Raw genomic sequence first — 140,579 nt, 5'->3', positions numbered from 1 at the left:
TTTCTTTCAGCAGATGGGACCCACTGCCGGCGTTGCTCCGGCCCTCCTTTATTCCCTGGGCCTGAGCAGTTCCCATGTTACTCTGCCAAAATATTTACAAGTCCGTAATGACACGAAAGGCCCATTAGTGTGATCCTCCGCTTGTGGGATTAGGGACTTCTTGGAAAAATAATTCCCTGACAATTTCAGCATAATGCCGTAGCTGAGCGCGTTGTCGTCTTCTCAGCCCGACCGGGGACCTTGCCGGCTTCCTTCGGAGGCTGCGGGTCTCCTGGTGCAACCTGGCTGATGTTTATCTGCGAGGGGATAAATTGAGGGCTGGGGACAGCTTCTGCATGGACTGACACCGGTGCCAATTTGTTAGCAACTTGGTGACAAGCGTAGATAACCCCTAGCCTGGACCTGGCCCATTGCACAAGCTGGTTAACCGGTAAAACTGGCTGCTCAGGCCTTTTAACCAGTCACCCATGGCCAAAATCAGCCCTGAACTGTTCCAGCAAACCCAGAATGACAGCACCGTTGGACCTGACCCGAGCCTGCGTCTCACTGCTCTTGGTGCAAGTTTTGCCTGAATAAAGATACGGAGCACTGAGCCTCAGCACTTGAGACACAGAACAAAAATTCATGTGGGAAAATTTGGAAACCGTGCTGGATGCATTTCTTCTGCATGTGTAACATTTTCTCCGAATTCAGTTTCACAACCCAGCATTTCCTTTTGTAAATATTTGGACTTTGCAGAGGCACAAATTCATAAGAAACAGAAGGAAAAAGAAAGGAAAGATAGGGGAGAGAGAGTCAGCAAAAGAAAGAACAGAAAAAAAAGAATGATGAGACACAGAAAAGGATTCAGTGACGAAAGGTTACAACAAACAGCGTATGAACAATATAGAATTACCGATGAGTCATATTACAATGAAAACAGCATTTTTAATGCATTTAAGTCCTGCGATTGAGCCCTTTCACCAGGGTTTGGTGAGCTCAGGGTGCCTCAGATTCTGCATGCAAGAGGTGATGAGGAGGGGGCCGGATTGGGGCTGTGGCCCCGCTGCTAGAGAGACAGCCTGCAAACCTGCTGTGTGTTGCTTTACTTCTGCGTGCCACATCGAAGGCATAACTGGTCCTTGCTGAGCGCAAAGCGGTTGGGGAGCAGCCTGGGTAGTTTCGCTGAGGACATGTCCTGGGTATAGATGTCTAACTGAGGAATGGGAAAAAGAAAACCTTTATCTCTTCTCCCTGCTTTCCTGCCCTTCCCAGACCAGTGGCTGCCTCCTGCTCGCAGGCTCTGGGCAGCGGAGGGGCGAGAGCCCACGCTCGGATAGTGGGTGCCTGTCTGCCTATCCTGCACCGCTAACGCTCCTCCTGGGGCTCCCCGCTCCCCGCTCGGGCCTTTCCCTGCTGTATTTGTAATGTAGAGCCGTGGGCTGCTGGCTCCAAAACGTGACAGCCCACCGAGGCAGCCCTGCGCTGCAGCTGGGGCTTGCCGTCAGCTCTGCAGCTGTACTTGGTTGCATGAGCTGAGGTGCCCAGACAGCGAGCCCGGCATCATATAACCCTGTACTTGTGTGTGTGTGGCTGTCCCAGGGCACAGCACATGGCACCTCGTGGCCTGAAACCCAAGGCATTTGGGAAGGCTGTCGCAGGGATGGTCCCCCATCGTCGTTCTGCAAGTGTCTCTGCATCTGCTCGAGCAGCTAACGCGAGGCAGGAGCTCTGCTTTCTCTTCTTCCAGTGACTCACTGAAGTGCCTTGGGCAAGTTGCTTAGTGCTGCATTTTAACATGATTACAGGCATTAGGCAGCCAGTCTGGGATACCGTGGATTTGATATTCAAAATCATTAAATAACTGCCTCCGAAGGAAAATCTCTGGGAATTAGTGGCACTGATACAGTTCTCAGCACCAGGATCAGCTTAGTAGGGCAAATGGTTTAAGCAATTTAATCTTATATTTAATTGCTTCTATTAATCTGCTATGAATCATGACATGCACCAGGCATGAGGGTATTTATTCAATAAAATCACTGTATTCGTAAGGTTCTCATATTTCAAGATGAAAGGTATTAGATCTATAACAAAATATACTTATGGGAAATTATTCTTCCTACCGCCTGAGCGAGTGTTTTCTCAATAACATTGTCTAATGGCTAGGGTGGCGAGGCAAGGCTTCTGTGGGAGGAGGACGAATTTGAATAGAAAACAAATGACGTACCTTGCATCGAGAGGCAGGGAGAGGCGTGCTCTGCTCTCCAGAAATGTGAGCCATGGTTTATTGCTAGTCATGTGATGTCAGTGTTTTGTGGGCGCAGTGACTATGTATGAGCTTCGAATTCCCAGAACCATCAGCTCTCATAAAGATTGAGATAAGAGCTGCTGAGGCACTGCAATTTGCAGGGTGTTCTTCTGTTCTCCTTATCTATGTTATCTTTACAGCGAGATGAAGGCTTCATAAATGCACATGGCACACAGTAACCAGCAGAAAGGCGGAGGGGCTGGTCAGGGTTATTTTGGGTTGTGCCCATTAAGGCAGGGATACAGCCAGAGTCTGGCATCTTCTTACCTGTCCTGGAGGGAGCTCAAACCTGTTCTCCATCACCTACAGCTGCCTCTTCCCAGCAGCTTGCCGGTGCAAGGGTCTGCAAAGCCAGCGCAACCAGCTGCTGTGGGACTTCCCCAGCGCAAAGACCCTGTCTGGGAACAAGCTTTGTGCCCAGAGCCCCGTGCACACCCGACTGCTCCAACACAGGAATAACCATGGGTGCACAGAGGCAGCGTGGAAGACTTGAGGACTGTCGGGGCTAACAGCTGCGGAGGAGATAGGAAGGCGCTCCTGCCTGCCTCTGCTGTCCCGTGCTAGGGGCAGGGGCGCAGACATGGGGCTCTCATGGCGTGCTCCCAGGACTTACCCGCACCAGTTTCCTCTCCGCCAGCCCAACATTTGCCTCACTGCCTAATGGCACTGAAAGGGGTTGTTTGCTGAGGGGACAGAGGGCAAGGATGTAACAGCAAAAGCAACTAGCAGGAATGTAAAACCGTATGGTGTGTGATTTCTGTTACCAAAAATCACAATTCCCATGTTCTTGGACTGTGGAGAGTGGAGACCCAGAAGTACACTCCATAAGGGTAGACATAAAAAAATAGAGAAGCATTTAAAGGAGGCAAAGCACAAAGAAATGCCAGTGTGTATTACATTACACATGCTCCATCTGAGTCTCTTAGTGTTCATCTATTTTTTCTGTGCTTTTTTAGTATAGCTTCCGAGGTGTTTATAGCCAGTCTTTGTATTTAATTCATAACTGTTAAAAAATATCCCCGTATCAGTAAATACAGAACTGCTTATTCATTTTCTGCTATGCAGTTTGTTAAAATATTTGCAGTATGACATGATTCTCTCATGTGATAGAGTGAGGTGATGTTTGTGTGTAATAGCGGTTAGTGAAAACACAGTGTTAGTCATAGGAGAGAATAACACTTGACTGTTTTGAATATGAAAACCTTTAGGCTGTGGAAAAAGCCAAACTTTGGCCCACTGTGTTGTTTTCAGAAGTATATGAGAACATATGGGACGGAGTGAGTCACGGTGCAGCGTCCTCTGAGCGTCAGTCACCTCAAGTGGGACACACTGTGAAATTCAGGAGAGGCATAGAATGACCCGTTTCTTTGTCCGTGAAACTCCTTGTCACAGCCACCCAGGACCTGTCCGCGTTGCTCATGGCCCATTTGACTTAATAAAACACACACAAAAAAAAGGTTTAGTTTTATCAAAACTGAAAACCTGAGGCACTGCCTTGCTGTGAAACCTCCTCCCCTCAGGTGAGTTTAGGAAACATTCGGGCTGGCTTTCTCTGAAGTGTCGGACAAACTGTTTCTTGACAGGGATGAGTAAGAAGTGAAGTCATATGGCAGAGCTGGCTGAAACGAATTTGCCCAAACATGGGGAGTTTCTGCGGGGGGGGCGGCCGCGCGCTGTGGCTCTTGGAGCCCGTCACGAGCTGTGATTTCACCTCGGCCGCCGCGCAAAGCGCTGAGCTCTGTTCAGACAGAGGCCCAACCAAAGGGACTCTCACACTAAGACGCTTCTTAGAGAGTATTTTTTTACAGCTGCTGCAGTGTAAAAAAACCTCCCTTCCTCATTAAGCGAGAAGGAAGCCCGTAAACGCAGCGGGGTGGGGGGAGCCCTGAAATGAGAAGTGTTGAGGGTCGAGGGAGGCTTTCCTGCCAGCTCAGCGGCCCCCAGACTGAGTGAGCAAGTGGATGAGAGCAGCCCTGTCCCTGGGGACGTGTGGCAGGGACGGGGCATCCTGGGTGCCTCGGCACCTGCCCCCCGCCATGGCAGTGCCTGTCTTGGGTCCGAGCTGGGGAGGTGGGGGGAAAACGCCCCCGGGTTTTAGGATCGTTTTTGCAGTGTCTCAGGCAGAGAGGGGGGATGACAGCCCAGGTGTTTTCCAGAGCCCCACCGTAAAGATTTTCTTGTGTTCTTATACACCCCTACTGAGAACAGGCGGCTCCCTCATGGAACCAGATAAATCAATAATCAGCCCCCCACCGGGTTTGATTGAGCCAGTCACAGCTACGATCAGGCTTCAGAGAAAACAAATTAGAGTAGGATAACTAAATAAAGTAAGGGACTTCTTCTAAACAAACGACAATAATATCATTATATTGGAGTTACATTTGAACACAACATCTCGCTTGAACACGCAGAATTTTGAAAACATGTGAAATATGGGCCAAGGGCTGAATTTCACAGTATGGGCTCTGGTAAACGTAATAATTCAAAGTATTTTTCCTTTCTGTTTTGTCTCTGTTCAGTTCAGGTTTTTAGTTCACATGCCAGGACCTCCAGTGGGACAGGTCACATCAATCAGCAATCGCTTTGCTTTCCTTCACACTCATATTTTTTAAAACAAAAAGAGGAACAAGAAGCGAAATTAGCTAAAGGAATCAGGCACATTCTCAGATGGTAAATACAAGAGGAGCATGAATCATCCTCTGATAGAAATGACGAGAAAGGATGGAAAAGGTAGCGGTTTGGGAGAAGAAAGTTATGTTCTACACGGCTGATTCAGCTCACTGGACTGAAAATGAATCATCAGAATATTTAAATCATATTACCAGTATTAACACACACAAAACCCCCAAGCTCAGGAAGCCTTTGTTATGAAACAAATGTGATAACGGATAACAAAAGAACAAAGAGGCAGCTTCCGAGCAGCACTGCACTCGCTCAGATCTGCTGCGTGTCCCCGTCCCTGGGAGAAGCAAAAAGTTTGCTTCAATTGCAATAGCCATGTCCTGGCCACTGCTGAGCCTTACAGCACCGGGTGCTTCAGAAACCAAAAGACAGACTCTTCTTCACCCTCTAGAGCTCTTACACTTCAGCAGTGACAAAGTTTTTTAAAATAAATGATTTGCCCACCGGAGAGTACTCGACTAAGGCTTCATTGCTCCCGAGGATCATACCGTTAGCTGGTGATGCAGACACCATGTTAGAGACCTGAGTAGGAGGTTTGACACTGGAAACACATCTCTTCTTATCTAATTGTGCCTGAGCGTAAGCTACAGCGTTAATGAAGCTGTAACACACCAGGTTTCGGGCAGACTCTAGGCAGAGATAACAGCCAGGCTAAAGGATGGTTTGAAATCCCCTTATTTTCTTTCCACCCTTCTGGCTAAGCTTAGCTCAGCTGGGATAAAAAAGTGCCCCTTGTGTGTAGGGATGTTTTCATTCACGTAGGAAAGGCAGTCACCTCCAGGATATAGCACAGCATAGGAAGCAAAGCAAACCACAGGATTCTTTTACATAATGAGTTGCAAAGGTTCTGTAGGGAAGTGTCTGGTTGCTATAAAGTACATCTGTGTATTCCATAACAGTTTGTCACATTAAAAACTCTCAATACCAGAGTAAATGTATCTGTTCAATAGCTGGAATCCTCAGGGGGATCACAATGAGGTAGATATCCATCTCCAAATATTTTTACTGTGTTTTCTTGTCTAAATCTTCCAGGTTCCTTCTCAAGTCTTTGATTTAGACTTCGAGCATTAACACTACGGAACTAAAGCTTTCAATCTCAGCTAGCAAGCATGGATCCTAATGAAGATTTGCCAAAATTCTGACAAGCTATTTTTAACAAAAGCTGTTTTAATAAAAGAATGTGTATTACTGAAGTAAACATGGTCAGGAAAGGCAGAAAGTGAGAGTGACAGGCAGAGAGACAAACACTTCTTCGCAAAGAAGCCTTTGAAACATCTGGAATGTTGCAGCAAAATGTTATTTACCAGGAATGTCAGCCAGTCCCAGCGCAGATGGTTCCCATTAGGGTAGGATCAAGAGACCAGCAAGGCTAAAAATATGTTTGCTTTTTTAGAAACTGGTCTTCATTCTCTGTGCTTTAAAAATAATAATCACTGTTACGCAACTTCTGTAACTGAAATATTTTCTTGGAATATTGTTTGGCATGCTGGCTAGGCTGCAGGCCCTGTGCCACTGCTATTACTCACAACCTCTCTCCCTGAGGACTTTATGATCTCTCTTTTACTTAGAAATAGGAGGATGGCACATTAAGCTGAAACTGATGACTTTTTGTTATAATGTGCCATTGACAAAATACCTGAATTACTACTGTAGGCCAGTCTCTTGCCTGGCCTTAACATGTGCAGCTCCCCTGGAGTCCACCAGGGCACCATACAAAGCCATCACGGGGCTGTGGAGACCATGGGCCACTTCCCCAGCACCAGAGCATGAGCACGTCCCATGCCAGGCAGTGCTCCTGGGGGAGGTTGGCAGCGGCGAGCTTCTAGTCTCCCTGGTCAATATATTTTGGAATAGTGGATTAAAATCAATGGAAAAACGTTGAATTACACCAGGCAGGAGCCTGGCTCAGCGAGAAGAAGCGTGGTCAACTGTGTGAAGGTCTTTGCTCCAGGCGGAGATAAGAGAAGTTCTGATTTCTGCTGGCTTTGCTTACAAGGCACGTGGTCAGTCATCTACCCAGAAATACACCAGCCTTGGAGGCATTTGTGACTTAAATAAAAACGCAGATCTAGTATGGCTCGTCATAGCACATTTTGTGTTGAAACCCCTGTTAGTCAGCCAGAGGTCTCTGCTCTGTCCAGAACACAGGGAGAGAAAAATGTAATTCTGCAGGAAAACGCTCTAAGTTTCTCATCAGCACCTGGGGAGAAGAGAAGAGAATGCTGATGTGTATGAGCCAGTCTATGACTTCACAAAAAATGACACAAATGAAACAGAAAAACTTTCAGGATTGATCAGAAGATGTTTTGAGCTTTTCAAATGTAGCGTTTCAAAGCACGTTACACACAGCAGCTGCCCCTATGAAACACATGAGGAAATAAAGAGCTGAAACTTGAATGTGGTCTAATGAACAATTCTTAACTAAAAGATCTGAGTTCTCAGTGGAAACGCTGAAGAAAACTGTTCACATATTTCCTATGGGCCCCGAAAGAAAAACAGGTTTTGGAAGAAGGCCTTTGATAAAATGGTTCCCACTATCACTGCTCTTCCAGCAGTAACCAACCCTAAGCAGAAGAAAGCAGCAGCAATGAGTTCAGCTTAGAGAAACTTGTTCCTAAAGGTGATTACTTTGGTTGGGAAAGAGAATTCGGGATGGTGGTGGAGCAGGGAGGGAGGAGGCCTTGCCTGCCAGCCCGGCCTTGTGCTGGTGGTGCTGGCAGCAGGGCCCCCGCAGCCTGGGCTCCTCATCTCAAGCTGGCGGCTCATAAAGCCAGCATGCTGTAGAGAGACATCGCCTACCAAAACCTGCATTTTGTTCTGGGACTGGTACAAGCACACCAACCAGCAAAGCACAGTCATTGCCCTCAGCCTTGGCTGTTAGGCCTGGCAGCAGCACAGCAGCGTGCCCGTCAGCAGGAGAGCCGCTCTGACGATTAGCCGAGTGGACCCTGTCAGTTAGCTTTGCATCACTTCCCTTTTTTGTGGTTTGCCTTTTTTTTTTTTTTTTTTTTACTGGCAGTACTGACAGGAAAAAATATGTTTCGAAGGGAAAATATGTGATCAGCATTCTTTTCATCAAAACATGAATGTGACAAAGACAATTTCTCTTTGAGGCCAGCTGTTATTGTGAGAACAAAGGATCAGATCCCACCCCAGTCACCTTTTCTCCTGTAGAGGTGATCTATAAACATGAGTTTGTGGGTCTTTTTCAGTCTTTTTCTGAGCACGATAGCACCCGCTGGTCTCTCTGTCTCAGAAGAAACCTAGCTCAGCTGGCTGCAACGACAGCAGGGAGCCTTCTTGGCTCCCTAAGATAAACCAGAGGCAGCCTCAGCAGGCAGAGCAGGGCAAGGCTCCACTGCCCACGCTGAGCCTCCTGCATGGGAGAGCATTTGAGTGTATCGGGATGATTTATGGCACCTATCAACAGCATCGAATTCACCACAGGACGAGAACAGAAGCAGATGCTAAAAGCCTGAAAGTCAGAGCTAGCAAAAGTGTGGTGCAGAATGAGTAAATAGATCCCCAAAGTATTCAGTGACAAATTCCAAGTCTCCTCGTGCATGGAGCTCTCTCTTTTTGAACCAACACTAACCATTTCTTGAAATAACATCAGCCCTCCTCCCGCAGCCCCCATCCAAGGGTTGTGCACTGCTCGGCAGGGCTGTCAGCTTGGCAAGTGGGCGATCTTCTGTGTAATGTATAATTCAAGTCTCCAATACACAAATGATTGCAGCAGAGTCAGAGAACATGCAAATTATGCCCCACATCCTGCTGTTAGTCACCCTCTTGGGGGAACTCACCCCTACAAAGCCGGTATCCCAGAGCACACCATGTTTGCTAAGCTTCACTTTCTAACTGTTTCAACAGCAGCAGAAATCTCACAGCTCTTCTCTTGAAAATGACTGTAACTTAAAGCCGTTGAAGTGAAATACTCCAGTGGTTTTTCCCTAAAAATAGCAAATGAGTTATCCATATTTCGTTTTACTGCTGCATAACAATTAGAGGTATTAGTTTGAAATATTATAGTGAATTACATCAAATCTTTCATCAAAGGGGATCAAAGCACTTTGCATATTAATTAAATCTCAAAATAAGGCTCTGAGTTAAGCTTAATTATGGAAGATGGTGAATTCTAGGGATTGATATGGGTGAGAAGAAACCAGGACGCCTGGTGATTTGCTACGCTCAGGGCTTGTACAAGCCCTTCAGATTCTCCATGCCTCAGCTTCTCTGCCTGCGGGAGGATAGTTATCCAGAGCTGTGTTTGCAAAGTATGAAAAAAAAAATCCTCTGGCAAAAGTGATGCCTGACTGTTTATGTGGCAATTACAGTGCCTGGGTGTTTACGTGGGCAGATAGAGATGAGCTGACAGACGTATCCAGTGGAGTCCTAAAGCTGCTCTGTTTCCCATCCAATTTCCCACCCGTGACAGGTCTGCCTGTGCAGTGCTCCCCAGCACCCTTTTCCCCTTGGTCTTATGAACTCTTCTGAAGGCAGAACAGAGGGCTCTGCTAGCTGGTGATGGAGCAGTGCTCACCATCACAGTCCCGAGCATCTCACAGCTTGGGAAGCTGCCACACGCACAGCAACTGTCCAAGGTGTCATCACCTGTTCCTATCTGACAGCTCAATGCAGTCAGTGTTCAGGAGCTATCAGTGAATTAGGTACCAAAGCTCCTTTACAGTTTCAGTCAAGCATCCCCATTCCTCCCTTCCTAGGAGAGGAAAAAATCCACCTCAGCTCATAGTGTAGCTGGGACAATGCTGTCATGGGGAATTAACCTAGTGTTAATTTCACAAAGTTGTCCCTTTTTACAACACTGACTAATGGCGGCTTTATGAAAGAAGGATCGATACGAAATGCCTTGAACAAAGGTTATTATTAGTTGTGCACTATTTGAACAAGTCATGTAGAATCATAAATGTACCTATGACTAAACCTGAACAGCTTGATGCCACGAGACCAATGATAAAATTATGAGAATTAGCAATGGAAAACTAGCCCCTGGTGTCAGGCAGAGTGGAAGGGCCAGGCAGCATTTGCTTCTCATTATCAAACACACGGGGAACAAACTGAAACAAACACTCGGTCCAGCCTCGCATGACTACAGGATTAGCCAGAAGGGTGCTTCATTTCCATATGTGAGGTAATATGACTTATCATGTCACTGCTAATATTTGCCAACTTCTGTTTACTTTTTAGCAGATGAAGTAATATTTATGAGTGATACCTGAGTGATATACCTGCTGAATACACTCACACATGAGTGCTACAGGTCCACATGTTGGGGGAACCTGTGCTGGTCAGCATCTACTTGTCTCATTTAATGACTTACTAGAATTCAGCTTGGTTTCCCCTGCAACGGTGAAGAAGGGGTTCCCATAGACATGCCAGCAGCCCAAGATGCCCCTTGTTCTTCTCTTAGAAATCAGAAAGGCTCGCCCAGCATCTGGGAGGAAGGGCAGCCCCGCTGGTCCCATTTCACTGGAGAGCACTGGGTGGCTATGGAGGAGGGCAGCAGCCCTTCTGCAGCCAAACTGGCGCTTCCCATGGGGCTGCCCTTCTCCTTTCCTATCTGAAGAAACAGGGCATCATCAGCAATGCGGCCAACAGAAAAGCCACAAACGTCACTGTGGCCTTGCCTCAGTCACATTTGACAACTGGCAGAAAGCCACTTCCCTAGACAACGGCCGTGCCGTTTGGGGCTGGCGTCTTCCGCAAGGCTCACGAGCAAGCCCTTGGCAACATGCGCTCGCACAGAGCCCCAGCCCCTTCCAGAAGCAGCGAGCTGTGTCCAGTGACCCCAGTTCTTCCTTGTGTGACACCGCAGGGCTCTTGTCTCATCCTCATGCAAACCAGGCGCAGCGTGACGGGCAGAAGGAAAAGCCTGCAAGCCTCTGGGCGGCCACTGCCACCGCTGTCAGCACTTGACAGAGCTGTTCTGAGATTTGGCTTGCTAATGTCTGAGAAGCTGAGATGAGAGCGATTATGGAAATCAGAGACAGAAGTCTGGGACAAATGTTCCTGGATTGCTTCTTATGGTGCATGTTCTCATCCCCGGTCCTTTGTAATTGCAAAAAATGGTGCCTTGCAGATACTTTGAAGAGACTGGAGACAGACATATGCATCTCATCATCAGGAAGTCTGTCTTGATAGTCAGCCAAGATCCCAGAGGAGTGTGCATTATTTATTATTATTATCATCATCGCCGCCACTAACCTCATTTCCCTAGAGATTTGACTCCAGTATAAACGCCTGAGACCATATCCTGGGGTTCGTACTCCATTTTTGTTAACCATATGGTCACACAAGCCCCCTCTGTCATCTCTGGGAACTTAAACTTCTGCATAAAGAATAGGTTGCACACAGAGTAAAGTCCTCTGGACACTGCTCTGTCTTTTTTATTGCAAGCTTCACTTGAGAGCCATATGATAGGAGAGCAAAAACCTGGATGTACTGCAAAACGTCTGCAGAGACTGCCTGCCTGGCTCCCTGCAGACATCAGCTTTATTGGAGAAAAGGAGAGCAGCAGAAAATCAATAGCAACAAGCAAAATTCTTTATTTGTGCCAACACTGAATTACAAACCCTGAGCTTTTTGCATACTGCATGTGCAGGAACATAATGTCAACAGCACTGTGCTGCAACAGGAAGCAAAAGATAAGACTTGGTGAACCATCAGCTTCCTGAGCACCAACCTGTCACTATGTTTTTGTTTATGTTTTACGAAGTACAGGTTGGCATTACAAATGATTTGGCAACTTTTTCCTTTTTTTTTTTTTTTTGATTATTTCACAAACTGTTTAAGCTATTGCAAATGCATCTTTTATTTCAAAATTCTTGCCTAAATTTTAGCAAGAGGCATGTACTCAAATGCTACACTATCTGCGGTTTGCGGTGTACGGTCACAATGCAGAACTTCTGACCCTTGAGTGGATGACAAAGAGAAATAATTCCAAAAATGAAAAACAATGTACTAGTAATAATTATTAGTCATTTCAGAATATATTTCTAGAGACGTTATTTGTCCTAAGGAATCATAGGCCTTCTTTATAATTGTCGGATGACTATGCAAATATTAGCGGTAACATGACAAATTATATTACCCCATGTATAGAAATGAACTGAAATCTAAATTTAAGAACACTTCATTTTCATTATTCATCTAAGCTTAATCACAAGCATGGGAAATATCACCGTAAAATCCAGTGAGTGCTTGTTTTGTCTTTTTTTTTTTCTTTTTTCCCTAAACAGAAAATAAGGGGGCTGTTTCCTTATTCTGACAGCAAACTGAATTTAGCACATGCTGCTCGTGGTATTCTCTCATCCATCACAGCTGAACTGAAACATTCGAGTTTCTGGGGCACTGATGCTTGACAGCACAGAGAGCGACTCTCCATTATGAGCATGCCGAGATGCTCTGCACTGCTCACTGAAAGGAACAGCAGCCGGCACAATGGAGCCACTGATTAATGAGAACAATCGGGGAGGATTTCCTATTATGCCAAGCTTCAGAGGAAAACAGTAAGCAATGCAAAGGAAATGAGTGCATTTGCTCAAAATGAAAAGGTCATCCAGCCACAAATTTTCAGCTTTGATATACACGTAACATTTCAACTCCCATTTTTATCACAAATTATAGCTTCCCAAGGTCTTCAGGAAGTTGACAGAGAGATTGGAAGGTTATTGGGTGGTGTGAGAACGGAACTAACTATGATTTACAAACTTGTCATTGCAGCATATCCACTTTTGTGTAATGAAGAACAAAGCAACCACCCTAGCAGCATCCCTTTTGCATCTTCATCATCCAGTTTTAAATAACAGCTTCTGTTGGTGTCAGAGAGACTCAAGACCTCTCTCCCCAAAATACCCTGAAAAGCCAGTTTAACAATACGGATATGCAAAAGCTGGTACCCTCTTGTGAATTGCAGACTATGTTGCAATTTTACAGAGGTTCTGCCAGATGCTCATTCACATTGACATCACTCAAAGTTAAATACTAGTGAATGTAAACGCAGCAAAATCTTTTATGCAAAGTAGTGTTCCATTAAAAAAGTGTGCAGTTCCCTCCGCAATACTTCCATTGCCTCCTTATCACAACCTAATCTACCCCAGCCTCAATTCCCTTGTTTACAAAATAGAGATAATAGCATTTAGCTTCCAATTAATTTATGTATGGGACATTGTGAGAACTGGTGAATCTTCAGTGAGTGTTTGAAAGATCACCAAATTGGTGTTGCTAAAACAAAAGGACTGTTTGTACTAATCCAGTAGTACCAATGGTATTCATATTATTTTAGGTATGTCCTAGTCCCCTCAGGTTTCGCACAGCCTGGAAAAGCAACTGTAAGCTATTTGTGTTGGGTGAAAACAGATGCTGAACATATCATGATGTAGATGTAAAGGGAGTTCTGTATTTTAGCTAGGGAAGCACTCAGCACACAAAGAGTGAAACCATGGAACTGCTGCAGCTAAAGGGAATTCTCATTGTATATAATAAAATACTGCTACTTGTACAGTATCTATTGAATCTCCCAGAGCCTTACTGAGACATAACTAAAATGCCAAATTGAAAACTCTATCACAGGACTAGACTGGTAGGACAAAATTTCGGTCTATGGCACTTGCATGTATAATGAAAATCCATTAGTGACTCACTTTTTCTAAGGATAGCAGGCGGTATACCTTATGAGTCAGCCTTCTGCTGAGAAAAAAGTCCTACCTTCAACAGACTGGGAGATAAACCACTGAAAAGAGCATAATTATCAGCTGTTACATTAGGGGACAGAGCGGAGAACAGGCAAAGGGAAGAGCAAAAATGTATGAAGGACTTAGCTCATGGAGGAACTCTCAGTATCATAAGACTGACCTTTAACGGACCAGTGAGAAATATGAGTTGAATACACTCATCACCTGCCTGGGAGGTTTACTGAAGACTTCTCTGGAAGTCGAAGCACACAGATTAGTTCTGCATCTGCATGCTAGCAAGAGTAGGGTTAAAATAGATAGGACTGCTTGCCTCACATGGAGGCCTGAATCAATTAGAAAAGGAAAAAACAAAACAAAGGTAAATGAACTAAATGTATTCAGCATTATCAGATTAGGATGACTGTAAAGTATGATTTGCAATTTTAGTGTCTGCAAAGGATGAGAAAAAAACTATAGTGTTTCAGTCAGACAATACCTAGAGGTAAAGGAACAGAATCACATATGAAAATAAATACGCAGAATACTGAGAAAAAGTGATACGGGCTCTGAAAGGATTTGAGGGAAGTTACCTGTCTCTCTCTGAACAGAATTACATAGAGTAGGCAGAGGCAGTGACTCTTCTGTGAGCTCTGGGCTAGTGAGATAGATTTTTTTCATCTCTCATTTCAGCTACTAAGCCCTTACTCAAGCAAAACTCCCACTGGTGTCAATTAAATCTTCCTTCTAATTTTGAACAATGTATATAATGCAAGACAAATCCTATCTAGTTTGTCACTTTTTCATACCTTTTGGCTCTCTGCAGTCATCTGCAACAGTCAGGCTATGCTATATCTGCTAGCAATACACACACATGAGTCATTGCACCCTAGAAATAAGACGGCTAAGGAGGTCAACATTTGGAGTCTGACATTCTCCTCTCTCATATTATTTTCACACTAGATTAATTCCATTGTCTTCAGTAAACTTCAGAATTATTATTTTCATTTTTTTTTGTGAGTGAGTCAGAGAATTTGGCCCTCCACCTGGACTAATATTATCTGTGCCTTTGGATAGACACAATTCAGCTGCACTGGGTTTTAATGCTTTCACTCCCCCTCATTGCTCTTGCCTAGGATATGCTGCCTACATGAAGCTGTTATGAGAGGGCATGCAGCATTACGCCGCTTAGCAGCAGGGCTTTTTTTCATGCTTTGGATAAGCTAAATGAGATTATTAGCCATGTCAGAGATGACCCATGCATCTTACTAAAAGTGATTAATTCCCAGGGAGAGAGCAATTTGCTGAAATTTGCGACTTCCCCCTTATCTGTCTCCCCCTCAAAGTTTACAGTCAGTGGTGAGAGGCCCGATCGCTTTTGCAACTGACGGCAAAAGGCAACAGCAAACTTTCTCCAGGCGCTGCTGCTGGGAAGGAATCTTCAGCCTGGTGTTCCAGGGGTTTCACATTCAGATTCACTATCAGTTTTGACCTATTGCCCTCTCTGGGGGAACCACTTTTCTCTTACCCCACACCCCTGCCCTGGCTCAACAGCGGAGGGGACAAGGGAACGCAATGTCACTGACGTGAACTATACGTGACCTCGTTGGCACAACAGGAAGCAACAGAAGAGGCTCTTCATTTACATAAAGCTCCAACCATGAGTCATCTCCATCTTCTACAACTCCAACTTGTCACTCTGACGACTCTCTAGATCATAAGTGAACGTACTGTGCCATTCGTCAGTCATATGCTCACAAATGTCGGCCTGGCTGTTTCAACGCCTGCATTGGGGAAATCGAGATATGTAAAATGTGCACATAAAATTTCCCTGTAGTGTGAGAAAGTCGTGTGTCTAGCCTCTCTTACAGTGGAAGGGAACTATTCGTTAATTGGTAACCCACGCTATCACAAGCTGATATCTCAACTTTAAGCCTTTGGTATCTATAGTTGAATGACCATCAGCTGTCCATCTAATCTGTGTCCTTCTGGAGAAAAGTAATGTATTAATTAACATAGTAACGTAAAAGATTTCCCATGCAGAAAACTAAGGCCAGAAGGCTGCCTGCTCAGAACTGCTCAGAAACTTGGCTGCAGAGCTGGGAACAGAACAGAGGGATGTTGTCCTGTACAGCAAGCCAGTGGTTACCCAGTTGAGAACATCTTTTGTCATGTCAGCATAAAAGGCCAACACATCTGCAACAGTGGGAATGGATTTCAATCTTTTAAGATACTACGTTTTAAGGTCAAGCAGTGAATCTCTCTGAATACCCTAAGTTCTCCATGGAATGAGGTTCCTGCTCTGAGCCTATGGAGGAACCTTTCCCTGCACATAGGCTAAGGGAGGGAATCTGGGACAATTGGTTTCATTAGACTAATGTTAGCCTTGTGAATACCCTTTGTGAATTACCCATGAGGTTTTCATCTTCCTGATGCTGCTCACACTACTGTCTCTGGATAAAAACATCCACTAATACGGAAAAAGGGCAGCAGGGAAATTCCATTGAAATAAATAGAATTGGAAACTTCTCTCTTGTGCTCTTTTTTTTTTTGTTTGTTTTTGCATAGGGTTGTTTCCATGACGATTTCAGGGAGGACAGTGTGTGAGTAAGAAGAAGATGAGGAAGAAGCAGGGAAACAACAAATACTCTGAGTGTACACCCTGAGAGGATGGATAAAATCTGAAAATAGTTACCATAGAGTGGAAGCATTTGGGAGGCAGAACTGAAGAAAGTGAAACAGAAATGCTGAGAGACTCATGCTTTAGTGATGGAAAAATGATGAACAGGACAGTCATCTTTGTTCATGTGTTTGTTACATCAGTACTATGAATCCAACCAAAAGGCAACATATTGTACCACCGAACACAACCTAATACACCAAAGTTTCCTTCTTTTGGCTCAATATTGTGATAACCAAAACCTATATATAGATTTCAGAGTCAGCACAGGCCAAAATGTTCCTCTGGACATTATCATTTTAGTGACCAGAATCGTAGAATGATAAAATATGAATTTCAGGAGAACAGAATCTGGATGTTTTCTAGGCCACATCTTACTTATAGAACCTCATCAAATACCAATAGATTGTAGAGCAGGTGATCCCAATCTGCCCTTGTCTCAGACATACTCCCTTTAGTAGCCTCTGACACCAGAGTTGAAAGGGTACAGGCATCCTACTTTACACCATAGGATGCTGCAGAGCCAAACTACATTAACATACGGCAGCTAAAATAATGTTTGGAAGTGGCCCAGTCTGTGAGTCAGACTGATCCTTTCCGTTCACAAACTTTAAAGTGCCAGGAAAAAAGTAAAAAAGCCCAATTAAAATAAACCCCACATAACTTCACCGCAGGCTTATCATCAGGAGGGCAGCATTTTGCTCTTCTTCTGTGAGATGGTTGAGCAGGAACCTTGAAGTGCCTCACAGGAGACAGGCTGAAAGGGGTCTTTATTGCCGAGGGTGAGTCTGGAGACTACGGGGCCTGGCTTCCTCTTAAAGCAAGGGGATTTTTTCTGTAAGTGTTTGTCTGTTGCTTTATTCAATTTGGTTTAGTGATTTCTCCTTATGCGCACTGCCATTTGAAAGGGACCCTTCCCTTGAGCTTGGTTTCTGATGAACCAGCTCCCCAGATACATCTCCTCTTAGCTTCTGCCATAGCACAAAACTTTTTAACCTCACCTCTAAGTTCCTGAACGAGCCCATGTATCTGCTCTCATTTCTTCCTTGTTCCCTTCTGAGGGGTATTCACATCTCAAGCAATTTCTCTTCATTCTTTTGTATCTTTTCACACTTTCTGTGCTCTGTGGATTTACAGTACTTGCTCTCTCTCCCTTTCTCCATTAATAACAAAAGACAACACCTGGAGATAATCACCAGTTTGGAGCCTCTGTTTGACCAAATGGCCGCTTGCTGAAGTCAGCAGGAAAGACAGATGCTAGATCGGACCCCGTGTCATCTGAAGCTGGCCACCCAAAACTAACCCCACTGCAAATCGGAGACCAGGTACTGGGAAGTCGTACCCTAACGATGGCATTTCAGAAGTGCTGAGTCCACAGGCCTCGGGTCTAATCAGTGCAATGCCAGAAGCAGCCACCTCTGGCTTCATTCATTAGAGGGTTAATAAAACCTTTTTTTGAAAGATTTTCTCTGGCCACACCCTGATTTCTGCAACAGATTCTTTAGCACTGAGAAAACCTTCCCAATACAGTGACCATCATAGTACTGGCAAGTGACCAAGCGAGAATGATGAAAACACAAGTGTCAGTTGCAGAAGAGGCAGCCTGCTAGCAAATCACAGAATAAGCAATTAAAAATCCATATCCGTGTTACGACAAAAATGAAAGAAGAGTATGTATCTCTTTTCTGAAAAGCCCCGCTGGGCTTATTCGGCTCCCTGAACACTGCATAATATCTGGAGGAAACCACTGAGAGAGCTGATAAGGCAGCACACACTAGCATGCCAAAAGCAAGTTGGTGAAGTGCTATTTAGTATCTCACGCATACAGCCAGTTTCAGTAGGTCAAATGACGGGTGAGAAACTAAGCTGCAATACCGTGACTGGGTGCCCACAGATTGCTGCAGATTTGGCAAGTCGTCCAACAAACCTTCCAGTGCCTTCTTTGAAACGTTACCCCTTGACAAGGTTTTGTCTTGTTTAACTTATCCACTCTCTGGGGGCCTTTGTGATGACCCAGTGCTGTTGGATCCTCCCATACTCATTCTGTTGAAAAATGCCAGTTTCCACGTCTTGCTGCCCACAGGGTAGCATTCCCTCCTTCTAGACAGACACTTGGGCACAGGCTGGCCTGGCAGTCAGGATGCTCAAGCTGCCTTCCACAGCCCATACCTAGGAAGAAGCCACTCATTCTGAGAAGGTCATTCGTAACACAGCAAGCCAGGCACTCAGCATCAGCAGCCCCTGTTGAGCTTTCATGCTGACTCCCTACTGAGAGCATGCTGGTGCAAGGGCTCTGGGAGAGATCCAAAATAGCACTCAGGCACCAAAGTGCAACTTCTGCAGACTGCTGGCGCCTGTGCTCATGAGAGCAACCCAGGAAAGCCCTGCCTAGCCTCCCTCAGCTACGTCAGATGCTGTAAGTGCCTACAGTTTCTGGCAAAAGCTTCTTCAGGCGCCTAAAGGTCTGGCGCCTTTTTGTGCCCAGAAGCCCCCCTGCTCTGGCTGGGCTGAAACTCTCTTGCTTACTTCTCAAACTACTTCTTACCTAAGTCCAGCCAGAAATCAGGTGGGCTTTTTTGCCAGTAAGGTCTTAATGACCCAATTTCCTACGCATGTTGAGACTGAATGGGACTCCAAGGACAAGGCAGAAGGGAACTCTCAGGAGTGCTTATGTGTTTATATGTATTTAACATTAGTAAGTCATGGACTCCTCCCACCAGTGTCCCAGTCTCAATATTGCCACTGTTTTCCAGATAAGAGCCCTAACCAAGCACTCTGTTTTGACAAAAGACATTTTGCACTCCTGGTTACACAGTGGCTCAGCTTTAAGATGCTGAACACAGAGCTCTCTCCTTCCTTCCTCTGAATGCCCTAGGCTTCTTGCAGCACTTGCTGCCCCCTTAAGTTCAAAGGTCCAGAACTGGACTTGGGAATATGTAAAACAGAGGGGGTGGCTCATCTCGCAGGAGTATTTTCACTGACAGGACTGATTCAGGTGTCTACACTAAATGCGTGACTTACTTAAACCCACAATCAGTTTTTGGTCCCATATCAGAGTTTCAGAGGCACATATTCAGATGTCCCCTTCTCCCAGGTGTTTCCTACTGGCTGATGCAGGCATCTCACCACTCAGTGTACTAGCTGTGGACATGTCAAGTCCTTAGGTTCCCAACTTTTCCTTTCCAATGTACAAGGAATTCAGGCATTTAACTCACTACAGAACATTCCTCCTTTGAAAATCAGGTGCTAATCCTCAACTCATCTTTGCTATTAATCCAAATCTCTTTGAGATTTAGTGTTCAAAGTCCTCGATCATGAGATTTTGCTCTAGTTAACCATTAACTTGCATCTCCCTTTGGGCATGACCTCAAGCATTTTCAGTAACCTGAACTACACTAAACACTGATCAATAAAGGGATATGATGAAAGCTTGAGGTAAGCCTAAGCCTGTGACAGCAGCTGAAACTTGTTCATGGAATTCATTTCCACGGTGGAAAAGGAAGCAAATACAAAAATATTCTGTTCACCATGACTTTCCCTTAGTAAATTCCTGACATACTGAAAAGTAAAGCAAACAAGCAAGAAAAGACAAACCATATTAAAAACAGGATAAATTTTCCGGGGACTTTAATAACTGTAGATTTCCATTAGCATTGCCCAGTGCAGTGCTCACCCACTGCCATATGGCAAGAAAGAGGACGTGTGCCTGTACCAGCCCCCTTCCACATACACAAACATACACACAGCAGCTGTAGCCAACCCTGGGATCTATAAAATAATCAGGTTATTACTTCTGTGTATTGAGCAGGAAGAAGAAAGTTTGTTTTTATGTCATCTTAAGGGAAAAGCTCAGACAGTCAATGAAGAAGGACCTTTTTAACTAGCAAGTTGACTAGATACTAATTTATTCTGCTGTCCATTTAAGGTCCAGTCTCACAATAGATTTATAGCTATAATAGCATATACAATAATGAGAAACACATACTATACTGTGTCAAGACTTAAAGCTTGCTTTTCTGTTCCCCAGTATTTGTAAAGTACTATCAACAAGCAGCTTACTAAAATCCTAAGAGGAAGGGCTGAACTTTCATTACTGATTATACTTAGCACAGCACGTGTATTTGAATTCCTCACCTACATGCGCATCCTGTTCCTTCAAAAAGATTTCCTCACATGCTGTTATTTATATTTTTAATGTTTTATACCATTTTCTGTTCATTCTCTAAAATGTTTTTTCCTTTTCCTGAACGGCAGTTGTTTAATGCTTCATGCAGCCAGCGACACACCCAGCAGAATACAACACATAATCAAGTAAACACACCCTGCAAAGCAATGCGCTCACTTAAATCCCAAACCCACCCTGACACAAGTGCTGCAAGCATGTCCTGTGAATACATGCACAATGGTAAAATGTCGCAGAGTATATACCCGGCCACACACTGTCCCAAAGTAAAAGCCTCAGATCAGCTGTGAGCAAGCACTTCGCTAGCAGAAGGGGCAGAAGTGAATAAGCACTGCGCCTTCCTTAACAGTCACTTCACATTCTCAGTTGATGAACAAAACCTAGGTGACCTAAACGATGACTGCATGTACCCAGCTTTACCTTTAGCAAACAATGCTGCTCATGACCCAGTCACAGCACTTACAATATGTTCTCAGTTCGAGAGCTGTAGTACGAGCCAGGGGCTCACATAAAACTCAGCCATGTGTAAGGAATCGCAAACAAAACAAAAGAGGAAATCATACATGAGTGTTACAGGGCGTTTTATTGTTTAAAGTTATACTTAATGGATTACACTTTTTTAGGAACAAAGAAATTTTGAGGTGACAAAATAGAGGTCATCAGAATTATCACAGATTACTATAAACTGTATTAGCATGAAGTTAAAAGTAAAGAACAGCTTGTCACTGAGAAATTAGGAAGATCTAGAAAACCTGGACAGACAAAAATTTACTTGTAAGAACAACTTTATGGAGTAAGTATTAAGGAAGATGATTAAAATAAAGCACTTGTGGGTCACTTTCTTTCTTTCTCTCCTTTCTTTCTTTCTTTCTTTTTCTTCTTTCTTTCTTTTTTCTTTCTTCCCTCTTTCTTTCTTCCTTCTTTCTTCCTTCTTTCTTTCTTCCTTCCTTCTTTCTTCCTTCCTTCTTTCTTTCTTTCTTTCTTTTTCTTCCTTCCTTCCTTCCTTCCTTCCTTTTCTTTCTTCCTTCTTTCTTTCTTTTCTTTCTTTCTTTCTTTCTTTCTTTTTCTTTCTTTCTTTTTCTTTCTTTTTCTCTCTTTCCTTCCTTCCTTCTTCCTTCCTTCTTTCTTTCCTTCTTTCCTTCCTTCTTTCTTTCCTTCTTTCTTTCCTTCTTTCCTTCTTTCTTTCCTTCCTTCTTTCTTTCTTTTTCTTTCTGTCTTTCTGTCTTTTTCTTTCTGTCTGTCTTTCTGTCTTTCTGTCTTTCTTCCCTAGGAAGGAGGCAGCATTTTGTTTCTATAAAGTATTAGTTACGAATCCAGATAGTCATCCATGATCTGATTTATCTATAAGAAAATGAACTAAAATGAGGAAAATATTCCTTTTTGTGTGTGTGTGAGATCAGAATTATGAACACAGAATTAGAAATGAGGGGATTTGTTTGCTAATTTTAGAGGTGAAGGTGACCTTACTCTGTAGTCTTAGGTGAGTCAATTCATCCCTCTGCTTCAGTTTCTTCATTAGTGAAAGAGTTCTCAAAATTTTTACTTACTGATTTCAGAGTAGTAGTTTGGCTCAATGCTATTAATGCTATTTGAAGAGAAATGATTGATAGTTTTAAGGCTACTGTTATCAGGAAAATATTACCTTATTACTTACTTTAAAAACAATATAGCTAACTTTTAAATCAGTTGTCAGTATCGGTTTACTTATTCCAGTTCTAATGATGTGACAAGCACCTCAAATAAATCTGGGCTTTCAGTTCCCATTCTAATACACAACATGATCTAAGCAGCCGCACCCAGCTGGACTGAGGACAAATTCCAGTGCTTATCTCAGGCTCACTAGAAGCCTTATGTAATTAAACAATATTGTGACGAGGGTCTTATCTCAGAGCATTAACTTCTTCTTCCCTTGGCAAGGATGTAAGTGAACTGGATCAAATTGGAAAGCTGTCCTGGCGCTGCTCTGAGTCCATTAGTTTCTTCAGAGTTTGACCCTTTAGTTGCAAATAAAATCTTCCCAATGTGAGCTCTTACTACTTGAGGAACAAGAACATTCAAGGCCACCTCCAGATTTCTCTACTGTACAAGTTAAGTGCTTCTGTAACCACTTTAGCACTATCTTGGCTCCTGACAGAGTTTGTCTTTGCATCAGATGGTTAATAACAGTTAATGATATCCAGGCCTTGCCAGGAGCCCAGACTAGCACTTGGTTGTGTAACTAGAACTTGATAGGCACTGTTTTGTTGTGTGTTGCTTTTTTTTTTTTTTCCACTACAGATAGTACCCGCTGGCTATGCCTACGTAATTGGTTTGACCTCATGAGAGATGAGAACTGTCTCATTAATTTCAGTGTGTTGTTCAATTTTGGAGCACAATGCAAAGTGCAGCAGGATTTCGTGGCTGATCACTTTGCAATCTGCTGAATATGCTTGCACAATGCAGTTTGGATCATTTAGATGTCTGAGATCAAAAAAACAATTAGGTATTTTTATCTGTTCCCTGGGGGCTTCTGAGGGATTGTGCCTTGTTATCTCATCCCTGGGATTCCTCCACTTTAGTTTTAAATACTCCCAGCAAGAATTATTGTCTCTTCCTTTGAAAGGCTATGGCATTGATTGGCATTGATTAACAGCTCTGACTCTTAGGTAGTTTTCCTCTGCTTGTTTCAATCTGGATTATTTTTTTTCCAAGTATGGGTCAGGTTTCTGGGTGAAAGGAAAGAGTGGAAAGATGTGAATCTCTAAGCATGGAGATGATGATAGCATGAGAAAGAGAAAGCAAGCTGCAGAACCAAGAAGAAAAGCAATATTTAGCAGACAGCATATTTAGACTGCTGCCATTTCTGCTTTTAGAGTGAGAAGACAAAAGTAGTTGTGTTCTGTTCCTGCACTGTAATCAAACATGTGAGTGATACCACTCCCAATTACAGTAGTGGTCACAGTTTATCTGCAGCAAAAAGTCCCTGGCTGATGCTATTAGCTGGAGACATTAGGAAACAACCTGTGGTGCTGGCTGATACACGGAGCAGTGTGGCACTAGTGATGTGCATTGCATTAAACCCAGCAGGGATGAAGCCAGACAAAAGCATCAGCGCTTCAGGCAAAATGGCAAGACAGCAGATCAGAGAGATGCTGGCGATGGGGAAATGTCTTGCCTGCGGAATAGGGAGCTTTTTCTTACTTTAAGTCTTTGGCCTCCTATAAAACTGCAGAGAGATTTTCAAGAGAAAGCAAAGAGCCGTGCTGGCACCAAAGGAGTTCACCCAGCGCGTGTCAGCAGGTGCAGCAGCGGTGCGAGGGTACTCCTCCGTCCTTTACGGTCACTTTGAACCCTGACCCATCTCCCTGTCTATCACCGTGGCTTTCCTCTGTCCCCAAACATAAGCTGTCATTACTGCGATGCTGAAAGCACAAGAGATGCCTGACAAACCCACGACACCGCACCCATGTGAGCCGCCACGCTGCGGCCCACGTGCCTTGCCATTCCCACTGGATCAGCCAGGGCAGGCTGTGATTTTGATTTTTCAAATTTTTTTTTAAATTTTTTTGAGGGCTGCTGAGGAGCCGGTGGCCTCTCGCAAACACAGATGGTGGCTGTGGAAGGCCAGGGGAGAGCCAGGCGGGATCACCTCCCTGCAGACCAGGGGCCCTGAGGCTGTGGGACAGCGGCTCCCAAGGGTTTTGGGCTCCCAAAGGTGCCCGGCCTCCCAAGGGTGTTCGGCAGGGTGCTGCAGGCGCTGAGAGGGCCCAGGGGGTGCTGAGGGAGACATGAGCACCCCTCACAGCCGCGGGGTGCCTCGGGGGTGCCGTGGGGGGGGCGCCTCGGGGCTGCGGGGCACTGACGGGCCCCGGGGCACCTCCGGCCGGGCGGGGCGGGTTCGGCCGGACCCCGCGGGCACAACCGGGGCCGTCGGCCCCCCGGTGCCCGTTAACCCGGCGGCGGAAGCGGCGGCCGGGCCGGGCCGCCCAATGGGCTGGTGCAGCGCGGCGGCGGGGCCGGCACTTCCTGGGCCTTGCAGCCGGCGGCAGCGGGGCGAGAGCCGGGGCCGGGGGCCCGCAGCTGAGCCCGGCGCCCTCCACCAGCACCATGCCCTTTGACTTCAGGAGGTGAGTGCGGCCCGGCCGGGCGGAGCAGAGGCTGGAGCCGCCGCCTCCGCTCCCCGCCCGGCCCCGCGGCCTCCCCCGGGTCGGTAAAGGCGGGCGGGGTGAAGCCGAGCAGCCGTCCGGGTTAGGGAGGAGCGGCAGGGAGGCGAGAAGTAGGGCTGGGAAGGGACGTGGGAAAGCCAGGCGTGCGGTAATTAGCGTTATATAATGGCGTTGTGCAAAGGAGAGCGGGGCGTGCGGAGTTTCGGGCGCCCCCGGGTGCCAGGGGTGGAGCGGCGGGGGCTGCCCGGCCGCAGGCAGCGCCTCGGCCCCGGGGAGGCTCCTCCGGGGCAGGTGGGGGCCGAGGCGCTGCCTGCCTGCAGGGCCCCGGGGCTGGAGTGCTCCTGGTGGGAGCAGCTGAATCCCCTGAGACCCCTTGGGTTATGGTGGAGCCGGAGGAGTAACGATTCGTTTCCCGCTTGACCCCCTCCAGACCCTAAGAGCTTTCCAAGTCCATGCACATTGCATGCAAAGTGCACAGATTTGTACACGCTATGTGCAAACTGCAGAGATTCATACACGTTGCATGCAGAGTGCAAGGATTTGTATGCGCTTCATACACGCTATGTGCGAAGTGCGCAGATTTGTACCTACTACATGCAAACTGCACGGATTCATACACGTGGCATGCAAAGTGCACAGGTTCGCACACACTACGTGCAAACTGCTCAGATAAGTCTCACCTAGGTTTCATCAGAACATTAGGACTGCAATAAGAATACACGAGTTTGGGGTAATTGAGAGGTAACAGGTGTTTCTTGGTGCTTCACATGTTAAACCATCGTGAGCCGTACAAAACTGACCCTTTGAGGTGACTGGAGAAAACAGCAGATAGTGTGTTGTTTTTTAGTTCTCCCAAACAAAAGCTGTGTACTGTGTTTTTGCTGTAATTCTAAATCAGGCCTCTCATTTATACAGGCTAACATGATCTTGTATGTGATCCGTGAGGCACTATTGAACATGGAGGCAGTTGCTTCTGAATGAAAACTTGCTGACGCTGGAAACAGCATCTGCTGGATCATGTGGGATCCGGGTCCCAGAGCCCTGTTTCTGCTTTTGTCTAAAACTTGGTAGAAAAATTCTTCTCGGCTTTGGAGACATTCTGCCAGCTGCAAGTCCTGTTGCCGTCTGTTTTCAGACTTGTAGAATACACGAACAATAAGGAATGCTGGGTTGTGGCTGTCACTTTATAATAGCAGATAAAGAAAATGTTATTTCTGATGTTTAAAAAATGTAATTTTTGTTGGGTTTCAAAATGTGCATATGGAAAACAGGGCTCATAAAGAGTAATTGTCTTAAGAGAAAGCACTAGTGCTAAACTTCGGAATGGTATAAAGGCATTGAATAAAAGCTGAGTTTCAGCGTTTGGATTACTGAGTTATAAAAACATAGAGGCATCAGTTCTAATCTGCATTTTAAAGATTCACAGTCCCAAGTAAGTTCTGTGTCACCAGGTTGGAGGTTTGGAAGTAGACATTTCAAAGCACCTGCTTGTATGATGTAAGCATACTACTGAGGTTCATCTTTTCTGCAGAGATGAGACTTCAAAAGGCTGCAGTTGGTATAGCCAAGAACTATATTTTATTGTACAGAGAGACTGTTGTCATGTGCAACAAACTGGTTTCCTGTTTTAGCAACATGAACGGAGTTCAGGAACAAAATTTTTTCAAAGGTTAGAGACAGTCTTTTAGCTGATGTGGTTTTTGTTCATTGTGCTGCCAGTGGAACAAAATCTGTTGAGGTTGGAAAATTTTGCTGTCGTAGGTAAAGAATGATGCATGCATTAAAGAACTTACAGTTGCTTCCTGACAATGACATAACATACAGCACAATATTCTTAGAGAAAGAAAGTTACCACCTGTAACGTTTCTCAATGAAGAGGTGAAGAGGATTTTTGTCACGTAAAATGCAAGGATTTTATTTCAGAGATTTCAATTGGATGTTCCCTTTGCAAGGTACAGCTTGGCACCTTAAAATACTTTAATACTTAAATACTTTAAAGTGTGTGTTACACTTTTGTATGATTAGAGGGTTGGATTGTTTAAAAAAATTTCATAAAACCGCCCCTACATATCTTCTAGAGTCCAAAATTTAGAGGTTCAAGTGGAAAGGTATTGTTTTTTTCTGGAAGCCACAGGTTTCACCAAAAAAATATCTGTTCTTCAACTAAAAATCAAAACATTTCCAGCCATTTGACTAAATCTTTTGTATCTCCTAGACTTTAGGTTCAGATTTGTCCAGATTGAAGAACCCAAAGTGCTTAAACCAGTTTCTTGGAAGTTGTCTCCCAGGTTCAGGGTGTGAGGCATATTGGTTGGTATCAGATGTGGAAATAGTTCGTTTTGTTGCTTTGCACTGTACTTTTCTTTTTCTGTAAGACTTCTGTGTTCTTGGCTTATCAATGATACCTTTTGCTGCTAAAAAGTACATTTAAATTATAAATAAAAGAATATCCTTACAGTAATTTCAAGTGAATAAATAATTAATTCTGTCCCGAGTAACTTTAGGCTGTTAGTAATCCTTAGTACTTGCCTAATGCTTTTCACTTTTCAAAGCATTTCATGTTCACTAATCTCTACTGTCCTGCTGTGATGTTAGTAAGGAATCAAGCTTTTATTTTCCAGACTGGAGGCTTCGGTACAGGTCTATTCAGTGCCTGTCACGAGACACCAGCCCTCCTGCAGAACTACTAAATCAGTTTGTATTTCTGGAATGCCCGGTTCCTTCTTAATTTTTAGAACATATTTGGCTGAGAGAGCAAAAGAGGTTTTTGCTTGTTGCATTTCCCCCGTGTGCTAGAACTTGTGTCGGCAAAGCAGCTTCGTACCTATTTGGGGATTTTGAGGTATGCAGCTGGAGCAGAAAGGGTACTTCCCCCTCAAGCCTTTAAAACTCAGTGTCACCTGTGTTTCTGCAGCTTCCCTAGATGTAAAAAATCATAATGAGATTAAACTATAAAGCCTGGGTCATCTTGAATGGTGATCGCAGGCCAGGTTTCTCACATGTTGTGTGATCCACTTAGCAGGGGGGCTTAGCTTCGGTGGTGCACAACAGTGCTGGAACTGAGCCTGCTCTGGTGCTGGGATTTACAGAAGTAAAAATGAAGTGACTCCTGCACACTGGAGGTGGACGTGGCATAGAGAAACGTGCTGCAAGTTCTGTTGCTTTTGAACCTGGTGGCTTTTCTTGGCATCTGCCTATTTGCATGAAAGTTACTGATGGCTTTGTAGCAGCTACTGAAACTTCCGAACTATTTTGGTAGCCATAACTGATTGAACTCCATCTGAAATCAAGTTTTTGTTCTAATTGCGGGCAATTCTCAGTTGTGCTCTAACCACTGTTTCATGGGCATAGAGCAGCAAATATCTGTGAATCCTCATTGTTATATTCAACTGAACAATTCGGAATTTATTTCCCAATACTGATCATTGTGATGTTTTGATTAGGGTTTTTGTTGTTGTTTTTTCCCCTTATGGCTTAATAACCTCAATGAAGTGCTGTTGTTCACCAGTATGTTATACCTGGATTTTGGAGGTCGTGGGAAAGGAACCAGGCTTAGAAGGGATTTTGATTTAAGCGCTAACTTAGAGTGGAAGTTCTTTGTGGCAAAGACTCTTATTCCCTCTGCACAGTACAATGGGACCCCTCAGTCAGCTGTTTTTTGCTAGGATTGTAATAAATGATACTTTCTGCATGGGTATTCTGATTCAAATCTAAATAATATATATGTATTTTTTCGTTTTGGGGCACAGGCAGGTCTTTGCTTTGTTTCCCCTTAGTCTTTTTTAAAATCAAATTGTCCAGTCTTAACTGAGGCTGACACACTTTCGACATGATTGCTTTCAGGAGAGGCAGTATGTTTATGAATGTTTTTAATTTCGACCTGCAAGGTGTGATGGCTAATAGGCAGACTGGTGCTCGAGACAACTGACCTGGCACAGTTGCGAAACTGGCGATGCAGACTGCCTCAGCAGCATCAGGGAGGTCTGTTTGTCCGCCTTCGATTCCCCACCAGATTAGTGAGATCAAACTGGCGGATTGTCGGCGATTTGGAGTCTAAAGAGAAAAATCTTTTTCTGAACTAAGCAACCCCTTGGACAACGATTTCCCATTCACTCGTAAGCTGAAGGAAAATAGCTTGCTTTTAGTCTTCAGGCTTAAGGAAAGAAGGAGCAAAGCTCTCGTAATCGTACTGTTTGACAGGTTTGTGGGGGTCACAACTTGAAATCTGAGGGGTTACGGAAAGATTTTGCTTGAACTTTTTGGGGAGTTGTTCAGCTTGTGTTTGAACATTTTCCAGTTGTAAAGCAAAAATAATGACTAAATGACGTTTTGGCACTGCCTAACGCATATCAGATGCTGGTGGAAACGTACATATTTGTTCAGGAGCTTTAATTTGCAGTCTCTTTGTGAAGTCTGAGGCGGTTCGGTTTCCCATCAGACTGCAGCACTCCATCCACCTGTTTGCTCTCTCTCAGCACATTGTTTAACAAGCCACATAAATACATAGTGGTTCCTTTGGCACAATTACTCGCTGAACTTTACAAATGAGCTCACGGTGTCTGTCCCGCAGAGTGTATGCAGTGGTGATAGCAGCAGGTATCACCTGTTCTTGGCTGAAACGGCTTGGGGAGGATAAGAAAGAAGAATGAGCAGCCGAGGCCAGCTGGGATGGTTTCTCCTGGTTAGATGACTTGTGCATGCAGCAGTGGTGTAACAACAAGGTTTGCATGTGCCTTTACAAAGTTGTGTGTGGTTATGCTCCCTTTTGCAGCCCTAAACTTTGCCTCTTGTATAACTCTCTTCAAAATCTTAAATCTTCCATGGGATTTACTTGGTAGCTGACTTCCTAAAGCAGCTTCTACATTTCCAGCTCGTGGCGTAACACCGTTCTGTGTCGGTTAGATGGGTGCCTCTCTACACTTTGCAGAGACCCGCACTTTTTTCTTTAGCCTCTGAAATGCCAGCTGACCGTTTCAGCACACCTGGTAGCTCTACAAGCATATTTTCGTCGTGAACTTAACCATGCCTGGCAAGCGTGCTCCTCTCTGCGTTGTGCAACGTGCTGGTAAACAAGCCTTCCCAGGGCTATTGCTGCCGCCTTACGTAAGCGCCAGGGTTGGTTGTGGTGCCAGGCAGCAGCGTGACTAACTTTGTTTCAACAATAGCCCTTTGAGAGCACCTGAAAAATTATTCTGCAGTCGGATGGGCACACAGAGTTGTACAGACAGAGCCTGTTGATGTTTATGACACCAATAACTGATTATGCATAGAGTGCATGTGTGTAAATATTTCTTCCCAAGTCTCCTTAATCCATTACTTGTCTTAAAATAGGAAAAGTTACCTACTCCCGCTGAGTAAGTACAGGAGCATTAAAGTCTGGCTTTGTAGGAAAGTTTTGAATTGTTCCTTCTGAACTTTAACTGTCTTGCTTTGTTCATTCGTTGATGACACAGATGCTTTCTTCATGGCATCATAGTTCATTGCTGTAAAAATGACTGAATCACACAGTAAACAGAGTTGAAGCAATCCCACGGAGTGAGAGAAGCTGCACAAGTTGTACAGCTTGTATTTTGAAGTGTGCATGTGTATTTTTTTTAGGTATGTAATTCAAACAGCGGAGGTGGTGAGAAAAGAATAGTCTTGCAACGAAAGAAGAAATCATCTGTTTTCTTTGTCTTCTATCCAAGCACAAGCTCTGAAGTGTTGTCTAGGTATTCCTGCACCAAGCCAGCTGCCCCTGGAATGGAAAACTTATTCTGCCAAAAAAACTATTAACAACAATCTTGTCGCGATCTACAAAATCTTATGCTGAAATATTTGACTATTTTAGTATTGCTCATGGCAGACACGAACCAGTAAAGACTGCAGTTAGATGGACAGTGCAGTTGGCTGCATTTGAATTGTGTGTTTGGATGTTCCTCGTTTTGCTTCGCTTTTTTTTAAGGCTATTTCCAAATGAGGTGTATGTAGTTTAATCCAGAGAAGGTAGAAACACAGGATGACTTTTAATACAGGAGGCTTCAAAATGCTGTGTTCATGTAGACAGGCATGCAGAACTGCTAACAGGATTTCAGGCAGTCATGATTGGTTGGTATTTGTTTAATAGTCATGTCCTAAGGCAGATCACTTGCGTTCTTAATTGCTGTCCATCTCCATAGACCACTAAAATACCAGTGCAGCCAGTAATGTAAATATAACCTTGTGATTTCAGATAAAGGTGAGGTCCCAGAGCCTCACCGATTGATTCCACATGGCTAAATCAAACGTGAGCAAACTGAACTGGCACCTGAATCTGGCTGCTGGGTTGTGGCAAGAGATATCTCGACCAACAAGCGCTGATAAACCCGGTCCCAGCTGCAGGTTGCGGCTCTGACTTGGGTCTGTGTCGGCCAGGTTTCTGTAGGGGGGTGGGATCGATACGGGGGCTTCTTGAAAACTGAGTCAAAGCCAGGAGCTGCACGGGGAAGCCAGCTGATACTTCTGAGCTGTACTTGCTTGTAGGGAGTACAGTTACATGCAGCTGAAAAATGGCACTAAGTTGAGGAGGCACAGACAGGAGTTCTCTTCTCTTAGATTGGAATTTACTAAGTAGGAGAACCTGAACTGGTCACGTCAGGAATTCCCTGCTGATACAGAAAGGTCTTCTGCCATGCAGCAGTGTGGCCTTTGTGCTTTTGGGGGGAAGCCTTATGAAGATGGAGCTAAGCCTCACTTTTTTTTGTTGTTGTTGTTTTTTTAGTCTCCCTCCACTTTCTTGGCAGAGGTTATTTTTCGTCGTGCAGTTCTGGGGAACGTAGAGGTGCACGGTCCAAATCTCCGATTTGTGTGCTGTCCTAGGGCAGATGGGGCCTGAACCTTTCGGAAGGCAGCTTCCACAGAGGAAAGGTACAAGGTTCTGATGCTGTCTTAATCTTACAACTTGTTTCAGGGTGTTCAGCAGTACTGGGCAGAAACAATGTCTTTATGTTTGGTGACTTCTAGAAAATGTGGGAAAGGTATCTTACAATTATTATTATTATTATTACTTTTAAGGATTGGAGCAATTTAATTAGCTTGGGGAGCAGCTATATACATTTTATCGCGTTCTCTCTTCTCTCCTCCTCCATTCTCTCAGATCTCCAGAATACGGTGGTACCACACAGAAGTATAATCTCTTACTTTCAGTCTAGTGAAGGGCTGGGTCCCTTTAAATGCCAGTCCCCTTACTTGAACATTTTTATTTCGTGACTCTTTTCCCCTGTTTTGATGAAGCAGAGTATAGTTTGCTCACTTTATTAAAAATACATTTCTCTTTCATCCTTCATTTTGACACCTGCCTCACTGCCTAAGAGGAAATAAAACACTTGCTGGCAGGACTCCACCATTGGGTATCTGAGATTATAAGTACATTCCTCTTCATAATTACCTTTGAAATATGTTTGAGCCTAATGTTTTATTTTGAAAAAAATTGTGTTGTACTGCTTCCTCTCTTCCATTCTTCGGTGACATCTGAACTAGTTTGCACAATTGGGGTAGTTCAGCAGTAGCAATTGCTATGTGTTCCTGGGCGATAAAGACCAAGCTCCTTTCACACTGAAAGAATAAGAACACAAAATTTAGCAGATGGTTGACAAAAATACATTGTGCAGGGACAGCACAGTGGAGTGAGGGAGGCTGGCAGAAGGGAGGAACCAGGAGAAACAGCTCCTTGGTAAGAAACCAGTTCAGACAGGAGCAGAATCTAAGCATTTCGTACCTTCTTTCTGCAAGTGTTGTGGGAATTCAGTGTCTTTTGTCCTAGAAGTAAATGGTTTTGCTATTTTTCTGTTCAAATTCTTTCCTATACAAATCCCATACCTGCCAAGTAGCTAGAAGCCCAGATGACATAATGCCGCAGAAGCTGCCGCCGAGCATACTTCCGAGGTTCTCTCGGCCCCTTTCCCTAAATGTCCAATTACCCAAAGGCTGAATTATATAATGAATGACAGTCCTCGTGGCTAACCTTGTTTTCTCATTCTCAGTACTCCTCCTTGTTTCAGAAACTTCCTCTGTTAGTTTCATTATGTTCTTGGAACTAGAATTAAGAGGGAGGAGCTGGCTGGCAAGGAAACCTATTCCTGCATTTCACTCTTGGCCTATGAGTGTGGAGAGTCAGCAGGTCAAAAAAAAAATAAAAAAAAATTGCTGGAGGATTATGCTTTAAAAGTGGTGTGATGTTGGGATGAAATGTAAGTCGTACAAAATTTGAGGATTTGACCTCGCTTGCTTGCAGTATAGATAAGCTAGTTTAAAGCTGTATTAGCTCCTCCACCTCCTTGTCTAGTCCTTTGCATCCCAGAATTGGCTCAAAATTCTGAAGAAAAAAAAAAAAAAAAAAGCAGCTCAGGATTAAACAGTTTCCAATGTGGTTTTGAAGCCTTGAGAGTTTGTTCATTAAAGCTCAACTTGTACAGTATTGGTGTTAATACTTCATTGTGTGTAAATGAGGACTAGCTGATTACTTAATGATGTTTGTATGTTATCTGCTGTTACGCAGGTGTTAATCTTATTAAATGTGTTAATAACTGCTTGGTATTTACAAGTATCAATTTATTAGTCCTGCTTTGAATCTTTATTTGCATCTTGAACTCATATTCAGGGCCCGACTTTGATAGCTGTATATTATGTGTTTACTTTCCATGTGTAAACACTTACATTAACAAGATCTTTTTTATTTGGGTCCCAGTTCAGGAAACTGTTCCTAATCAAAGCTGTTCATAAATGTGCACTCTAGGCACAACCCTGCTACTGAACCAAGGCTTGGCTCTTACGGTGCATATCACAGTTTGTTTTCATAAACATCTTCCTGGAGGTTTCCTTCTGGAGGCTTTCAAAGAAATCACGACTTTGATCAGTCATACTTCGTGCTTTTGTGGAGTTTTTAGTCTGTAGATTTCAACGTGCTTGATGAAAAGTGGGCAGATGTCACCAGGTGCCTCTCCGCAAAATGAAGAAGCTAAAGAAGAAAGACTTAATTGGCCAGAGGAGAAATTACGCCGTGAGTCAGTGCTGGGAGCAGGATAGAGTTCAGGTCTGTTGGCTCCCACTGCTGCATCCCATCCATGGGATTGCAGTCTGTCTCTGTTCCAGAAGCTGTCCTGAGCTGCTCTCTGCACATTATGTTCTCATCTGCCGTCAGACAGGAAACACAGAAATTTCATTTAAACAAAGAATTATCAATCTCAAAACGAAGCATTCAGAGTCAGCAGTTCCTATTTTCTTCCCCTGCTGCTCACTTCCTGCCATTGTTCTTCTCGGTTTATAAAACAGGGTGATAGATTTCACCTACTCTGCTGGAAGAGTTGGTTCTTTTTATCTGTGCTGGATTGGGTAAGAGCTGAGTGTGCCTGCAGAGTCGTCAGAGGAGGTGCTTGCCTTTGGATGGGCAGGAAAGCAGCATGAGCTCTAAAGGAAGGATTTCAGAAAGAAATCTTGAACTGATATTTCCCCCTAAAAATTGAAAAAATAATGCTTCCTTTATATGTGTAGAAGAAGGTGTTAGTATAAGGCATCTGTCAATTTCCTATTGACTGTTCTAGGGTGGATTTACTGGTATGTATAAATTCTTCGTTTGACAGATCTGTAGAATAAAATTCTGGATTTACGTCCAGAACAAACAGCTACAGTGAAGGCTGTAAGGAGCTGAAAAGCCTAGGCAGCTGGAAGTCACTGCCTTTTTTAAGTCAGGTAAGAAAGATGTGCTTCAAGAGAAGCTTTCCCAATTAAAACTGAAATAAAATCAACCAAGCAAATTAGTTATGACAGAAATTCTACTTCCTAAATCTTGTAATTTGATTTCAGTGTTCTTTCACATGTTCCTGTGAGGAATTGGACCCTCTTTATTCTGACATTATTTAGGAGGGAATACAACACATCAGGTGGGTTCCTGCTCTGTGGCATTTAGGGGTCCCTAGCTCCATCAGAGATGGCACCTACTCTCAGCTCATGCTTTCCTAACATCGTGATTCGCTTCAAACTGCTGGTCAGACCAGGTCTGACTTTTTTGTGTGGCAGCTTTCAGACACCCGAGGTGCACAATCCTGCCCACAACAATCATTGAGCTGTGCTGCGTCACCTGTCCAGCCGTCTGCTCGTCCCTGTCCTCTCGCCCACACCAGCCTAATGACGTCCGAGCCCTATCTGGGTCAGTAGGCAGAGGGGAGTCTTGCCCCGCTCATTCCCTTATCACCATTGTCCCAGGTACTCGCAGTTCTCTGGGGCCATCTTCTTTACTATTGTGATTATTTCAGACATTCTGTCGTTAGGTGCTTGGAACAGGGTAATTGGTCCTTAAGGCCACCTCACATATCCTAGGAGTCGGCCTGCTGTTATGCTGTCGAATAAAATCGATTTAACAAGTAAAGAGAATAATCTTTTTCTCTCTGGTCATGGTCATAGTAGTTCTAGGTATGGTTTTAACAACGGTGAATGATAGCAGTCCCTGTCCCCCCCCACCTTCAAGTGGATGACTGGGATTTTATTTTTAAGTAGATTTTTTTCGTTAATCAAAAGAGCATTGTGTGTGCAAACCTGACTGGCTGTGCTGTTTGTTCTACCTTGACATTTCACTCAGCTTGAACAGTCGCATTGAAAACTAAATTGGTGTTTTTGGATTTGTTCATTACACAGAAGTAACAGCTTTGCTTTTAAAGATCTGGCTGTGTGATGTGCTTTGTAGGAAAGAACAAAGCCGGAAAGGTCCGCTCCGCGTTCGGGAGACCTGCCTGTGTTTGGTGGAGTAAAGGCGTATGTATTAGCCTGCTTGTTTTTATTTGGAGTTAAATGGCCTCTGAAGAGGTTAAAAGCTAGCAAGCTAGGGTTGAATGCCTGGCAGCTTGTGTTGTTCTGCTGGCATTGCCGGGCCTGCTCTTACTGCCCAGTGTTCAAAAGCTGTTAAAGCAGCTTTATTGACAAGCAGGGATGAATTGTCCCAAAGCCATTATTTGAGAGCAGTGACCCAAGGAAATGGAGAAATGGTTGAGAAATGGTTGCTGCCTGTTAAACAGCTTTTTTTTTAAAAAAAAAAAATCACTCTTAGCTGAGTGATTTGATTTTTTTTTTTTCTTTTGGTTAAAAATCTTTTGTTCTTCTGGTAGCATTGGAGTATTCTGAATGCCTTTCTAATTTCTTTCTGTCTGTCATCTGTCTGTCTTTCTGTCTCCATTAAAGAAGCACTGAGGTATAATGTTCTGGGGCAGCGATTTCTTCCCTTCTCCATCTAGTGGCTACAGCCTGAGAATCTGTTTTCCTTCCTACTTGTGTTGTTGAATATCAGGAGATGGATGGGGGTTGCCAGTTACTGGATGTTTTGGTGCGTATTTTCTGTAACCCAGTGCTGAGTTGCTTCATGAGACTTCTAATACATCAGTGAGCACAGACCCCACGACATCTCGAGCTGTTGGAGAGGTAGGTTTTCACTTAGGTGATTTGTACATCTGGTTCTTAGGCTTTGGTTAGGTAACGGACATCTTGCCCAAGCAGCCACATATCACACGGATACAAATGCTCCTTGACACAAAACAGCATGCCTTTGGTGGGAAGGTTTCTCTAGAAATGCCACTGGGGACTAAAAGAAGGGTGTTTCCCTTCTGCCATTAGTCTCCAGCCTGAATGATCTTGCTCTGACAACAGTGTGTTTGTAGCTTTGTTTTGATTCCGTGAATGCACATAGAAGGCATCCAGCGTGGCGTCTGTATTACTATGTTTTTCTTCTCCCTCCAAGCCACCCTGATGTTGGGGGGGCAGAAGGAGGCTTCTGAGACAAACATGGTGACTAAATTCTAAGCTCCCCTTCGTAATACAACCTCCACTAAAATTTTCCTGGAGAGAGAGAATAGGGTCTGTTTGCTCACAGTTGTCTTGTGAATGTCAGATGGACTTAATCCAACTTATATTTATAATGACTGAGTTTCTTCTTGCGTCCCGTGTCCTCCTTATAAATGATAAATCATTTCATGCAAAGTGAATTGCAGGGTTCTAAACTGTAAGTGGTATCTCTGGTGAGAGCCTTAATAGCAGCAGGTACCGAGTGAATCATAGTCCATAAACTCTTCCCCTGTCTCCAGGGATGCTTCTCCCAGAGGTGGTAGCAGCAGTAATGAGAGAAAAGAAAGTTGTGCAGTCGGCTTTGCTGCGAGCTGCTTGAAAACTCCTGGGGGCCACTGTTCCAGCTCATTCTCTGTGTACTTAAACGTGGCTCCTGGAGTGGGGTCGAGGTTGCTCATTCTGCTCTCCTTGCTTCACACCTGCCTTGGTTTCCTGGACTGCTAATGCAGCTCTTCTGTCATGAAATGACAAACTTAAAAATAGATGCGGCACATGGATCTTGTGGGAAGAGCTGGCTGTGTGTCTTTGTGCATCAGGCTTAGAGCTCCTGTGAGAAGCTGAATAAAGGTGACTGGACCAACCGTCTCCATGCTCTGAATCATATGCCTGTAACACGACAATAAAATAGAAGTGTTTGAGAAGGCAGATAGGTAAGCAGCAAGAGGAAGAATAAAAGCATGTGGAGAGTGACGAATCCCAAGGTTATGTCCCTGTCTCCAGTGGAAGTTAATCCTTCTAAGAGTTAAAGATGATTTGTCTCTGCTATGGCATCTGAATAAAAATGTGAGTTGGCTGAATTCACTGATGTCTGCGTGAAGTAATTAAAGCGTATAGTGTAATTCAGAAGGATGTGGCCTAGAAATGAATTTATTCAGAATGGCTAAATTTAGATTTAGAATATCTAGCTGCTTACCAAGAAAAGATACTCAATGTTTTCTAACCTGCTACCAGGTGGAGCTGCCTCAGGATGACTGTTACTGAGGATGAAATGGATGCTGGGGTGGATTTGGCTGTCCAAGGTTGTTTGACAGCTGTGTTGCTCCTTGAGTCCCTCCCATGGTGTAGGTAGATTTCATGAAGCGCAGTCTGCGGTGGTTGTTTCAAGTGATGTTCCTAGTGTGTTCCTAGAAATGCCCTGTGTGGCAGTTGTCCTACCCATCTAGAAAAAAAAAGGCAGTATAATCAACAAATAGTGTGCCTTATCTTCTTTTGAGGAAAAACTTTTTTTTTAATGAGTTTGTTAGTGTATAATCCGCATGAGATACCTCTCTCCTGTTTCTTGAATGTAAGTACAGTGTGTAACGGTAGAAGTTGTCTCTTCCACATTATAACTCTGTTTACTGGGGAGTACGTAATGAATGGACTCTGTAAGGAACAGGCAAGCTTTGTTGTGTTAGTCAGGAATTGGCGTATGCGTGGAGAAACACTGACATCAAGGCTTCTTGGATCGCTTTTACTTGAGGCCTGCAGCCACACTGATTCACTTTTCTTTGGTTTGCAAGAAGGACTTGACAAATAGGAAAAAAACCAGCAGCAGTACTGCACTTGGAGATATCTCCTGTTTGTAGGAGCTGTGCTGCTTGCTGTTGAATTGGGTAAGGGCATTACCAGCATGTGGGCAGAAGCACAAGAGGAAACAAGTTTTGAAAACTTTAACAAATCTATATTCCCCTGTATTGTGGCAAGGGAACATTTCTTGTGTGAAATAGTTCTTCAAATGCCAAACTAATCTTCACTTCAGGACAACCAGCCTGTCTGTCTGTGTGTGTCACAGATGTCCTGCCTTTCTCTTTTTCAGCCTGCAGCCCCTCTGTTTCTCCAAGCAGTAATGTTTCTTGCCAAGAAGGAACCAATTGAGGATGGGGTTTTTATTGACCCTAAAAGCCCCTTGGGACAGTTCAGGTTGCAAGGCTTCACCAGTGGACTCTTTTTAATCTTTTTTTTTCCCCTTATATCTTAAATACCCTAGGGAGATCTCCCCCACACCCTTTGTCTCTTTGGGAAACACTGCTGTATTTGGTGGATTTTGATGCTCCCTATTCATCCTCAATGAGTCCTTCTTGTTGTGCGTTACCCCGACAGGCAGCTGGGCATCACCTAGCCGCTCATTCTCTTTCCCCAGGTGGGATGGGGGACACAAGTGGAAAGGTAAAAGTGACAGAACTCAGGGTTGAGGTAAAGACAGTTCACTAGGTAAAGCAAAAGCTGCTTGCACAAGCGAAGCAAAACAAGGAATCCATTCACCACTTCCCATCAGCAGGCAGGTGCGCAGCCACTCCCAGGAAAGCAGGGCTCAGCATGCATATAATGGTTTCTTTGGAAGGCAAACGCCGTCACTCCGAACATCCCCCCTTCCTCCTGCTTTGCTCCGGTTCTATCTTTGGGCAGTCTGGGCCAGCTCTCCCAGCTCTTTCCCCTCCCAGCTCCTTGCGCACCCCTGGCCTCCTTGCTGGGGAGGAGCATGAGGAGCTGAAAATTCCCCGGCTCTGTGTAAGCATTGCTCTGCAGTAACTGAAACATTAGTGTGTTATCACCACTGTTTTCATCAGAAATCCAACACAGAAAAAACAGAAATCCAAAAAATATGAGCCTCTACAAAGAAAATTAACTCAATCCCAGCCAAAACCATGACACGTTTAGCACTGGGCCTCCAACCTGCAGCATGCTGGAATACAAACTCGGGCTCTGCGGTTCTTCAGATTTCTTATTGTAGTAAAATGAGGATCTTTATACTATTTTCAGAGTTGATTTCCTGTATCTGTACTCAACAGCCCCTTCTTTGTCTAGTTTAGTCAAATCTGCTGTAGAATCACAGAATTTTAGGGATTGGAAGGGACCTTGAAAGATCATCTAGTCCAATCCCCCAATCTTTGAAACTTTGGTTGTTCGGTTAACTTAATAGTGAAGTTACATTTCTGCTTTTAAATGTATGGTAATTGGCAGGTCACTTCAAGTAGAGTTATTAGTTAATGAAGCAAATTGGTTCAATAGTACCACCACCATAGTAAAATCAAGGTAGTTTTTCACTGTGCCCTGAACCAGCTATTGAGAGTGAGTAATGCCACCAAAAATTAGTGGCCTCAACTTCAAATATGGTATCTGCTGAAAAACAGATGCTTTGAAAAGCTGGTTAATATGGGAGGTGGAGGAACCAAGCATTGTTTAAACACCCACATTCTTCTGTGTGAATCACAGCCACGGACCCTTGCTGCTAAGACGAGATGACATGATGTATTTACGCCACTGTTGACCAGCTAGAGGTGGAATGTCAGACCTTATATCGTTTTTTAATTGTTTTTGACAGCAGAAATGCAACTTGCTGTAATGTATGATCGTGTCCTCTAGACACCTTCCCTCTTCAGTACGTGCTGCAGACCTACCTGTGATAGAGCCAATACTCTTCAAAAAGAAGACTGATGTTTAAATATTCGTTTTTTTCTGGGGAGAAATAAACTCTGCCTAAAGCATAAAAATGTTTTTCCCCTGTCTGCGAGCATTAAAGCTAAATTTCTGAATCACCTGAGAAGTGGTAAGGGAGGAAAATTAATCTGCTGCTGACTTGCAGTACCCAGATTCTGTTCTGTGACCAAGTGCAACATGAATGCGTTGCGCTTCTGCTTGGCCACTTGGTTAACTGGAATCTGTGTTTGTCTTTCTCTGATATTAGCTCCTTTACATATCAAAGTTTCCCTTTGCTACCAGACATTCAAACCACCACTGAGTTCTACTTACAAGTATTGTTTTTTTTGTATTGCCTCAATTTTTTTACTTCCTACTCCCAAAAAAAGGTAACAGCATCTTAGAGATGTTACTGTAGTGTTTTATTGAAGCTTCTTTCAGACTCCAAATATAACAGACAGGATTTTTCTCTTCAGGGTAATCTTGAGCAGAATAAAGTGTTTGTTACTTAATTTCCTGAAATATTTCAGATCCAGACTTGAAACTGTTCAGGTGTATGCAAAGCACGCCTTGGCAGGAAGCCCAACCTGTAGTAGCTCCTGCTGCAGGAGTGAGCTCATCCCTCTTCTCCAGGCAGACATTGTAAGTATTCACTCTAGAAGAAAATTTAATGTTTGGGTAGCCATCCTCTGCCCTCTCTGTCACCGATCTTGCTCTGTCAATCAGATGGATTTGAAAGGAAAGTCAGGAACCACCCCAAGGCTGGTGATGTCGACTTGCTTCATTCTGTTGGTTTGACCTACCAGGGCCTTTGCTGAGCTGGCTTTGGACATAATTGCTCGTGGCTGTCCCATTCAGATGAATGCTGCTGCATCTGCCTGGGGCTTGTTAAACATTTTGATGCTTTCTGTGGCCCTAGGAGACCCTGAAAACTCGACAGGAAGAGCACATACCTCTGTGGAAAGAAAAAATGTTTGAATAGCAACAGCCCATGGTAGTCTAGATACAGCTGGAAGTTCACCTGATACTTGCTGGCACTTTACATGTGCCATCTATTACTTGGGTCCATCGAGGTACGCCCGTCTGCAATTTTACCTGGCCATCCACTTGTGCAACTGCAGGACGATGAGACCAAGCATGTCATGTCTGTGTTTCGGAGAGGACTATGGCACACCTGTCCGTCAGACAGCCTTAGCTCTACCTTCAATCTCCTTTAATCATCTTAAGGTTTGTGGATTCTGTTTGAGCCTCCTAAAGAAGAGCTGCAGGAGGATCATTGTTAAACATGCTGCTTGACCAGTTCATTGACATTCCCGTCAGGGAGGTGAGAAAGTTTCTGGTTTTGTCCTTCCAGCTTTGGAGAGGGGAAAAAAGTATTGTAGCGTTCCCTGACGTTAGTCATCGATGTTGGTTCCAGTGGAACTCTGACATTACCACCAGCCTTTTTTCGTTTCTTTGTTTGTAACCATGCTGTCCATTGAAACACAAGACAATAGATACACTGGATGTGTCAGGAAATTCCTTTGTTATACTGATGACAGCCCAGTGCTATCTTTAGCCTGTCCAGCTCTCCCTTTATGAGGATCTGTGTGACCTGGAGGAGAAGCTTTCCTGGTGAAAAGTTTGTTGTTTCCATCCTACAACCGTGTCAGTTGTAGGATGTTATTTTGCCTTACAAGTCTCGCCTTTCTGAGCAAAGGAAGAAAGTTGCCAAAAGCTAGATATAAATAGCCTGCTGTCCCTCCTGTGGAAACTGTCCGTGTGCATGCTTTGTAAGCGTAAAGTGATGCATCCCTTTGTGAGAGTGGGGTAAAGCACTACGCGATACTGCCGGCTGAGTTCCCTTCGCCGTTACTGTGAGGTGATGAACATGCTGTAAATCTACGCCCTGGTTTCTCGTGATTGTTTAGGATCTAACTACACAAATACCAAAGTGGGTATTCACAGCGTAGTACAGTGCGTCTCGCTGCATCGTGAGCTGTCTGGTATAACTTTTCCGAACATCCCGTCTTCCTCCAGCGTTACTAATACCTTCCGCTGCTTTTAACGTGCTGGTATCAGAAATCGGTAAGGCAGCTTTTGCCACATAAGAGGGCACAAGGTTCCTGTCTGTTCCCAGGGTATAAATACTCTTCCAAGTGACCAATGCGTCAGGAACCTTGAGGCTTTCTGGAATTTTTACTGCAGGTGCTTGCAGGAACATCTGACCTGAGGGCAAGTAAAACCTGTTCCCCTTTTCCATGCATCCAACTGCAGGTCTCCTCCCTCGTAGGTTACAAATCATCTGTGATGGCTAATCCTCATTCTTTCCTCTTCCCAGGACAGTGTAAGTGATCCCCTGGAATTGCTTTGAACTCCATGACGGAGGCAAGAAGCTAGTGGCAAAAGGAGAGGGGTTTGAGTGAAGCATAGAAATTAATTGGATTTTTAAACCTTAGTTCTGATAGGAGCTGTGGCTTTCACAAATACCTGATTTCTTGGGGCATAGGCTCTCCTGTTACAGTAACTCTTCCCAATTTCACAAAATTGCTTAAGAAGTTTGCTTGATTTATTTATTTTAATTAATTATAAATAGTTTTAGCAGTCTTGCGGTACCATCTTCTAGTTATTGCTGGGATCTCATCTCTCTGCTGTCTCACAAACATACTTTTCCAGCTGTCACTGAATCCTGTGCAATTTTTAATCTTCTTTTAACTCCGAGTTTAAATTAGAGTTAACTGAAGATACCTTTTTTCCCTGACCAGGTCAGCATCTCCATCATTCTCTTTAATGTTCAACGTCTTGCTCTGCTTTTTGGTTTCCCCTTTGTCCTTCTCTAAATGTGCAAACCCAACTGCTGTCTTCATCTTGCTGGATCAGACTAAGTTACATTTCCTCAATCTGTGGCCAGTGCCATACGTGTTATGGGAAGATGCCTGGTACCCTGCAGACTATTTTTCAGTTACCAAACCATAAACCCTCCTAATCCAGAGCATGTCTTTTCAAAGCAGATGAATGTTCTGTCAGGATACTTACATATATCCAGTCCTTTCTATTCTGATCTGGTAGTCTCCTGGACTTAGTGGTATAATGGGTCAGTGAGCAAAGCGAGCCAGTAGTGTTTGTCTCTAATTCCAAACCTGTCTCTTTTCCATTCCCTTCCTGTTAATTGTTTTGACCACTTCAGCATCCTTTTCCAGGCTTAAATAAACTTGCCATGTTGGCCTTCCCTTCTGCTGCTTGAGCCAGGCTCTGGACATCATCCTTCAAGCTCCTGCACTCATCTGTCAGATCTCGGCTGAGCTCTCCTTCGTCCCTGCCATCCAGGCTGCTCTCGTGGCCTCTCTTGGAGGCCTTGTCCACTCTTGATTCAGTGTGGGTTCTTAGTGTCTGTCCTTAGCTAAAAACATGTTAATTCTATGAAATGTACCCATTCGTGCACTCCTCCTGGGTTGTTCTGTACTCTGTATGATCCTCCAGACTGTAAATCCAAGGCTGAGAAGTTGTTTGCTCAATGCTCTCGCCTTGTTAGCTGTGTATGCTCACTGTGCTCGTATATTAAATGATCCTTGAAGTGCTTTAAGGGCCTCATGAGACAAATGTTGCACATGTGCCATACTGTCCTTACAGAGAGGCTTGAGCCTCTAAGTATAGACCTAGAAGTTGTCAAAACTCTAGGCAAATCAGATCTGGAGATCTGCTTAAATCTTTTCTTAGTTGTGGCATGAGAAGGAGAGAGGGAACGTAACGTAGCTGAAGAGATGGGAAGCAGAAGAGCACGCTGAGAGGGTGAACTGCCTTTTAAGCACTTAAAGCCAGGAGACGAATGTGGCTGGCAGCCGCTGATCATCAGCTTTCTCTAGTGTAGCCTATTCCTAGCTTACTTTCGCCACGTAAACTTGATTTGTGTGTTTTGGTTGTTACTTATGTGATTAAAATGACAGAGAGGAGAGAGCCATGCTGTGACATTGGCTTTCCACTGAGTTATTTAAAAAGCTAGGTTGCTTTTTTTAAACCTGCAGTAGGTCATCCTTTTAAAACTCGTAAATATTTCTGATTGTAAGAAAAAACTTCCTTTTATAGTATCCACATACTGCTGTTTTTACTGAATCCACTGTAGAGCTATTTCCTATTTCTAATTGCTCACTCACCAAACAGCTCTGTTTTTTTTTTTATGTGCTCTTTCTTTCTCAGCTTTTTCTCCCCATTGCTCCATTATTGTGACTGTAGTGAGACGACGCCAGCTTTCAGCATTTAATGGGCTGCGAGGAGGAAAGATCAGCTACTTCCTCTGCCCGTGAGACCGTGATGTCACCAGCTGCTCCCGGCTGCTTTATCATCCGCTGCTGCTGTTGCTGTGGTGCATGGGGAAGGAATGTAAACAGCTCTTTCCAGATGTTCTCGGGGCAGCTGGAGATCCATAAATGGCCTCTTTGGTTCAGGAATGTTACTGATCCATCTAGGGGATAGCAGGGAGCGGAGTCATAAAAACATATAGCTCCATACGCATCCTGTGCAGCATGCTCTGTCAATTTTATCTGGTGAGCAAGAGCTGTGTGCTGTTAGCAAGTGTGCTGGCTTCATCTCGCTCTGTGCTGGTGTGGCCACGACAGCACGGGACCTGGATGTGCTGCAGATACTGAGCTCATCCTCACGAGGCCCTGGAGGGATGTACTCTTCCTATTTTATAGGTAAATAGGATGGCTGAGCATGTTCAGGGCTTGAATTACATAAATGAGCTACCATGATACCAGCTCTCCTTCCCTGGCTTACCCGTTCTTCCTCCAGCTTCGACTCCTGGACAAGCACAGCAATAGTGTCCTAATCATGTGCGTGGCAAATGCTGTTTTGTTCACCCATTGTACCCATGATTTAATTAGATACAGAGTAAAGGAAAGAAAGCTGATGTAGTTTTGGAGCTCTGAATATAAAATTTGGTGTAGTAGGAAGCACTGAATCAACATGGGGCTGTTTCATCTTGGTGCTGGATAGAGCAGGAATTTGGAAGCCGGCATCTCTCATGCTTGTTCAGGACTGGAAAAAGCATCAAATCTCACTCGCTAATGGCGTATCCAAAGAAGTCTATTCTGGGGGGGAACCAGTCACTTCCTTCTTTAGGGTGTGTGTGTTTTTAATGCATTAATTAATTTTTATTGAGTGGTGGAAAAACTGATGTCAGTGCTGCATTGTGGCTGGACATGCAGCAACACAAGGTGGTAGGAAATAATACAGCTAACATCATAAGGGCAGTGAAAGTTTAACCACGGAGAGTTTAAAATAGCAAAGTTGAGCCATATGGATATTAAAAGGTATGACTGAATCAAAACAACTGTCTAATATTAAGTTGGATTTTGCTGGGGGAGTAGCAGACTTCTTGGGTTAACTTAACTTCTCCTGTGTATCCAATGTCCAAGGGTAGGTTTCTTGCCTCAACACCTTGATTTCTGGCTTTGGTATTGGCAGTCTTTGGCTACCGTGGGATACAAAACACTAAGTGCAATGTAGGTTGTCTCTCCCTGTATTTTTTTGTGAGGCCTTTATTATATTCAGGAGTCTGTAGAGTATCATTTTCCTTTTACGGTGGTCTATAAACTTGTCCAGCATGACTTCTTCCCTGGCACCTGTAGCAGCTCAGATTGCAAAGATCCATGACAGCAAAGCAGAGGGAGGTGGAGGGAAGTGCTCTGGAAACTGGAGCCAAAAAGCAAAGCAGTTACATAATTGTACAAAAGAAAAAGGATTTTTTTTTGTTTTGTTTGGTTTTTCCTTTTCACATCCGTCTGCAAACTGAAAAAATGCTGTTGGAAAGCTGGGTGGAAAAACGTTCAGCATCGTTCATCCCTGTGGGGACGTGAAATGTATTGAAATATTCCACCTGTTTTATGGCTGTTACTTTTCCTTTTTCAGGTTTGACATCTACAGGAAGGTGCCAAAAGACCTTACACAGCCAACCTACACAGGGGCTATTAGTAAGTAGCACTTCATTTTGCTGTCCTTGCATACCCCTGATCTAAAATTAAAGATCTTTTGGCTTCTGTGTCTTTAAAGATATTTTTAAAGGGATATTAAACACTGGAAACGGTATCCTTTGTTCCTGAGACAGCTCTTTTTACCCAATCTGTAAGGTTGCACTAAATGACAGGGTAGTTTGCGTGGATTTGGAATCTCGGTAACAAAAAGTAGCAAAGATATATTGTTATGAAAGGGAGCTCCTAAAAGCTAAAGCTGAAATACCTACTCTGCTAGCTACTGAAGTAGCTAGTGAAGCTTTCTGCTAATCTTCCCAGGAATAGAAGCTATGAGTCTGCTCCAAACACTGGGGGAGTGAACGATGGCAGGGTTTTTTTTTGCCTTTCTGTGATAGACATCCTGTTAGTGTGAAAAACAGCTGATAACAGTTGGGTTCACAGTTACTGAGCTCGAGTTTTTGCTCGCTGAAGAGACACAAGGAACCAAGCTACTGCAAACTGGGAATCCAGGTTTTATTCCTGGATCCGTAAGAGCCGGTTGGATGGCAACATACAGTGGCCAGCAGGGAGGATGGCCTGGGGAACGGATATTTCTGTCACGACATACTCAGGGGATTCGTCTGACATTGCAGATGGGATTAATGAGCAGAGAGCTTACTTTGTTGTTATTTCTCATGCTTTTAAAGGAGAAAAGTTACTTTGTCAGAAACCACCGATAGTGATCCACTCTCACTCCCATGTATCAATACATAGACTTCAGCTGATATAAATCTCTTGCCTTGGGCCTCTTTTCCTTCCTTCCTTCTCCCGAGGTAGGCTGTAGGCTGAGTAATGCAATTTCACACAATCGTATCCAGTGAGTGCACTGTGCAGAGGTAAACATTGATCAGGTTGATCCTGCCAAGTCTGTAATTAGACGCCTATTGCAGCTTTCCTGTTCCATTGAACAGTGACTTCCTTTGATCGTAGAGCTGTGCTCCATTCATCCATTCTTGTAGATGGGTCAGTAGCCCTGTATGTCGTTGCTGACGTGAGTGATGTCATATCCCTTGATGACAACAGGCATCAAATAGAACTGAGTCAATAGCAGTGAATCGATGGGGCACCAAGCAAAGCCTTTTGTGAGCTGCAGAAACTGTGAGGGTGGCTGAACGCTAGAACAGGTTGCCCAGAGTGTTGTGGAGTCTCCAATCTTGGAGATACTCAAAACAACTAGATCCAACCCCAAGCAACACCGGGGCGTTGGATGGGATGATCTCCAGAGGTCCCTGCCAGCCTCAACTATTCTGTGTTTCTGTGAAGATAGCATGTTACTGTAAATATTTACTTTCATGGAGTCCTTGTCCTCCCTGTTCTCCTGACCACTGAATTACTTGCATGTTGACTCCCTCCTGGGTTTGCTGAGACTGTGAACAAAGCTTGAATAAAATTGTTTAGTAATTTAGAGGCGTATGAGATTTAGTGTTCTTTCAAGAACACTTTGAACTTGCTTAGTGATCCTGCCTTCTCTTCTGTTTTGGAAACGAAGAGTTCCCACACTGTAACTGGGCTCGCTTTGAGAATTTGTCTTGTTATGAATCACCTGCAAAAAAGAATGTTTTAGAAACAAAAAACCCATCAAAGGCCATCCAGCAGTGTTAGGCTTTCAGATCTGCAGTAAACAGCTCAAGTGATAAGTGTGTTGTGGGAAGGCTTGGAGGCTGTGACTCTTACTTAAAATTATTAGCTGACTTATTTCTTTCTATTGTTATTCGCAGCTTCTCAGGCTTTGATTTTCTTCTCTAACTGGTTCTCCTTCTTTTTGTCAGTGTTTGCAGACAGGTTGATAGAAGCTTTTGAACCACACAGGCAGCCAACAACCTGTAGTGGCTTTGCATATGAGGATCCTGGCTGCAGCTTTCCTAATGGGCTTTCTGTCTGACCAAGCCTGTGACTTGTAATTTGAAATCCAGTAATCCTGAGTGTTGTAGGAGGCCATGAATGAGACCGGCCCATTGCCATGCCAGTTTGAAGTCTGGGAAGGTCTCATGATTTTGTGATAAATGCTTCAGGGAATTCAGATGGTAAGAATAATAGGGACTTGTAGGCAGGGGAAGGTGCTTCCTCATAGAAAATCTGGTAGGGTGTAGTAAATCTGAAATGGCTATGGCAGCATCTGTATTTTGTCTTTCTCTAAGTCTTCCAAGGTTTACAGAGCAGATACAGACTGTAGTAGCTGACTATTGACCTAAGCCCTTTTCACGTGATTTCTCTTGAGACTTCAGCTCAGTATCACTTCTGGTGCTGAAAGCTTTGAAGGCTTTCTGGAATGAGAATGGCTTTTCTGCAGGATTCCTCCAGTTGCTTTTGGTCTGTAAGAAGCTTGAGGTTTATTAGCAAAGAAGGAATAGATAAAATTACAACAGAAAAGAGATGTAAGTACCAACACTACCTCCAACCACCATGGATGAAGTGGCCAGCTCCTGTAGGAAAGACGCAGCTCAGAATAAGCGTCTGCTCTTCTCCACCAAAATACTGTAACAGTCTCGAACACAGGCAAGTTCAGAAGCCAACTGGAGGGTTATTGAGAGTCCTTCTGTTGTGTAGGTTTTTGTAATTTCAAAAGTTGCAATGAACACTTCATGTAAGGTGTTCCAGATCTGCGTAGAAACCCTTCTGGCTACTAAAAGTTGGTAGGAACTAAGGAAACAAGAAACATCCCCTGTAGTTCAGTGAGTGGGTTTTGCACAGAACACACCCACTGCTCTGGACTTCTCCGAAATGCACACGGTAGTTAGGCATCCCTTTTTCTCAATACAGATCTCTTCTTTCAGACCACGTTGTAGTCTATGTGCCGCTCAGCCGTGCTATTGCTGTCCCTCTTCCACCAGGTGCTTGTGCCAGTCTTTGCGAGCCTTCCTACCCCTGCTCAGTGTGTATGTGATGCCAACACACGGCCGTTCTAACAGACCTGACTGCCATGGTGACAGATTGGCCGTGTTGGGGTATGTAGGCAGCAGTGGCACATGCCATCTGGCAGCTGGACAGCAGCAGTCTGACTTCTTAAAGAGAGGGGCTTGCAACTCAGGCAGCTGCTGTAGCGATCCTTCTGTTGAACAGTCAGTGTGGACGCATAGTTTGCGTGCACATGTTGTATGCACACATGGTAATGTTATCCAGAAATACTCCATGCTGTATGGAGGCTGGAGTTTTAAATACACATCAGGAAATATCAAAGTTATGATTCACATGGCATCCGTAACGAGACCCAATCCTTGCACTTCGTAGCAGTTTGCTTCATTGTACAATAAATACTATTAATTTTATGCCTTAATATAGGCATGGGTTCACGTTCTCAGTCTGCATGCTGTGTTAAACAGTTTGCATTTCTTTCATTTCTTGCAGGGTGGGGAGGAAGAGTCAGGAATGTACCTCGATGGAGCATATATCAGAAGGGGACACATACAAAAGGGTTAGGTTGTAGAAAACAGAGTAGGAAAAAATGCTTGGGAGAACTTCTTATCCTTTTGGGGTTTCTGATCAACCAACAGCAGTGTGTTCCTGTGTGCCTAATGCCAACAACCTTTGATATATTGATTGTATTGTCATACTAGAATTTTAAGACCAACTATCTTAGTTGGTCTTTCAGGCTCTGTGGGAACATCGCAGTGCTCTTGCAGTTAAGCTCTATGCATTAATTTTTATCATTCTGTCTGATCCCAGTTTGTAATCTACTTTTCCAAATATAATACAATTATCGAATTGTGGGTGGCAGGAACACCATGCCGTACATGGCAGCAGGTAAAGTCCTTCACTATGGAATAAGTAGCTGAAGCAGTGTGTGTGTAGATTGTTACACTGGGAATGTTGTGTGTGCCTGCAGTTCCACACGAAGGAGAGGAGTGCGTGTTCTGCGTGGAAAAAACTTTGGCACGAGACAGTTAAACACACAAAACTTTCACAAAAGTCTCATGCCAAAGACACCCCCCTGCTCTGAACTGCTCATGACTTTATAGACCCCATCATGTCCACTATCTGTAATCTCTTTTTTAAGGTTGAAAACTGACTGTGCAGCTCAAAGACTGGCAAAAGTATAGAAAGCCTTTGAAAGTCAGTCCCTGACAGGTGTTTTGGGGTATTCTTATGGGACTTCTTAAATACGGGTTCCTATAATTTTATGGCACTGTATTTGGTAAGTATCATCACAAGTCTTCACTGAAAGAGTTGAATTGGAAAGTGAGCTTGAGGGAGACAATGCTTTCTATACCAGGAAAGGAGAAGGTAGTTTGTTGATGGAAATGGCAGAAAAGAAAGTTAAAAGTGGGAAGAGAAAGAAAGCTTTGGGAGGGAATTTACAATAGCAGTACCAGGCTGTGCAGAAGTGATGGAGAACAGAGGTCTGGCTGATGCTGTGGGAAGCCCTTACAGGATGGTAGCAGGGCAGAGGGGAATACGGGAAGCAGTTAAAGAAGAAAGAGTTCTCTCTCTCATAATGTTCTCCCCTGCTTTCTGCCAAAGATCAGAGATCTTGTGTGTCTGCTGTTGGGTGATTAATGGTACGAAACACTGGATCAACTAGTCTTGTGTCTGACTGGTTGCTTTTTTGTGCTCTTACGTAGGAGTAGATGTTCTCAGAAGAATTTGCTGCTGTGCTTTAAGTAGACCTTCCTCCACCCCCGTGCTGCATGATGCACTGTGCCAGCGGCTCAGCTGGGTTACAGCAGTGTTCTTCTGTACCTTCACAGCCAGGAAATGTGTGACCATCTGAGGTTTTTCTTTTCCTGTGAATATCCCCTCTTGCTTCCCAATTTCCTCCTGGTCTTTGACTTTGTTTTTCCATTTTCTCCTCTTCTTCATCCTACCTAATGAATTTGTTGGGCATTTCTTTTAATCCGTTGCACTTCTGAAAGGGTCAGTAAATGAACCCACCCTTGGAGGGACGGACGAGGAAGGGGAAGCAGTGCACTTCTCCTTCCTCAGGACTATCGGCTGACTAATGTGATGAATGAGGCACAAGGCTCTGGGTCACTCAGGCGTCTGTCTCAGTATTTGCCTTAAGTACCTCCTCTTTCCTTCACATGCCTCTCACGGTCTCTACCGAGGCAGTTGGGCCAGGCACAATAGTTTGGTTAAAATTGCTCCCCGGCCAGTTGTGGCTTGAGCCTTCCAATGGCATGGATATTCGGGCTGTATAGGTCATGTGGAATAAAGCTGAGGAACCCGTTTTTTTCTTATGCATTTCTCAATCTTAATTAGTGGCTATGGTAAAATGGTCTTGTCCAAAGAGTGCTTGGTCATCGTTACTGTGCTGGGACTGAGGGGTGAACCAGACTGTATGCCTGTTGCCACAATCCTGGAATAGCATGCCATTGCCCACTTCACTCTTTTGTATAGTGATTCACGGTGAACTTGGATATTTTATTGTATGTGAATGCACACTGCAACCCTGTCTCTTCGAGCCGGCACATCCGTGTCTGCTCCAGTCGTCCCTACTCAGTAAGATTCCCAGCTGTCCTTCCTTCCAGCCCCTGCTGTGTAGGACACTGCCTGTCACTGCTGCATGAAGAGCACTGTGCAATGCTTTGAACAGTTTTCTGATGAAGAGTAACCAGTAGTACACCGGTAACTTTTGGCTCCCTTCTTTTAACCGTAGGTTGGCTTTCTTAGAAATGACATGGGCCTTGTCCAGGTACTTAGCATTTACTTTATTAGGAATTTTTATTTTCCAAAGAGTCAATTTGTTGGCAAATGGAGAAATTAAGAAGTATCAGGCATTATTTAGGTTAGTCTATTATAACAATGTCTCTGCTGTACCGACTCGATCTAGTGGTTAGTGGAGGGAGGCTGCGAGATGACTTACAGATAGCCTTAGAACTTGACAAAGAACCGAAATGTCTCCTAATTCATGAAACACTGCGTAGCTGACTGGAGTTAAGATACACAGCAGGATGTTGGGTATTGGCATGCCATTGAAGTCACTGCTCTGGTGGCCTCATCTCGGTCATTGTCTCAAAAGAGTGTTAGTTCTCAAGTGTCTGGGTGGCATATTTACAGGGGGAATAATCTGCCTGCGTGAAAACAGTTTGTGTCTTTGTTAGAGATATGAAATTAACCTTTTCCTCTACTCTCCTCTTTTCCAGTCTCTGTCTGCTGCTGTCTCTTCATACTGTTTCTCTTCCTGTCTGAGCTCACCGGATTCATAGCCACTGAAATGTAAGTAAAAATCATGTTTTCCTTTGTCGGAATGTATGTTTATAGATGGTTCTTTACAGCTTTACTCTGTTATATTGGAAAAATATGCCAGTAATTTCACTGGCCCAGTTACTTGGCTAATAGTTTAGGATTCCTTTAGGCTGAGTTAAAATTCTCAGACAGTCATACAGCTTTCTGACTTACTAAGGTAGACTGGGCAAACTTGGTTCTAAAATAATTTTGCTAGAGAAAATTGTTCCAGACCTGCTTGATCATTTTTCAGTTGCGTGCTAGATTTCTCTGTTGAGCAAGGTGGATATTTTTGATGCGACCACAGATTCCATAAAAGGCTTTCATCCCCTTTCAGTCCTCTGATGATAGGTGTAAGGCACTGTGAACGCTAAGATCAATGCCAGTCAGCTGACATTCCCTCTTTCTCCTTAACTTCTTGATTTCTTGTCCTCATCTGGGATTTGTTTCTGCTCTCCTCCTGAATGCATGCTTTTCTCTATACTTGTTTGATTCGAAGTGATTCTGGAAAAATAGTGTATTTTTTTCACTGATGCCTCCTGTTTAAACGTGTGGTGCCAACTGGTTGAAATCATGTGGGCTGTGCTCTGAGACTGTCAGGTCTCATTGCAGATAAGGTGAGATCTCTGACAAGACGTCGTCTTTTCCCCTCACTTCCCTGTGGGTAGAATGGGTACCCCATTTTGCCAGTCTTCACTGGATGTCTTCAGAGATGCTTTTGGGGAAAATGAATTGCATAAAATAGGAATGCTTACTAGTTTAGTGTTAGTAATACCATTTTTGCTATGTCAGGTAGAACTGGATGTCTAATACATTTAGGTAGCTTTACTCATGCCATGAGTTTTATCTTCTTTCTTTGTACCTGTTAAGCCTTATTTGAAAACTTAGTTGACAGGTTTTTTGTCTGAAGAGTTGTTGTCCCTAAGTGACCTCTTTGGGACCTGCTCTGAGCAAAACAGAAATTATTTCTGCTTTTAAAAATTGCTCATAGAATAAATATTTTAGTTAAATGGATTTTTTTTTTCCTGTTCTTATGTTCCTCCTGTCTTAAAAGTTGACTTTTCTTAGTAACTATTAACCTAAGTACCTTCGGGGTTCTAGGAAACATTCTCCATCATCCTGCTGATGTGGCAGTGAGCTCACTGGACTGTGATGCGGTTTTCCTGGAGAGTTAGGAAGGGTGGAACTTCTGTCAGACTTGTGTACTGGTTGATAGACACACATGTCACTGTGAGCACAAAAGCTCTGAAAGCCATTGGACTCATGTGCCATAGTTTCACTGACCATGCTTTGTGTTGCTTGTGATAACCATGTAATTTTTCAGTGTTTTTATGTATCTCTGACTTGGGTCATGAGTTTAACTTCAAGAATAATTTTAACCTTGAGTAGTGTTTAACGTTAAGATAGTAGTGTAATCTAGCTCTAGCTATTTTTTATGCCTATTGCTCAATTGTTTCAGAGATCATGCCCCTTAATCCTTGAAAGTTTCTTTGAATTCAGTTCCATGCATTTGCTTGTGAAATACTAGGGTCACCTTATCAAACCACTTCTATCAGGAACTAAATTTTCTTGGTTTTGTTGTTTATAGAAAATAGAGAAAAGCGCGACAAATTGCTTCAGGTAAAATAGTACTTTATCTTGCTACCCTCTTAGATCTCATTTTCTTGAATGATTTTTTTAGTTAATGTTTTATCGGAGGAATCAGTAATATTTACCTAATTTTGATCAAATAGAGTATCTGTGCCTTTATGTAACGGTAGTTTCCTGACTACAGATTTCTTTTTGAACAGCGAAGTTGTATAATTCTCTGACGCCTCTTGGTGCTTGTTTCACCTTGTGACTTTCTGAACAAGATGATGCATTTTCCACAAAGATGTTAGAGGTGCACTAAGTTCCTGAACGCTCAGCTGACAGGCTTTTTGCTCAAACCTCAGAGAGTTGGTAAACTGTTTTTCCCAGCAGGAACTGGGAAGAGGGAGGAGGTGTTTGCAAGCAATAAAGCAGTAAAATTTTAGAGAGGATGTCATGGAAGAGACTGAAACAAATGAATGCAGGAAACTGCTTTGTCATGGACAGTCCAACACAACAGCTCGCTGAATATGAAAACCTCCTTTTGATGAGTTATAGGTCAGCAAAATCTCTTGCTGGGAACAGATCAGCCACAGCATTCGTAAATAGGCTCCTTCTGTAACAGCGGAAATACTTCAGAATGTCATGCAGCAAAGTGCTTCCCAGTTCAGTAACTCTAAAGCAGAAGTACATTTTTCTTTTTCCATTTCTTACTCATTGCTTTCTTTTCTGGGAAACCCATGCCTTAAAGGTGTTCGAAGATGTTGCTAACCTCTCGTGCTTCCTTTTTTTTTTTTTTTTTTTTTCCCTCTAGCGCATTACTGGCACTATGTTGTGAGGCAGCATAGTCTCATGGTTTGGAACATGGGTGTAGAAGTGTGGAGCTATATGTGGTCTGGAACAGTGTGAGAACTCTGTACCACCAGTATAAACTGGGTGGTGGCAGATAACAAGGGAGATACTAGCTCAGAAATATTTTTTGAGCCTTGTTTGCCCACAAATCAAATACTTCTGAAGATGCAGGAGATTCCTTTTGTGCAAATGGTTCAATTCCCATCACCTTTTATTGCAGGTTTCAAGTTTCTTTTATATCAAGTTTCTTTTTTATATCTGTTATATCTCTTGCAACACGTATCCCTCCCATCTTGAAACTTCCTAGGTCAGCCAGGATTTGAATGATTAACCAGCGTGTGCACTAGCATGGGGTGAGCTTTCCTGCTTTGCTGGTGCCAGCTGCATCAGTCCTTCTCCTCTTGTGTAACATTTCCCTTAAAGCAGTCATGTGCTTTACAGAGCCAGAATGCATGGGGATAGCTGCACATTTTTGATAGCAAGGTGAAACTGAGAGCAGTTGGCCTGGTGCCTTACATCAGAGAAGTACCAGGTTTGCTGATGCGGACTCGCACTTACCTCACAGCCCTATTACAGCCAGTAATTGTGTGTGGTGTGTGTGCACTGACAACCTGCTTGAGGGCAAGTCAGCAGCAACCTCAACAGCAGTGGTACCCAGAGGATTAACTGTCTGGCTCTTACCAATGGCTTTCTTTGGTATATGGATCTGAAGCAGGAGGTCGGTGTGGTTTGCTGAGCTCATGTTCGCTGTGCCGTGAGAAAGTAAGATCAGCTCTGCACCACACTAAGCCCTGATACTTGCTAGTTTCTTCCCCCTGTTGGACTTCCTTCTACATTCATGTGACTGTAGCAACTTAAATTCCTGCTATTACTAGAAGTCTGTCTGGTCACTCTTGCCCAACTTCAAATCTGTTTTTCCTTGACCAGCCCGTTGTCTTAGTGCTTACAGTCTCGACTACTAAAGACGTGTCTGGGTGGCAGAAAGCCAAGAAATTACACCTTCATCTTGAGGATAACAGTCATAACACTGAACCCAAACAGATTGCCAATGTGAGGAAACCAGCGTGCATCACGGTGGTTACGTCACAGCTCAGCGTGTGGGCATTTCTAATGAGCGTTCAGATTGCGTCCGTGTCGGGGAGCTTACTTCAGCTAGGAAGCTGAATTAAGATGCTGTACACGTTATGGCAGACATGCAGGAAGTTAATGGGCCATAGGTAATGCACTATAACTGCACGTCCTATTTTGCTGCTTACTGGCTTCCTGTGTAGATGAGCCCTGAGCAGGCTAGAAAACTCCTAGCTGCTCATGTTAGGGATCCATTGCATGACCCTAGCAGGCAGTCCTCTGAGCAACCACAAAGAAGACCAAAGCTTGGGTTTAAGGTGGGACTAGATCCTTTTCAGGAAAAGCACAGTGAAGTTCTGGTGAGGGAAGAGGTTTTTGTTTCTTTACTCAACCACAACCTATCATTGCCCTTAAGGAGGGGGTGAGTTTAACTGTGGAAATCAAAGATATTCATGATTTTTTTTCGATCCATACTGGGAGTGACTGAAGACTTCAGAACGGTCCAAAACAAGACCTTAGATCGAACTCCTTAATTCTGTAAAAGACAGATAAAGAAAAGGAGGTCCTTGTCCCGCATTTGAACATCTGCAAAACTGGCAGTATCAAACACATTTGTCCCACTGAGCAAATGAGTCAAATGGCTGCAGACATAAAGCCAAAGTGTTAACTGTGTCCGGTATTTCCTGGGCAGGATTGACAGGTTGAGAGTAGATTGAAGGGTAGAAATTGCTTGGCATACCTTTAACGGCCTTCCTCATTCATCTTGCTGTCATGTTGCAAATCAAGAACGTAGAAATCACCTCTCTTTTCTAATTAACCCAGATCAGTTCCAGAAGTTAATAGCCGGCAAGATGATAATCCTGTAGTTTTATGGCCGTAATTAGGTCATGAATTATGTTCTGTAGGATCAATAAGAGTTTTCCAAGTATTCCATTATTAAGAAGGAAAGATGTAATTAACTAATCTAGACTACCTTGCATTGGCAGCCAGGGGAAGGGGTAGGAGGGTATGAATGTGGTATTTGTGGTATGAATGTTTCTGCTCAACAACAATTCATCTGCCACAACACACTATGTAGAAAGCAGAAGACCGTTTCTGGTAGTGGTGGTGGTGGCGTGTGGGTGGTGTTTTATTTATTTATTTATTTTTGTTTGTTTGTTTTAATTGAAGTAATGACACTGAACGGGCTGAAGTGACGAGTTTGTTGCTTGGAAGGCTGTGTCCCCCCGCAAGGCAATTAATTATGTAAGCAAGGATATCTGTAATAAAAATACTGCCTTTCTATACAAGCGTAAATCATCAGCAATGTCCAAATCCCTCGTTCATTTAAGGTGACTGTGGCACTGTGGGGGCACCTGCTTGCTTTAATTGTTATGAAAAATACTTTGGCTGGTCTGTGAATATCACACAGCCTGGCTCCCGTGCCGGGGCCATGCAGCACAACTCAATTGTTCATGCAGGCTGTCGGGTACCCCAAACATGGGAGGAAGCAAAAAGCCATGTGATTTTGAGACCAACATTGCTTGTTCACGCTGGATTCATTTGCATGTCCGAGTATGATCCTGCGGTGAAGCAGAATTGTTATCATACCTACCTTGAGAGCTTTTCTGTCCCTTAGCTCTCCAAGGTATTTGAAATGTGTCTTGTGGCTCTTGGCCCGTGATGATTTCTCACCATGACTTGCAGGGTCAGGAGGTACCTCTTGTAAGCAGCAGGTGCAATAAGCATTTCTGCTGCAGGAAGCCGTAGCCTCGGAACATGTGCTGCATGCACCAGGAGCACAGTGCTACAATTCCAGGCCCCAGACACCATTAGGAGATGCAACTTCAACTCCTGCAACTCATCCAGTTGAGGCAGATGAAATGCTGGAGCAGGCTACACCAGCAGGTGAAATACGGCCTGGTAGTTGGAGGGGAATGGGAGCTGCAATCCTGCTCTCTCCACAGTCTGACCTTGGGATAGACAGTTTTCTGTAGAAGGATGTAATGCTTAGCTGCCTACCTCTCAGGGGTGTTAAGAAGCTTAATTAGTGTTTGCGTAGGAACTTGGAGATTACCTAATATAAGGTGCTATATATTTGTGAAGTGTCGTTATGCCATTTGTCCTAATGTACGTGTAAGGGTTAGCAGGAAGTGGAAGGTGCTGTCGTGATGTCATTTGCAATTTCTGATTCAAATATACATTGACGTCTTTTGAACCCTTCTTCTTCCTGCCTCCTGGAGAACTGTAATTCCTTCCTTTGTAGGACAGCTGTGAAGCATAGAAAACACACTGAGCAAAGACTTAATGTGGGACAAAGACCTTCTAAATGACAAATCGATTGGGATTCAGAGCATAGAAGGAAGCTTACGAGTGGCAGAGTAATAGATGTGCACAATTTATTACACAGCAGAGAATTTGCGGATTTGCTTATTTTTTCTTCACACAAATTGAGAACACGATGGTTTGTTTGTCCTGTGTTGGGTCATCTCTTGTTTGGCACAAACGAGAAGGAGGTAGCTCAGGACTCTAGGCTTAGGATGGTTGTGATGGTAAGATGAAATGGCAAGCAGAGCCAAGAGGGCTTGGAGAGTTTGCCTGAGAAAGTCTTTTGAGAGAAGCTTTGGGCTGGAGAGGGGAGAATGCCTCCTGGGATTTAGAGGAGAAGGTAAAATGTAGCTTGCTGGAGTAAGTGGTTGTATTTTTTGTCTGTATGGGAGATGACTGGGGAGGAGAGTGCTTGTTTTTGCCCTCTGAAAGAGGGAAAAAAAAAAAGCTACTATTTGAAGCAAATGCTAAGCCAAGGAAGACGGAGGACAAGGACGATGTGCTTAGAGAGCACCCAAGGCAGACCGTGAAGGCCTGAAAGGCTGATGCCCTGTGTCTCCTCTTGTCTCCTCTTGTATTCAAAGGGCCACAGGCTCTTCAGCTGTGGAAGTGCTCAAGTGTCTAATGAGGGTGGCCAGGGTTGCTGGATGGAAATAAGTTATTGGGGAAGTTTTGTTTCTGGGGAAACAAAGCTGTTGTATCATAAATCTAAGTCCCAGAGCTTGGAGAACAAGTCTGGCCGTCTTTGGATAAAATCTTAAAGAAATGCTGAGCCCTCTTGCTGCTCTTCCCCCCTTTCATTCTGCCTCTTGTGCCGCTTGCACAATCTGCAATCTTAGATGACTGTTTCTGTGTAATGCTACAAATTTATAAGCAAACGGGATGAACATCTATCACCAAGCAGCATTGCTTAGGAATGTGAAGTATTTCACAGTGGCTCTTTCTAGAAGTGAAGCAGATTCTTTCTGTGTAGATCATAGCCCCTGCTGCGTAGAGAAACTTTCCTCCGTTTCCTTGAAGCAGTGATGGGAGGCCCTGGGGAGGGAGAGGTGTACCTCCTACTTTTGCTATTGCCCTTGTTATACTTTCATAGCTCTGCATCTCGCCTCTGCTTTATTATACCGCTTCTATTCAAACAGACCTTAACATCAACCAGTAAAATACCAATTCCTACTTGCTTGGGGTCTTTGGAGGAGGTATGTGCCACCTTTGGAGTCACAATACAACCCTGTATGCTGCCTCTGTAAAGAGCTATAGAAGCAGCTGTGTTTACGGAGTCCTGTCTGACCTCAGATTTTATTTCCCTTCTGACTGTCCCATATTCACTGTTAGGCACAGTTGCTCTAATCCTAGGACACATTACATTCCAGAAGAGACAGGTATAAATTACAGCCAACTTTTCTTCTTCTGGAGACGTTATCCCTTCAGGGGGAGTTGCTAGAGGTGGCAAATACTGACTTCCCCAACATCCCAGAACTGTCAGATGAAATAATTAGGCTGTGTGCAATTTGTTGTTTTTGTGGGTTTTTTTTGGCCTTGAGGAGGAGGATAGCAACTGAGATGTGAGTGCCAGTTCTCTGCCAACTCCATCCAGACTTTCAGGGGGAGATCTGGAAGGAGCAGCCTTGACCCTGGAAGTCTGCTTTACCTGTGGGATTTCCAGAAAGTGTTTTGGGAGTGAAATCTCCAGTTTGTTGAAAGAGGTTTGCCCTGGCAAGCTTGGCCTGTGGTATGTTCTCACTGTGCCCGAGGTTCCCCTTGGTGAGATGCACCTCAGTAGCAGCAGATCAGTGTGAGGGGTACGGTTTGGAGCCCCTGATGAGAAACCTTGCTGGGTTTGTTAGCACAGGCCCTCCTAACGAGCTGGGAGGAGGCAGCAGCACGGGCCAGCAGGCAGGGTGCCCCACCAGAGGCAGCGCTGCGGGCCCGAGGGAGGTGAAGTAGAGGAGATTGTTGTAAGCTGCCAGATGTCTACACGGTGATAGACAGGGCTGTGAAATTCCTCATGGATAGGAGGAGCAGGGGACTACCAGGTAACGAGGAGGAGGAGGAAGCGGCCGTGAGCCTTGCCCAAGAGACAGGCTGGGAGCCATCAGTCCAGTGACCGGAGCTCAGGACAGGACGCCAGTTCCCTTTATCTCTGCGACTAATGGGCGGCGTGACGTGGGCAGACTGGCCTACTTCTCTTTGCCTCAGTGATCCAGTCTGCAACAGAGTGACCTCACCGCTTTGCCTTCCGATGTAAAAGCTTCTTTTACACGTAAAGGCTCTGTGTGCGCAGTGTATCCATCGACTTGTACCAGCAACCGCTTCTTGCTCACTTGTCACTGAAAGGCGTACAGGCGTTTCTTCACGCAGCACACCTGACTGCACATCTTCTAGCTTGTTCAGAATTGGAAATCAGCAACTACAAACATTGACCTTCCTAGTATTTTTCTCCCAAGAGCTGGGATTTATCAGCTCAGGTGCCAAGCCTCACGTGCTTCCCTGCTAGCCCTGGTGCAGATGCTCCCTTTTGCCACTGACATTGGGTTGCCTGCGATGCTGGCTGGGCATGGACCCATCTCGGATGGCGGAGAGCTGGGGAGAAGCCAGGCGTGGTTACGAAAGAGGCTGGCTGGCAACTGGGATCTGGATGGGAGAATGCAGAAAGGTGCATTGCTTTGGGGAACTAACGCCTCTCCTGGCTGGAGTGCTCCTCGCCACCGTATTTGGACATATGACTTAATCCTGATCGCTACCCAATCTGCCAGTAATGAACACGTAGAAGATTTAGTGCATTCCACCTGGAAGGAGAAGGCTCAGCCAAGAAGCTTCTAACTAGGTCGCTGATGAGCAATCTTGCCTCTCCCTCTGTGTCATTTTTGTTAATCACTTGAAAAATACGTTGAGTAATGATTGCAAGCAACTTGTCAAGCCAATTAAAAACAGAGAAAGGTAGGGCTGCGAAGCTGAAGACAAATGCTGTGCTGGTTTTAAATGAGTGTCTGTAAACCCCACTGACCCGTGAGTAATTACCTCAGAAAAAATTGGCAGCCGTGTGTTTCTCAGTCTGAAGACTTGTTTCTTCTGAATCCACAGGGCAAACAGTTCATTATGGTCCAGAGATGTATCACCAGAGCAAAAATCACTTTGATTCTGTCTTGTTAGCTGCCCTTAGTCTGGTTTGTCTATTAGCATATGTATTCTTCGGCAAGGGCTTGTCAAAGGGTTTTGTGCACTTTGAGCATTAAATAAAAATAAAACAGAGCACTTCGTAGCGAAGGTAGTTTATTTTATGCACCTTGCCTAAATGTAAGTTCCCATAGCTTTATTATCTGTCCTGCTGGAGGATAAATTGTCAAATCTTCTCACTTGATGAGGCTGAACAGTGTCAGACTTTGAGAGAGAGAAAGAGTTGTTAGGTACCCTCAGCATCTTCTTGGGTCAGTGTGGTGTGTTTTGCTGGATTGGATTCTCAAGGACATTTTAGCTCATTTGTTTGTGCTTCTGTTGGTTCTTTTGGTTTATATTTTACATCTCAGATGGATTGCATGTGCCAACAATCAATATTTATACTCTTGTATTCTTTTTTACTGTATCTCTATTTTGTCTTCTGTGAAATCTGTTTCATAGCACCCACAGTGCTGGCACATCATTACTCGTTGGGAGACTGTTGCGTAGTGTGTTAGATCCTGCTGTCCAGGATGTTTCCTTCCATCTGTTTCCTGGCTTGAATCCTCTTCTCCTCAATTTTAGTCGTTCCTTTTGATTATGGCTCACAGATTGAAATGAAACATTAAGGAGAGAGGTACAAGGGGAAAAGTGCAAGAGGAGACCTTGGCACACAAAAATGGAGTACCAGTGATGGGAAGTGAAGAAAAAGGAAGAAACGCAGGCAGCTTTCTTGCCTGGCATGGTTAATCACAGAGGGACTCTCATGCCCAGTGGCCTGCCGTGCTGCCTTCTCCTGCCACTGCTGTGTCAACTGGGTGGCAATAACAAATGGCAATTAGTTACACAAATAAGCTTTCCTGTGGGATAGTTGAGAGCAGCCTTTCTCTAAAACTATTCATGAAGTAAGTGGAAAAGCACATGCTTCCTTCTTTCTTAAAAGGAGTAATGTCCCAGGTGTGCAGAGGGCTAGCAGACCTCCTGCCACCTCTTCAGCATTAGGTTCTTGGGCTGTGTCAGTCATGGAAGCCCAGGTTAGGGAAGGGGCAGGAAGCGTACATCAGAGCAGTTTTGTTTCTGCTGGGACAAGGAAGTAGTTGCCTAAAGCCACCATATCCTGCACTTGTCAAGCGATAAGGAAAATTAAAGGGATTTGTCCCCGTGCAGTTATGGAGGGCTCTTCCTGCTCTGTCTTGTAATTCAGGCTGTCATGCAGTCAAATCCTGTGCCTCAAAATGTCCTTTTTCCCTTTCCATGCAAAGATGGTTGTTGAGTTTGATTTTTTTTGTTTGTTTGTTTTCCCTTCTCCTGTGAAAAGTAGCTGTGATTGAATCCACCTGTGTCTTCTGTCCTCTAGAGTTAATGAGCTGTATGTGGATGACCCAGACAAAGACAGTGGAGGTAAAATAGAAGTTAATCTGAACATCAGTTTACCAAACCTGAATTGTGAACGTGAGTACCCCCTTTCAATTACCTGGTTTTTGTTGTATTTTAAGTACTACTTGGACTAGGCTTGAGTTGGTACAGTGACCCTTCTTCTGTAACAGGGTGGATGGAGATCAAGTCACTGCAACCTTTGCCAGTATTCAACTGCTTTGTGTTCCAGGCCAGGCCACCTGTTTTCTTGGACCCTGTGCTCTCTGTAGCCCGTGTTAGTGGCTGATCCCCCTTGCTGGCTTCTTTCTAAGTCTTGTTTCCTTTTTTATAGTGACCTTTTACTGTCTGGAAGCCAGAAACCTCCCAGGTTTCATTTGTAACTCTGAGCGCACCAGCCATTTATTGCCTTTTCACAAATCACCTGCCTTTTCTACCTGAAGTTTTTCTGATTCTGTAATTGAGATTGAAGTTGCCTGGCAGGTCATAGGAGATATATTTATGTCAAATAAGCAGTCTGAAGAGTGTGGTTACAAACTTCATTCTGGTATAGCAGTATTTGACAGATGATGTTATTAGCACAGTTTAGTCATGTATCAAGAGAAAAGATGTGGAATTTTTCCCAGTAAAAGCAGTGCATGCTTTTCCTGTGCAACCTTTCTGTTATTTCTTTGATTTTGATTTTTTTGTTTCCTCCCCTACTACCCATGCAGTAGTTGGACTAGACATCCAGGATGAAATGGGAAGGCATGAAGTGGGTCATATTGACAACTCGATGAGGATACCTCTCAATAATGGGGATGGCTGCAGGTTTGAGGGACATTTCAGCATCAACAAGGTGAGTGTGTGACGATGGGTGAGTTTGGGCTGGCTGGGGAAATGCTAGGAAGATCTATTTGTAAAAAGCTCGTGAAAATCTGTGTTCGTGTCTCTCCTGCAGGGATTACGTTCATGCCCCTAATCAGTAGGTGAGGTTGATGCTCTTGGTGCTGCAGAACAATATGGGGAGAGGAGGCTGTGTAGTTAGAGCCACAGAGGACATGTTAGATCAGACTTACTCTCCAAAGCAGGTAATCCAGATAGCATTCCTTAACAGTAGAGTGGCTCTGTGTTGCGGCCAGTACTGTCTCTTTCAGTGCAGCAGCCTGATGTCTAGGGGATTTATGAACTCCCTACGAATGCCGATGGTTTCTGTGTTGACTCGTCATGATTTTTGCACCTCCAAAATGTGACTCACTATGCAGAGGTCTTTGGCAGTGTCTTTATCCTAGCGCTCTTTTGTTCCTAGAGCTGCAGAATGACAGGAATGTTCTTGCTAGAGGATGCCAGCATAACAGAAACGGCTCCGTGCTGAGATGTTTGGAATACATGCATGAGGCCTGTGCGCATGCTTTGTAGGAATGCTTTGCTTCTGCCTCAAAGAATGAAAATCCAGGCCTGGAGGAGGCTCCTCTCTGGGCTGGGTGTGTTCAGAATTGAATAATCTTGCTATGTAATGCTAGAGATGACTAGATGGGGTGGGGGAGGTAGTGGTGGGGCCAGTGATGTCCTAAGAAGGGCACACCCTTTATTCACGCCTCCTCATGTACCACAGGCTACAAAATCCTACTTCCTTCTCCTCCCAGGTCATGTTAAATCGCATCTAAAAATAACAGGCAGAACCTCTTACTGATTCTTGGCATGGAAAGGATTAGGGACTTAAAAAGAAGACGTTTCTTTCCTGACCTCTAAGCCACCAAAACTACTGGCAGCTGGTAGTTCACAAAACTGGGAAAGGGTTTCTTGAAAGGTAGTTCTTGTTCTGCTAATCCCGAAAGCGTAGAGCTAAAACACTTTGGGATTTGTGTGGTATATGTTGTGCGTTGTGCGCACCAAAGCAACTCAAAAGGGGGTTGCTGTATGTGGGCGTGAGGAGCGCCCTTCTCTGCTTTGTTTGTGCAAAGCCACTAATCACGTTGTCCCATGTAGTGCCTGGGACTAGAGGGAGGGGGCCTGACCCAGGGCTTCTGTCTCTGAAAACCTGAGTCTCTCATGTCTGAGGGGAAAGTCTTCAGACCCTTAGCAGAAGTTTTACGGGTTTCTGTGTGAGCTGGTATCTAGAGTGGGACACAGACCTGCTTTGAAACGTGACCGAGTGTTGCAGTTGGGCATTATTCTGTGGGGCCATAAGCATGCATAACAAAGACACTCCTCTTTTTAAAGAGCTTATGTAAGTTAGTTGTAGGAGCAGCTGGTGGCTTGATTAGAGCCAGGACACATGATAGTACATGGCAGGGCATCAAACCTGGAGAGGAAGGACAAGGTAACAGTGAGATGCTTGTGTGTAATTCTTACTGCAGACTCTGCCACCCTGTTTACCAAGCCTGTGGATGACACAGCTTATGTCCACGCCTGAAAGTGTTCCCAGGAGTGCACTGGTGTTCCTCAAGTCATTTAGTTTAGCTTTCCTGAAAGCACATGTAACCAGCATGTGGCCTCCCTTGGCCCTGGTGGTGAAGTCTCTGCAGTAAGTACAATGGGCCCTTGCTGTATAGCTGTCATCCTGCTGTTGTCTGAGGCACTGTCAGGTTGATTTCCAGCTTTGCCAAAGGGTTTGCAAATGAAAACCATTGAATTTCCCAGCCTTTTCTCTCTAGGAAAATTTTCTTGCATGCTCTCTAACAGTCATTCAGCTGAAGTTGCTGAAAGACTTCATAGTGTGGGTCTAGTGACCTGAAAAGTTTGTGCATGCTAGAGTGATCCAGCCAGAATGACACCAGTGCTCATCTCCTGCATTGAAACTGAGACCTTAGGTGAAATCTGTGTTTTTCAGAACTTCGTATTTCCCTCAATTAAAAAAAAATATATATAGCAAATTCTGTATTGGCAGAACCAGTGTCTAGAAGCCAGCTACTTGCCAGGGCTGTAAGCTAAAGATCTGGCATAGTTTATATAGGGTGCCCCAAAGTTCTTGTGGGTAAGAATGAGTTATATATCAAAAAAAAAAAAACCTACCAATCTTCTCAAATACGATTTTTTTTCATGACCGGTACTACAGTAAAAAAGTACGCACAGCTTTCTTAGGTTGTTCTGCGACAGTGGGCCCATTTACAAATGTGAGATGTGGGAGTAAAATGTTAAGCAATTGTTTGTTGCCTGTCAGAGACGTGAATCTTATTTTAATGGGAAAGAAAGACATAGCCTTAAGTGTTAGGAATCCCTAAAGTTGGGAGTGATCCACTCATCACCTCCTAGTCAGCAGCGGTAGCAATGAGAAGATGCCTGACTCCTGAGATGTAACAGATCTCTGCTGTGTATAAAACATGGTGGTGCTGATCATGTGCAGAAAGATATTTCAGAGCCTTTCTCTGACATGCCAGAAGTTGTCCGCTGCTAAGTAGATACAGCCTGCCAGGCTGGATGGATCCAGGCATTTCAGCTTCATATCACAGAGCCTAGCAATGCCTTGAGGGATAAAATGTGAAATCCTGTCTTCCTTGTCTTGACTAATTTTAGGTCCCTGGTAACTTTCATGTGTCAACGCACAGTGCCACTGCGCAGCCTCAGAATCCCGACATGACTCACATCATCCACAAGCTCTCATTTGGGGACAAGTTACAAGTGAGTTTGCTTCCCTGAAAATTTCCTTTCTCTAGGGGACTGAATGCAAACAGAGTAACTTGTGTATTGGACTGTTTGGTTTTATGGAAGGGCCGTGTACAGTGTGGGGAGAACAAAAGAATGAACTGCCTGGGTAATAAGCAAGCACATCCCATGGATTCATGCAATGCGCACTCAGTCCAGAACAGTTCGCAAGTGTTTGCATGCCAACGCTTCAGGAAAGAGCAGCGTTCAGTCATAGAGTTTTCAGTTGTAGATGTTTTCATCTGAAACTGAAGGTGCCTTTGGAAAACTGGGGCCGTGTTCCTGCTGGGAGTGTTTCTGTAAAATACCATGCAGTACTGGTTTTAGTATTAATTTAGCAAACATGTCGTGACCCTCTTTGCAGAGGAGCAGTGAGTAAGTATACCGAGGGAAGATGTGTGCTCTCTTCTGTATTTACTGTGGCACCAAGCAAGTTCTTTTAAATTCACATCACCAGGCTTCTATAGCAGACACCTATTAGTCAAATTTGTTCTGTGAAACACAAGTTAGACTTAGAATTGCCAGTTCCCTGCTGGGAAGAAGCTGAACGCGTGCACTTGCCCTGTGGATAGAGTTTCACCAGGTGTTGCAAGTTATGTAATAATTCCTGATTTCTCAATAAGGACAGATTACAGTGCTTTTCTAGCCTACTTCCAAGCAGCTAGCATCATAGGTGGGAGTTATATATGTGCACACCCAGTTTGCGACTCACCCTAAACATTGCTTACCTGTAGTCTCTCTGTAATCTTCTTTCCTCAGCACAGACGTCTCATTAGTCTGCTTCTTGTACACCCACTTCCAAAACCCTTTTTCATGCTAACAAGTCTAAGCGTTGCTTTGTAGTCTTCTGACTCTGCTCCCGGCTTCTTTTAGGAAATATCTTGTGTGGGAACGCTGAAATATTAGCATATAAATAAGCTTGGCTTAATGTCTGTAAAGTACACTGAGATTATGAAAAATATTAGGTAAGTGCTAATAGGGAGTTTTGCAGTTTGCGTGGGAAATCGGTGCTATAAGGTAGTGTTCCCATTGTTTTATCATGGAGTCTTTGAGCAGTGTAGCTGAATTCATGATGTAGCATCAATTCTTGCTGATGTGAATCAGCATCAATGAGACGAGAAGCCTGGACAGTTTCGGGGCAAAGGAGCGAGCGTCTTCTGTGCTGGTGGTGAGAAACCTGTTTAGCGGATTTGTAGTTGGCTCATGATTTGGACAAGTTCCGATTAGTCTTTTCAAAGCTCAAAATAACTACTCATCATCTCCATACACAAGAATGGAGCATGTAGGTGCTGCTGATCCTGTAGGCAAACATGAGTTTAACAGCACAAATTAAAGAAGTCTGTGTTCACCAAACAGGTGCTATCAAGACTCAGCAAGCAGTGTAGAGAGCCAGCAAGTATGGAGAGCTTTAAAGCTATGTAGATGCATCTTTAAATATTTTTTTTGGTTTGTCTTCCACCTGCTTTGATATAATATACACTCAAATTACTTAAAGGGGGCTGAGGGGCTTGTCTGATTCACGTGTGTCATGGGCTGGGACTTAGTTCTTTGTAGGTTGTTGCTAGCTCTGTCACTAAGGTGCATGCTGCATTCTCCAGAAAAAAAAAAATAAATCTGTTTGAAACAGAGATTTAAATCTTATCTGGCATTGAACGAGCATCAGTTCTTCTGTGTTAGTTCATGTACAATAGTGGCAGGCTTCTTGTAGATTTTTTTCTAATGTAAACAATACCAAAACTCAAACTGTTTAGCTTATTGCATGACAGGTAATCAAGTAAAGAAACAGATGTGGAAAGTAGGAGATTATACATTTTAAATTGTAAAATTGTGTTGGGTGCCAGACCTGTGTGTTGAAAAATACTAGTTTTCACAAGAGGTCTTGTCTTCCCGTGATAGTTACAAGGTTGGAAGTTATTTTAACTTGCTGTTGGACTTTGCCTGATTAGTCAAGTTATATGTATGTCTTTGAATGCATTTGTAGAGGCTAAAGCCTAGGGTGCCCAGAGCCCTGGCAAACATCTTTTTTTTTTTTTTTGGAGGTCCATCTTGCGTGAGGATCAAGTGTTGGCACTAACAAACAACTGAATAGCCCCCTTTGCTTTCAGTACCACTACTCAAAGCACTAGGTTTGGCCTTAGTGTACTGCAGTGTAGTCCTGAGAATGTCCAGCTAAACAGGCTTGCGTAAATTCTCTGTTGCAAAACAATTCTGTTACTGTGGCCAAAATCTTATTGCTTCTTGAAGTCCCTCCAGGTATTTAACAAGGTACAAACAAGTATGTTCCCCCAAGGAACACACCTGTGCACTTTGCAGAGCAGAGATTAATTAGCAGTCTACGGACAGCAAGTACAGCAATGGGAGTCCAGAATATTCCACACGGGAAATCATGGTAAAACATCAGGCTGAGTTACAGGTGCCAACCGTGCTGCAAAGGCAGGAGAAGCAAGTGCAGCAAAGGGCCTGATGACACAGAAACAGGAGCTTGTGGAGATGTCTGGTGACTTTGTGTGGAAGTGCTGTACTTTGCAGCTTTGCAAACTCCTTTAGAGAGACAGCAGATCAGACAGCTTTTACTTATAAACAGAAGTGTGGAAGCTGGGGAACCAAGGACAAGAACGTAAGTCCAAACATACAGGTACTTCACAGGATAGATACAATTGTTTGCTGAATAGTGACTCAAATATTTACTGTTAGAGTGGTTTAAATGGTCTTAAGATCTCTGGCCCGGATATGCAGTAAGCAGCTTACTTCTCAGCAGCATTGGGCATGGTACATGGCCATAGCCCAAGCTGGTGGTTTCTCTTTCTTCGAAGGCTTTTTTACATAGACGTTGTCCATGTATGTATAATAACTGAGAAAGAATGTGTAGGTGCAGGTGTAGTTCAGAAATAGTTGCTGTTGTGTAAAATATTTGAAATCCCAGCAGAGTGAAAAGCACTGTAGGAGGTTTTGCTGTTCCTTTCACTTAGTGTTTGTTACCAGCACCTTGCTAGTTGAATTGGCTGATGATTTTGTGTCTTTAGTTTCCTTTCCGAGTAGAGAAACTAGTGCAGTTTCTTCTTCCTCCAAATCATCGTCTACTCTGTAGCATTCAGAACAGGGAAACAGCCACTAGTATCAGAAAAATGCATCCACATGCTGACTGTTATTAAGAGGGTCTGGGAAGGAAATTCTTTTATGTTGTCCTGTTATTGAGGTAAAACTCACGCATGACTGAATACTTCTTCCTAACTTTTCTTCACTCTTGTCTGAGTTAAGGTCAGGAATTTCTAGGTTGCAGTTTTTTTGTTCCTTCTGCATAGCTTACTGTACATTATGTGAACGATGCAACATCGAATCCACAGCTGTTCTGTGGGGTTTTCCTTGTTTAGAGTTCACAAATTGATTATTCTGTTGGTGGACATTAGATTCCAGATGATCACAGTATGTGGAAGGTATGGGGTGGAAATCCTGTTATTCTAGGCAAAGAGATACTTGCGTGCCTGGGACCAGCTGTAGGAAAAGCTGAATGGATGGCGGTGTTGGCATGTGTCCTTCCCAGCTCCAAGGGCATAGTGTGCATGGTGTGAGGGGTGGGCTAATGAGTTAAAGCTGTGCAAACCCAGCTGCTCTGACATAAGCTACCTTTGCAGGAGGACTCTGGAGTTTATCCTGAATCTGACTCCCATTTATTTCCCTTCGGCCTGATAGGTGAATTTCAGTTAGCTATGCAAAGCTCTTAAGAAATATCTCACTATGCTGTTTCACAATTGGCCTCCTCCAACTGCAATTCCTTTACCTTTGGAGTGGCTTTGGAGTTTCATCTTGTAAGACATTGTGAAATCAACTTTTTTCCTTGGAACCAACCCTTGTGCTGATGGTCACTGAGAGATATTTCAAGTCATCTTTTACTGGGTTGAGGCTTTGTCTTTAGAAACGTTGAATCAGGCTGATCTTCTTGTTACAGGGTAGGATAGGGAAGCAAAGGTCAAGAGTGACAAGTTAGAGCATAGTTTCTTCATGTGTCTTTCTGCTTTCCAGGTCCAGAACGTTCATGGAGCATTCAATGCCTTGGAGGGAGCAGACAAACTCAGCTCAAATCGTATGTATTCTTGGTGATTACAGGTCTTAGCCACTCTCTGCAGGAGGGAAGACAGGGCCATTCATGCAACACTGGTGTATCCAGAAGTCTTTAATTTGCTGCTTTAACCAAAATGATCCAGACATTTCTGACAGACATTTCCGTTTTCTCCAGTACTATAGAGAAGTTTTCATCCAAAAGGTCCTTTGCAGTCCTTCTGCACTCTGGACGTTGCCCTCTGCTGTATGACCATCTGCTGTAGAATTAGAGCATGTTTATTTATCCAAATTCTATTCCTGTAGCTCCCCTTTGCTGCTGCCACCACCACCAAGGCTTTTCCTTGTTGTATTGTAAGTTAACACTTACCATAAGTTCTGCCCAGTGGATGGAAGGATAGATTGTTTTTCACTGCCCTTCTTCATTACCAACACCACAGAAATAAATTTCTAATGTATGCTACAATTCAGCTTAGTTTTTCTCCTTCAATTCTTCATGTTCCTGTAGGATATCAGTTTTGCCCATTTCTTGGAACAAAATTTCTATGGCTATTCATGAAGATAGCTCTTTTTTTCCTCCAAGAGTCAAATGCCTTTGTGTTACATTTGACCAAAGGATCTTGAAGAAAAACAATTTAAATTCTGTTTTAAAACTGTTTCAACAGACACAAAAAATGGCCCAATCCATTTAAATAATGTAAAATGAGTAATTGTTAAGCAGCTGTAGGAGAAGGGAGAAGAGAAAGGAGTAGAGATGAGTGCACAAAAGAAATAGGACTACACAGGTTGTGCCTCAGCACTTTTTGTCAAAAGCAGCTGAGCTACAGCTCTAACCTTAGCCACTTCTTGACTTAACCAGGACAGCTTTTCGTGGTGTTAATCATTTTTAACTGCAAACAGCTAGGAAGTTTCAAGTGATCCAAACTTGGAAGGTAATGAGGAAGGAGATACCTTTTCTGTAATCGTACTTGTTTTAGTTGATTTCCCATATTTACTTTGAAATGTTATGCATGCTGTGATTCTGTTCTCTGAATACTAATTTATACTTTCCTTTCCTTTTCTGACTACAGCTCTAGCCTCTCATGATTACATATTGAAGATAGTCCCAACGGTGTATGAAGACATGAGCGGCAAGCAGCGATACTCGTACCAATATACTGTAGCAAATAAGGTAAAGAAGCAGCAGGTAGTTCTCAGAGAAGCTCCTCATTGCAGCCCAGTGGATGCATGGAGGATCTTCAGTCATCATTCCTCGTCCCTCTTGCTCCTCTGCTCTACAGCCATGTACATTTGTTTGTAGGTGAGCAGTAGCCTCTGCTGGGAGAAGGAGGAACTGAAGCTCTTTAGAGTAGGGCTTTCTGTTGCTCCTGGTTCTGGTTTACTAGTTGGCTTATGAAATTAAGTCACTCAGTTGAGCTGACTAGGGAGGAGACTCATTTCTGATTTTTTTTTTTTTTTTTTTTGTTCTTCAGGATTTTATAAGTAGTAGATCTCTCCTATTACATTGCATTTTAAGTGTGTGTCAGAAGGGGAGATCAGATTTCTTGGGCTTTCTTTAATTTTTCAATTCCAGTATTTTTTTTATTAACTCAGAAAACAGCCAGTATAAAAGTAGCTAAATGAACTGAAATGAAGGAGATAACACCCTCTGAATTAGCAGAAAAGAATTGTACCAGAATTGTACCAGAATTTTCAGCATTTTACAAATGTCGATTTCTGATACTCAGCCATTGAATCTGCAGCAGCAAATATGCAAAGCTTGACTAGTTCACGTTATCTACTTTATTATACTGGATTATGATAGTTACTGTAACTTTATAATTCTTGAATGAATTTGCAATAAATGTGTAGAAACTTGTATTTTAATAATAAAATGTATTGAACTTTCTTCTTTAAAAATATATTTAATTATTAAGGTAAAATTCCTCATTCAATTTAAAATAATTTGCCACCCAGGTGCTAAGTGAAAGTCCAGGATCCATTTCTAATAGCTAATGACGGCTAGTGTGTGATAACTGAGATTCAAACACGCACTTTCATGGGCTACTTCTCAGATTAGTGTTCCTGTCTAGTGATTTTGGGGTTTGCTTGTCCCAATGATTTGGATGTCTCTCTCTATTCAGATAACAATGTCTTCTTTCTGCTTTATGTCACCACTGCTGTTCTGATAAGACTCTTGTGACACAAGCTCTGAAAGTAATTTGGAAAACAGACAGCAGAAGCTTTTGACACTTCTGTGAACGTGGTTGCGAGTTCAGCCAAGACTGACTCATTAAGGTAGAATTGCTGGTGGAGAAAACAGGAGAGGAAGGAAGAAATGAAGTCAGTTCTGTCAAAACTGAAGTGCAGAGAAACAGCACTGCCTCTGCATTTTCTTCCCATTAAAAATAAAAATTTTCATATCACTGTTTTTAGTCTTTGCCATTCTCGTTAGTGGGAAAAAGAAATTGGAAGCCATTGGAATAGTCTGGCATAGATTGGCTAGTATTACGAGATGAAGAAAGTTTTAGCTACTAGATCCTGTTTCCTCACTTCCCCAGGTAGCCACTCTCTCAACATATGCTGCAGAAAATGTCTGCAATAAGAGTCCTGAAAGTATTCTGACATTTCAGCACCATTTTACTTTTCTCCTCATTCACGGAGGGGAAATAAACAAACGAACAGAAAAACCCAACCTAAATAGAGCAAAATTTAAGAGTTATATGAGATCAACGAAGGAGATTGGTAAGAGATTGATGCTGGCTCATTGGTTCCCTCTGATCTCAAAGGGAAAAGCAGTTGTCTTTTTTGTATCATGCTCATGGGTGTCATATCGCTTGTCGTTTCTTCATCTTTCCAAAGTATATGAGCTTGTCTTTGCCTCTGCATGAATGAGAACTGAGACTGAAAAGGTCATCTGAGTTGGCAGGCATGTCATAGGGATAAAAGAAGGGAAGAGCAGCTGGGTAAAGAGGCGGTGTGTGCCATGCAAATGCTGATGGCTCTGTACTGAGTTCCTAGCAGATTTTTCTTTGGTTTTGCTTGTCAGTTGAGATCAGTGTCCTGCTGCTTGAAGCTTGATAGATGTTTCCACTGAGAGCACAGACAAAATATTAGCTCAGAAAGATGTAACACTTGATACTAAGCTGATGTTAGCATCTGTTCTACATTGGCATTGTGCACTCTGTCTTACCAGGGTGTTGTCCTGTGGCTGACACATAGCACTGTACCTCTTCTTAATTAAATGGATTAAAGGAAATCATCAATGGAAATCTAAAGATGTCTCTCTTAAACCAGCTTGAAATATTTTTGTAACCTTTGTCAATATTTTTCTGTATACAGCTTCATGCCGGCTTTCAGCATGATTTTTAAACCCGCTAAATGGGTCTTTAAAAGAGACGCTTTGAGGGCTCTATGTGGTTCATACTGAGCAGTGAGCAAAGCATTCACGTTGTTGGTCCCCATGTGAAGGGGGCCTCACAGACAGGAATTGCCGCTTGCTATTCTGAGTGCATAGACAAGCAGGGATTTTCAGGTTCTTGCAAACGAAGTTCTGTTTGATGAATTTCCCAGCATATAATTTACATGTTAACAGTACAAAAACTTCACCTGCAACCACTTAGAGACTCCCTGCATTTCAGTAGAGCAGATCTAAGCTAGACTAATCAGTGACAGACAGTCTTTCTCCTTACTTCTGTAACTTCAAATGAAGGTGAGCATAACTTCATCACTGTCTGTTCCCATCAATATCATAATCAGACTGTGAAGAAATTATTTTCCTGTTTGAGAAGGATAGGGGAAAAAATATCATACCGGAATTAACTGTTTACTTCTTTGTCTGATCATTAATACAGAACAGTCAATTAAGGACCAGATCCACAGAAGCAGTTTTATTGCAGATGCTGTACGTGGAATAAGATTGCTCACACTTTGTGACGTTTTTCCCCACTTTCTCTTCTAGGAGTATGTAGCCTACAGTCACACTGGCCGCATTATCCCAGCTATCTGGTTTCGTTACGATTTGAGCCCCATCACAGTGAAATACACAGAGAGGCGACAGCCTTTGTACAGGTTTATCACATCGGTGAGTTACTCTAAATCTCTAATTCTCCTTTTTTTCTGCCTGCCTTCCATTTCTTTTCTGAGCCTAACTTTCCCAGAAAAATTGAGTTTCTGCTTCAGAGCGTTATGACATAATTGAAATAAAGCAGTGCATCACCACACTTGTACTGGGGTGTAAGTGAGGTAACTGGTAAGTCCTATACTCTGACAATTTGATTTAATAGTTAGACACAAGAAGGAAGAAAATTACCCTATTACAGAAGTGCCAAACTCTATCTAGGCAGGATGAGCATGATTGTAGCATGTCAGAAACTTGGAACTAAAACTAATGTGGTGTGCAGTAAAGCAGGCTTCAGTATGACCTTTCTGATGGTGAGGTCTAACTTGGAGAGAAGACAAGGCAGTTGTTTTATTCAGTATAGCTGCTTGGTTTAAATGGGTAGGCCAGCTCCAGACTTCTGCTCCTGGGCAGAAGTGGAGAAGAGCAGCATTATCAAATTCCAGAGGTGTTTTCCCGACCAGCTGTGTTTTGATCTATCCAGATCACATCCTGTAGTACTGATCTCAGCACCTGTAACAAAGCTGTATTGTCCAAACTGCTAGATAGGCTAAGAGTTATTTCAAGATCTTCCAGAACTTTAAAAAAAAAAATGTCTTGAGGGAGTTGGCTTAAAATTTAAACTGCAGTCTCTTTGTGCCAGTGAGACACGATACAACATGAAGTAGTTGATAAATTGTCTGGAATGAAGATCTCGGATTTTGATTTTTAAACTGTTTGAATATTTTAATTGGAAGTAACATAAACAGTGTGGCTATGTTGCACTTAAGGATTTTGATTTTGCAGCTTCTGATAAACACCAAATTCTTTTCACTTAACATCGGAGATGTGTGTGATCTCCAGGATACACACATACCAAGACAAAGGGGCTTGAAGCAAAACCTAAAAGTCATGGTTTAAGACCTTCTCTTCTTAGCATGTCTGTCTGGCTTCCAAAGATAATCCTAAAAAAGGTCAAACATCAGCATTTTATTACTTGGCATCTCATACTGCCTCTATTTCTTTCCCTAGCACTATGTTCTCGTAGGTTACTTAAGCTTCTTGGTGGGGGTGGAAGTGTGGAGGTGCTTTTAACAGGAAACGATGTTTAGAAATCACTGATAGCTGGCACTGTTCTTTGTCGTGTCTGTTGCTAGTATTGATTTACTGCTGGTATGCCATTGTATGCATATAAATAGCATCTTTGTTGAATGTGATGCTGTGCTTCAGAGTTCACATAAGGAGTTCAGAGGGGAGGCTCCCTGATTGCCACGATGACCTTTTGGATTTGGGATCACCCAGTTAGAGCTTTGCCCTGTCCCGTCTGTAAAGTTAGGTGCATGCTGGCTGCTAGATTGCTGAAGAAGAGGTTAAGAATTGATTTTTGTCTACTTCAGTCTTAATTGGCTGCAGTGTGAAGCAGCTCACTTGGGGCCATGCCAATTTAACATCCTTCCTGTGGAGTCATGCGGATGGCAATGATATCTGCAGGAGCTGTTACGCAGCGTGTCAGACACAGGTTTTCCAGACCCTTTTCAGACGTGGCTGACTTAAAGGCAGCTGATCCTGTTACAGGTGCCGTGCCGTGGCTATCGGCATGGCCCGTCTGGCCCTAGTGCAGACAATCTGCTCTTGCATTCATTTAGGCTAGGAAAGTTTTACGCTAGGGCAGCTCTGACTTGGTGTGGGTGTTAGAGCATTCCAGGTGGCACCGGAAAGGTTGGAGGGGAGCAGGGCTGCAGAGGATTAACACACCTTTTGTCCTAGGTTTCTTTGCCCTGTTTTGATGACACGATCTGCTCTGTCCTTTCTGCTGCTCTAGCCCCTTCCTGTATTTCCTGCGTGGCATTTTGCATCACAGTTGCTTTGGAGACCGGTTAATGATCATCACCACTGGGCTGAGGCTGCACCTACCTGGCCCAGGCATCTGGCCCGTTGCGCTGGGGCATCTGGAGTCGTTGCTGAATGGGGCCGTGGAAACGCGTCAGCTTTTTCTGAGCAGCAGCTGCTGGGTTTTAAAAATGACAAGAGGGGCTCTGGGGTGGGTGCTGTGACAGCTTTTATCGAGCAGATTGCTTACTAAGGCACCCATGTGACTTCCAGCAAAATAAGTGTGTCCTGGGGAGGTGAGAGGATCCTTAGGGTTTAAAAGAAACTTTAGCAGGGTTAGAGACGTAGCATGGTGTGTCAGGGTAAGCAGTGTTGATATTGGAGGGGCAGATACACTGAAGAGGGACGGTCCCATGTGGAGTGATCAGGTGAGAAGGGTATTGGCTGCTCAGCAGAGCCAAAGGAATTTCATTCTGCTGCTGGGAAGGTTATCTGATGCTCTTTGTTGGTGTTGTGCTTGCCTTCCAAAAATTTCAGTGCTGCTAAGGGTGGCATGCCTAGCGTTGGTCCCTGGTCGTCTGTATTCCCAGCTGAACCCCTGCACTGTGTATTTCAGCACTCAAACTCATGCCCGTTCCTTGGCTTTTGTGGTATTCAGAATTATCCTAATTTTCTGTACCATGCTAGAGGTGCCTCCTGGGTAGGACAAAAGGCATTGCTTTAGGATAGATTTTACTTCACGTGTCACGCTTCAAAAAATTCAGTACTAAGTAGCATTTTGAATTGCTTGTAAATCAATGCTGCCACTGTTGCCACATTGTGAATTTGCCATGGATCCTGAGGTTAACCACACACACCTAGCACAGTGTTATACACAGGAGTTTTTGCCTATTAAATCATACAGTGTAAAATCAAGATATATCCCAGTAAAGAGAAGCCATTCATAGCCTTGTGGTTGAGGTTGTGGTGCAAAGGGGAAAGTTTCACTGCTGAAAATTCATGAGTTCTTGCAAGTGGCCAAGCTGAAAAAAGTGTTTTATCATGAGGTCAGCCTGGGGACTGGAAGGGGACAGCAGGCAGAAAACAAGCCAAATTTCTGGTGAAGCACTCGAAATCCAAGAAAAGAAAAACCTGTATTTTTTTTTTCCTGATATGACAGGACTAGTCAGCCTGCTAGGTATGAAAAAAATTAAGCTGGAAGTAGTGGTAAAAAAATGGTTGCAGGGAGAATTATTTCAGCCATGGGACTTGTTGCCAACAGGTAGCACAGACTCAGTCCTGTGGATTTTTTTTAGAGCCAAGATAGTGTTGTTTTACAAGATGTGCTGCAGGTCAGCCAGAAGCCTCTGGGTGGAATTCTGCAGCTTACTGTATTGGGAATTACATGGTGCTCCTACTGGTCTTCTTTGTCCTTTAAGTCACCTCCAGTTTTAAGACCTGCCAAAGGTCCACAGTCACATCTGACTTTTGCCTTTCTGTCGTCTTGCTTGCAGCCTTGCCTCTTGCATATCTGCGGGCGTTTTGCTTTAGACTTAGCCTGCATCCCAGCAACTATCCCATAATCGTATGCTGTTAAAAAGCCTCTTGTATGTCCCACATTGCATGGTCTCTCACTTCTGTAATTACTACATTTCTATATTCCTTTTCCTTCCTCCTTTAATGCCTGAGTCAAACTCCTGGGGCCAAGCACAAATAATTCACAGCATAAAACTCCATTAAATATGAATAAGTGCGTGATGCCTGACTTCCTTCAGCGCTGCAAAGGAACAGAGCTCCGTACGTATTAGAGCAGCGATGATCCAGAAGTGTGGTGGTGCAGCTTCCGTGCTGACCGAGAGACCAACCCCGGCGCTGCCTTTTTTTGTCGCAACAAAGCAGAGCACTGTGTGCGTGCTTGGAGGCAGGCTCCAAGCGAATGCCAGGTGTGTGTGAGTCATAAACACTCAGCAGCACAGAGCAGTGCAGATGAATATATATTTTTTTTTCTCTTCCCCCCTACCTTGCGCTGCTGCACTGAAATCACATTTTCCTACCGTATGATGCAAAATCTTAGTGTTGGACGGTTCTGCTGTTTGCAGTGTAAAATCTCCCGTCAGCTGAGCTGCTCTGAACTGAACTAACCCAACTCCATTGCTGTCATTTTCCCTGAAAAGTCACCCTGTGTCATGCTGTGGGGGATTGGGGGACACAGAGGGCAGGAACTGGCCTTGTTCCCTAAAATTACTAACTTTGCCTCAGGCTGCTGCTCTGGTTCTGAAGCCTTTATCTTCTGGAATGCCAACCATCCCTCAAAAAGCCATGTTTACCTTGCCTTGCTGTCCCTGCTGCTTCTCCTCGTCTCACTGAGTTCACTGCACACAAATACCCTGGTTATAAATATGCGTGTAAATGAGTGATTTATTTCTCGCTGCCTTCACTCGGCATTAATGACCTGTTTGTTCTGTTGCCGTTGCTAACTCCATGCCGAACCCAATGCTGCTGCTCTTACGCTACTCTTTTGTCTGTAACTCTGCCCATGGGATTTAGTGTTTTTTGGGGTACAGTAGGTCAGTGTGGCTCCGCTTCCCCTCTGGGTTAGTTGCATTGCGTTTCCCTGAAGCCCTGCTTTTCTCACTCACAGCCAGCTCCTCTTTTCCTAGGCAGGCCCTTCTCGGGAGGTAAGCCCTGCGTTGCGTCCCATCCTCACTGACCCACCGTCTCTCCTTCTCAAAGCCACCTAATCCTACACAACGAATTACATGCAAAAGACCGAATTAAAAGAGCATCACAGTTAGGAAGCCAAAAAATGTGGGCGTTAAGAAATGCCAGGTCCTGTGTAATTATAACTTAGCTGTTAAATGTTACTAGGTTACGTTACTGTGCATCACACTTTCCATGTGAACCCAGCCCTGCGCAGTGTGTGTGGTGGGGAGGCACCCCGTGAGCACCGTTTCTTCCCATCGTATGGTATTCACCTGCCTACTGCCTTGTTGCTCTCGGGTGGTCTGTGTTAACCCAGCTTCGGGCTGTGCGTTTCCACAAGGACTCTGAGACAGCTATTGGCGTGGTATTGGACACTTCAAATGCGTTTTCCCTCGCAGTTTCCCTGGGAGGCAGTTTTGGCCTTGTCCCCATTTCATAGATAAAAGAATTGAAGCGATGTGGTGCAGTGGCTGAAACTGGTGCCCCCTGATTTTGGGTGCGCCACGCCAAGGTACTTTAGTTTGATGTCAGAATACTGCCGTGTCATTCTAGCATTCGAGAACTGCTTTAGGCTGTTCTGCTTATCAGGAGATTAAACTTTTCCCTACCTCTGTTCTTGAAAATGATTATGTGTTTATATAATTCTACCCGAGGCTTCTTGTATGGAAAACTTTGGCTCACGAGTGGTTAAGTTGGCAGTGCTTTTGTAAGCAGCCCTTGTAATGGAAAGTGTTAGACAGACTTAGCTGTAGGTGTCACCGGTAGCTACTTTTTTCTGTTAGTCACCATCCTTAACATACTATTTAAGTGTCTTTTGCCTGTTTGCGAATGCTCTATCTTGTGAAATAGGGAAAAGACTACAAGGCCGTGATATTTATAATAGAAAACAGTAGTAGGAAGACGTGAGCAACACAGAGCTTCTAGAAAGCTTTGTTAGGTGGAGTTCAGCCTGGAAAAGAACAGCATTTATGCTGTACTCGTAGGAGCTGGGTTTTATGACTGGCTGAAGCTACGATGATTCTGGATAACACTAAATTATTCCACTATAGAGAACATTTTTCCTGACTGATTGTCATGTAATTACTACACTGTTACTCAGTTCTTACCATGCTTCCAGAAGATACCCTAGCAGTAGGCAATATCTTCCCTCTCGGTTTCAAGCTGCGTAAATGTTTGCCTCCTCACTAACGTTTGTTTCCTCTTTTGTATGTTTCAGATATGTGCCATCATTGGGGGAACGTTTACTGTAGCTGGGATCCTTGACTCCTGCATTTTCACAGCATCAGAAGCCTGGAAGAAGATCCAGCTGGGGAAGATGCAGTAGCGGTGAAACTTGTCTCCAAGGACAGGAGCAAAGATTGAGAAACCTACCACTACCTGTTTTTGTCTTTATTTTCTATTTGATTGAATCAGTAAGTTTTTCTCTAATAAGGCTGTTCAGTGAAGACCTCTTCAACAAATCAAAGAAATCTCCATGCATTTCAGAGCTCCGAGAGAAAAAAAAAAATAAAAATCAATGGAATCAGGGCTTAGACTTTGATTCTGTCCCCCCAGAAACGGGTTGAAATGCTATATATGAAATATACTGTCAGATCTAAGTAAGGAGAACAGGATCTTCTGTGGGAGGTTCCGATGGCAGTGTACAAACTAAGTAGTAGATTACAAAGAGTTAAGCTGTCTTTTGGCACTTTTTGGAATTTGTTGGATTTGCATGATTAGACAATCGACTTTTATATAACACAAAGTTATACATTAGGAAGAAATTCCACCCGTGGTGCCAAAAAGGTGATGTATCTGTTGGTGAGGAATGGAAAGTGTTAGTTCCCATAGCAAGCTTTAGAGACAGAGGGCAGAAATAACATCAAGAAATGTCTTGGGCTTTTGTGGAAAGCTCTTTCGCTCAGATATGACCTTTCTAATGAAATGAGCAAATTTGAAAAGGAAGCTTTCCCCCAGCTACTTTTTCCTGGATGATCTGTGATCCAGGCAGAGGAAGGGCCGTTCTTTTACTCTGGATGTAAAAGTGGTTTAATTTCTTCCCAGAAACTGAATATCCAGTCTTGTGTTTACAGGTGGCATGAAGTAAAAACCAAACTGAGCAACACAGTTTCATGTGGCCTTTGCTTTGAAAGGGAATAGTTGTCTTACAGCATTAGCTTTTATTCTTTCTTCTGTGTTTTGTTTTTTTTAAACACAGACCACCCAGCAGTCTGGACTCTGCAATTCTGCTTTAATATTATTATTATTATTATTATTACTGTTGTTGTTATTTTGAAAAGGGGTTGTCCATTCTACATGTCCAGAAAAATGATGCAGTCTTCTGGGTGGATGAGCACAGCTTACTGTCTTGCTTTGTGTGTGTATATTGAATACACTTGTAAAACACAGGAAGCCTGTCTCTTCACGGTTTAAGGTGCCTACCTGTTTCTTTAAAATTCAATCAGGCATCTTTCCTGAGCCCTAGACTGACACTGTTCACCCACAGGTACACCAGTAGCAGGGCAGGCATTCCCACAACCCGGCCCCTGCTAGCAATTTTCTTCTATTCCTTAAAACGGTACCTGAACTTCCATGCCCGTTCATTCAAGCCTTGTCTTCTGAGACCTCCAATAAATGGAGGTGTGAGGGGAAAGCTACTGCCAGGTGTGGCTTGTGTGCAACGATAGACATGAGTTCACTGATAATAAGACCAATGCCCACCAGTGCATTCTCCATACCCTCCTAACGTTCCTTGAGTAGTAACAGTCACTGCATGCTTTGTGAGTGTCTGAGCTGAGGATACACAGATTTTGAGTGTTCCAGGATAGACAAAAATCATAAAAAATCCTTAACTCAATCAATGGTATAAATTCTAAGACGGGTGCAGGATTTCTCTTGGATAATATCTACTGTCCATTGCCTTTTCCTGGAGGCCAAAGTATCCAAACATTTTGTTGTAATAATATGAAACTTTGAATATTCAGTGTTAATGCTAGAGTCAGATACATTTCAAAAGTATTCCTAATACATGTCTGTTGAAATTGTCTCATTCTTTTGGAAGTAGGGAAGGTAGCCAGTTTTATCTGCACACACACATACATGCCCACACCCCCCTAAAAATTAAAAGGCCAACAACCCCCCCTCCTTACCCTGGCCCATTTTCTGCCCTGTAGTGATTCCTGACCAGTTACAGCATTGGAACTTTTCCTTGTTCTTATTATGGACTGATTGTGTTCCTTTAGGTGTAAACTGGATTGTGTAATTTCCTGTATCTGTTAATGTATGGATAGATTTTATACATTTTTTCCATTTACAAAAATCAACTTGAAAACGAGATGCTTGTCTTCATTTCAGTGCGCGTGTCCATCTGTCCACGAGTGGTACCCACTAGATGGCAGCGGCTGCCTAGTGGCAGCCTGGGGTTTTTCCATTGCAATTCCTTCTCGTGCTGCCTGAAGGATTTCCTCTGATCCACAGTCACGAACTGAAATTTAAAGCAAAAAAAATCCTAGTTTTTCCTCTTAAATTTGTTGGATCTTTGCTTATAGCATGTGAACTTGATGGATTACAGGGATGCAACGTTAATATCTTAGCAGGGCATCCTTCTGAGTGATGCAAGAGAAGATTCCTGTAGCACAGTGGATTGTGCTGTCAGTTTTCTGAAATTTCTTCCCTATTATAATTTCTTCAACACAAACTAGAAAAGTTGGTTGCAGATTCCTGCGTGTTTCTTGCCCCCAGTGTGTAATTTCTGCCCTTCTCCCCCATCCTCTATCTGAATTAAACGCTGCCTTCTGCGCAGTCCAGGCCAGTTCTTTAAACCAGATCAGTGAAATTGTTTCACTTTTTCGGAAATAACAGATGCATACTTCAGTGTGCTTGCTGTCTCTGCCAAAATGTCCACTGCAATAATGTAATAAATCACTTTTTTTTTTTTCCTAAATGTGGAAACCAAATTATAATAAAGTTCTGGCAAAACTGCTGAAGAAACAGTCTGCACCTTAGTTCTCTAAGCCAGGTCTAAGCCTCTGAGCACTGCCAAGCCAAGGCTGACTTTGGGTCTGCTGGACGTTGTGGCATGCTTGTCCTTCAGGCATGGCTGGCTTGGATCAGGTAATGTTGCTGCATCCTGTGTTTACAGAAGAATTTGCTCTTCTCTCCAAATGTGAAAGCGCGGTGGTTACTGTTGCAGCAGTCCTGCCCCGTGCATACGTGTCATTAGATTTCACTTCTATTCTCAGACATTTTCTAGAGATAAAATGAGCGTAGTTATGCTTTTAAAATCAATGCAAACAACAATAATCTCAAGCCATAGTGGAAGGAAAACTGTTGATTGTAGGTGTTAATTCATCTTCTTGACTTTGCTCTTTCAAATCAGTATTTCGACAGAAGTATTTGTGGTTCTCCAAGAACAATATCCATGTAGGAAGTAAAATATTTAGAACTTGTGTATATGCTGGTTTAAATAAACCTCTTTGAAGCTGCGCTTCATCGTACCATGAGAACTTGCAGCACGGGATGCTTTGTGATGGTGGAGTCAGAATTTCAGCTCTAGGGGAAGCTGTAAAGCTGTGCTTTGGCATGTTCAAGAACTATCTGGACTGCTAAAGTGTTTTTTTTTTTTTTTTTTTTTTTTTTTAAGAAAATGGAAATTGAATGAGAAGAAAAAATTGAGATGCATTTATGAATGTTTGATGTATCAAGTATTTGCATTTAACTACTGCTCTGTAAAAAGTGAAATCTGCAGTGTAGATGGTAGTGTTTATAGTTAATTTTCTGACTATTTCTCATTTAAAATTGCTTTCTGGTTGTGTGATACACAGACTTTTGGGGCTGAAAATGACTGCAATGAGTATCTGCTTTAGAACAGCCCTTTGAAGTTCCAGATGAAATATGGCGATGAGGTATTTCTCAATAGTCCTTGGAAGAAGGGGGAGAGGGGCAGGGTTTGCAGTCCTGTAACGTGGTGTGGCAATGTTTAAAGCACAAGTCTTGCATTTTTACAGTGGAGTTTATTAAGGAGTTCTCGCATTTCCCTTTTAATTTGCAACCTCATGTTAATAAAATACTAGACTTTTTAGTTCTACAATTAAAAATAAATCTCTCGTGTTTTGATTGGCTTCTTGTTGCACTGCCATTGCAAAATCAATCTGAAAGGGTTTTTTTGTTTGTTTTTAATTATTGTTCCAATGAACTAAGCGTTATCGCGCAATGAAATCACTGTAAGCCAGGTCACTCTGCCGAAAGTTAACACGAGGCTCTTTTGTAATCAGCCCTGACTCATGTCTGGACGTTCAGTGCTCGGTTTTGAACGGTACCAAGTGTCCTAACCTCGGGTTGTTTTTTTTTGTTTTTCTTTTTTCCCTTTTGTTTTTTTAAATGAGGTGCGTGGATTGTGCTTGGAACTTGCTGGTTTTGGCTTTACTCACGCGGTGAGTTGGTATGTAAAATAACCCATTTTTTGCCCCCCCCCCACCTTTTAATTTCCTTCTCGTCTTGCTTCACTAAGTATTTAGAAATCACACTGAGGTAATTATGGAAGATTAAATTGCGAAGGGTTACGACAGACTGAGCATGGGCGCTGTGTATCCGCACCACATTAAGTAATTACTTATTTTTAACTGGGGGGCTGCTCGTGCCTTGCTCCTGCCCTACACCGCCTGCCTGAGGGACGGGACCCCCCGCACCCCCTTTTGGGAATCAGCTCCCCAGCTCTGAGGGGAGACGCTTCATTTCTACCAGAATTGAACAATTGTGAATAATTTCCTAGAAAATAAAGCGGGGGGGGGGTGGGAATGAAAAATGAGTGCCCCCCTGAGGCAGCGGGGTTGGGGGGGGCTGGGGCCGGGCCTCGACGCCTCAGGGGAGCCCTCAGGGGTCCCGGGAGGGGCGGGGGAGAACCGCCCCCTTTGGCCACGCCCCCTCTCGCCTGGCCACGCCCCCAGCCCCACGTGGCCGCGCCCCCGCCCGTCTCAGCCCCCGCCGTTGGCCTCCGGCCGTCGGGGGGCGCTGCTCGCGCCCGCTCCTCTCGCGAGCTCTCGCGCGAACCCCGCTGCCTCTTACCGGAAGCGGAAGCGCCTCCCTCTCCTCTTTCCGGCCGAGCGGCGCGGCGGCAGGAGCGGGGTGAGGGCGGCGCGGGCGGGCCGCGGGCATCCGCCGTCATCCGCCGGTATCGGCCGGCATCCGCCGCGGCTGGGGGCGGGCCGGGACCGGGACCGGGCCCTGCTGCCGGGGCCGGGCGCCGCCGGGCCCGGAGGGGCCGCTCGCTGGCCGCCGCTGAGCCCGGGGCCGTTCCGGCCTGCGGCCGGGGCTGCCTGCTCAGGCGGGGCCCGGCACCGGCACGGGGCGGTGCGCGGTGGCGGGTGGGTGGCAGGCTCCGCGCTGACCTGGCTGAGTTAGTGGTTTTCCGTAGTGGGAGGCCGCGGTCTTCTGGTCAGCAGCGGGCGGAGGCTTGCCGCGGGCAAGCAGAAGCAGCCGGGGGACAGCCTGGCAGTCAGGGCAGAGCTGCGCGCTGACAGACAGCCTTAGGCGCGGTTCTTAAGGCTTAAGAATGGCCAAATGCAGTTTGTTTAACAAATCTGTTACGTGCTGCAAAGTCTAATAGTGCGCTGCCCAGGGAGCCTCTGAGCGTTACAAGTATTCTATCTGTGCAAGTCTGAAACGTGCGCTCACTTCATAAATTAAGCAAATGTTTACCTTGGCGTAAAATTAAGAGTACTCGATCAGATGTCCTGCACTCTGGGTACACTTAGCTTTGGATTAGACAGAATGGCCGCATGCACACATAGAGCACATTTGTCAATCCACAACACCGTTGTCACTCATGGAGGAGGCTGAAACCTTGTTTGAAATCCAGTTTATAAAATTACACAAATTGGGAGTGGGAATAAAAAGAGCTGAAGTGATTTTTTAGGTTTTAGCATACTTAGCGTAGGCAGACAGTAGCACGAATGCCTCTGAGTTACAAGCCTCTCAAAGTACCGTTTTTGTTCCTGCAGCCAAAATGAAGTTCAATCCATTTGTGACCTCAGACCGCAGCAAGAACCGCAAACGGCACTTCAATGCACCTTCTCACATCCGAAGAAAAATAATGTCCTCCCCGCTCTCCAAGGAGTTGCGGCAGAAATACAACGTCCGCTCGATGCCCATCAGAAAGGACGATGAAGTCCAGGTATCTTTCAGGCTGTACTGTCACGCTTGAAGTTTATTCATATTTTGTTTTGCACGGCACATTCAAATCGATGCTACAGCTTTACCATGAGTCTTGTAAAAGTAATACAAGTTAAGGTAATCATAGGTTTGTCCTGTTGAATATTTCTTGAGACGCAACCAACGAGAAGGAAGATAAAAGGAACGTAAATCTGGCAGTAGAAGTATATGCATTGTTTACATGCGTGATTTAGTTGCATGCATTGATTATCATTCTGGATTAAAGACTTTAAACGATAAGGCAAAGAATTGTTTATTTTCTTTCTGTAGACTGGTTGCTACCAGTGATATGGGAAAGATCAGTTTAGAAATGAATGAAGTTAGGTGGCCTTTTTGTTTTAAAATGTAACAATAGAGAAGTTAGGATGAAAAACAGTTGAGGCTGACTGTTACCTTTCTGGTTGAGAAGATTTGAAGTTGCTTGATTAGCGCTTACTGCGGGCATAGTGAGTGAAAAGTACAGTTCCGATCCATTGTATTTTCCATGTTAGTGATCACCTAAATCCAGGAACTGGTAGCTTTCTGGCGTGAGCAGAGTTGGGAGCTCAACCCGTGCAGTTCTGGTTTTCTGATGGGATAATTACGTTGTGTTTGTTAAGGCCGGGTAATTGTTACAGGGGTGTTTTGGAAGTATTGGGAACGCGTCCCTTCTGTGTTCTCCTGTAGGTTGTCCGGGGGCATTACAAAGGACAGCAGATCGGCAAGGTGGTCCAGGTGTACAGGAAGAAATACGTCATCTACATCGAACGTGTGCAGCGCGAGAAGGCCAACGGCACGACTGTGCACGTGGGAATCCATCCTAGCAAGGTACAGGGTGTAAAGTGACGTCTGCGGTGCAAAAAGAGGCCTTGCTGCCACATGAAAAATCCGCTGCGTGCTTAAGTAGAACCTTGTTACGGCGCATGGAATAACGGATTGAGATTGATTGGGATGGGCGTTAATAAACAAAGAAAAGTTACGGTGTCACGGTGGCAGAGGAGTAATGGTTGGAACCGGGAGCTCTCAGATGTTTCTGAGGCTTATTTGGTGGAGAAGTTGCAACAGACTTCAGAGTGGCCCTAAAGTGCTTTTTGGAAGAGCTTGGCGATTTTAAAGCACAAATGGTTTTTTTGATTGATTGTTCTGGGAACTGATCATTTAGAACAACTCTTCGTCGTTGCTGTGTGGCACTGCACTGACTAAGGAAGTGTTGGAAACGTTTGGGTAGATGCTCAGAACTGTGGTTTGTTCTTGTGACCGTTGTGCGTTGATTTTGCCTGAATCCAGTTTTAGCCTGAAGTGTTTGGCGGCGTTCAGAGTTAGCGAAAACCAGGCAACGCCTGTTTAGATCATAATAGCAAAACATTTCCAGTTAAACAGAACAACTAGCCCGAAACCTGGTTTGAAGCGGATGAAATGAGTCTGCCCCCAACCTGTCACGTGGGCACGGGTATTGAAGTGCTGGGGGAGGAAATCCAGTTGCAGCAGGTTTCCTGGTCTGAAGGGTTGGTGTGTACAGGAGAGGCAGAGCAGAAAGATTCCAAAACAGCCTAATGGCTTGTGTGCGGGAACAACAGTTGAGGTACAAGGTGACACTGTGAGGGAACCAGCGTACCTGCGGTTGGACGGTACTTCCCTGATAAATAGCAGTGGAAGAAATGGAGGTTCGTGCTGGTCCTGCGTTTCCGTGAGTGCTCTCCCTGACTGGGAATTGGACCTTGGGAAAGCTTTGTATGAAGATTCGAGTTGTTACGCAAGGGGAACAGGGCAACGCTGTGTTGCAAGCTGGCAATGGGATGGGTGAGCGGTGTCTGCCTCTTTCAGGTAAAGGGATGATTGAGACCGGACTGCACGGTGGAACTAACCAGGAGCGTTTCGCTGTACTGCAGCCTATATCAGTTTTCTCGGATTTGATTATGTCAATTGTATTTTTAAAGTGCTCCTTTCAATAATACCAAAGTATTTATTTCATCGCCAGTTTTGGGAGCAGAAAAAGAACTGAAGGTTGTCCAGGGGCTGAATATCAGCGCTTGGGTTTTCTTCTGCGTTGTTACAAAATGTCGCGAAGGATCTGGTAGCGAACGGATTGGGCGGATTATCTTTTGTGGGTCCATGTTAGTAATGCTTGAAATTCCTGCCCGCTTTACAACTGCTCAATAGCAGATCGTGTTCTTGAAAGCGTTCTCCACGTACGAGTCAGTGATGCGTGGACTTCGTTGTTCCCTGCAGTTACGCCAGATGTTTGGTTATTCCAGGCAGTGTAGCAATGACACGACAGCAGCCAGCAGCTGTGTGGTTTTCCAGTGTTCCAAAATGCAGGTAGCATTGTTTAAAACGTGGAGAAATTAATGGGATCTTTCAGGTTGGAAAAGACGCACGGAGTCCAACCACCCACCTGAGTTCAGCGCTAAACCGTGTCCCACAGCGTCACGGTCACACCTCTCTGAAATGCCTCCAGGAACGGCAACTCCACCCCCTCCCTGGCAGCCTGGTGCAGCCCTGACCACCCTTCCTGCGACAAAATTCATCCCGACAGCCAACCTAAGCCTCCTCAGGCACAGCTTGAGGCCGTTTCCTCACACCCTTAGGATCTATTGCTTTCCTTTGTGGTGGTGGGAACGAGAGTCAGGTGTGTGCAGGTGTAGTGCCCATTGTGTTTGAGCAGCACCTGGTGTGACGGACAGCGTTCCAGTGAGATGATGGAAATCGGATTGACTTCACGGTAACGATTTCATTGTGTGGCTGGCTCGAAATTTGGCAGCTCTTCAGTTTGCTCAAATGTTGTGCCCGTGCATCCAAGCCACGGTCCGTATCTTTTGATTCCTTGAACGCACCTGGAGAAACCAATACACCGCAGCGTTGTGAAATACGCGGGCAGTTCAGTCCTCAGTGCTACTCAAACCGAATTAGAGAATCTGTGTTAATAAAACGTGTGCTTTGGTAGCGTGTCGGAGGTGATGGGCCTAGGCCATGCTGTGTTAGCTCTGTGCTGTCAGGTCTCCGTACGTTACGCTGAGGACGCTGAATTCTTTGTCTTTTCCCTAGGTGGTGATCACAAGGCTAAAGCTGGACAAAGATCGCAAGAAGATCTTGGAGCGTAAAGCAAAATCTCGCCAGGTTGGCAAGGAGAAAGGCAAATACAAGGAAGAAACAATCGAAAAGATGCAAGAGTAGATTGTTTTCTTTTTGACACCATTAAAGAACTGCTAAAACGAAACCTAGTGTCGTGTCTTCTGCCTTAGGAAATCTCGACGCAGAGTGTCTGCTCAGCGTTTAAATACTCGTTTTAATATTTAATGCTGGTTATGTCAAAAGCCACGGTAACCTAAAAAGCTTTCGAAGCCTTTCTTGCTTTTAAGAAAATGTTGACCTTCTCCCAGTAAAGGTGTATTTCAGCCAAGGTCAGGAGGCGTGGTGCAGGACTGCTGCAGTCCGGAAAGCATCTAGTGCCTGGTAGACTTTTTTTATTTTTTCCAGTGATCTCTGACATTCACTTAGAAACGTCCGGAGTTTTAAGTGAAGATGTTAGTTGTGCGTACCATACGTATTCAGTATTTTCTCAGGCGCTTGAGGTTGGCTCTTTCTGGCCATCGGTGATTTCTTAAATTACATTTTTCCACCGGTCTAAGGAATTTGACGCCGAAAGGTGGCATTTAGGGCCTTGCTGGGCACGTTGCGGCCCCTGGACCTGCCCCGCGGTGGCCCGGCCGCTTCCATCGGTCCTCCCCGTGCCTGCGGTGCCGGAGGTGCCCCGAGCACCCCTGGGTGCCGCGCCCCCCCCACCCCCGCGAGCAACGCGCCCCGCGGCCCCTCCCGTGCGCGGCCCCGCGTGACGTGGCGCCCCGTGATTGGCCGGCGGCGCGGCGAGGAGGCGGTCCCGCGGCGGCCGTGCCCGCGGCCGGTAGAGGCGGCGGCGGCGGCCATGGCGTACGGCGGGCTGGCGGTGCCCATCGCGGCCGTCACCGCCTTCTGGGGGGTGGTCGGCGCCCTCCTGCCCTGGCTCGTCCCCAAGGGGCCCAACCGCGGGTGAGTGACCGGGGCCCGGCCCCGCGGCTTCCCCCGAGGCTTCCCCCCCCCCCCGCCCCGAGCCGCGGCTGGGCCGGGCCGGGCCGGGCCTCGCTGCGGCGTGGGGGCTCCCTGCGGGAGCGTCGGTGCCTGCTGCGACCCGGGGGTGGCGGCGGCTGCTTGGCTCTTCTTCCTCCTCCTCCTCCTCCTCCTCCTCCTCCTCCCCCCCCCCTGCCAGGTACCGGCTGCCTTCTGCTGAGCCTGAGGGGCTGGGCTCCAGGTGCCGACTGCCTTCGCTTCTGTTCCTCTGGCCCCGGAGGGGCTTCCCTGAATTTCCTCCCCCCCCAGCCCCGCTGCTTCCTCAGTTTCCCTTCCCGGCCCTGGTATTCAGCGCCCCGGCGGCAGCCCCGGCTGGTTTTGTGCCTGGCAGCCGGGCTGGCCTCGGGTGTCCCCAGGACGTGGCTGGGAGGCCCGCTCCTGGCTGCGGGAAGTGGCCAGGGGTCACCGGCAGGCCTTCCCTGCTTCTTCCTCAGTTCCGCCAAACACGAACGTTGCACGGCTGTGCTTCTTCCTCAGCTCGATCAGTTAACAAATAGTAATAGGCCGCTGCTGTACTTCTTCCTCAATTTTATCGCTTAACAAATAGCAATAGAGCGCTGCTGTCTTCTGATTCTGTGCTGACGCTGCATAGTCCCCTAACTTCTCATCTCGTTTTGTTTCTTTCTTCATTTAAAAACCACCAACAAAAAGCTGCGTTTGACTTGGCTTCTTCATCTTCTAACAAAGGAGGTCAGTGCAGATTTTAACCGAGTTAGGAATTCGCACTGTGCCGGTTAAAACTTCCAAGCGATGGCTCCTGTCTGGGACTGCGTGGGAAGGAGGGGCTCCTGGAGCTCACTGCAGGCTGTGCTGGTTCTGTAGCAGTTGTCTGAAGGTTGACAAGATGAATGTGTATTGATAGGTTATTCTTATATATATGCACATACACACACACATATTGAATGTTATCCTTGTCGCAAAACAGTTGGAAGATGCTCACCTAGCACAGGTTCTTGTCACTCACTTTGGGGATATGCAGAAGGAAATTCAAACAAACAAACAAACCCCTCCGCTTTGCTACAAAGTTCAGTAATATAAAAATCTTATTTCCTTTTCTCCCATTTCAAAATCATTTCAGTATACAGCTGTAGACTTATTATTGGCAGTTTCAAGAGCAGCCTGGCTTTTACTTCTCAGCTTAACTATCGTTTCTGTCACGGTTTTCTTTCAGTAAGAAAGCAAACTTATCCTGCAGATAAAATCTCAAGGCCACTTGAAGTTGTTCTGTGTGCAAAAAAATCTACGTTCATGATAGAAAAATTAAAGCCTCTTTGACACTGGCAATTTCTGTAAGCAAAATTTTGAACATGAAGAAAATGTTTTACTGTGGTATTAGAAAATCCAGCTTCAGTAGTTGGATAACTTGTTGGCGCACATGACAGCGTGCGTAATGGAGCAAGGACGCTTACTGCGCTGGATTTTACTCCAGTTAAATACTGCTGCGTGCTTCTGTTCTCCCAGTCTCTGTCAGTTCTTTTACACAGTCTTAGCCTCTGCAGTTTGCTCAGCTGGAAGAAGTTATCAACGTTGAGTCATGTTGCATATGATCACAGTTGAACAACTTCTTGGTGTTTTTTTTTTCCTATGTATCTTGTGGTCAGTCACAACATGACTCTTAATCAGCTGCGTCTCGTTCTTTTTGCAGTGTTATCAACACGATGCTGGTGACATGTGCTGTTTGCTGCTACCTGTTGTAAGTATAAATACTGTCTTGCCTCTTAATCAAGGTACATTTCTCACGTCAGAAATTTAGGAGGAAACTTGAGCATATGAGTCACAGGGGCCTGGATACGTGGTGTTCCTCGACAGCTCATAGAATTCTTGGTTCTAAAGGCCTTTAACACGGAGAAGAAAAGGTTTTCCTGGTGGTGGATACTGCATTAAAATAAACCAGTATTCCTCTTGTTTTGTGTCATTGCCCTGTGGTTCGTACTGTTGAGTACTGCAGTGCAGTGACTCGATGTTGCTCCTTTCCAGTTCACTGGATTATTCATTCACAAGCTTAATGACGGTGTGTCAGGGAAGCTATGTGCAGAAGTGACTTTGAAGGGTATTTGGAAAGAACTTAGTATGGAGGTTAAACTGGTGAAAGTAATTAGATCTTTCAGGCTAACTTGTAATAAAATGATTACTTGAGTAATTTCAAGTACTACTTGAATAGTATTTGTACTTTGCAGAAGTATTTAGGTGTTATTTACATACTGTAAGGAGCTTAACATGAATATTTGGAGAAATGCACCTCTACTCGTTCCTAAGAACTGGCAGCCAAAAGCCATGTTATCAGTGTTGGCACGTTTCAGGGGACGCCTTGTTGGGTTGCCTACTGCATAGGCTTATGCACATTTAATTTATTTTTGAAATGTGATATTCAGGTTTTATGCAGGCTGTGAAGGCTCCCTACCCAGCGCACCAGTTATTTAGCAACCTAATCTCATGCTAGGTCCTAAATGCTTGGGTAGGAATGGGCAACTGGATTCTTACTTTGGCAAAGGTGTCAAAATGGGGTTCAGATTATGGTAAGATTTTGATTGGGGGGGGGGGGGGTGCTTTTTTTTTAATTTAAGTTTAGTTTCCTTGTTGAATTTCTTTTCTGTACTGGATTTTAACAGAAATCATGTCCTAGTCTTCCAAAATCCTTCAAGTTCAGGATTTGGTGGTTTTGGTGTTGCTCTTTGAGGAAGGACAGTTTCCTTAAAGTCAAGGCCACGTGGCATCCACAAAATCCTCTCGATTATGATCTGGAATGTATTTGTCATAGAGCTTCCTAAGTTTGACTTCGTGTTTTGCGCACTTCAAATTTTCAGTGGTATTTCATTGTAAGTTCAGTGGGTTTTGTACTGAAGCAGATCTATTACAAAGCTAATGTCATTAACGTGATTTACAGTCTGGTTCTGCGTGTCCAGTGAGTGGGTGCCTCTGTCTTCATTCTTAACCTTGTGGGCTGTAACTCGTGTTCCACGTTTCCTTTGGCCTTCTCCAATTACACCTTGAAGAAAGAAGAAACAGTAAGAAGAAAATCTTACAATGTTTTAAGCCATCAGTAATTATACCCAAGCACATAAGATATATGTATAGTTTCTGCCTCCACGTTCAACAAAGAAGAGATTTTAGAACCTGATGTTCCAAGACAGAACTTGCCTCATCGCACAGTCATTGTGTCGTCATGAATTCCGTATGGAATGTTCTTGCAGAAAGCCCTAAAGAATGGATTCTCAGGATTCTTCATCAGATACAGCGTTAGGGGCTGAAATAACTTCTCATCGCAGATCTTTGTGTGTCCTTAGCAAGCGTCTAGTGCTGTTCATCTACTTCTTCATAGGGTGGTTTGAAACTCCACTGCAGCTACTGTTGTATTCTCTATCTTTCCTTTCCAGTTGAAATGGAGAGGAAAAAAATGAATTTCCTGTTATTATTAAAAACCAGTTGATTGACAAATTGATTTGAATCAGACTGAATTTAACTAAGTTTAAGTCAATCACATCTCAACTTAAACCTGTGTTCTTGTGTTTCGATTTAACAGTGATCAATTTGAGTAACCACATTGATCACATACTATTAATTGGCTTGTTATGTGCAAATCTGTTGCGTGTGTGTGTAATTTGTGTACTGATATTGTATCCAGCCACCTTTTGAAGGAGAACGTACAATCTGATAAAAATAAAAGGTAAAGTGCGTGGGGTTACTGCTGCAGCAGTACCAGGTTGCACTGTTTTGTCTAAATAGCCTAAATCTCTCTTGCAGTTTACAAAGCGGCTCCTGAAGCAGTACTGTGATATTCTACTAACCGAGGATGTTTGAAAAACACTATTATTTGGTACTGATTCTAAAAGGATTAAAATACGGTTGCCCAATTTGACATTTAAGCAGAGATAACAGGACCTTGATTTGTAACATGCAGCCCAGACAGATGGCAGTTAGGGTAGGAAGACCTTTTAAAAATCTTTCTGGTAGAACATAAGGGACTTTGGTTTCCTTGTATGAGCTGGGTAATTAACACTAGCTGTTGTAGCTGCTATCCGGCAGGATTTAAGGACCCGTGGGTGGCTCGAATGCCGTACCTGATTTTAGCAGCTCCAGCACGCTGCACGTTGGGTACAGGGGCTTGCTTTGTCTTGCTCTGAATGCTGCATTTTGTTTTGCATTGTCATGATAGATCGTCACTTAGCAAGACGTGGGGAAAGCTTTTTCAAGCCCTGTGTTGAGCGCAGGGGAGTCACAGAGCTCAGTGCCTAACCGCTGCTGTAAATTACGAGGCCCTAGCCGTGCAGGGAGGAGGAACGCTGTAGACCTGTAACGCTGCCGTGCTCGGAGCCGGGCATCCAGCGTGGTCCCAACAAACAGCTTTAGAAAAGCGCACAGCGCCTGCCTAAAGCGTGGTGACACAGCTGGGACACGCCGGTATTTGGAACGTGCTCCCAGCCCATTTAACGCGCAGCCGTGCTGGGTCTGATCTTAGGCACACGGCGAGGTGAGGTGTTGGTGCACAGCGTCCCTTCCTTCCGTACAGCGCGAGGAGAAGCGTGTCCTTTAGCAGGCTTTCGGTGTTCCTATCCTCCTCCCACTGCTGGTAGTCCAGGATATTAAAGGCAGATGGTACAGTGCTCTGGCACCCCCTTTTTTGTGTTTTGTATCTGAAAATTAACCGTTCAAAATAAATTCCATGCAATTTTTAAGAACTGATTTGCTTTTACCATAAGTAAGTTTAATATAATGATTAATACGGCTTCAGAAGATGTCGTCATCACTTATTTAGCAAGGCAGAAGCAAGTCAACCTAATGGCTGTTGGCTCCTTTTGTTGGTGTCCTGCTGATGTTTCGGTTGCTTTCTGGTCTCTGTTAGGTATTTCAAGGCTTGCGTGGCTGATAGACTGCCGCAAGCTCGGCGCTTCGTTTTAATTGGGGCCCTAATTTGCACAAAACCGAAAGCAATAATGAAAATAAATATTTGTAATACTTAAGAGTATTACTGATGCGTTTTCTTTAAGTCTGGCCAACGTCTTTTGCCTGTGGCTGTTGTAGCCTTTTTACAGCTGACCTGCACTTCATTTGCTGGTCAAAGCATCAAGGTTTGTGTGGAATTTTCCATGACTGCCTAAGCACTCTGATACATTTGTGGCAGCTCCCATTACAAAGCTGCTCTGCTTTTTCTCCTCCTTACAAAGCGTTCTGGAAATAGCAGATAGATGAACCAGTGTGTTCACTAACTGTGTTTATATAGTTAGCATTTAACGGAGACTTAAATCCATGGAAGCATCCATGGCTCTCTCCGAACCTTGTAATATTTACAAAGCAAATGTATCTTGTAACAGCAGAATATTTATTTCTGTTTAGCTTTCCTGGATATTTTCCACAAACTGCATTCCTCTTGTTCTGGGCTGTGGCTGTGGCTTCTGCAGCGTTGGTTTGTGAATGCTGCGATAAGATGGCTGTGCCTGACGAGCATGTTGTCGTGTGGATTGATTATCTTGTTTGTTTTATGTTCTGGGGGTTTTGCCTACAATTTCGCTTCAGGTCCCTGTTTCTTTGACGTCTGTGCCAGGTTTAATCAACTTTTGCTCAAGTGCTGATGGAAATTATGCCAGGCTTGCTCGGGGAGGCTGCTGTACATGGAAAATAACGGCAGATGAGGGAGAGTGGGTTTCTCAGAGCTTGGTTGTGTTTTTTTTTATTTATTTTTTTGGTTATTTAAAGGATGCTTCAAAGGCACCAAGAAAAGGGCTGACTTTTTTATGTTGCTATATTCTGAACCTACAAATATCTGAGTGTCATATATTTCCTGCCAAAGAGAAACTATGTGAGAGTGCTGTCAGTTGTGCTGCTTCAGATGGAAGAGGACAACTTGTTTCAGCTGCGGGATGATTTGGTCCCAGGTCTTCCTTGCTGGTATCCAGGCAGCGTGTGAGCTTGAGCAAGGTTTTGATCTGATACGAGCCCTTCCTGAATATTGTCTTGTCTCCTCTGATAGTACCTGTGCTTTGGCCAAGCCTTCCCTGTATAATAAGTCCTGTAATTTGGCTGATGTTCTCTGTTTTGGGTTGGGGGGTTGTCTTGCAGTTGGCTGATTGCGATTCTGGCTCAACTCAACCCTCTCTTTGGGCCGCAGTTAAGCAATGAAACAATCTGGTACCTTAAATCTCACTGGCCTTAAGGACGTCTGTCCACTGCTGCAATTTATTGACCAGGTGAGTATGTTCACATCTATTAATACGTGTGGTATGTTAAATGATTCAGGAGAAATTGAACAGTAGCGTAAGCAGCGGGTTCGGCATCATTAACTGTTTCGCAGGGGAAATCAATCTTTCCAGGGACTGCAACAAAACAAATGTTGGGTGTTAATCTTGGCCGGATACTTGGGCTGAGGTGTTGTACAGCCTCTGCTACCCGGTCATCTGTGTTCAGTACGCAGGTATTTATAGGGAGAACACCGCATTTCTTCATCCGACTGAAAAAAGTAGTTAAGAGGGAAGGGCTTCTCTATTAACAGCTGGCATGAGTGGGTTTCCTCGTCTGTAACAATTGTTGAGCCCTTCTCCCGGCCCACCACCGTTTCATCCAAGAACTGCCCAGGTTTCCAGGGCAGTGTCCAGTTGCCTCCATTCATCTGGGAGGCCTGAGAGGGACCTGCAGTTCCAGTGGCTCTTCATCTCCTGTCGATGTACACCGCCAACACCTAACTCGCAGACGGCTTTTGTTTTAATGACAGCCTGGGTGTGCCGAGTCGTAGCTGAGCCTGGTGCTGCTGATCTGGGTAGAGCTGTTGGAGTGCCATGGTCGCAGTTGTGAGGCATGCCTTCTGACACCACCAGCAAAAATACACAGTTTTGTATTAAAAAGTAGCACGGTGACTTCAGGTATCTCCGAAAGGGCAACATTTAGAATTGAAGGTTCAAATGAAGGTTTTGCTGCGGAAAGAAGTACCCGTGATCTCCGTTTTTATGCTGATAACACGAAGTAGTTGAACGCTCTTAGGGTTTTTACCTGTTTTTTCTTTTTCCTCTTATTGCTTTAATTGCCTGCTCCTTTGCTCTTATTACTTTAACTTCTGTTTACAGAAGTCCAACAGCAGCAGACGATGTTACAGTTCAGTTAAATGCCGGCTGTAAAGCATCCTGAACATTTACCCTGAAGCAAAGCTCCACTGCTTCAAAGTAGGACTCATCCGAACTGGGGTAGTGTCAGACACTGGCATGTGGATTTGCCTGCGTCATCTCTTTTAAGCAGCAAGCAATAAAAGTAGACGTGGCCCTGCTTCAAGCAGAGGCCTGTGATTAGGTAGCTCGGGCAAGCTGAATGTCCCGGGTGCATTTTCACTGCGCTTGTGTGGTAACACAAAATTAGTTAGCAGAAGCAGAGACTAGTGTGGTCTGGTATTGGGCGCACAGATCACCGAATCCCACAGTTCTGAGACCTGAAATTGAAGTGTAGTTATCTGGAGAAGTAGATGCCTCGGATTTAAAAACTGGGCTCACTTCTGGCTGATACAGGGACTGTGTGCTGCTACCAGCAAAGGCAAACTGGAGAGGAGGTATGACATTGTAGTCTAGGTGTCTGCTGCAAGAACCAGGGCTTATCCCCCCTCTCCTCTTATCACTTTAAAGGTGTACTGAGGGGAAGAGGGAAGTACTGCGTTCTGGGATGGACAGAAAGTTCACGTGAGGAGTTCTAAACTTACTAATGGAGAATTTAAGTTGTATGTAGTGCACACATTGTTGTTACATGAAGCAGTTTGTTTTAACCTTTGATATATCTGATTGCGTTGACTTAATTTTGAAATAAAATGAAAGTTCATCTTTGAGGGGGAAAGCATGCTTAAAGAAAAAGTAGAAGCAAATAATAATCCTCAAATACCATGGTTAGATACCATGTTCATCCTTGCCTTTAGGTAGTAGGAATACACTACTGCAGTACTCACAATTCTTCATGGTCTTGTTCGAATTACCCCTGCAGAGCTAAGTGAGTCTGGCTGCAAGGAGGCGGCTGCTTTGGTCGGGCTGCAGTGTCCTGTCTGTCACTTCTGTGCACTTAGAGGCTCTGGACGAGTTTGTCACCAGACTGGAGCTGTGAATTAGATTCCGTGTGAAAGAGTTGGGGTCTCTCTCTCTGACCTTGCAAAGAATTCCAGAAATACAGCTACTGTTTCTTTTTTGATCGGTTGTTTTTGGCTTTTAAGATGTGCTTTTGCAGTGTTTGAGGTGCATGCAATATACCCCTTTCTCTCTTCAGTCTCTCTTTCAACTGAGGTGGGGATGGATTAGTATGGACAGAGTGTGAGGAGTTAAAAGAAAATGAAATACGAACTCCCAGAATAGAGAGACTGTTTTTTAAAAATGAAGGTAGTGTAAGCAAACCTGTTCAATTTTACCAGTGGAGCAGGCTGAAAATGCATGCAGAAGGCTTACTGCACTCTAGGGAGCTTCTACAGATGCTGACTTGATTGATCTGTGCCAAATTACAGAAGTTTGGTCTTTCTCTGTGGTCAGTATCCCTCTAATTTAAGTGATGCATCAGATGGCTGACTGTATAATCAAGTTAATGGCTTGGGGAGCAGTATGTAAGGATATGCAAACTTCTTCAGCTGTGGTAAATATGGGCTGTAGCCTCTTTCCTTTTAAGCTGTGTGATGCAATGCCTGCTGTTGTCCTTAAATTTGTCTCTACAGTGTGTATTCTCAGACCAGGAACTGCCTTTATGCAAGGTCTGTCATCTAGATGGCTGGATGCTGCTACAGCAGAATTACTTGAAACTTTCTAAGAGTAGCATAATTGTTCCACCACCTTAACTTTGGAAATTAAATTGTGAGGAAAGCAAGGAAGTAGAGATTGTTCTTTTAACTCCATAAAGATGAATTATCTACAGTTCTTGACAACTTTTTGGTGCGTTTGTGGAATGGAAATAGTTGTGGTTAACTCAACAACCAGATCTTCAATTAGTAAATCACCTCCATGGAAAGGAATAATTAAATTGCCTCTTGCTTTGCAGGTAAAGAAGAGATTTCCTTCAGATGAAAAAACTCCACAGATCCAAAGATGCCCTTAACGTAGCTGGTTGGATACCAAGCCTGCATTAATGCCTTAACACTTGTATTGTGCTTTAAATGGCTCATTCAAAGCCCTCTATTTTTTCCTACTATACTGTTTAAGAGTGTACCTAATGCAATTTCTAACTCCTCTTCAGTACTGTACATTTTTATCTGTTAACTTCAGGTGTGATTAAAATTTCTAATGTTTCTTACGGAGACGTAGCTTCCCTGTTCACTTTACTCTGTAGGAACACTATATCTTAGAGGTTTGTCTGCTGTGCTATTCACCTCTGTTCTGTTTGACTGCGCTTGGAAAAAAGCGTGCAATGAAACTGTATGAGGAGAAGAGAAATAATGCTGCCACATGTTGATTGCCTTTTTTTTTTTTTTTAAAGTGAGTTGTGTTTTGGGGAAATTCAGTCTTAAATTTCTCATACCTGGAAATAAAACTAATGCTCTGCTTTATACAAAATGCTCTTGTGCCATGTTTAACTCTTCTGTGGTTTTAATCAGACGCTAGTTAGCCAGAGTTCAGCTGAGGACTAACGATGTACTTGGGAGGGGAGGATAAGATCTGTTGATATAACATAGGGAGGGGATGAGAAATCCTTCAAGACGTTGAATATTTTGAATATGTAGCAGTCTTTAAAATATCTTGATCTGCTCATCATATTTAATATTCAGTGGTATCAGTATATATTAGTATTAACTTTTTTTTTTAAAAAAAAAAAGCTTTCTATTTTAGGTTCCAAGCTCTCACTCACTGCTGAAGCTAACAGGAGCAATAAAACAGTTCACATGGCATATTTTGCTGTTGGTGAATTTCATGCAAAGAATTCAATTTCAATTCAAAGCCTGGACAAACAAGCCATTCTTGAATTCATATTTTGATGCTTTTCAGATAAAGAAATTTCCCTGTATCTGAATGCTTAATATTTTCTTTGAAACAGATACCAGCTAGTAGCATGATTCAAGAAGATAAAAGATAATGTTTTGCCTCTGTTTTGGGAATGTTGTGCGGCCTGTTGTCTGCATTGTGATTGTCTACTACATGTGTCCCAGAAATTAACGCTGCTGAAGACTTTTTGTGTGTGTGACTGCAGGAAGTTAGAACAGGCAGATTCAGTCACTGTGTTTAACAAACAACGCAGGTATCAAAGCCTGTGACAGTTTCTTGTTTTGTGACAACAGAAGAGGATGCAGAATGTTAAAATATGTATGAGAGAAGCTTGCTGGTGCTTGAAATAGATAGCCTGGGTCTGCAGCGAAACACTCTGATCTACTGACGTATTTTGATAATTTTCAGAAGCTTAAAAAGAGGGCTAAAGAAACTGACTCCACAGCGAAGTCTTGAAGACTATTGAGAAAGCGTTAGTGTCATTTCGCATGCTTTTAGCTGGTTTTGTCAGTATTGTTTGGGAAATGCAAATATCCGCACAGGAAGCTGCTCTGAAGACTTTATGGAAGTTATCTTTCCTGTGTTGAGAATGATGAGTTGCTGGGGTGGATGGCTGGTCACTTGTTTCCAGAGCTGTGTTAACAACAATATGTGGAAAAAATAAAAAATAAGGCATTATTTGTGTTTCCAGCTAAGAGTGCTGTGGGATACGGTGGGGAGCAATGGTGGCAACATGGATGAGTGAGTTGTAAAAAGTAAAGAAAACAATCAAAAAAAAGTTCTTTACACAGGGCACGATAAGAATGGCTGGGCCTTTTTTCTTGTGTTTATTAATTTCATGTCTTGTGTGGGAGCGCCTGAGGCCAACCACCTGCGGGTACGACCCGTGGCCCTTCAGGTGGCTACGAGCAGTAGCGCAAACTCAAGGCAGCGCTGAGGAGATGCACGGATGAATGCTGTAAGTATGAAACTGTGCCCACAGCCGAGCGGGGCTCTTGCATCCGTCCCCTCTGACGTGAAGCCTTTCTCGGGGAAAGAGAAAGACAACGACGACACACTCCACGCCCTGCCGCCCTCCCACCTCACTGCCCGCCGCCAGCCCGCCACCCTGCCTTAAATACCCCCCGCGCGCCCCTCCCCTATCACGTGCCAGCTCGGGGCGGCACCCTATTGGCCGAGGGACGAGCGGGCGGTGTTCGGCCGGCTCCTCCTTCCCCCTCCCTCCCGCCCTCCTCACGTGAGGGGGGCGAGTCACGCGATTTCCGGGAACCCGTCAGGAAGGGACATAAACAAAACAAACCCGCAGCCGCATGGAGGGTCCGGCCCGCAGCGCGGGGGGCGGCGCCCCCTGCTGAGCCCCGGCCGCCCGGTGAGTGCGGGCCGCGGGGGGCGAACGGCGGCGCCGGGACGCGGCCTCGCCCAGCCCCGGGGGCGGCCCCGGCCGCCTGCTGCGCCCCGGGGAGGAGGCGGGAGGCGGGGGGGGGACCCCTGTGGGAAGGGGCCCGGCGGGGAGGAGGAGGCCGTGAGGGGGTTGCGGGCACCCGGCAGGGCTGAGGCCGTCCGCCCCGCTCCCCGAGTGCCGGGGCCAAGCGGCTGGGAGCGGAGCCGCAGCAGCCCCGCCGCCCCCTGGCTGCACAGCCGGGGGGGTGTGGCCGTGCCGGTGCTCCGGGCGGCGGGGGGCTGCCCGCGTCCCGCTGGGTCGGGGCCGGGCTGCGGGAGGGGGCGGCGAGCTGGCGACGTGCCCCCTCCGGCCGGCAGCGGCAGCCCGTGGCGGTGCGGGGTGAGGGAGCCGCGGGACGGCGCCGGCCCCGCCGGGAGGAGCGGCGGCTGCGGGCGCGCTGTGAGGGGGCCCCTTCACGGGGTGCCGCCGGCCGCACTTGCGCCTCGGGACGCGGCCGCCCCGCCGCGCTGCCTCCTCTCGGGCTCCCCGCTTTCTACCTGTTGCAGCCGGGGGGGCCCGGCTCTAACCCGCGGCGGGGGCCGGGCCCCCCCCTTGCTCGCCCCCGGGGCTGTGTGGGACCGCCCGGGCGGGCCGCGGGGCTGCACCGGCGGTCGGCGGCAGCCCGCGGGGATGAGGCTCTGTCGGGGGGAGTGGTGGGTGGGTGCCGGCCGTCCCCAGCCCCCGGGAGGGCCGCAGGGCGGGGGGCGGTCCCCGCAGGGCAGGGGGAGCCCCCGGCTCGCTGCCCGCCGGGAACGGGGGGCTCGGGGCCGGGGGCCCGGTGCGGGCCGGGGGCGCTGCCCCGCGGCGCGGCGGAAGGGGGTTTGTTTACATGTCGCCTCAGCCAAGCTTGAAAGAGCCGCTGGGCGGCTGAGCGGCACGCGAGGCGGCCAATGGCAGCGCGCGGCGAGGAGACGCGAACCAATGAGCGGGCGGGGAGGGCGGGGCGGGGCGGTGGCGGCAGGGCTAGGCTGCGCTCGGCGGTGCCCGGCGGGGCGGCCATGTTGGCGGGGAGGTGTGGTGGGGACGGGGCTGCCCCGAGCCGGGCGGGGGCGGCCTCTGGGGGCCGGGGCGGCTGCGGGGCGTCCGGTACCCGCCCGGTACCAGCCCCGTGCGCACCCCGGGCCCGTCCCGGGCCTATCCACGGCCTTCGTCCTCCCCCGTGCCCGTGCTGCCCGTCCCCGGTACCGCTCCGTGCCGCGGCGCCGTCCCAGCCCGGCGCGGTGTGACGGGGCTGCTGGGGCAGCAGAGGGGATGTAAGGCCTGAACGGGGCCGTGCCGCGCTCCGGTACGGGCACGAGCGTTTTCTGAGGCGGCCCTGCGCGGCCGGCTGGCCGCTCCCAGTCTTCGGGCTGCGGAGCTGCGAGACTGAGTGCTCTCTGCGCCGGCTGCGAGTCGCTTGTTGAAATCATCCCTTGCAAAACCCGCGAAACAGAACCGGTCCGATAGAGCTTTAAAATATTTTAAATGTTTTTAAAATTAGGCTGTTAGCCTTTGGCCTGAAGGCGCTTAGCCAAGTGGCTTCTTAGCATCCTTGTGGGGAAAGTTAATTATAATCGAGTGTGTGTTTATGTGCAAAGAATTACAGAGGGGCAGGCGCTTAGAAGCCGAGTCAGTTTTCGTCGTTGGCAAGATCAACGAGGAATCGGGCTTCTGTAGGGAAAATAGCTTGGTGGTACTTCTAGCAGGAAAGATTTCTTACAGAAATATCAGTGCTCAGCGGTAGGACTTCTTACGGGCATAAATAACGCAGACAGCTCACAGCCATGAGCGTTGTGGCCATGAGTTGACCTGAGCAAAAAAATAGTTGTGTGTTTGGTGGGGTGTTGCCTGCTGCTAAGAGAAATCTGCAGCAGAGGCATCCAGCCACTGAGCATCTTTGCCATGTTTTTCTAAATAATGAGGGTTCCAAAAAAAAAAAAAAAAAACTAACTTTCTGAAGCACAAATGCTTTGAAGTCCCTTCATAATTAATAGGGAATAAATAGAAGCTTCTGTCTGACTAATAGCCTGATATGGGATGGTATAAATAAATGAATGCAGATTTAGATTCAGGCGACTTGCATGTCTGTGTTAAGTGGTTTGTGAAATCTAACTAAATTATGTTTTGAAATACAAGTTTAATAAGGATATTTGGCGCTTCGTAAGAAGTGCTTGGAAGTTGGTATTGTCTTGAAAATCAAGCCAGAAAATTTCTGGAGAACTGATGTTTAGATTTAGACCCTGCTATAATACTTTCCCTTTTTTATTATTACAAGGCAAAACATCTTCCTGATGCTTTTGAGCTCTTCCACTGGTTTTCGACTGTTTGGACTGATGGTGTTTCTGACTTTTTTCTGACTTACCTTCACTTACGAGTTGAGCAGTCGAGGGACAGTAGGGTCCTCTTCTTGGCTGGCTTTGAAGTGTGCCGTGCTGATAACCCCTTTCTAACAAAAGTCTAACAAAACCCAATTTTATAGTATGAAGTAGGCGTAGATGAGGTGGTACCATTCGCTTCATCCTAAGATTTTATTTATTTTTTTTCAGGCACTGGAGAAATATTTTTTTCTTCAGACTTTGCACTGTCAGGAAAAAAACCATAGAAACAACCATCATGTAGGGATGTAGAATATTTCTAGAGATTGTAATTTAAATTGTTGTCTAGCATTGCTTTTGTTTTCTGTCATGGCTTTGATGGCACCCATTTCAAGGAAGATTTCTTGCAATAAAAACTGAAAAATAATATAAAAATTGAATGTTAGTCTTACTGCAAATTCTCATGTGCAAACAACTCTCCTAACTCTACAGTGGTAATTTAATACAAATAATATTTTAACCATTAGAAGTTTTTTAAATGAATTGAAGTATGTTAGCATAGTTCTAATAAGTTTAAGATGCTACATTTCCTAATGAAGTCTCAGACTTTGCTCCAGAACGTAGAGAAAAGCTCGTGCTCCTAATAGGAAAATAGTATTCTGGGTGCGGTTGTTATAAAACATGTAGATGCAGTGCAGTTGGTTTGGGTTTTTAAATCACTTTTCTGCTTCTTGTATAGTGATCAGTTATTTGCATCTGCTTATTTGCTTACGCAGCCATGCTGATGTGGAATACCCCTCCAAAGTTAGGTGCTGGGAATTGATATAAAAGGGAATAGTAATTCAGAGGGAAATACGCTCCTGTATTCTTGTTGGAGTTTTATCCACTCTTTTGCCTGAGGTGCTGCATGTGTGATTGGAGCCCAGAGGTTGTCTTTGGTGGTATCGCTTCTAGATCTTGACGTCTGCTCTGAGCAAGTAGGATTGAAGAATAAAATTATAGGGAAGGTCAGTAGAGGAAAGGGAACAACGACAGCGAAGTAGCAGTTTCTGTCTCTTGAAGGGAAGAGGCTTAAAAGAAGTGAAACAATCTGTGTGTGTTCAGTTCTTTTAAATGGCAGCACTCCATCAAACCTAGGATCTGGATGTCGTAGGCAGCTGGTGTTTGTTCTCCAGGATAGAGAAGGCAAAACGTATAATGTCTGAGATGCTTATGCTGACATCTTAACACAAAAACCTCACTGAGAAGGTAGAGGAACTTTGCTGGGTGAGCAGGGGAACGGTGCTATGGTGGGTGGAAGCAGAGGAAGACAACCTTTTGCAGGACTGTCTTTGCTTGCCCGCTACTAAATAAATAAATAAACAAAAGCAAGAAAAGAAAACTGAGCGACTTCATGTTGGGGGAGAAAAACAAAAGGTTGGTTTTTTGTTTTGTTTTGTTTTTAAGTCTGGTTAACAATTGAAGATTAATGTAGAAGGAAGAAAAAAAAACGAGAATGTTACACTGAGAAACAAAACTAAGAAAAATATGTTCTGTGCCTGAAGACGGCACTGAACAGAGTGTGTTCTGTAATACGAAACAAATTGGCACAAACCGTGGAAGGAAAAAAAATTAAGAGAAGCGTAGGAGTACATATTGCACCTCTAACTGTACTGCTTTATAAAACATCCAGATACAGCAACCAGCGCACAGTACAGAAAGGTTCTTTTAAAGCACGTGGCATCGTTCTTGCGCCTTCTCTGAAAAAGAGTGTGGCTTTTTGAATGTTTTAGCCTGGCTGTGGAGGTTTGGTATTGACAGGCTCTCCTGACATGCTTTCATTATTACTGTTTGCATCAAAAATGTAACTTTGACAAACTGTGCTGTACGACGCACAGTCACCGCCATGAAAAGTGTGATTGTGCGCCTAACGTGCTTGTAAGGAGCGTTTGGCTGCTGTGATAATAGGCACTGTGCAGTCCAGAAAATGGTACGGCCGTGCTCCGCGTGCTTTTCGAATTGTACAAAATACATCTGAATTCAGACAGAAATAGCAACTTTAGTTAGAACTGCAGTACAAGTGATTCATACAGGTGACTGGGGAAGACTTTCAGACTTGTCAAGCTGTAAACTGGCAGAGTAGGTTTTTCTCTCATAGGGGCTTCTTCGGAGGTGATGTATTGTTGCAGAAGGGTTTTTACTCGTCTGGGGAAATGGCACATGCATGGTAAGTGCCATCTGTCTCCTTAATGCTGCATGTTTTGAGTTTCGGTCCTGCTATCTGCCAGTTTAAATGCACTGCTCCATCAGTAATGTCCTGTAATAAGCCTGCCATTAGGGTGTTTGAAGTTCAGGCTTCCCGGGTGCCTTGGGACCGCTATTAAACTATTACTGATGGGCGTTTTCAATAAGTGAGTAAAAATGCAGAGGGTTTTTGTTAGGATTTAGCCTTAGATTAAGGAATTGTTAACTGTTATAACACGGTTTTTGGTTACTTTTATCCAAACATCAGCAGTGTGTGTACGTATGCCGTAAACGCGTATACGTACCCCAAATTCTTCAACGTTCAATGAACGCAGTCGCTCTCAGGTGTCTCGCCCTTTCTCTCGCCCAAGTTGCCGAGCGAACCTTTTCTCAGGAGCAGGGGTGCAGCTCCCCGCCGATGCGACTGAATCCGCAGCCACGGAACCAGCTCAGGGGCTGGTTCCTTAATCACCGTGATCTGATTTCGCTGCAGGCCGCTGCCAAAAGGAGCGGCGGCACCCTGCCCAGCGCCCCGGGCGCCCTATTCCACCTGCGGTTAAGCCGCTGTGAGGCAACTGTGGGATTTCACCTGTGGATCCCTGCGTGTGGGAGAGGTTAATGTGAGGCATTAATGGAAATTGTCCTAAAGTAGACATTCCTGCTGTGCCTATTTTTAGTAATTCTTATGCTGCCGTTGTTGAGCTCTGCCACAGATCTTTCCCTTCATTCCAATCTGTATTCATTGCAGACGGTGCAACAGCTGTGCTGTTCTGTTCAAACTCAGCCTTGAGCTGAGACTGTCCATGATGATACGTTCTGTAAAAATTGGGCTTCAACTGAAGTCTACGAAGTTTCCTTTGCAGGCAGTTCAGGGTTTACATCTAAGTTTCCATATGCGTATTTGACTGGGGTCTGATTTTGGGGTGGTCCTGTGTGGAGCCAGGAGTTGGACTCGATGATCCTTGTGTTCCCCTTCCAACTCAGGACCTTCTGCGATTCCGTGCGTCCTGACAAAAACGTAAAGATTAACTGGTAAAGGAGACGCAAACTTCTCCTTCCATTCCCCTTTATACCATGCAGTGGCAGAACTTCCATGTGAGTGCAGATGTTGTGGGTGGCGTCCTGGTGCCGACACCAGAAAGTATTAATCTGATATTCCAGTGAAAAAGACGTCTATTTCTGCTACTCTGTATAGAAAGACAATGCTAATGTGTAGACTGATATTAAAGATGGTATCTTTCTTACCTCTTCCATTGCATGTGAACATCGTTAATTTGTTTTTTAAAAACAAAACAAAACAAAACAAACCAGGCCCTTTCTAAAGCCTTAGGCAAGGCCAAACAGTGAATTTGTCATCCATGCCAAATTTATCAGCATAGGAAGGACCAGCTCTGTTGCTGTGTCATCTTCCCTGTGTGAAGGAAGACAGGGGTTGTTTAGGCACGTTGCCCTGGGACACAAACTTAGCTTTTAAATGTCACTTTCAGATAAGTAAAAGGAGTTCCCTGGAAGTTTCAGAGTGAAAGGAAAATTTTCTCAGAAGGCGCTGGCTCTTACTTGACGCAGGACCCTACAAGGGAACGGCTGGGGTTGGCAGCGGTAGCGTGGTTTTATTGAGAACTGTAATTTGTGCATGACTGGACTTGCAGCTTTTGTTTTCTTCTTTATACTCCAGCTGATGTTTGAAAAGCAGTATGTTTTGATGACTGAAGAATTTTTTGAACAATGTCTGTTTTTACCTCAGTTTGACGATATACACGCTGAAGTTAACAAAACAGCTGAGGTAGTATCTGGAAGTAGGAATAATCTGCTGTCATGTGCTGGTGGGAGGAGGCTCCTGAGTGTAGGAGAACACTTCTACTTTGCTATGTGCTTTTCGAAGCAAGAGAATAAACACTCTGAGCAGATTGCACCAAACTGACTTAGGAGCAATGCCGAGTGAAGAATTCTGGTCAAGAAACAAATGTGTGTTCACTGATAATGCTGAAAAACTGTATAACTATGATGGTTCAGGTTTTGGATTGTGCCTCTCTAACAGCATTTTCTTCTAAAAGAAACATTTTGTATAGGGGTAGGGATGTCCCGGGAAAGCAAGGCAATAAGAAAGCAGCCTCCCTGAAGGCAGTTACATTAGATACTAACGTCTGAGAGCATGGATTTTTTTTTTTAATATAACTTTTTTTTTAAATTCCTGTTACTTCATAGTTCTGTTGGGCAAGTCTGTGTCTTCCCTTCCTACACTTTTCCAACAGTGAGCGTACCTGCCGCAATCCCTCTACCACTAGGTGTTGCTGTATGAGTGATTGATACAATCTTATCTGAAGCTGAATGGATTCAACTCCTAAGAAAAGGAGGAGATATTCCTAAAACAGTATTACTGTCTATTCTGAAACTAGTGTTTTGAGACGTTTGTCTGCAACATTTTTAGAATTCATTGGCTCTGTTATATTAGTCATAAAGGTTTTTTCTTTTTGTGTGCCCAGCAGTATGCTAGTTATTTTTCCAATTAGGCAGGCTTTTCTTTTCATACGGCTATAGAGTGCACAGTTTAGGTAGTGAGGAAAAAAGGCAACAAAATGTAACTCAGCCGAAAAGGTTTTCACAGGAGCTCTGTTCTGTAGCATCAATGGCTTTTCATTTGGTGAAAAATGGCAGGGGAAGAAAATTGCTGTACATTCTAGCGTGAGGAATAATCATTTTTCAGGGAGAAATTTTGTCTTTAGTTCACTTTGGCTGTTTTTTTAGCACCGTTGTTTTTGGTGACAGAATACTTACCTCCTTGGTGTTTATTCTACACAGAGATCTACAAACAGAAGAACTCCGTAAGGGTGAACTGAAGTTATCCTAAGGAAAAAATTCATTGCATGGATTGTGTAAACTCACTGAGACTGAAGTAAAGCTGGAAAGGAATCTAAAAGTGAATAAAACAAGAAGTTTGGAATTGGATTTGGGTAATCTGGGCTTGGAAATGCCTCAGGTAAGTCTGAAATGTTACGATTGGATTTGCTTCTGCAAATAATTTTGCTTCCTTGCTTAAAAAAATGGAAAAATGTAAGAGCAAATTTGTCTGGCATCAGCAGGAGGAACTTAGAAGAGACTAAATGGTATATATTTTCAGGGTCCTGGTAGACTCGAATCAGTGGAAAGAATTTGGAAGAGACTGAATGGTATATATTTTTTTAGGGTTGTGGTGGGAGCTATGTTTCTGCTCTTGGTGCTGTATTTGTTCACACAGCAAGAATCAGCAAAGTCTTCTTGATGAGGGTGAATGCCTGGAGAGCAGCCTTTTATTACTGCAGTGATTCACGCATCAGCGCACTGAGTGACTTTCAGCAGTATAGTGTTTCTCCCTTCCCAACCCTCAAGGCGAGTTTGTCTAGAAGAGAAATAGAGGTCTGGCGTGAAATGTTGCAGAAGGCTGTGCTGCCTTTTGCCTGCATGCCTAGTCATCCTGCATAATGGTGGTGGTTTTTTTTTTTTTCCAAAGTTCTCTTTTGTTCTTGAGAGAGATAACACTCTTGATTTAGTTATAATAATTTTTGCTATTGTTACAATCTCAGGTAGAAGTTTTTACAAGTTCTAATGGTTCTAAAAACAGCCAATGCTGCTTTGGTACAAAATGGTGTGTATCAGGGTGAAGGCCCTGCAGGCGTGTAGTCCTGTCGATATTCCCAGATCTTGCCAGTAACTCACTCTCCTCTTCTACAAATGCCTAATGTATCCCTAAACTTGGCAAACGTGAGAATTTCAAACCAACCCAATAGAATGAATGAGCAATGCTCTTGCAGCCATATAGTGAATACAAACGTGTTCTTTGATTAAGAGCTGCATGTTGTTAGCTGCTCTGAAAGCATTCTCTCACTCTGAGAAGTGACGTTCTTATCTGTGTAGGTAAAAACCTTCCAGATGCAAGTATAACACAAATTCAGAGACTTGGATGAAATGACAACGCTCTTATGTTTCATTGAAGGAAAGAATCTGCTTTTTATAGCATGCTTCAATATTCAGTATCAATTTTGTTGTAGCCCAGTGTGAGTGGAATGGACCCTCCTTTTGGGGACGCCTTTCGGAGCCATGTGTTTTCAGAGCAGACTCTGATGAGCACAGATCTCTTGGCAAGCAGTTCAGATCCAGACTTCATGTATGAACTGGTAGGTCATCTTTCTGTGTGTGTGCATGCATCCCACTCCTTGACTAACACCGTGTGTTCACGTAGTAATAAAGGTGTATTTGTTCAAGAACGCTGGAGGATTATTCATTACTGCTTGCCACTGCCTAGGGAAGGGCCTAACTGCTTGGCCAGCAAATGTAATGCTTCTTCAGTAGACGCTCGTTACAGCTGGCCATCGGGAGAGGCTTGATATACTAGTCTCACGTGGAGCTGTGTTGGTGTTACATCTTTGTGCTTGAGACTCTTCCTTACAAACCATCTTTTCTGCAAGAGCAGCTATATGCTACTTCACCCAAGCTGTGAATGCAAGGGAAGCAAAATACAAGTTGACTCGTGAGCTGTTTACAGTAGCATTCGTGATTTTTTTCCTGTGTCAAAGGAGAAAGGTAGCTCACTGTTAACTGATCGGCTTAGAAGGAGGTTTTCCAGGGACTGGTAAACTTAAGCGCATTCTGTTAATCAAAGTTTGACCTAGGTTAATGGAAACTAGAACACGTTGCCGGTGATTCACCGTATGAATTTAAGTAGACGACAGATATGATTTGATACCTTTTTTTTTTTTTTTTAACTCCGTTATAACTTGTCTTACAATGCACAGGACAGAGAAATGGACTACCATCAAAGCTCCAGAGACAACCTGCTTTCAATGGAGGACTGCAAAGACCTCGAGAACTTCGAGTCTTTTACGGACATCCTGGACAAAGAAGTTGCTCTCACCTCCAAGTGGGAGCAGTGGGACACGTACTGTGAAGACTTAACTAAGTACACTAAACTAACCAGCTGTGACATCTGGGGAACAAAAGAGGTGGATTATCTGGGCCTTGATGACTTTTCAAGCCCATACCAAGATGAAGAGGTGATAAGTAAAACACCGACTCTGGCTCAGCTTAACAGTGAGGACTCCCAACCTGTTTCAGATTCACTCTATTACCCTGATTCGCTCTTTAGTGTAAAACAAAACCCTTTAAATTCTCTGTTACCTGGCAAAAAAATTGCAAGTAGAGCAGCAGCCCCAGTCTGTTCCTCCAAGAACGTTCAGGCTGAGGCACCTCTATTGGACTGTGTTCAGAAGGCAAGCAAACCTGCAACTCAGCCTGCTTCCAGTACACAAATCATGGTGAAGACCAATGTGTACAATAATGAAAAGGTGAACATTCATGTTGAATGTAAAGACTATGTTAAAAAGGCAAAAGTAAAGATCAATCCTTTACCCCAGAGCAGACCAGTGGTGAGCCAAACACAGGCAGATGCAGCAAAGGAAAACACCTGTTACTGTGGTGCCGTAGCAAAGAGACAAGAAAGGAAAGAGTCCCCACACAGTCACAGTACACCTCCTGTTTTGCCTTTTAAAGAGACTCAAGAACTGCTCCTCAGTCCACCCCAGGAAACCACAGGACTTATTGTGGGGGAGAGCAGTCTTTCTGCCAGCACATCAGTGTCAGATTCTTCACAGAAGAAAGAAGAGCACAACTATTCTCTTTTTGTAACGGACAGTCTGGGTGAGCAGTCAGCCAAAGGAGACCCTGAAGAAGATGAGGAGGATGAGGAAGATATTGAAGATGAGGACCACGATGAAGGATTCGGCAGTGAGCACGAGCTCTCTGAAAACGATGATGAGGAAGAAGATTATGAGGATGATAAAGACGATGACATCAGCGATACTTTCTCAGAACCAGGTACCAGCAATGTTGGGGCTTATTAACGTTAAGGTTAACAGATTTGTCTGCCAGGAGAGACAGAATGCTTTTGAATGCTTTCTAATTACAGGTGAACAACACTGGTCTTAAATTCTGAACATTCGTCCCAGATTTCTTAATGGCTATTCAAAATGTAATTAATGAAAACTGTACAAGGACTGTGTTTTCCCTGTTTTGGGGGAAAAAAAAAAAAAGGATAAATGGTGGTCATACTTCAAAAGTGGTAATAGACAATAGAGGAAAGCAAGCTTGTAGCCTGAGGTCGTAGAGCAACTAGATGCAATTGATATCTCCCTTTTTGTGGATTAATGAATGATAGGATGTGCAGAGCTTTCTAGGGCTTCAGTAGGCTGTGCTCTGAATTTATCCCGAGTTGTACCTCTTGATAGCTGGTATGAAATTGTAGCCCGAGTGAAAGCAGTTCATAATTACTTAAGTGCTACTATAGGTATATTTTTCCACAGAATCCACATAATACCTACCACTGAAACTAATAGAACTATTTCTTGGTGGTTTTCGACAGTAACACTTAGTGGGTCTGCAAGTAGAAATGGAGCATTAACAACAAAAATAAGAACCAACCTTCATCCAGAAGGTAACAGAGTGGTAAGATTCTGTAAAAAGAAAATCTACAGGGACAGGACTGTAACCAAGTATTAGGTTAATTTTAGGAAGTATTATAGTATTCACGGTTTGTAATTGCTTTGTAGTAGAGCATGAGAATTAAGGTGTTCAGACATTTGGCAGTATGTAACTTTGGGGGAGAAGAAAACCAGCTGAAATTCTCCCCTTTTAAAAACAGCAGCTTCTCTAAAACATGCTGTTGTTTGTCATACTGAACTCTGAGATTAAATTATTTTCTAAGTAGATTTCCTGAGCTGGAATTAAACTTGTTAAGCACTGTGCCCTTTATGTTACTTTTTCATGTACATAACACACTTTTATTAGCATTTTAAAATCGCTTCCTCCCTTCTTCTGAATTGAACTCCCTTTACTTCCCGAGGCTTTCAGTAGCTATTAAAGCTCTGTAATGACTGCTGTACTACACAGTGCTTTGCAGCCCACAGAGGCATGTTGCACAGAAAGCCTGGTAATCTTGAAAAAGAGATGTTGTATTAAAATGCTGGGATTTCAGGTGGTGGAATTACATTAACTGCTTGTTGTTTGTTCAGATTCTGCTGACAGGCTCTCACCTTCTAAATGTAACTGCGTGGTGCAGTGTAGGAGCTGAGGAAATGGGCTTGCTACAAGCTTGCTACAAGTCAATGAAGACATTCACCTTCAGTACAGTGATATTAAAAGATAGTATCTGCACATATTTTTTAATATATAAAGAGATAATATCTCCAGGTATTTTAGTTCTCTTACTCATACTTGTGTTGCCTTTTTTTTTTTTTTTTAAACCTTTACAGTAAAGGTAAATTCTATGGAAAAGGCTTCTAAATGAGCATAGCTCTGGAAGACTTAACCTTGCAGAGTTTCCATGAAACCAAAATCTGTTCATAAAGAAGTGAAGATAGGACAAAAACTTTATATTTGCTGACCCTCTGATGTGTGTACTTTACGTACAGTTTGCTTTTGTTTATTCTTTTTCACGTGTGTTTTGGGAATGTGTGATATGCTTTCTTAAAGCATTGGAGTCAGTGTTGTCTGAGGAAGTACTTAGCTATAGTGATCTTCAGGGACTTGGGAACATAACTGAAAATGTGACTGCCTTTCACCAATGCTTTTATTGTAATTGGAATACAGATTTAGCAATTTTGGTCCCCTATGAAGCTTGCTTATTATGGGAATTAGGAGCCCAGATCTGGGCATTTTACCTATCTTGTTTAATAGAAATATTTGTAGATGACTGGTTTGCTATCAAGTAGTGAAGACATTCCAGAAAGGAAGGATGCAAAAATTGATTCAGTTTTCAGTAGTACTGGAGAAGAGAGAACTAAAGGGAAATGTGCGTGTAGAGACATAGAGGTTGTTTAAAGTTGCATTGCCTGTTTGAGCACCTGTACCATCAGCTGGAGGAAAAGGGCTCTGTAAGTGATTTTACAGAAGTCATCATGATTAAGTGGTTTCAGAGAAGGGTGTTCTTGGGTTTGTTTTGGCTGGGTTATTTTTGCTGTTAATCTCGTAAAATGCAGAAGTCATGTCTATGCTGTTCTCTGTCTTTCTTACTTTAACTCTTGTAAATTTAAACCTAAAATTAGTAAGGGATGTGAGCAAAGATTTTTAGGAGTGACTTGCCAGAGACTTGAAAAGTAAATACAAGAACCTTTACAGATTTCTTAGAAGCTCAACAAAGAAAGTGAGACTGCTGTATGATGCTTGCTAGGAGGAGGATTCAGTGAAGTTTAATACAATGCAGAAAAGCTAAACACATCTTTTGACTGCTGTATGTTGCAGACTACATTAGGACATTGTGCACTAGACTATCCCATGTAACTCTAAAATGATGGCAGGCCAATGTTAGACTTGCAAGGCAGGATGCATTAAGTCAACATAATTTAAATTGCCAACATAATTATGGTTTAAATAAGCAAACAGGAAGTCCTGTTTTTAACCTTGTTTTACATTTGTACACATCAGCTATTAAAGAGATTTGTTTTCATTGGTTGGCTTAATTCTGTGTTATCATGAAGATGGGCTGAATTTATACCTGTCTGTATAATGAGTTACATAGCTTGACGTGATTTTAAAGTGGAAAGTAAGGTGCGTTTTCTTTAAAGAGTATTTTGATACTTATGTCAAACAGCATTTGGGTCAAAGGGAAGTGTAATTAAAAATATCTGTGGTATTTGAAACTATATTTAATGTAATTTGCCATAATCCCTTTGTCTATACAAGAAAAAACGTGTTCTTTAAAGCATGCTTCATTTGATTTTTCCTTTAAAATACTGTCCTTTTAATAAACCAAAGAACCAAAGTAAATGAGTTGATGGCATGATTAGAAACAGAACTTTTGAACTGGTATCATCCTTCCGTGTACCTAACTTTTATTCGTACGTTGGGTTATGAGGTGAGAGTCAGACCAAAGCAAGAAAGTTTGGTTTTTGTCTTTCAAATGTTTCTTCAAGTGAAAACAGAATAATGGAATGGACTGTTTTAAAATAAAGGCGGCGTTCTTTGTGCTGTTGTTACAAGATGATGCAGAGCTCAAGCATATGGGCCCAAGGCTTATTGAGCTTACAGTCCAGTCAGTGGTTGGGTTTTCTTTAAGCTTCGTTGGTGTATAAGGTGTTTGAAATCTACTCTTTTTTAATTAAATATGAAGTGTGATATAGCATTTTAGTACAAAAGGTGGTGCAGTATTTTTTTTAACCTTAGTACAACCTGTATTTATTTTCTAAAGCATGTGTAGAATTTTAAAAACTGTATTTTGTGTTTACATACTTACAGTCTAAACATTTATGCAATGTGGATATTGTCATTATAGTTTCTGTGTACTTGAAGAACAGTTTGCCGTATCAAGTGCATTGTAATACACCTCTAAAATATTCTGTAGCTTTACTGTGGATTTCTCTTCATTTTACTGAAGAGGTGAAGAAGAGATTGAACAGCTTGTGTCCAAACCCTTTCAATTCAGATGTTCTTTTCTTATGGACTTTGGGTCATTGTCCTAGTAACAGAGCCCCATTCCTACAGTCTAAGAGAGATGGATGGTTTAATTTATTTCCCAAAGGTACTTAAACTCAAGGTAGAGCAATAATTTTGCTTTATTTATTAGGCTTTTGCTAATCCATCTTTATTTTTATCATCTACTTCTCTATGGTTTTTGACTGAAGATTAATTAAAATGTGGAGGAGAGTTAGGATTATGTTCCTGCAAACTACTGGAGAACGCTGTAAAAGTGGAGGGACGCTCTCCAACAGCTGTTCTCCGTACTCCACAGTAGTGAGATCGTGGGGGAGAAGAGCAATAGGGCTTAAGGGGTCAAAGAACCAGAAGGAGCTTTCAATGCACAAATAATTTGTCTTTATTCAGCTGATGAAGCACCATCACTAGCTCAGTGTCTATCCCTGGATTTAAAGCAAATACCCGGTAGTAGTTGAGGCTGAAAACCAAGTAGATTAGATAACGTGAAACAAGCCATTGTCGCTCTTTTTGTGCTCACCTTGAACCTTCAGCCTGCAGTTAAAAGGCTAGAAATAGTCTTGTAAACATTATATAAACAATGCGATGCATTATTTTAGGGTATGAAAATGATTCTGTGGAGGATTTAAAAGAAATGACTGCAATATCCTCTCGAAAAAGAGGCAAGCGAAGATACTTCTGGGAGTACAGCGAGCAGCTAACACCGTCACAGCAAGAAAGGATGCTGAGGCCATCTGAGTGGAATCGAGATACGTTACCAAGTAACATGTATCAGAAGAACGGTCTCCATCATGGTAAGGATAGAGTCCTCCTTACAAGTGAATGGCTTTCATGCTGACACCGTCAATAGCCAAATTCCCATATGTGAAATGGCAGAGCGCTGCATTTTGGCCATGGAAATAAATCCTTAAAACACTGCAAGTCTGTTGCTTAATTAGCAGAGTTCTGTGCCGTGCCCAAGGAGGGCACAGTGAACGTACAGTAGTAACTTTCAGTGTGGTTTCTTCCAGAGGAAGGTGGATGAATTGAGAATTGTAACTTCCAATAGCTTTCAGCGGAAACCCCAAGAGCTCAGAATTTTCGCAGTGTGATGCTGTAAACAGCAAGGGTAGGGCATGTGACGGATACGTGCTCCTTGGAGCTGTTGGACAGTATCAGTCTTGCTTGTGTTCAAGTAAGCAGCAAGTGATCTGAGATGCAAAGTTCACATTAACTACAATGTGAACTAAAGGACAGGCAGGTGATAAGATGTAACTGTCTCTTTCTTCTCTTCTTTACCTGTTTCTCCCACCTGTGTAAATGCAACACAGTGAAGCAGATACTTTTCAGGGAATGAACTATTTCTTTAAAATACCCTTTCAGAAACTTAGACTGATTGGTCCAATAACTGTGTCTTTCATTCCCGTGACTTTTCGATTGCTAACTTGCTGTACTTTAAACATGACTAACGCCACTGAGATCAAACCACACGTAGGAATAATGTTTGTTCTCTTGTCACAGGACCTCTTTGGTAGGCTGTCCTATTTGGTTGTGGTTTTGAAGGAACAAAATTAAACCAATTTCTCTGGCTGTAACATTAATATTTCCTTACAACTGAAAATTGTCTTTAACATTGCAGTTTACCTTCTGTTAAACAAAAAGATTTTTCTATTTTACTTAGATAAATTCATTAATTAACTTGTGGATTCAGTCTCACTAGACTCTGGTGGGAGCAAGTGCCCTTTAAGTCAGTGAGTTGTGTATGCAAGGGACTTATAGGATCAAACACTAGTTAACAGCCAGAAGCTACAGAATATTACACATGCAGGATTTTTGTATTACACATGTACCAAGGTCATCTGCTACCTCAGATAAATGATGCTAAATTATCATCTCCCTGATCAATATTTCTGGAGCAGGTTTTGTCAGTTCTATTAACATTTTCATGTAAGTATCAGTAACAACTGACACTTAAGACATGTAGGTAGCAGTGGCAGAAAATCTCGAGGAATAAGGATTTTGTCTTGAATGTGCGTTTCCACCATAAAAGCAGCCCTTAAATAGCTTCAAATACATCTAAAAAGGATCGACTGGCCTTTATGTGGGTTATTTAAGCTTGATATCAATGAAGATCATGCAGGTACCAGGCCTCTCAAATCTTTCTTAACACAGAACTTTCAGAATAAGATTATTTAGGAATTTAATCAGCTTGAGTGTCCCAAGAGAATATGCTGGCTGAACACATGAGTTAGCAAGTTACAGCTGGGGCAAAACAACTGGGTTTGAACTTGTGATGTACATTTTTCAGCACAGTTTTGTGCATACTGTCCATCACATCTAATACATTTCTAGCCCAGCCAGCACTATTTGCTCTTATCTGATCTGGATATAATACGAATTGTACAGAGCAGTTTGTCTGGAAGTGCTCCTTCTATTGTGAAAGGCCACAGGGATCACATGATGCCAGACCATTCTCTTGTAACAAACAAAGGAACTTAAACTGCACCGAAAATAATACATATTTAAGAATGTTTTTTCACAGGTTTGTGTACATATTGTGTCACTTCCCAACTCAATTTTCTGCATATTCAAAACAGGAAAATATGCAGCAAAGAAGTCACGGAGGACTGATGTAGAAGACCTGACTCCCAATCCCAAAAAACTTCTACAGATCGGTAATGAACTGAGGAAACTGAATAAGGTGATCAGTGACCTGACGCCAGTCAGTGAACTTCCCTTAACTGCCAGACCCAGGTCAAGAAAAGAAAAGAACAAACTGGCTTCCAGGTATATGCTCGCTCACACTACTTGGATGGGTACATTTGCATTACTAGAGCTGTACAAGTAAGACTAACTTTTGTCTCGAGATCCTGCTTCACTGTGGCAGTCCCTGTTGATGGGTTTATTACCTGTTAATCAAAAAGCAGGACAACTGGCTCTATGGAGATGTAGTTTGCCTGGTCCCTACTAGTTAGGGACTAGATAGATAATGATATACTTCCACTGGAAGCTGTCTTAGCTGCAGTGCAAATGGTCGTTGCAGTTGTAAAACCCGCAAATGTGAAATATAAGCAAATACAGGTAGTAGCGTGCTTTCAGTGGAGGTGAGTGAGTAGATACATGATTTCGTTTGTCAAAGCTCTGGGAGCACTGAGTGATAAGTTGGTTTGGCTAACTGAAACAGATGCTCTTAGTATTCTGGAACATTTGTTAAAATGTTCTAATTCTTCCACTCTTCTTACTATAGGGCTTGTAGACTAAAGAAGAAAGCCCAGTATGAAGCCAATAAAGTAAAACTCTGGGGTCTCAACACAGAATATGGTAAATACAACTCTTCACATGTTAGTTTTTCTTGTGTTCTTAAGGCAAGTCTGTGTTAACAGTGCGTGGACAAATGAGCATCTCTTTTGTTCCGGGGGGAATGTGGTGTAAATCTAATCCCGTTTCTTTCTTTGCAGATAATTTACTGTTTGTGATCAACTCCATTAAACAAGAAATTGTTAATCGAGTGCAGGTGCCTAAAGATGATAGAGGAGTCAACATGGAACAAAGATTGAACGTACTCATTAAAGATACACTTGGTAAGCAGTAAATCTAATGTATTTGCGTGTACGTGAGGAGACATGACATCTGCAGTATGTTAGATTGCAAACGATTTGTGGCATAGAGAAAAGAAAAGTATTTCGTAATTACAGCTGTAACCAAGCCTTTTGCTTGGTTACTAAACAAAATGTTTGTTGGCTGTTACAGGAACGTGCAAATATGTGCAATTAATATTAACCTTACAGTGCGTTTTCCTACGCTCTGTTTTTAGGACTGCCTGTAGCTGGACAAACATCAGAATTTGTGAATCAAGTTTTAGAGAAGACTGCAGAAGGAGACCCAACGGGTGGCCTTGTAGGATTACGAATACCAATGTCAAAAGTTTAAGCCGTGATTTCACCTGTTCTCATCGGTCAGATTCTTCCTGTGTTGTCAAGTATTTCATTGTAAATTGCATTCTGGTCTGCATGTCAGTTTAGCATTATGTAAACACTTACAGTTAGGTTCCATTGTTTTTAAATAACAATGTAGTAAACAAATCAGAGCATGATATAAAATGCTTAATAGCATTTTTGGAGCATAAACTAGGTAGTTTTAAAGCTGCTTTAAGATTAAATACAGACTTGAGGATTCTTTTTAAAATTAAGTTATCTAGGACCAGACTTATCACTTTTATTTTAGAAGCAAAAACATGTTTTTGCTAGTAAAAATTTTTAGCATATGCCAGACATTGTGGCAGGTTTATGCTCCAAGCAAAATAAGAGGAAGCATTTTTTTTGGTAAAGCTGTCACTTTAGGGGTTTTTTGGTTCTTTTTTGTTCTTTTTTTAATTTTTGTTTGTTTTGGAATAATTGGATTTTCTTTGTTCTTAAAAAAACAGTAAGGTTTCTTTGCAACCATTAACTTGTACATAGCACACGTGGCTTTAGAGCTAGTGTGCCATATAAGACTTTAATTTTCTAAGCTTAATATAGTATTTAAATGTCTGTGCAAGCAAGAGAAAAAAGTATATTCTTTGTGCCTTGTATTTTGGGGGGAGAGCTATCAGTATAAGCTGGTAAAGTTTTGTATGAAGAAAACCCTGAGGGGAGAAAACAAGATGTACAGATGGTGAGATTATAGGTTTTAATGTATTTGTTCCAGCTCTTAAAATTTTTGAATGTATATAGGAATATGTTGAAAATGTAGATATATGCCACAGAGTCTATGTATTGTATAAAAGATGGCTCTAGAAACTCAATTTCGGTACTTTGGCCGGAAGAAAACAAATACTTGCACATTAATGCGATTGTTTATTTTTGTACCAAAGACAAATGCAACTGATATGGCAAACTGCCAGTCTAAGTAAAGTTTTGCACAGCTTATATGATACTGTACTGAATGTAAAAAAAAAAAAAAAACAAATGAAAAAAAAAGAAAAAAAATTAAAGGTCAGGGTTAGGGATCTTACTGAACTGTGAATTTTTTTGTTTGGGTCCAATTATCTACAGAAGGAGCATTCATACATAACAATATTATTTTGCTGTTCTTGTAGTTCGCTTCCATGGTAGATAACTTGGTGGCCGTCTCGGAGTCTTTAAATCCTTTTTCTCTGCACTTACTGTAGGAGATTTTAATATATTTGGATTTTAGTAAGCTATTGGTAAAATAGTTTTCAACTTTGAGAATTTAAAAAAAAAATATTTAGCTTGTTGTAGTATACTTCCAACAAACAACCAAAATAAAATTATTTTTATTGTAATGTGTATATATGTAAAGAGAAAAAAGAGCTACAAATACCTAATTCCTTAGTTGCCACTTTTCCAGTTTATGTATTATTATGCATGTGATGTTTCCAAGGATCAACACAGGCTTCAAACAAAACAACAAAAAAAAAATTTATAGACTTTTATATTTTTGTACAGGTATTTCGAAACTAGCTTCTTCAAACTTATACGTGACTTATTCTTGTTAATTCAGTAGTTTCTATGATTGGGGAATATTAACACAGAGTTCTTATTTGCTCTTCTGCTAATAAGAGTTGGCTTTGTAGTCAGTGTTAACGTACAGATTAAAAGCTTTAGCCCTTGATGAAAGTCCTTTATCTCAAGGCAAGATCATTCTCTGGTTTCATGGACCCCCTTTTCCTCCCTGTTCTTTCTCTCCCTATTTAACGATGACAAAACACTGTTTACTGAAAATAGAAATACCAAATATTTTCAAATGTAGCTGCTGAAAAAAATGCAAAAGTTCATGAAGGCTTTCTCCCCACTCCCTTTGGGGAATTTCTCCACTTCATTTCTGGTTTGTCTAAGTTTGTTTGTACTGTGATTCCTTTCTGTTTATATGTAGGTTATTTTTATATCAAAGCTTCTACTATTAAAAAAAAAGTCTGAATTGGTAACAGTGCAGTAAGAGTCACAGATGAGTGGCAATCCTGCCACATACTTACGAGCATGCACACAGCTTACTTTGTATCTAAGTATTTTAGAAGACTCAAAAGGGAGGAGGCCAAAATACCACTACTGAGCTGTACAGAAAGATTTTCCTTCACAAGACTGAACAAATACCCAGGGCAATTTAGGCAAAACTTTGTAAATCCACTTAAGATTTGCACAAACTGAGTGGACTTTGGGTGTTTTTGTTTCAGGTGTTTTTGTTGTTGCTGTTAGGGTGAGGTGAAAGTTGGCTGCTGCTTTACACAGTGGGTCAGATGCATTCCTATTATAAGCATTGCCAATGTTACAGTTATTCCAGAGATGCATACTGCCCATTAAACCTCAACAAAGAATGTCTCTTGTGAAGTTAAGGCCATGTCTGTACAAAGATTTAAATACTGTTGTTCCTTTCTGATGAATGATGTTAACACACTGCTCAGATAAGAGAGGTCCTTTATGCTATATCAAAACTGTGTGGACAAGGCAGCAGTTCTAAATATTAAGAGAGCAGTTTGCAATCAGGTAAAAACTTTTATGACAAATTAAACTGACAAGGTATTAAAAAGTCCCTTTTTTACTGCTCAGAAATACTGGGCAAATATAACTTTATAGCTCTTTATTTTTGTCTGAAAACCAGAATATGATTTTGGTCTAGCATTTCAAAGTAGACTTTGAATCTTTAGTGAATTCCATACCTTTGCATTTCAGTGTTTTCTATGTATTATTTTAAGTTAAAGCTTTTGAATAGTTGAGCTTTTTAATGTTGACACTTTATTTTGTACCTATTTATATGTATGTATATCTTAGAAAAGCACTTTGTTTAAAAAGGAAAAAAAAAAAACTGCGTTTTATATGATTCCTGCCACTTGCTGCTAACTCTGGGCTGGTCAGAATGCTGCAGCGATACTTGATATAAATAAAACCTGGCAGTAAAATGTAGAGTAAAGATAAGACCTTTTGCTGGTTTAACTTTATCATAAAGGTGACATAGGCAAGCTGTGCAGCTTTACATTTTAACCAGGGGACTCTGTGGCATTTAAACCGTCTAGAAATGGTTGTACTTTAATGCCAGTAACAATCTGCTTCCTCTAGTGTCATTAAAATATATACATTTAGTGTATACTTATCACAAAAAAAATCTTATAAGGGTATAAAAAACAACAAATGTATATGTTCTGTTTTTTGGCAATTGTGGCATGCATTTTTGGGTGATCTTTAGAAAAGACCATTTTCTAAAGATTTTCAGTGTTCATACATGGTATGTGGATCTTAATGAAGTCCTGGATTCTTTTTGTTTGTTTTTGAGTGTAGGCATTGTGAATATTCACTTTTAATCCTATATCCAAAAACAATTACATACTTTTGATTTAATACAAACAAAAGCTCTTCCTTTTTCTGATACACTGGATTCTCTAGAATTTGTTTCCATATTAAAAGCATGCTGTTATAACTGCTCTTGTTAAAATCTCGTTGGTCTGAACTTAGGTGCCACACTTTCTGAATTGGTGGACTGCTTGTTCTACTGTACCATGTATGATTCTTGTCCTTTCCTACTTCCTTCATTACAGATTATGATGTGGCTTTATATTGTGCCTTACTTGTACATCTAGAACTAAATGTTTTTCATTCCCCCTGAACACTTCAAACCTAACCCTTCCTAAAGTGAATCAGAACTATAAAAGAAGAGTTTGGATAGATCTATTTTAGTTTCTCTCAATAGCAGTCATTTTCTATTTATATGGAAGAACAGTTTTTGAATGGCCTTGCAAAATGTGGGGGTGCTCACGAAGGGCATTTTTAGCCCTAAACCCCTTTTTGCTAACACTTTCTTTTAGGGTTTATTGAACACATGTACTGATATTTGGTGAGTTCTTTTCTTGGATGAGAGAGACTTATTACTAAAACTATGTTTAGGTGTGGACTGGCTGGATTTTCTTACCATACCAGTTGAAATCATTGTGATTTAATGAAGTTGCATTGCTGCAAAGTTGATGTGAGAGTCAGGCTCAGCTGTGTTCAGTTCCTAATCCTTTATAGATAGCAGACTTTTTCCATACTTAGAAAAGAAGGCTAGGAAAAAGTAAAAGAAAAAAAAATCTGAAATGGATGAAGGGTCTTTTAACTAACCTAAAAGCAACCAGACGCTTCTGAAATACAGTAGTGTCATTTTTTATTTTATCTGAAAAAGATCCCATCCCTCCCCCCCAGTATTTATCTGGTATTTGCCTTCGTTAATAAAACAGCTTCTTCACAAAATGTAAAGAATGGGTGTGCTTTTCTTTGACATAAATCATTTAAACATAGCTATTTTTTAAAGCTCTAAAAGGCTTTGTCAGGAGAATTTCAAAGGGTTGTATATAAGTTGCCTTTAACAGAAATAGCAAATGCAATTCTGTTCCTCAAACGTGCTTGCTAGTCTTCCTGAAATTCTGTTGAGGCATAACCCAATTATGTACCGTGAATGTTAGGATCTGTATTGGCCTTGAGACCTGAATTTCAATAATGCATCTAATCATGATGATGTTTTGTTTTTAAGTCAGAGGCTTCAGTTGGAATCACCTAGTTAAGTGTGCTGCTAGATGTGGCTAGCATCTTGGCTTATTGACACAGCCTTGCGCAGAGCTGAAGTTTATGTTTACCCCAGGGATCATGTGAAGTACATTTCAAACAGTTGCTGCTTCAATGACTATTCTTCTTGTAACTGTATTAAGGGCATTAGTATGTTGAGAAAACACCACTCTTTAATATATCCCAATACAAATTGGGATTCTTAAATATCATTAATGAAAGATGGCACTTTTAGGCTCTAACTTCTTTGCAGTATACAAAAATATCTGTCTTTCTACAATTTACATTTCTCAATATGCCATGTTTTTCCCTCAATGCTTTTAGCATGATAAGAAGGTGCATGTGCACACTGAATTACAGTCCTCAGCCTCTTAGACGTTCATGAACTTCCACAAGAACAAATACTGACTATGCATTCATTGTCTTTCGAATGAGTAGTGGAGCTAAATGTGGAATGAGAGCTATTTTAAGCCACGCTTTTTTCATAAATAAAATAAAATTCCAGTCATTTTAGATAACATCAGTTTTCTGATTTGTTTTTCACAGATTTTTTTTGAGAATATTTGTTAGGTATCTGAATGTTGAACTTGAATGAGTTATCTAGCTACGGTAAAGAAAACTGGATTGGATTTGGCACACTCCACCCTATGAAACTCTTTTGATTAAGAGCAAAACCTAGTAGTAGTATGTAATTTTACCCATTTTCTTACAATAATGGGTATTCATACATTCTTATTTTAATCTTCTATCCTTCCAAAACATTTAAGTAAAACTTGTTATTGTTCAGTATTTGTGGTTCGGTGAATTCTAAGGCTGATGGCACATGGGGATGTAGGTGATTGACAGGAAAAAAAGGCATTTTAAGCAAAACATGGCATCCTGTTCTGCCTAGATACTCTATAATCTACTTCCAACTGGAGCTCAGAAAAACTTAGTCTTGTCTCTGTTAGAGAAAAATTTACCTTGTTAAAAGCATGATTTGTTAAGAGTTGCAATGTTTAATGTTGGTTAATAGTTGTGCAGTTTTTCTTTTTCTTTTCTTTGAAAAGAGGCACAATTAAACTATTGACTTTGTTTACTCTGTCACCCTTGATCCCTAGCACTTCTATTCAGATACAAATTCATCAATGTATGCAACATCCTTTGTAATTTAAAATAAAAATTGTGGAGAAAATACTGTCTCAAATCATTGTGTGGGTGGAGTGATAGCGAATGGTTTGTGCTCTCTCCCAGCGCTGTGGTATGGGGCGCAACTTTTCTTATACTATGATTCTTGGGTTTCCTCATGAAAAGCGCTTAACGCTAGCATACCCTTGAAGCACTCCCTTGGTGGAACAGGTACAGCAACATGCTGTGATGGAGGAAATGCCCTGGGGACCCCAGTATTGACAACATTCCTTTGGGGAGAGATCATAACAAGGTACCTTGCTCTCCGGTCAGCGCTTGTATTGACGGATGCCTTGCATGGCCGCTGCGTCACAGCCAGGAGAAGCTGGACCACACGGCCACCCGGCACTTCACTGGTGTTCTGGAATGCCCATGAAGGTGGTCAGCGTCTTCCAACAGCAGCTCCCTTTGTCCAAATCTGCTTTCTTTCACAGCATCCTCTGCAGGCCCAGGGCAGGGGGGTTTGAGACCAACAGGAGCCTGTGGAAAAAAAGCAAAAGGGTCACTGCACTGCCTCCCATTTCATTCAGGGACACGGTTCTCTGACAGACACCAGCCACCCTGCACCTCAAAGACCTTATAGCTCCAAGCCCACCCACCCAAAAACCTCGAGAGCTCTGCTGCTCACAGACAGACAGCTAGCACCGCTTCTCCCGGGAGGAGCCGCTTTAGGGCCGAGGCGCCTGTCCCTCATCCCTTCCACCCGGAGGACACCTCCTCGCTTCCTCAGGGGCTCAGCCGCGGCCGGAGGAGCCCCCTGCCCGCCGGCCCTGACGCGGGGGAGCCGGCGGCCGGGTCGTGCCCTCAGCGGCGCCCGCAGGCGGCGCTGGAGGCGCGGGCGCTCGGCCTCTGCTCCCAAGATGGCGGCGGCCGCCTGCGTGCCGGTGCGGGTGTGCCACCAGGAGATCGTCAAGTTCGACCTGGAGATCAAGGCGGCCGTGCAGGTAGCGCCGCCCGGGGCTCCCTCACCCCACCGAGGCCGCGGTTCCCCTCTCCCCGGCCGGCTGCAGGGCGCCCTCGGCCTCGTAGGGCGGCCCCGCTGACTGGGCCGTTGTCTTCCAGGACATCCGGGACTGCCCGGGGCCGCTGAGCGCCCTCACGGAGCTCAACGCCGCCGTGAAGGAGAAATTCCGGCATCTCCGGGGCCGCATCCAGGTGAGGCTGGGGGGGAGGCTGTAGGGATGAGCTGAGGGGGGGGGCTGTGGGCTGTGAGGGTGTTAATTCCCCGAATTAATCGCTGCTAATTCGCCCCCTCGCGGAGGGGAGGTGTGTGGGGGTGTCCAAGCTGCAGGTGGCAGCAATTCGGCTGATTTTTGTATTTCTGCTTTCTGTCCAAGGAGCTGGAGCAGATGGCGAGGGAGCAAGATAAAGAGTCAGAGAAACAAGCCTTGCTGCAGGAAGTGGAAAACCACAAAAAGCAAATGCTTAGGTAGGCTGGGCCGCTGATGCTATTTACAGGTCTCCTGTACCCTGAGGTACCTGACTTCCATGCAGAATTTCAGATCCTGTTTTGCAAATGCAGTCAGTGGCATGATGCTGTTTTGCCCAAGACCAAGAGTGGATCAGGGACTAAAAGGATAGGGCTCTCTTCTCCTCTCTCTCTCCTGTTCTGGTTTTCTGACCAGATACTCTTCCTTTGAACAGCTGAGCCTGTAAGCAAGTGGCTTGAGAGTATTTTTTGACTCCTAGCCCAGTATTCTTCTCCTTGCTCCGTAAATGATACACTTAGAAAAAGAAATGAAAGAACTGTGTAGTCTATGGTATGATACAGAGAAAGACCATGTATGTATCAGACATATCATATGCTCAGTTAAGATGACTCTGAAAATTGTTTCAGTGTGCAGGGTGTTACCATCATACTACAACGTTGTGCTCTTGTGATTTCAGCAATCAGGCGGCTTGGAGAAAGGCAAATCTGGCATGCAAAATTGCTATTGACAATGCTGAGAAAGATCAACTGCTGCAGGGAAGAGACTCCTTGAGACAAAGGTATTAAGGTGTCCGCGTGAATGATGTGAAACTTAAACAGCATATGCTGTATTCGCTAGTATAAGTGGAAGTGATGTAATATTTCGAAGTTATTTGATTGCATCTAGAACATTTCTTTTAAGGAGGGTGGCTGTTTTCTGTGGAGGTTTAAACTGTTAAGAATTGTGATAATTTCAAGGGTTTTTTGGTGTTGGCATCTCAAAGCAGAGAAGGGGTTGTGGTAGACTTCACAGTTTTCCTGACAATCTTTTATATTAATTCCAGTCGAGGTCATAAACATGTAATGGATCATTGCGCAAGCTGTTTCCACATGTAAAACTGGATATAAGCTTCTATAATTAGTGCATTGAGAAATTTTCTTATTCAGGACCATGAAGCAGCAAATGGGATACCTAGGATAATGAAGTGGTAGTTTGTATCAGTGCTTCCATGCCACCTCTTGAAGTTGTACCATCATGGATGAATAACCAGTAAAATGTAGGCGTACGTGAGACTGAGCCACAGTTATTTTGGCTCCTGACTTTAATATTTTGCAATTTTTCCGTGGTGGCTTAGTGAAGATAATCTCCGGTTCTTATGCAGTAAAACCTGTTTGCGTCTTTTGTACACAAAGTACAGCCATACTTTCTTGCAGTACCCAAAGACACAATTTTATCCCTTCATGCTTTAATTTTTTTTCTCTTCTTTTTTCAGAAAGACTACAAAGGAAAGTCTGGCAGAGAGTGCAAGTAACATCACGGAGAGTCTGATGGGCATTAGCAGGATGATGTCACAGCAAGTCCAGCAGAGCGAGGAGACTGTGCAGACCCTAGGTACAGATGTAATTGGGTGAATGGGTGGGGGTTGGATGGCTGACGGTCCTGTCACCAGTCCTGTTAGGATGAGGAGTGGCAAACTGTCATGATGGGGAGCACAGTGGAAAGTGCTGTAGGAGAACTTGCTGTGATTATAATTAAAGAATTATCCAGCAGAACTCCTCTAACATTTGAACGTAAACAGAAAATAATAACGTACATTGTATGAAGCTTTTTGCTGGAGTTTTTGTTTCATGAGCGTGAATAAACAAGGAATAGGGGACAGGATGAGGAGCTCTGGTTCTAGTTTCATGTAAAAGCAGTCGTAAAAGCAGTGTGAGCTCACACAGTGTTAAGAGTGTGTTTGGTGTTACTCTGTGCTACTGTCCTGGCATGCATTTGGTAACAGAGAAAATAAAAGCATAGGTACAAGTCCATACTTAGAGGAAACTTGGTATGACTAGGAAGACTGTTTTCATCCCTTTTCCAGCTGGGATGACTAAGAGATGAGGCGATCAAGTGACTTGAACCCAAGGTCATTTGCTCTGTCAGCAGTGCATCAGGGACTGTGAAACCAAGATTTCACTCTGTTCTTTGGCTTAGACTCCTAAGACAATAAATCAAGTGACCTGTCAAAATTGGTGATTCATGAACCATTTAGAAGTTGGATCTGCATTGCCTGGGCCTCTTACTAGCTGTGCTTTTGTGCAGAAGAGAGAACAGTTTAATGACTAGGATAAATAATGCAACTTTTGCCCTCCTTTGGGGGCTTTCTACCCCTATCTGAGGATGGCAGCTGGGCACAGTTTGTTCATGCAAAAGTAGCATGTTTCTTCTCCCATTAAAAAGACAGTTTGGCAGACACTTTGTCACCCTGTTTCTGACTGAACAACACTTGGAGCTCATCAAGGGAAAAGCTATAAAAGGTCATTTACAAAACCCAGCTGCAAATTTTGAATTGGCAGTTAGAATTTCCTTTTTTTTTTTTTTTTCTGGGCAAGTCTTATCCTAGTACGCTTTGAATATATGCAGCTAGAAAGCTCTGCTTTGTCATCAGTAATGGAAAGCAACAGGTTTTCTTTTTTCACTTAGATCAGAATACCTCTTTAAGATGGGACAAAATGATTTGCGAAGTATTGCAGAAGTACTTCCACTATGCTTGCTTTTGTGAACCAGACAACATACTTAGAGTACTTTCCTTAATCAGTCAGTTCAGTATAGAGTGATAATACCAGCATTCACGCTAGTACGAAGTATGCATTCTGTACTGGAAGAAGAAGGAGACTCCAGGGCATTTGCTTTCTGTCCTTTATTAATTTGAAAGAAGGAAGGCTGATGGGTCTCGGGATTTGGTTGGTTGGTTGGCTGTTTTCACAGGGAAAACAAAGTTGAAAACGACCAATGTCTTCCAGTTTTGGCATATTCTCAAATTCTGTCTTTGATTGAGGTTTATTAATATGCTTTTTCTGTAGTTGATTTTGCCTTTTTGAGTAGAAGAAAAACAAAAAGAATTTGTTTGCCAAAAAGAATTGGGTTTGTCAAAAATGGTAACCATAAAACAAATTTTTAATTGTTTGAAGAGAATAATTAAGGAGTTCATGCTGTTCCATGCTGCTTTTGCACTCTCTTTAGCCCCATCTGAATCATAATGATATACAGCTGTGACTTCGGGGAACAGTTTCAGTTGTCCATTGGATATATTCAAATAATGACTTGACCTGCTGCTGCTAGAACTGATGGTGATGGTGATTCCTCTTAAATTGGTGGTTCTAGCGCCATTCTTATTTCACTCTACTTCCAAAGAGCTCTCAGGTAGAAATGACTTTGTTCATAAAACTAACCTAAAAATTAAAACTTCAGTAATGGGACGTAGGGCCTTTAAGTCATTCAATACGTGTATTTTGCTTTGCATTTTTCCTTACCACATCTGGACTATTGAGTTGTAAAAAATTCTGCAAGAACACAGCCTGCTTTTGTCTTAGCTGTAAGTCTGACGCAGGAGGATCTCACAGTCACTACCTGTATTGCCAAATACTGCATGCTTACGTCCGTTGTCAGGTATTTTTGAAGCGCAACCAGCTGAATCTTTTTCTTCTTTGTTCATTTCAGCCAATTCTTCACGAACCATCCTGGAAGCAAATGAAGAATTTAAGTCCATGTCTGGGACAATTCAGTTGGGGCGAAAGCTAATAACAAAGTACAATCGCAGGGAACTGACCGACAAGCTGCTAATCTTTCTTGCCCTTGCCTTATTCCTGGCCACTGTGCTCTATATTTTGAAAAAAAGACTCTTCCCGTTCTTGTAAAATTCCAAAGCTAAACTGAACTATTATGAAAGATTAGAAAGGGATGGCAGAATAATGTTAGGCTTATTATAAAAGGGATATTGCAATAGCTGAAAGAGTGTTAGAGCAGGCATGACTTCATACTGTCCCCATGGAGTACACAACCTGACTAAGAAGAGCTTAAATGAAGACAAGTTGGGAAGAAGCGGTTAGATCAAAGTGTGGAGAGAAGAAACACCAATCTGCCTGCAGGTTTGGGGAAGCAGACAAACACTTGAGGAACTAGGCACTCAGAGGTGCCAGTCTTACCTTTTATCCTCTCTTCATTTTGCCATGAAATTAACTTTTCCCTTTGGTTTGAACTGGAAGCTGCGTTGGTATCTGTGTGCGAAGTGCTGAGAATAAGAGGAAAGATGGAAGAGAGAAAGTCACATACATTCCGTTAATAAACTATTTATTGTATCTATGTAAATCGGGTTTTGTTTAAAAACAAAGTCTAACGGATTGAAAGAGCCTGAATAACTTTCAGTGTAAAAATTCTGCTTAATGCTTGCAGTAGTAGGTGCTTCTGGAATGTTTTTTTCCAAGAAAGTAGCACCTTTGCTCTGTTCTTCTGGCAAAGGACTCTGACCAAAGAAAAATGGAAGTCTCACTTGTTACGATTAACTCCTGCAGTGTTTGAGATTTGTACAGTCAATCTGTTGAAATCAAAAGACTTTTTTTTTGCTTTTCTTTATGGAATTCCACTGAATGTTTTATATCTGCAAAATAGTGACACGTTCTACATTTGAACATTTTTCTTACTCATACAGTCGGTCTTTTCTCAGTTAGTCATTGTAAAGGATTTTACTGCCTTTCCTATCTCTTGTGCTCTCGTAATGGGAGTTGATTTGCTTTAATAATGTAGGTACCAACATGCCTCACTCTTTGCATCGCATTGAAGTACCAGAAATGCACTGCACTGTTCTTCAAACTGGTGTCACCTTCCCCTAATGAAATTGTTTCATTCCTTCTTCAGAGCTGACTGGTAAAGTTGATGTTCTGTTCAGGAAGTTCTCACAGAATGGTTAAATGTTGTCTTAATTTCACTGATGGAAGTAAACTTCTTAAAAAGGCAGTGGTACATGTATCTTAAAAAATACTGCGTGAAGTTCTCAAAGTTTAGAGAGAATAGGTGACTAGTGGATTATCTATCACAGTGATATTCGTTTTCCAGATCTTATCAGTGGGCACAATTTACCCTTTCGCTGGCAGCTGCTACAAGCTTAGTTAAATAAGTGAGTAGCAGTAGACTCTGATAATCCAAACCCCTGTACAGGACAGTGGAAGTGGTGATTGTGTGACTATGTGCATAAATGATAAAAGCTGGAATCTGTCATCTAGGTCAAAATCAAAGCCTCTGTTTGAAGAGTTAAAATATTTGAGCTTTTCTTCCTGGTGCAGTAACAGGGATTTGGAAGCCTTTCCACTAGGACTGATCCATCCCATAGAGGGCAGTGCTGCGTATCTGTCGTGAGCATTTTCTTGCTCTGGCAGTCCTGGAAGGCCCAGGGCAGAATGGATGTGGCTTTTCCCATATTGTTTACTCGTCGAGTTTCAGTGCAGCCTTCCTAATAGCTTCTCCCGAGATGCAGAATTACACAAAGATTGAAATAAGTTGAAACTGTGCACGTTCCAGTTTTTAGTAAGAAAGAAATTACTTTGTTTAAGAAAAGATACATTACAGAAAATCAACACATTTGGACTTTTAAATAATAAATAAAAGCCTTGCTTTGGAACAAGTCTTCAGAGGAGCAGACTGCTAACCAAGGAAAGCACTGTGCAGTCCATGGGCGGGAGCCACAACAGAGTACGTTTCTTCCAGCTGGCTGTTCAGCTTATATGTAACACCTCCAGCACCAGGCTAGAACCTTCTCAACCTGTCCCCCTCTGCACAGATGCGTGGAAGTGTTTGTGCATTGATATCTGCGTGCAGAGCATGGACTTCTGTCCCCCCAGTCTTGGAAAGTCTTTAAATACAAACATTATTTAAAGAATGAAGATTATTTACTTTATAAATACATCTCAAATAAGTTGCTGTGCAGCAGCTCCTATTTTCCGGATCAGCAGTGCGGTGCTGTTTCACACAGACCAGGCAGAATTCTCCTTTCTAGATGATTTTCTTCCTTCTAGGCTGGCTGCAGCAGTGCTTTATTTTTTTCCCTAAGAAAAACAGTCTTGTCTTTCTGAAACGCAGCACCTGCAGGTGGTCAGACACTAGCTGCCTCAGTATTTCCTCCCTCGTGTGGACACAATACAAAAATAGGTTGCTGCTAATCTCTGAGATACTGGGACGCTAAGCAGATGATAGAGCTGTGCTGTAAGCAGCGATGCAGTGCGACTGTCTGCAGGAAGTTTCACTTGGTTTATCTTTGCTACGTGTTCCCCTCAGAACAGAGGCAAACCTTAAAAACCAAGCAGCCTTCTCATGGTGCTGAGAGTTTCAATAAATTCTGTTTCAAAGGGGTGATCTTTATGTATAGGCATTGTAAAGTAGCGGTGTGAGGGGAAATAGATGGATTACCAAACATCTTGTTTGCTCTGTTTCTGCAGTGGTACTGAAATTGTAGCTCTCAGACCTTGACCCGCTGGCATGCACTGAGAGCAAAAAATAACTGTTAAGGATCTTCTGTATGACATTTGTTCTCTGTCACATCCGGATTTCATTAAAAAAATTCTAGCCCTTTTGTATACATAACTACCTTCTCTGTATAAACAGACTTTAAATTTACAGCCCTTGGAGACAAGCAAAATAAGTAAAAAAAGATCAAAGACAACCAGACCTTTTGGAAGAAAGGAGTAGAAACCTTGCCTGGGACCCATGGGGTCATTTGGCAGCACTTGGTGCTCGAACCATTTCCCTCTGTGGGAAGGCGGAAGGCATCCAGCCTCCTGATGGGCCAAAGACTGGAATAAATAATCAGTGGAGGTAGTGAGATAAATGTTATTTCCTCTTTGGGGTAAGACAGGTGATTTGATGAAGCACCATCTCCAGCACGTGGAGCCAACCGCCCCAAGGTGATTTAAGGTGCCTTAACGGACCATTCTGCTTGGTGGTTGGGTGCTGGAGCTCTCCTGGGCTTGGCAGGATGCTGAAATCAGCCCATATTGCCCCCAGCTGAGGGGTGCGCTCAGGCATGGTCCCTGCATGCTGCAGCATGGCATCTGGCTTGCTCCTGCCCTCCAGACCTCCCTCCTGCCCACAAGGTAGGTGTCTGCATCTAAACTTTTGAATAACTGAGCAGGAGCGGTACTGGGGGGAGAGGAGGTGATTGTTCCTGGCTTTTGTTGTCTCATATTTGCAATGTTTCTCCTGTAACTGTGGAAAGTTAGGTTTGTCTGGTTCTCCCATCTCTGAAGAGGGGTTTTATTTGTATCTTCTGCCTTCTAGGTGGGCTTGGTGGCTACCTCCTTAATGTGAAGAATTGCCTAGGGTGGTATGTCTCAAGGTTTTGCTGCTGCTGTGTGCCTGAGGCTGCGTTGTGAAAGGTAAAAGCTGGCGTCACAGCAATTTATTTGAAAGCAAGTGGTGTTTTCTAAGGCATGTCACCCTGTGAGTCTGCCCTGATGAGTGCAGCGGAGCCACCGGGGTGGTGAGACGAAGACAGTCCTCCTTCCTACTGCGTGGTTTGGCTCGGGCATCGTTTGGGGAGCACGGACCAGGAGCTCCAAGACTCCTGAAACAAAATGTGTTTGGGGAGCTTTGGAGTAAGAAAGGAAGAGAGTTTGGGGCTGTGCCAAAGGACTGCAGTTTCTTTGCAAAATACCATGAGTGAGCACAGGCACCTCAGCTCGCCTTCAGCCCCGTTTAGGAGGCATCAGTTCTGGTATTAGATGAGCTGGTGCTTGGGTTCGTGCTTGGGTTTGTGCTTGTATATGATGGCACCTGTGTGGCACCATTGCTACCGCTGGCTGATACCCACGTCAAAGCAAACAGCGCTCTTGGTGCTCCGAACTGTTCCTCTCCCCCAGGCAGCAGGTGCCAGATGTGGTGGCTGTAAGCTGATAGCGGATCCGTTGCTGAAAAACAATTCCAGTTTAAAAACTTGTTCCCTCAAAGACCATTGCTTTAAAACAAAGAGCGTATAATTGCTATGAGCTTTGAAAAGTGCTGAAACCTCCCTGCCCTGGAGTTTGGAGGCTGGGACAGGCAGCTGGCAGCAATCAAAGAGCTGTGAGTTAATGAGCTGCTCATCAGCTGAGCCTCATTAAGTACCTGTATAGCCTCCAGCCCAGCCAGAAGCTATCTGAAGGATACTGGTGTCTTGTTGTGGTGCTGGAGCTCCTAGGGATGAGGGTGGGGACACTTCTGATGGTTTGGTGGATTTATAAGTTCTTACAAAGTCTGCTGGTTTGAAAGTCCATTTTGGTTCTTGTCTGTGGGGTCCAACTGACTGAGATAAGCTTGTGATTTCTGAACACCTGTGGAAAAGGGACAGAGGAATGGGAGCTGATCCTCAGTCCCGGTACACACATGCTTATTTACAGAATTCAACAAATGATAAATGAGGTGGCTGCTGAACAGGCAGTGGTTGCAGTTCAACGTGAACCTGAGGGAAAGAAATGGAAAGTTTTAACGCACTGTGTAATTGTGCTATAAAGACTTGCTTGTTTTGTAATTCTTTGACGTTGTTATGGTGTCAGCAAATACAGCAATACTGCAGGATAATTCACTGTGGGGAAGAAAAAAAAATGTTATTTTTCTTCCCCCTTCTAAGAATTGAGGCAAAACTGAGCATGTATTTGAACTTCTCCTTTTGAAATGCTTTCCACATAACTGGCCTTACCGAAATGGAAGGGTGAATTCATAGCTTGGATGTTTCTAAAAATGTCTCTGCCAAATGTGTGCGGCTGCTATCACATGCCAAGTGGTCCAGAGCGAGCCAGGCTGGAATCTCTGGGGGCTGAGAATATCCAGGGGGCATGTGTCTGCTTGTCTGCAAATATGCTGGGCCCTTCTTTTGAAGGGGGGGGGGGGGGGAATTATCCGAATGTGTTTGTAACGGTGTGATCCCACCAGAAGTGAGATCTAAAGCAGATATTTTAATGAGATGTGGTGCCTTTTTGATTCTGTATTGCTGCAAAGTGCGCCAAGCCCTTTGTGTAATTGGTGCCCGAGTGCTTGTTGTGCTTTGCCCCTCCAGGTGGGTGACAGTTCTCCAAAGCAGCAGCAGGTGCAGCGTGCCAAAGGCACTCAGCTCTACCAAAGCAGTGTGGCTGCTCCTGATGCCCCGTCGTGCAAGTGCCAAGTATCCTCAATGGGTTTCTTCTAGTTGCTGACATCAGTACAGTTCTTTCTCCGAGGATAGCTGCTGAGAGAAGGACCAAAGCTCCAAAACGTAATGCTTTTCATAGGGCTGGAAGTTTGCTCTGGTGTTGATTGGTTTCCCTGGTTATCTGTGTTTGACGGTCACGGAACAGCAGAGGTTGGATGCGCCTCTGGAGGTGACGTTTGGATGGGCCTCCAGTGGAGGAGTCGCTGCCCAGGGCTGTGTCCAAGTGGCTTTTGAAGCCCTCCAAGGAGGGAGACCCTACAAGTTCTCTGGTCAAACCGCGCCAGTGCTCAGTCACCTGCCCAGTAAAGAAATGCTTCCTTGTGTTCAGATGGGTCCTCTTGTGTTCTAGTTTGTGCCCAGTGCCTCTTGTCCTGGCACTGGGCACCGCTAAAAAGAGCCTGGCTCTGTCCTCTATGCACCCTTCCTTCAGATATTCATGTATGTTTATAAGATCTCCCTGACCCCTCTATTTTCCAGCCTGAAGAGCCACAGCTCTTTCAGCCCACATTCGGTCCTTATTTGTACCACGAAGTAAGGTATTTTTTATACTATGAAAAACAAGCTCAGCTTAAGAGGTGGATAGAGCCTGTGTTATAGTTGGAATTTTAGCATAATATTCACCTTCCTAATGCAGCTGTTAATGGTATCATCAAACATTTTTCAATCATGTACATTTCTAGGCATGCTTTGTAAGGAATAATGGGATTAGTTGATGACAATGTCATCTTGCCAAGACTTGATGGCTGCAGGATTTCTCATGATCTGTAGAGAAACAGGAAGGTTAACTGAACTTAAAATGCTCGCAGGTAGTGAAGGCAGACTTTTCATGCTCCTTTCCAGTTATACTGCGGTATCTGGAGCACTGTCATCTTTCTAGTTGCATTTCACACTGTGAATGTCTTTGACTCGTGGACTAATTGCAGCTGGGAAGTGCAGAACCAGCTCTTGCTCCGTCTGCTATCTCTGCACTGGTCCCACTGTGCTGTCAGGTTTTTGGCTGAATGAGTGCATCCAGGGGCTCTCGCGTCATTTCACTGCTATCTAAATGGGTAGCGAGGATCTGAGTAACAAAGGTCTGGTTTCGTTCTTATGTTCTGAATAAGGCTAAATCTACAGACGCCCTGATTAATAAGGGCACATCCGTAAGGACCTAGTTTTTAGAAAGAATATTTCTTAGTCCAGTTTCACTTAGACTGTTTCCATGGTATGTTTAGCCACTTTTTGCCATTGCTATCCCACCTGGATAAGTAGGAAGTCTCTTAGATGTACGTGCTTTTTTGCTACTTTAATGAACTTGGTTCTTCTTATCATCAGAGATGACCTGTTTTTCTGATCTATTTCTTCTTGATAGGTGACTGAGTTTTTCTGAAGGATGCTTATTCCTACGCTTCAATTACAAGTTCAGCGATGTTGCAGCTCTTGATAAGCTCCTTCCTTAGTATGTTAATTCTGGTGCTGCATGTAAATGGGTTTCATGCAACTGGTAGCCGCAGGGAATGGCATGCTTCCAGCACAGACCTCGGGTACTACTGCGAAGGAGAGATGCAATAAATACCGGTCTCACCGCTCATGAAGCGATGAGTATCGGATGCCAAAGCGCTGGGTAAATCATGAGGCTTATGCAGCCCTGCAAAGTCACTAAAAACAACTTTGTAGGGGTTGTGAGAAGTAAACCTGGTGAAGGGCTCTCCCTGGGGTGCCGTGGCACCTCAGCATCACGTAGAGCGCCGCGGTCTTGTCCTTCCAATTGGGCTTCCCTTTATTTTTAAACCTGCAGCGTGAGACCGATCAGATGCTATCGCTGCTGACCTTTGTCTCCTGCCGCAGCGGCGGAGCTGACTCGCGTGTCCCGCTTATCTCCCTTCTCCGAGGCTGCCAGGCAGGGTCGCGGGCTGTGCCGCCGTCCTGCGAGCCGCTTTGCCCTGCGTTTGGTGTCAGTTTCTGCATGAAAGGAAAATGCCACTCGGCTGCTCTGAGCCTGGCCTGGTGATAATGCTGCGTGCGTCCCTCCGCTCCCGCGATAAGCGCCCAAAGGGCAGGCAGGGAGAACGTCTCCGCGGGGATCAGCGCACACCAGGCCCTATAGATAGAACCACATATATATAGAACAACATGAAAGCTTTTTGCTTGCTTCTTTTCAACAGCGTGCTGGCTACGTATCGCGTGCAGGGACGCTTTCGGACCTGACCCCTGCAGGGGTCTGCTCTCGCTGTGCCCGCCAGGTCCTCGCTCTGCGTCGTCCCAACGGGAACGCAGATTTGAAACTGAAACCCGCGGCCCCTGCAGAGTGTTGTTTTGTGGTCCTGATAAACGAGCGGAGAGGTGGATTGGTTTCCCTTTATCTTCAAAAAGGACAGCGGGGGAAAAAATTTCTGTTTGGATTATTGGCTTTTTGTAGGTGTCACCCAACTCCCCAGCAGTTGTTGCTGCTGCTGATCTGAGATAACTCTGTCAGTGGCATCTAGGTGCTGACATTATTGCTAGCTGGTCTGAAATGGAGATAAGATTTTCTATATTGAGTAAGGCTATTGATCCAGTTGGCCTCCTATCCCATGGCTGATAATAGTAAATACTTAATGCATCCAAGAGAAGCGAGCCTTGCCTTCATCTGAGTTTGTGCTCCGATACAGTGCTGCGTATTTGGGATTAAACAAATGAATTCCTTTCTGAGCCGTGTTCGACAAAGCATTTTTCTTTTGTTTCTTATCGTTTGGATATATAATTGTGTGTGCTGCCAAAGATCTTAATGTTACTCACGTTAGTTTAAATGTCAGAGAGTGTATTTGAAAATAGCTGAAGCACAAATGCAGGTAGCTCAATGCGAGTAGTTTGACGCCAGCAACTCCCAGCTTCCAGTTAGCGACTGCTTTGTGCCAGTAAGCTGTCTGCTTCTTCAAAACCAGCCACAAAAGGAGGGGAGGGGATTTCTTTGTGCTGATTCTTTTTTAAACAGTTTTGTCTTTGTACTGGTATCTGTTATTACTAAATAGCAGACTTTAACCCAAACTTAGCTCCTGATCTCCCACAGACCTAACAGTAAATAGCTCTGTAGGCAATTAGAGAATATTCGCAATGAAATGCAAAATGGGAATTCACTTTTGGTCAAAACTGCATGTCAATTAATTTCTGTAAAGATGTATGTGGATGTTCATGTTTACGTACCACAACAAGAGCTTTTGGTGTTACTGCCTTGTGAAAAGCACATTAAATTACCGCTGTTAGAGGAATCTGCAAATGTTAGTGAGCTTTAAGAGAGAAATCGCCAGCAGAGTATTCTAGTACCTAAAACATCCAACAGTAAATACGGAATGCTCCTTTCGGGAAGGGGGCAAAAAAAACAAAACCTTCTGTGTTTATTTATAAACTTTGATTAAGACTTCGCTTTGGCAGAGCTATTTTGGGGGATTGAAGCCGATGTTAACAGCCCTTTCCACACTGACCTATGTTGTGTAAGGCATGGGATTGTGTTGTAGTAGAAACCAGACCCTTATTGTTAATTAACATCCCAGTGTTATGAAGTACCTTGTCCATGACCCAGTGGAAGAAAAAACTCCCCCAGGTAAGTGGAGCCGCTCAGTATCTCTTGCAGCCCGTGCACACCTCCGACTCGCTGCAGCTTGCTCCAGAAATGCGCTCATCAGCCCCAGGTGCTGCTGGTGACAAACATTTTCTTTGCCTTTGTACACTAGGGCATTAGATGGGGTGTTTCAATTCACGATCAATTATTTTTAACTGAAGAATGATAGCCCTGTGTCTAAATTATCTCAGGGCTTAATTCACATCAGTTAAACCTTTTCAGAGGCTTATTAAAATTCCTTAAGTGTGTCCAACTTATCAGCAGTTGAGTGTCGATGGCATTGTACAAATGTTGCTATTGGAAATAACTGAAGTTTTGTTTGACTCTATTAGTCCCATATATACATATTGCGCCTGTGACTATTAATACTACTTAGTACTTACACGACTCCTTTCATCTGGCGATCAGGAGGCATTGCCCGGGGAGGCCAGCATCGTTCTCCCCTTTCTAAATATGGGAAAACCGTCGCGTCCGGCGGCTGTCTCGTACCGGGGTTGGACTTCTCCCACCGAATGCTGCCCGACTTGGCTCCCTGTCTGCCCTGCTGGGTTTTAATGAGACTTCATCTCATTAGGTGTAGCACCTGGGCACTGCTGTTTTCTGTCTGCATGAGCACGGGGCAATGGCGTGGCTCCTGCAGCAAGGCCCCCACAGTGAAGGAAGACGGATGGATGGATATAGATGAAGGAAGGGAGGAGGTGGTACTGGGCTGTGCAGAAGGCAGTGGCAGCAGCTGCTGACCTGTTTCGGAGCAGAGGGAAGTTTGAAAGGAGGTTGGAAAGGTTTCTGATGGGGAGAAGGCAGTGTGGCTGGTTCCAGAGCACCCCTGTGCTGGCAGGAAATGTGGAGAAGCTCAAAGAGGCTTGTCTGAAGTTCTCATCAGAGCCTGGCGTTGACATCTTGATACTGAGAGAGAGAGGATGAAAAAGGGAGGGACAGTCTCTGAAAGGCCTCCAGTGCCACTAGCTCAGTTTTCCCATGCTAATCTCCAGCAGCGGGGAGGAAGGAAAAGTCCTAATTGTCGAATAAAAAAGGGGCTACCTGTCTGGCATCGGATGCAGCTGCTGGAGTGTGGGTTGCCAATGTGAATTTATAGACCAATATCCAGTCGGAACTGCCTGGGTTAGTGATCTTAGGCGGTTCTCCCTGCTCTCTATTTTTTTCCCCTCTCCTGCAATGCCAATACCCAGTTGCTGTTCCGCTCAGGCAGGTTTGCGTTTACACGGGTCTGGGTTTGCCTCTCACTGAGCTCGTGGGAGGCCGCCTTCTGCCTCGGGGATCGTTCATCCCAGGAACCACTAGGTCGCACTGTGAAATCAAGTTCTGCTGAGCCCTGCACCGCCTCAGCACTCGCCTACCCAGCTGCGCCTCCTTGGAACAAAGCGAAGCCCGATTCCGTCAGGTTGAATTCCAACACAAATGAGTCGATGCTCGATATAATAGAGTTAAGGGCGGTTTTGAAACACTCTGCCTTTGGGCAGGGAGAAACCAGCCGTGATATACGCTGCTGTATATGCTCTTAGGTGTTTTGGGGCACTATTCAGCAAAATACTTGAGCGTGTGCCCACTCTGGGTACGTGAGTGAGCTGCCTGCTTGTGTTGGTGAAGCAGAGCAGAGGAAAGCCCCCCTTCGGACACACTGAGGCGTTCTGCTTTCAGTGCTAACCATCACTCAGAGGCACAATAAACTGCAA

The 140,579-nt window shown here is 43.9% G+C and overlaps 5 protein-coding genes and 1 long non-coding RNA gene across 9 annotated transcripts; 5 read left to right on the top strand and 1 right to left on the bottom strand.

Moving 5' to 3' along the window:
* Positions 1–24,478: 24,478 nt before the first annotated feature.
* Positions 24,479–80,755, top strand: ERGIC1 (endoplasmic reticulum-golgi intermediate compartment 1). Its single transcript, XM_035559739.2, has 10 exons — positions 24,479–24,625; positions 45,794–45,855; positions 51,975–52,047; positions 62,363–62,457; positions 63,093–63,217; positions 65,875–65,979; positions 70,024–70,084; positions 71,130–71,230; positions 74,000–74,122; positions 79,866–80,755. The coding sequence occupies exons 1-10, from the start codon at positions 24,606–24,608 to the stop codon at positions 79,971–79,973; spliced, it is 873 nt and encodes a 290-aa protein (XP_035415632.1). The 5' UTR covers positions 24,479–24,605; the 3' UTR covers positions 79,974–80,755.
* Positions 80,756–84,603: 3,848 nt separating this feature from the next.
* RPL26L1 (ribosomal protein L26 like 1) lies at positions 84,604–89,033 on the top strand. Of its 2 annotated transcripts, none has more exons than XM_035559746.2 (4): positions 84,604–84,751; positions 85,627–85,799; positions 86,504–86,644; positions 88,862–89,033. In XM_035559746.2, exons 2-4 carry the CDS (start codon positions 85,632–85,634, stop codon positions 88,988–88,990), a joined length of 438 nt encoding a protein of 145 aa, XP_035415639.1. In that variant the 5' UTR covers positions 84,604–84,751; positions 85,627–85,631; the 3' UTR covers positions 88,991–89,033. The 2 variants fall into 2 exon arrangements, with proteins under 2 accessions (XP_035415639.1, XP_035415640.1); XM_035559747.2 differs by having other exon boundaries at positions 84,685–84,797.
* A 634-nt stretch (positions 89,034–89,667) lies between these two features.
* Positions 89,668–99,411, top strand: ATP6V0E1 (ATPase H+ transporting V0 subunit e1). 2 transcript variants are annotated; one of them, XM_035559748.2, is made up of 4 exons: positions 89,675–89,842; positions 91,566–91,613; positions 95,975–96,102; positions 98,900–99,411. In XM_035559748.2, exons 1-3 carry the CDS (start codon positions 89,739–89,741, stop codon positions 96,066–96,068), a joined length of 246 nt encoding a protein of 81 aa, XP_035415641.1. In that variant the 5' UTR covers positions 89,675–89,738; the 3' UTR covers positions 96,069–96,102; positions 98,900–99,411. The 2 variants fall into 2 exon arrangements, with proteins under 2 accessions (XP_035415642.1, XP_035415641.1); XM_035559749.2 differs by lacking the exon at positions 98,900–99,411 and having other exon boundaries at positions 89,668–89,842; positions 95,975–96,104.
* Positions 99,412–101,063: 1,652 nt separating this feature from the next.
* Positions 101,064–124,922, top strand: CREBRF (CREB3 regulatory factor). Of its 2 annotated transcripts, XM_035559736.2 has the most exons (9): positions 101,064–101,206; positions 108,595–108,772; positions 109,821–109,946; positions 110,565–111,642; positions 115,851–116,045; positions 117,828–118,017; positions 118,478–118,551; positions 118,689–118,811; positions 119,045–124,922. In XM_035559736.2, exons 2-9 carry the CDS (start codon positions 108,764–108,766, stop codon positions 119,158–119,160), a joined length of 1,911 nt encoding a protein of 636 aa, XP_035415629.1. In that variant the 5' UTR covers positions 101,064–101,206; positions 108,595–108,763; the 3' UTR covers positions 119,161–124,922. The 2 variants fall into 2 exon arrangements, with proteins under 2 accessions (XP_035415629.1, XP_050569489.1); XM_050713532.1 differs by lacking the exon at positions 109,821–109,946 and having other exon boundaries at positions 101,073–101,206.
* LOC118254492 (uncharacterized) lies at positions 103,839–125,693 on the bottom strand. The gene is made up of 4 exons (XR_004780674.2): positions 125,554–125,693; positions 125,183–125,405; positions 106,101–106,802; positions 103,839–103,988 (listed from the first exon to the last, which is right to left on the bottom strand). It is a non-coding gene; the product is annotated as an uncharacterized LOC118254492 (long non-coding RNA).
* Positions 125,694–125,725: 32 nt separating this feature from the next.
* On the top strand, positions 125,726–132,726 carry BNIP1 (BCL2 interacting protein 1). Its single transcript, XM_035559743.2, has 6 exons — positions 125,726–125,869; positions 125,988–126,080; positions 126,263–126,354; positions 126,813–126,914; positions 127,608–127,726; positions 129,818–132,726. The coding sequence occupies exons 1-6, from the start codon at positions 125,786–125,788 to the stop codon at positions 130,012–130,014; spliced, it is 687 nt and encodes a 228-aa protein (XP_035415636.1). The 5' UTR covers positions 125,726–125,785; the 3' UTR covers positions 130,015–132,726.
* The last annotated feature ends 7,853 nt before the right edge of the window (positions 132,727–140,579 follow it).

This window comes from Cygnus atratus, chromosome 14 (genome assembly GCF_013377495.2).
Source record: "Cygnus atratus isolate AKBS03 ecotype Queensland, Australia chromosome 14, CAtr_DNAZoo_HiC_assembly, whole genome shotgun sequence".
Lineage (NCBI taxonomy): Eukaryota > Metazoa > Chordata > Aves > Anseriformes > Anatidae > Cygnus > Cygnus atratus.
The sequence above is the reverse complement of the archived record's forward strand: the minus strand, read 5'-3'. Positions and strand labels throughout refer to the sequence as shown.

Excerpts from the sequence above, each read along its gene's own strand:
- ERGIC1 (XM_035559739.2), top strand. The coding sequence starts at position 24,606 with ATGCCCTTTGACTTCAGGAG. Across the intron at positions 70,085-71,129 it reads AGACAAACTCAGCTCAAATC|CTCTAGCCTCTCATGATTAC; the intron begins GTATGTATTCTT and ends TTCTGACTACAG. Across the intron at positions 74,123-79,865 it reads TGTACAGGTTTATCACATCG|ATATGTGCCATCATTGGGGG; the intron begins GTGAGTTACTCT and ends TGTATGTTTCAG.
- RPL26L1 (XM_035559746.2), top strand. The coding sequence starts at position 85,632 with ATGAAGTTCAATCCATTTGTGACCTCAGACCGCAGCAAGAACCGCAAA. Across the intron at positions 85,800-86,503 it reads GAAAGGACGATGAAGTCCAG|GTTGTCCGGGGGCATTACAA; the intron begins GTATCTTTCAGG and ends GTTCTCCTGTAG. Across the intron at positions 86,645-88,861 it reads TGGGAATCCATCCTAGCAAG|GTGGTGATCACAAGGCTAAA; the intron begins GTACAGGGTGTA and ends TCTTTTCCCTAG.
- ATP6V0E1 (XM_035559748.2), top strand. The coding sequence starts at position 89,739 with ATGGCGTACGGCGGGCTGGCGGTGCCCATCGCGGCCGTCACCGCCTTC. Across the intron at positions 89,843-91,565 it reads CCCAAGGGGCCCAACCGCGG|TGTTATCAACACGATGCTGG; the intron begins GTGAGTGACCGG and ends TTCTTTTTGCAG. Across the intron at positions 91,614-95,974 it reads GCTGTTTGCTGCTACCTGTT|TTGGCTGATTGCGATTCTGG; the intron begins GTAAGTATAAAT and ends GTTGTCTTGCAG.
- CREBRF (XM_035559736.2), top strand. Across the intron at positions 111,643-115,850 it reads CGATACTTTCTCAGAACCAG|GGTATGAAAATGATTCTGTG; the intron begins GTACCAGCAATG and ends GCATTATTTTAG. Across the intron at positions 118,812-119,044 it reads ACTCATTAAAGATACACTTG|GACTGCCTGTAGCTGGACAA; the intron begins GTAAGCAGTAAA and ends CTCTGTTTTTAG.
- BNIP1 (XM_035559743.2), top strand. The coding sequence starts at position 125,786 with ATGGCGGCGGCCGCCTGCGTGCCGGTGCGGGTGTGCCACCAGGAGATC. Across the intron at positions 125,870-125,987 it reads AGATCAAGGCGGCCGTGCAG|GACATCCGGGACTGCCCGGG; the intron begins GTAGCGCCGCCC and ends GTTGTCTTCCAG. Across the intron at positions 126,915-127,607 it reads AGAGACTCCTTGAGACAAAG|AAAGACTACAAAGGAAAGTC; the intron begins GTATTAAGGTGT and ends TTCTTTTTTCAG.